General features: G+C 40.1%; 5 protein-coding genes and 3 long non-coding RNA genes across 9 annotated transcripts; 4 read left to right on the forward strand and 4 right to left on the reverse strand.

Moving 5' to 3' along the window:
- Nucleotides 1-973: 973 nt before the first annotated feature.
- Nucleotides 974-3,398, forward strand: LOC124273294. Its single transcript, XM_046708538.1, has 3 exons — nucleotides 974-1,009; nucleotides 2,552-2,765; nucleotides 3,264-3,398. Exons 1-3 carry the CDS (start codon nucleotides 984-986, stop codon nucleotides 3,396-3,398), a joined length of 375 nt encoding a protein of 124 aa, XP_046564494.1. The 5' UTR covers nucleotides 974-983.
- Nucleotides 3,399-5,021: 1,623 nt separating this feature from the next.
- On the forward strand, nucleotides 5,022-15,983 carry LOC124273297 (condensin complex subunit 3-like). The gene is made up of 10 exons (XM_046708540.1): nucleotides 5,022-5,056; nucleotides 5,307-5,426; nucleotides 5,842-6,117; nucleotides 7,097-7,278; nucleotides 7,910-8,084; nucleotides 10,052-10,216; nucleotides 11,048-11,489; nucleotides 12,539-12,641; nucleotides 13,266-13,439; nucleotides 15,637-15,983. Exons 1-10 carry the CDS (start codon nucleotides 5,039-5,041, stop codon nucleotides 15,689-15,691), a joined length of 1,710 nt encoding a protein of 569 aa, XP_046564496.1. The 5' UTR covers nucleotides 5,022-5,038; the 3' UTR covers nucleotides 15,692-15,983.
- Nucleotides 15,984-17,659: 1,676 nt separating this feature from the next.
- Nucleotides 17,660-19,205, reverse strand: LOC124273299. Its single transcript, XR_006897608.1, has 2 exons — nucleotides 18,077-19,205; nucleotides 17,660-17,933 (listed from the first exon to the last, which is right to left on the reverse strand). It is a non-coding gene; the product is annotated as an uncharacterized LOC124273299 (long non-coding RNA).
- A 3,898-nt stretch (nucleotides 19,206-23,103) lies between these two features.
- On the reverse strand, nucleotides 23,104-24,601 carry LOC124273298 (BTB and MATH domain-containing protein 38-like). Its single transcript, XM_046708541.1, has 2 exons — nucleotides 23,460-24,601; nucleotides 23,104-23,413 (listed from the first exon to the last, which is right to left on the reverse strand). The coding sequence occupies exon 1, from the start codon at nucleotides 24,585-24,587 to the stop codon at nucleotides 23,931-23,933; it is 657 nt and encodes a 218-aa protein (XP_046564497.1). The 5' UTR covers nucleotides 24,588-24,601; the 3' UTR covers nucleotides 23,104-23,413; nucleotides 23,460-23,930.
- A 2,369-nt stretch (nucleotides 24,602-26,970) lies between these two features.
- LOC124273295 lies at nucleotides 26,971-29,441 on the forward strand. The gene is made up of 3 exons (XR_006897607.1): nucleotides 26,971-27,015; nucleotides 27,159-27,245; nucleotides 29,370-29,441. It is a non-coding gene; the product is annotated as an uncharacterized LOC124273295 (long non-coding RNA).
- A 7,027-nt stretch (nucleotides 29,442-36,468) lies between these two features.
- On the forward strand, nucleotides 36,469-38,964 carry LOC124273303. Its single transcript, XR_006897609.1, has 3 exons — nucleotides 36,469-36,590; nucleotides 38,248-38,337; nucleotides 38,795-38,964. It is a non-coding gene; the product is annotated as an uncharacterized LOC124273303 (long non-coding RNA).
- A 3,474-nt stretch (nucleotides 38,965-42,438) lies between these two features.
- On the reverse strand, nucleotides 42,439-53,089 carry LOC124273296. Its single transcript, XM_046708539.1, has 16 exons — nucleotides 53,048-53,089; nucleotides 52,068-52,094; nucleotides 51,111-51,179; nucleotides 49,999-50,067; nucleotides 48,212-48,339; nucleotides 47,794-47,935; nucleotides 47,431-47,560; nucleotides 46,628-46,807; nucleotides 46,269-46,299; nucleotides 46,090-46,116; nucleotides 45,725-45,823; nucleotides 45,299-45,385; nucleotides 44,589-44,645; nucleotides 43,563-43,658; nucleotides 43,118-43,148; nucleotides 42,439-42,525 (listed from the first exon to the last, which is right to left on the reverse strand). The coding sequence occupies exons 3-16, from the start codon at nucleotides 51,117-51,119 to the stop codon at nucleotides 42,439-42,441; spliced, it is 1,173 nt and encodes a 390-aa protein (XP_046564495.1). The 5' UTR covers nucleotides 51,120-51,179; nucleotides 52,068-52,094; nucleotides 53,048-53,089.
- On the reverse strand, nucleotides 52,773-55,790 carry LOC124273302. Of its 2 annotated transcripts, none has more exons than XM_046708543.1 (7): nucleotides 55,202-55,790; nucleotides 54,906-54,987; nucleotides 54,489-54,578; nucleotides 54,308-54,396; nucleotides 54,043-54,147; nucleotides 53,285-53,361; nucleotides 52,773-52,984 (listed from the first exon to the last, which is right to left on the reverse strand). In XM_046708543.1, the coding sequence occupies exons 1-6, from the start codon at nucleotides 55,220-55,222 to the stop codon at nucleotides 53,290-53,292; spliced, it is 459 nt and encodes a 152-aa protein (XP_046564499.1). In that variant the 5' UTR covers nucleotides 55,223-55,790; the 3' UTR covers nucleotides 52,773-52,984; nucleotides 53,285-53,289. The 2 variants fall into 2 exon arrangements, with proteins under 2 accessions (XP_046564499.1, XP_046564498.1); XM_046708542.1 differs by having other exon boundaries at nucleotides 54,292-54,396.
- Between the last annotated feature and the right edge of the window lie 55,279 nt (nucleotides 55,791-111,069).

Genomic DNA, 111,069 nt, shown 5'->3' on the forward strand with positions numbered 1-111,069 from the left:
CCCGCAGTTACGTATTACATGTTGCCAGGGCGTGCATTAGTTCAACCTGTCAGATGGTACAGCCGTCAATACCAGCAATTACCCACAACATGTACATCTCCCCTATGATGTTGCTGCAATGTGTTGAAGGACCCTGATCTCTGATGACAAGCTGACGGTAGAGTGCCATGTACGGGTGTTGTGTCAGTTCGCGGCAGGAGAAGGCGCCACATAACGAGGAACAGCTGGATAAAGTCCTGCCATCCTAGTATTGTACTGTGCAAATATGTCAGAAAAGTAAGTCTGATCATGATAGGGTATGAAATCATCTGTTTTTGTGTCTGCTCATAAACATCTCCTCTTGCCTTGGCTAACGTAATTTGCCTCAAGTCATTAGCTCAAATTCAGATATTTAGCCCCATGTCTGCAAGAAAGCATTCTCGCTTTGATTAATGTCACATTTTTCCAGTTTGTTTTTGTCAATGGCACTTATTTTGAGAATCATTGCTAAATCGCTGCCTATAGCTGGGCCTGGGTATTTTTTCTAGAGCTGTAGTTATGGAATGTAGAAGACCTGAGAACTCTGAATGTCATTCATTGCTTAGCATCTCACCTAATCTCAGTGATGTCACTGCACAGGTGACCCAGCCTTGTAGGGTACCAAAGTTCACTGCAGAGTTACGTCCCTTTGGGACCATCAAGATCCAATAAATACAGGTCCAGATCCAGGTTAGCCATGGTTATGTTTCAGGGTTTCAGCATCACACCTGTGTAAGATGGTTTTACAGAAGTGGTAAATGATACCTCTTTCAGGTTTTACTCCAATATTTAGCTTTCACTCGCTGATATGACTGGAACCTCTGTTAAACTCACTCATTCACTCACTCCCTAATGTTTCTGCATGTCTCAGCAGGTTTCTGGAGAAGCTGACAGGTCTTGGTGATGACTTTGACAGACAGCTGGAGCTCAATACATAGGACAGCAGATCCTCTCTCTTCAAGTACATGGACCTGTCAGATCAGGCTGGTCGGTAAGTCTCTCTCTTCAACTACTCGGACCCATCAGATCAGGCTGGTCGGTAAGTCTCTTCGAAAGTACTGACCCATCAGATCAGGCTGGTCGGTAAGTCTCTTCAATCAATTACTCGACCCATCAGATCAGGCTGGTCGGTAAGTCTCTTCGCTACTCGACCCATCAGATCAGGCTGGTCGGTAAGTCTCTCTTCAAGTACTCGACCCATCAGATCGGGCTGGTCGGGTAAGTCTCTTCTTCGAAAGTACTCGACCCATCAGATCGGGCTGGTCGGTAAGTCTCTCTTCACTACTCGACCCATCAGATCAGGCTGGTCGGCACGCCTCTCTTCAATTACTCGACCCATCAGATCAGGCTGGTCGGTAAGTCTCTCTTCAACCACTACTCGACCCATCAGATCAGGCTGGTCGGTAAGTCTCTCTTCAATTACTCGACCCATCAGATCAGGCTGGTCGAAGTCTCTCTTCAATTACTCGGGCCCATCAGATCAGGCTGGTTGGTAAGTCTCTCTTCAATTACTCGACCCATCAGATCAGGCTGGTCGGTAAGTCTCTCTTCAAGTACTCTCGACCCATCAGATCAGGCTGGTTGCTAAGTCTCTTCACTACACGGACCCATCAGATCAGGATGGTCGCTATGACTGTATTCACAGGGACCTATCACATCAGATCAGATCAGATCAGACCAGTCAGGAAGTGTCCGGCCTGCCAGTACAATCTGATTAGACTGCCTCCATGGTCCAGTGGAGAGAGCATTTGCCCAGAGAGTGAAATGTTGGTGTTTCACATTCCCAGCAGGGCAGTGTTACAACGATTAAAGGAATGAAACAATGATTTGTCAAACTGGAGTCAATATACTGTGTCTGGGTGCGATATTACCTGGCCTATATCTATAGACCACAAACCCACTTAACAGCAAGGGATAACTGTACCTGTTCTGTTCACAGTTGTTGAACTTAGATTTACACTGAGCTCCTCTCACTTCAAACTAAATTGTCCGCTACGAAAGCATTTTTGGACCCTTAGAATGGTTACCCACCATTGAATTGCTTGTTAAAAGTGGCGACTAAATTGCATTACATGGTTAGGTCAGTGACTTGATCGATGGCATTGTACTGCGATAGATGGGTCTCTGTTCATAATATCAACCACTGGTTTTGTAATTCATGTTAGATTATTTACTATGAATAGAAACCACCATTGCATGGAAATATGCTTAAGGTTGCATTGATTGTTGTTTAACACCACACTCAGCAATATTCCAGCTATATGGTAGTGGTCTGTAAATAATCGAGTCTGGACCAGACAATCCAGTGATCAACAGCATGAGCATCGTACTACGCAAATGGGATACGGTGACATGAGTCAACTAAGTCTGCAAGCTTGACCACCCTGATCTTGTAAGTCGCCTCTTACAACAAGCATGGGTTACTGAAGACCAGTTCTAACCCGGATGTTCACAGGTCAAAGGTTGTATAAGTCAACAAGCGAACATGTAACATGATACTGTCTCTACACAAGTTACACTGACTCTGTTACAGGCGTGAACTGGAGAAGCTGCTCCACGACATGATGATCTGCGACCACGTGAGTCACGCCTTGATGAAGTACATCATTTCCACACTTCACCTGGTGAAGACAAACACAGACACGCTGGTGGCCTACCTGGCCGAGACCATCTCCGAAATACGGGAGCCAATCACCATCGTGGAGAAAACACTGGACAAAGATGAGAGGCGGCAGTTGGACCTGAAGGTATTGTAGATGTTGTCAGGCCCATGATGAATTCTCAGGGAAATTGTCAGATAATGATTCTCAGTAGGGTTGGATCTGATGGTATTGTAGATGTTGTCAGGCCCATGATGAATTCTCAGGGAAATTGTCAGATAATGATTCTCAGTAGGGTTGGATCTGATGGTATTGTAGATGTTGTCAGGCCCATTATGAATTCTCAGGGAAATTGTGAGAAAATGATTCTCAGTAGGGTTGGATCTGATGGTATTGTTAATGTAAGTAATTCTGATCATACAACAGTCATGACTACAGGCTTCTTGTTTGTGCATATTTGTAAGGTTCAGTATCCTCAATGGTAAGAATTCAGATGTGCCTTGTGATGTTAAGTACTTGAGTAAAATTGAATGATAGAAATATACCCAAGCTGATTTTATCCATGTACTTTTTGACTGAACATGCTAAATACAAAGATCCTGTTGCTTCTGCTATTAAAACTGAACCTTGTTCCTTGACTTGCAGATCGCCAGTATCCGGGTGCGACTGAACCAAGCTAAGGAAGAGCTGGAGGAATGTGTGAGATGTCAGGAGTTTTGCCTGCCAGCGGAGCTGAAGAGTTCTGTAGCTGAGCTGGATGCTGAGCATCCTTACTCCTGAACAGGAGAGCCCCAATCACAGGAGATAATGCACAGAGAAGGTGGGCTGAAGGTTATTCAAGTATATATGTTGGAACAGTACTGTGGTTTGGGGTTTGACTTAAATGTCAGTTGACACAGGAGGTATAGATGCCTCGGAGGGATGGATTTAGGGCTATGAATTATTAAATTTAACCATGCTAATCAAGCAATTTCCTGATATCTTGCAGAGTGATCCCTTCACCATCCTGAAGTGCCTGACTGTTATCAGTGAACTGCTGACTCAGCTGCCCGGGTGAAGACACTCAACGCTCTACTCTGCACATGCTGCTGGAGAGCCAGGTAATACACAGTGAAGACACTGACACCTGCACATGTTGCTTGAGAGCCAGGTAATACACTGAAGACACTGACACCCGCACATGTTGCTTGAGAGGCAGGTAATACACTGTGAAGACACTGACACTCCGCACATGTTGCTTGAGAGGCAGGTAATACACAGGAAGACACTGGCACCTGCACATGTTGCTTGAGAGGCAGGTAATACACTGTGAAGACACTGACACCTACACATGTTGCTGGAGAGCCAGGTAATAAACAGTGAAGACACTGACACCTGCACATGTTGCTGGAGAGCCGGTGTAATACACTGTGAAGACACTAACACCTGCACATGTTGCTGGAGAGCCAGGTAATAAACAGTGAAGACACTGACACCTGCACATGCTGCTGGAGAGCCAGGTAATACACAGTGAAGACACTGGCACCTGCACATGTTGCTTGAGAGCCAGGTAATACACTGAAGACACTGGCACCTGCACATGTTGCTGGAGAGCCAGGTAATACACACAGTGAAGACACTGACACCTGCACATGTTGCTGGAGAGCCAGGTAATACACTGAAGACACTGGCACCTGCACATGCTGCTGGAGAGCCAGGTAATACACTGTGAAGACACTGACACCTGCACATGTTGCTGGAGAGCCAGGCAATACACAGTGAAGACACTGGCACCTGCACATGTTGCTGGAGAGCCAGGTAATACACTGAAGACACTGACACCTGCACATGTTGCTGGGAGAGCCAGGTAATACACAGTGAAGACACTGGCACCTGCACATGTTGCTGGAGAGCCAGGTAATACACTGAAGACACTGACACCTGCACATGTTGCTGGAGAGCCAGGTAATACACTGAAGACACTGACACCTGCACATGTTGCTGGAGAGCCAGGTAATACACTGTGAAGACACTGACACCTGCACATGTTGCTGGAGAGCCAGGTAATACACTGTGAAGACACTGACACCTGCACATGTTGCTGGAGAGCCAGGTAATACACAGTGAAGACACTGGCACCTGCACATGTTGCTGGAGAGCCAGGTAATACACTGAAGACACTGGCACCTGCACATGTTGCTGGAGAGCCAGGTAATACACTGTGAAGACACTGACACCTGCACATGTTGCTGGAGAGCCAGGTAATACACTGAAGACACTGGCACCTGCACATGTTGCTGGAGAGCCAGGTAATACACTGTGAAGACACTGACACCTGCACATGTTGCTGGAGAGCCAGGTAATACACTGTGAAGACACTGGCACCTGCACATGTTGCTGGAGAGCCAGGTAATACACTGTGAAGACACTGACACCTGCACATGTTGCTGGAGAGCCAGGTAATACACTGTGAAGACACTGGCACCTGCACATGTTGCTCGAGAGGCAGGTTAAGATGGTGAAGTCCCTGATACATGTACATGATACTGGAGACTTGTTTCCGAAGGTAGCAACTGCAATATGTCAGTTCTCATTCAGAGGAATGCAACAGCAAAGTACACTTGTATTTTCTGAGTGTCCATTTTGTTCAGCTGGACTCTATGTCGCCCATCTGCCATGTTCATGTCTGTATGGATCACACGTTTGCAGGTGCTGCCTGGGGTACAGAATGCTGAATCTGACGTACGTAATGCTGCCATCAAGGCTCTGGGACTCAGCTGTCTACTCAAGGAAGAGGTGGTTATGCAGTACCTGCCGCTGCTCATAGAGGTCAGCTGATGATCAGTCATCAAATATTTTTTTAGGCCCTTGAATGTGTCAGCCTGACCTTGAAAGGGCTTTAATTCTTTAATCTCTCCCTCATTTTCGACATTCCTTAAAATAATAATGCTTATGACGTCTTTACCCTGAACAAAGTAACTTTAGACACATGAGATGTATACATTGTCTGAGCACCGCTTGGTATTCAGCCATGTTTGTCTACAGAAGCAGTTTCGCATTGGAAAACCACTAATGGAACCTGTTGGGAACTTTGGCCAATGATTTATTGATCAAACAGACATTGAATCAAATTTTGAAGATTAATAGTAGTAAACTGATCGTGTGTGTATACCATGCACATCATAACACTAGTAATTACATGGTGAATGATCATAACTTGATGATATTAAAACGCTACCATCAGGTGTCCCAACATGACACGGAGACGGTGAAGACCACGGCTCTCCAATGCTTGTTTGACCTGGTCCACATGTTCGGACTGGGCATCACACGACAGGAAGCTTCGACAGCAGCTGAGGGGAGCAACACCAGCTCCAGTTCCGACACAGCAGAGGTTACTGCAGATTCCCCAGATGACACTCTGGCCGATGCCGTTACCACCAGCTCAAAGAAATCTGATGCTTCTGCAGACATTGCTACCAAGCTGGTGGCCATTCTCAGTGCCTTCCTTGATTCAGAGGTAATGGGTGAGTGAGTATGGTTTTACGCCGCTTTTAGCAATATTCCAGCAATATCACGGCGGGAGAAACCAGAAATGAGCTTCACACATTGTACCCATGTGGTGAATCAAACCCAAGTCTGCAGCATGACAAGCAGACACTTTAACCATTAGGCTACCCCACCGCCCCCTCAGAGGTAACAACTAGAGGTGAGGTGAAATTGGGTTTTATGTCGTGCTTGAGAATATTTCGCTTATATGACGACGTGCATGCGTGTGTATATGTATGCGCGGATGCTTGTACTAGCCCAGACTGAAGCTGGTTTTATAGTGCTAGCCCACTGAGATACCATGCCGCAGTGAAGAATGAATACCCCACTCAGACACATTATATTGACTCCGAGCCGACCAGTCCTTGTTGTACCCATTAATGCCTAGTGCCAGACAGGGACCAACAAGTACCATATTTAAACGTCTTTTGGTATGACGCGGTCGGGGATCGAACCCGCGACCTTCCGCTCTCCGGGCGGACGCTCTATCCACAACACCACGGAGGCGTCCTGAACAACTAGAGTAGAGATACTTGTTACCATGGACGACACACAGGGCCCACCCGAGTCATTCATAGTACCAGTTAATCTATCATTCAATGTCAGAGTATGTATAGTAATATGAAAGAATTAGGTGGTCCCCAACTTCATAAGAGTTTCATAGTTTTCAGCTTGAATATTTTTCATAATAGCTGTTTCACCTGGTCAGTTGATCCTCAACACCTTATTCAAACATTTCCTTTTGCTACCAATCTGTTCAATGACAGTATTTTCAGCAAAATGCAGGTCTTTTAACCATGACATCAAAAGACAACCAAACTCACTGTTCTTTCGTAATATTTCATGGCCAAATAGGTCCCCATTTTAAACCCATCTCCACCTCTACCCTTTATTCCATGTGTTGAAACCAGAGAAATTATTAACAAGACACTTGAACCTTGTGGTCACAGAGTTCAGAGTTGAGGACCGTTGCTGCTGAGGGTATGGCCAAGTTGCTGCTGTCTGGCAGAGTGGTATCTTCCAAACTCCTGTCTCACCTCCTATTGTTGTGGTATAACCCACTGACAGAAGATGACAACCACCTCAGGCACTGTCTCGGAGCCTTCTTGCCAGTGTTTGCCTTCGCTTGCAGGTCAGTGGATGATGCATGTGTAGTTTACATTGTCAATAAATGTTAGGTGTTTGTGCTATTTTTTAATGTTACTCAGTATTTGTCACTCTTATGGATCTGAATGAACATGAAGTTCTTGAAAGGCATTTAGAAGTTGAGCAAACATGAATACATGACACTTTTCATGGATAACAACTTCTTTTTATTCTATTAATATACGACATTTCAGAGCTAATTCTTGCTCCTTCATTAGGTGAAAACACATGTTCATCAACATTGGAAAACCAACACTATTGAAGCCGCTATAAAGCAGCAACAGTGTTTGGAATTTGTTAGGATTGTAATCCATAATTTGCAGATTCAGAGCTTGTTGCCTAAATATCCTTCAATAAAAGCAATACCCTGGTTGAATTTTAAAATTATACAGGATATTTTCCTATATTCTCCAAAGCACACCCATCTTGACACTAGTAAAAGCTTTAGTGTTTTCATGCATGTTAACTTTATTACTAGTGTGTTTTCCACAAAATCTTAACATTAAACTGATATGATTGGTCAGTTATTGATGTCATGGATACTTCTGATGGCAAATAAGATTAATCCAACATCACTTACATCAATCATCTTCTATTATTCTTTCCCCTCACACCAGGGCTAACCAGGAGTTGTTTGAGGAGGCGTTCATGCCTACACTGAACACCCTGCTGAATGCCCCAACATCCAGCCCCCTCAACGAGGTCAACGTAGGCAACGTGGGAGACTTCCTGGTCCAGCTTGTCAACTCCAAACTCCTGGTGGTCAACCAGAACTCACAGAGTCTGGTCACTGTAAGTCCAAAATTGTTGAGAGAACACCATTCCTGTGGGGATTAACCAGAATTCAGTCTGATCGCTGTAAGTCTCATGTTATGGCAGAGTAGCCCAAGGATTGAAGTGTTGTTAATGAAGAAGAAGGTTTTTGACTATGGTTGAGACTGCAGAATACAACTGATATCCCTAACTTGTCATATACTGGTACTAACTTTTGAAAATTAGTCAGACAGTGTTTGAAATGTGTTTGTATATAAGAATTAAAATCAAATGTTTTACTCATCATACAATACTTCTCTGATTCAGGATCTGGAGACAACTCCTCAGTAGGTAGCATCATGTTAACTTGAGGGAGCTCTGACTGCCAGATCTAAATAGAGGATTTGGGGTTTTTCAACCAATCAGATGTCAGCTTTCTCACTATTTGGATTCACTTTTAACTGCTTGATTCATCAATTTCCTTTTTAGCTCTAAAAACACCATACCACAGAACATAAAAATACCCTAGGCATGTCATCATTTTGAGTATAGATGCAAGGATGTTCAGATTTATGTTATATATGTTCAAAATACATGACTATGTTAATTTCAAGATGCTTGATTCAATGTTTGGCTCACTCTAATAGTAAAGTTTAAAGCCGTGATATTGAATAGAAAGTTCACCTACTTGAAGGAACTGTCCTCTTGATGCAAATAAGTACAGGTAGTTCAGCTTGACCTGAGCTACTCTTACATATATGCATGACCTGGGAGGTCAAATGGCACAAACGGCAGGTTGAGTTAACTTCATTAAACAGGGAGCAGTGAATGTTGTTCTTGTTCTATTAGGCCTAGGGTTGTACTGGAAACACCAGTTGCTGCTGCTGCTCACTGCCTGAATCGGATATATTAAACCATCAGTAGCTTCATTTTTAAAGTTAAGACATTGTTAGGACATTGCTGGCAATTTCTCAACACTGAGATTTCAAACAGCGATCTGTCTCGGCTGTTGGGACATGTTGACAATCAACTGACAAAGGTGTGCCCCTTCACAATAATATACTCAACCAGTTGTGATACAGTCAACGCTAATGCATTAGTATTCACTTGATCAGGTCAAGCTGAATAAGCTGTAACATGTCTGATCTGATTTTGGAGAGATTGAGGAAGGAAGATATGTAATGCTCCCCTGTCCACAGAGCTCCACTTATGTGATTAGAACAGATGTGATCAGTGGAATCCCACATGGGTACAATGTGTGAAGCCCATTTCTGGTGTCCCCCTTACAGATGTTGCTTGAATATTGCTAAAAGCTGATTAAAACCATACTCAGTCAGTCAGTCAGTCTGGGTTATTTCTTGGGTGTCCCCATCATGATATTGCTGGAATATTGCTAAAGCGGCGTAAAACTAAACTCAAGCACTCACTTGCCAAGATGTGTATCTAGTGTTGGGTTAAAATCCCGTCTTTGAGCCAATCACAACCCTTACAGAGTTACTTCCCTTAACACCAGAAACACTTGATTAAGGTCCTGGGCCCCGTTTCACAAAGCTCTTGTAGTGTTACGACTATCTATGTCAATGTTACAGTACAGGAAGTACGAATGCTACCAGAGAGCTTTGTGAAACGGGGTGCTGAATCATCCTGCTTCACCCTGGTCATGATTCTGGGTTAATTCTCTCGTATCCATGCTCATAGGCTTCACTAAGGTGATAAAGCCTTCCTCAGACATCAAACTAACTCATAGCGATAATTATATTACAGAAATACTGTTCAAAACAAGCGGCCTTAAACATAGCCATCTAACTGTTTGGATTGTTCAACCAAAAATGCCCTTGCAATTTTGTCAAGTTTTGGGTGGCAAATTTTGAAAAACAGCCTGCAGCAGGTTCTTGCAATCCACTGTTGCCAAGGCAATGTCAAACCAAGCTCAGCATTGTCTCTCACTCAGATAATACTTCGGTTGTTGAAAGAGATGATATATTTCTTGCACTGTTTTGTCGCAGGACAACCCAGGACATGACCACATAGCTGTGCTAGTGTGTAACGAGATCCTGTCCAGCCCTGACTCCTTCAGCGTCAAGCTGTGGACACGCCTCCTGAACCAGCTGGACCTGAGCCCCGACACACAACTGAAGGACATGCAGGTGCTCTGTGACCAGATGCTGGAGGTATGCAGAACTTAACAGTACCTCAATCACATGTCGTACCTTGCAAAACAAGGAAATAGGCATTTCTGGGTTTTTTAGGAAATAAATGAAGATTGACATTACTTTGTGCTTTTCCCAACATCAAGATAAGCCACTACTTGACTGATTTGTTATTCAAAGCGGTATTGAACCAACCTTGACCAACTGATCATTCACACACACACACACACACACACTCACTCACTCACTCACTCACTCACACACACACACAGAGACACACACACACACACCCATCCATCCATCCATCCATCCATCGGCGGTGAGGTAGCCTTGTGGTTAAAGCGTTCGCACGCCACGCCGAATACCCAGGTTCGATTCCCCACATGGGTACAATGTGTGAAGCCCATTTATGGTGTCCCCGCCGTGATATTGCTGGAATATTGCTAAAAGCGGCGTAAAACTAAACTCACTCACTCACTCACTCACTCACTCACTCAATCCATAATAGTGGTCATGGCATATTCTTAGTACATGGTTCTATGGTCTTTTATCCTGATTTGGGGTGGTAGGGTAGCCTAGTGGATAAGGCGTCCACTCGTCACGCCAGAGACCCGGGTACGATTTCCCACATGGGCACAATGTGTGGAACCCATTTCTGGTGTGCTGGAATATTGCTGAAAGCAGCTATGAACTAAACTCACTCACTCACTCACTTGTACCCACACCTTCAGTTGCCAGGTGCCTGAGTAAGTGACAGTGACCAGTGACACACTGTACGTCAATTTCATGAACCTATTACAAGGCACCTGAAACATAGCATTGATTGATTCAGTTGACAATGTTTCTCTGCAGGTTGTGAAAGAAAAGCAGAGTGTCAAGGCTGTGGAGAGGTTCAAGGCCTCTGTTGACTCCATGCTGGCAGACAAGACCAGCATCACCAATGCTGATGCTGCGCCAACATCTGAAGAAGCAGAGGGCGGTGAGGACACTGCGGTTGACGCCAGCAGTGCTGTGACTGAATCACAAGGACCCCTCTCATCTTCACAGACCAGCACTGTTCCGGACTCCCAAGACACTGTCGCTACTAGTGTGGACATCACCAGTGTGGTGTCCGACTCCCAGAGCTCTGATATAGCTATAAGTGTTGTTGACACTCTGTCAGACTCACAGAGCACTCAGGTGGAGAGTTCCAGCCAAAGGGAGGCAACTGGAACTGTTACACTTGCTCTAAACACTACAATAGAAAACACGGCTGCATCTACGAAGAATGTGAAAGTCAAGCGAACAACAAGAGGTAGGGTGTGAAGGATGTTGTTACTGCAGTTGTTAAAGGGTTGTTTAACATATTCTATGTGTTGTCACAACAGGTTGTGGTATATTGTTACAGTTGTTGTAGTTGAAGGTTGTTAACATATTCTATGTGTTGTCACAACAGGTTGTGGTATATTGTTACAGTTGTTGTAGTTGAAGGTTGTTAACATATTCTATGTGTTGTCACAACAGGTTGTGGTATATTGTTACAGTTGTAGTTGAAGGTTGTTTAACATATTCTATGTGTTGTCACAACAGGTTGTGGTATATTGTTACAGTTGTTGTAGTTGAAGGTTGTTTAACATATTCTATGTGTTGTCACAACAGGTTGTGGTATATTGTTACAGTTGTTGTAGTTGAAGGTTGTTTAACCTTCATTTTGAAGAGGGGCGGTGGGGTAGCCTAATGGTTAAAGCGTTGGCTCGCCACGCCAAAGACCCGGGTTCGAATGCCCACATGGGTACAATGTGTGAAGCCCGCCGTGATGTTGCTGGAATATTGCTAAAAGCGGCGTAAAACCAAACTCAGTCAGTCAGTCAGTCAGTCAGTCATTTTGAAGACATGTTATAGGAAGTTGTTACAACAGATGTGGTGGTGTATTGTTGCAACAAATGTTGTAGGGAAGGTCAATAACTAAAATATTCTTCTGTTTCTCCCACAAGATGGTGGCACATACAGTTACAGTGACTGTTTTAATTGAATGCCAGCTGTTGAAAGCTTCAAAATTTCCCTGTCCTAAATGTATTGAACTCATGTTTGTTTTTTTAACAAACTTTGTAACATATGTTCTGTACACGTAGACGAGGCCAGGATTGCTAACCTGGTTGACACGTCATTGTATCCCAACTGCACAGATTGATACTGATGCTGTTGATCACTGGATTGTCTGGTCCAGACTCGACTATTTACAGACCGCTGCCATATAGCTGGAATATTGCTGAGTGCTTCATTAAACAAAATAAACATCATACACAGAGGAGGATTCAGTATAAGTGATCACATGGTGAACATTCAACTAATTCTTGTTTGTAGCCAAGTCAGTGAAAACGACCGCCCCAATCCTGATGCCACAGGCCAACAAGACAGCCAAGTCAACAACAGGCCGACGCACACGGACACAAGCTCAAGCAGACAGGTAACAGAAATCCTTGTTCAGCTCTCCATCATACTTTATCATTTCCTTATTTTCAACCTGTGGTGTGATTCCCCACATGGGCACAATGTGTGAAGCCATTTCTGGTGTCCCCCAGGAGATGATTGCTTGAGTATTGCTAAAAAGCGTAAAACTGAACTCAGTCAGTCAGTCAGTCAGTCAGTCAGTCAACCTGTTGTGAGACATTTACTGTGGTATTAACATGCTGCAGGTGTATGGGAGATGAAGGGTTTATGATAAAATGGTCAGGTCTCCTGATTTGAATGTACAGATAATAATGATGATAAGGGTGGATACAATGTACGATACATGTGTCTGTATTGCGTTATATATTGGGACATACAGTTGCAGTCATCGTGGGTCAGAGTTAATCACTCTTTAGTTCTATTTCATTGTATGATTGTGTCCTATGTCCTAAAGTTTATGTACCTGTGAGGATTCAGGTAGAAACATAGGCCGCAATAAATTTGGCTAAGCTGATTGCATATCATCTCTCTCAGATGTGTGGATTGATGTGAATGATGTCAATCACTTGATTGTCTGGCCAAGGCTCTGTTTACAGACTACCACCACACAGCTGTTTCATCATCAACTTTTCTCTTTCAGCGAGCTAGAGAACAGTGTGTTTGGCTCTCCAACCCCACTCCGTGGCAGCAAGGCTAATGTTAAACAGGTTGAATCACTGGAGCACACGAGGCGAAATCTACAGGGTCTTCTACTGGAAGGAAAAGACAGTTCCCAGTCTGTAACTGAAGAACCCAAAACTCCTCGCAGTAAACGGTATTAAACTTTCACCTTCCAAGTCAACCGGGTCCAGCAGTACTGTCGGTAAAGAGTTTATATTTGTCAAAGTAGACAGGTCTTGGATCGGAGTAGCTGCTTGGCTGTATGCTTGAAAACAATATGTACTTGAACCCCTGCTCAATACTGCAGGAATTACGCTTGTAGTAAGTCTACAGTGTTGCACCAAGGCACTGGGATCTTCTAGAGTCTGGAGAACGGCTTATAGAGTAAGGGGGAAGGCTTAAGTGTACATGATAAGAGTTGAAAAAATAATGTTGCAAACAGTCTGACGAAAATTAATTCCTATGAATGTTTTTGTAGGATATTCTTATGGTTGGATAAAATATCAGGTGAACTGGAGAATACTTTGTAAGCATGAAAAATTATTATCACGCTTTATCAGAGTTAGTTTGGCATTGAACATATTGACACATAATCAGGATAATGATTCCCGTGTTTAGATTAAGTGATGTGTGGTCGTGTGCATAGAGCTCAGGTCACAAATCAGTTGAAGATAAGATAAGTTGGTCGCGGAGTGTTCTTGGATGGGTGACCGTGTTTGGCAGCTTGAATCCTGAGAGTTTCTAGGACCTCAGTCCTGCCCCACAACAATGCACATGTGATACATGTGGTCTCACCTTAGGCAAGTGAGTTTGTTCAAAATTGCCTCTGTTCACCCAGCAGAAAATGGGTACCCGGTTGGATAAAGTCATGTGACTATAACCTTTTGGCACCTAACAGGCAGCTTGGGTTATCCGGGGTAATTATTACAGCACTTCAGAGCCTTGCTACTTTGGAAATAAGCAGTGTACAAATGAATAACATCATTAACATTGTTAGAATGTCCACCCCACAGTCTAACTGCCTTGGTGCATCACCCACTCTACAGTACCTATACCATTGATAATGTAGTGGAGCTGTGATCTCCAAGATCCAACCCATACATTCAATATATATTCCATATATATGATATACACTGCTGTAGATTCCTTAGACCCAATAATGTATTGCATGCTATATTTCCTCTGATTGTTTCCCTTCACTGAGGACCATGTGCTTGGGCCAAGTTCTCTAAATAGTATACCCGTGAAGGTCCGGGTTAGAATATTGATCTTCAGTAACCCATGCTTGTCGTAAGAGGCGACTAACGGGATCGGGTGGACAGCCTCGCTGACTTGGTTGACACATGTCATCGGTTCCCAATTGTGAAGATCAATGGCCATGCTGTTGATCACTGGATTGTCTGGTCCAGACACGATTATTTACAGACCGCCGCCATATAGCTTGAACATTGCGGAGTGCGGTGTAAAACTAAACTCACTCACTAACTCTAAGTAGTATGTGATGGTCTTTGTTTGTTTGTTTGTTTGCTTGTTTACTTCCACACTCGTCAGTACTCCATCAGTGTGGTGGCTGCCTGTAAACGATCAAGTCTGGCCCAGTAAGTCCAGGGGTTGATATTGTGAGCATTGATCCAGGATGTCAGTGTAACAAGCGATCCAAGGTGATCATAACTCCCATAACATAGACTTACAACAGTTGTAGCTTAAAGGTTACCATCTCCAGTACATGTCAGATGACATATGTCTCCTGGATGCTTCTTAAAGTTCTCACTGTGAACTGACTCACACTTGCCATGCAGACATTATAACACCTTTTGAACATATCTTTCCAAGTTTGAATATTATTCAAACCGAAAGCCTTGTCATTTTATGTACATATGCTTTACAAAGAACGAGACGCAGGTGCCCAGTACCTCTGAATAGCAGATTGCTGATATTACAAAGCACCCTTCCACTACCACTTCCACTAGTAGTATGTACCAAACCCAATCAAGCACTGTGTATTCACCCCAGCATGCCCAGCTCTTCAATAATGTTCTTTGATCTATAGTTTGGTTGTTGTTTAATGTCCCTAGCAATATTCCAGCTATATGGTGGCGGTCTGTAAATAATCGAGTCTGGACCAGACAATCCAGTGATCAACATCATGACCATCGATCTACGCACATTGGAATACGATGACATGTGTCAACCAAGTCGGCGTCCCTGACCACCCGATCCCATTAGTAGCCTCTTGCGACAAGCATGGGTTACTGAAGACCAATTCCAACCTGAATCTTCACAGGTCTGTTTGATCTACAGATTATGTGGCTGCATGCAAGATCTATTCTAATGATTTTTGTTCATTTCAGGGCTGGTATTCGATCACAGAAGCGACCAGCACTCACAGACGTAAATGGAGACTGAACCTGCTAGAACAAGACTATCACAACCATTGCCATCCCCACCATAATAGCCTACAAGAGTGTTCACTGACATTGACATGATTGTGCCGAGACTGGAAACCTTCAGGAAACACCAATTGGATCAGACTGAGTGACTGCTGCTCTTCCTTCAGATCAGCATTGAGAATTCTAAGGACTATCATGTGTCTTGTTCCTTCCTGTTCTATTTCACTTCTAATCATTGATATTGTTTATCATTTGTGCATACTTTGTCCTTCAGTAATGTCATGAACAATAAAATTACTTGAATTATTTCTTGATAGTTGGTGACTCTGAGGTTTTCCAGTGTTTTGAGATTTGGGTACACTGTGCAAGACACACAAACCTTTCCACTATTTCAGATCCAACTAATAAGAGCAATATATCTTGCACAATAAGAATTTTCTGTTGAATGTTAAATTTGTTGTTTTACCTGGCAGTTAACATTACTCCAGCTATGTCAGAGCCATCTGTAAATGGAGCCTGGACTAGACAAACCCGTGACTGATGAAACCAATGAACCCAGTCACTAAGTTTGGTCACCTAATCCAGTATTGTGGTCTCTTACCACGACTGATACACATATAATTGGTTCCCAATTGTCCAGATTGATGCTCATGCTGTTGATCACTGGATTGTCTGGTCCAGGCTCCATTATTTACAGACCGTCGCCATATAGCTGAAATATTGCTGAGTGTGACGTAAAACTAAACTCACTCACTCACTTACCACGACTGATAATGTTTCTGTGTTTATAAGTACAACCACTGCCCTTGGGTATTAACAAATGAGAACAAGGACCCTAGCTATTTACATTCTCAGAATTTAAACTTAGTACTAAGTATAGGTGAATTTTTTAAAGTTACTCTTCCGTCTGAGAAGATTCGTTATAGAGCATTTTAGGAGGATTCTTAAGTCTTCGTAAGAAGTTTCTTAACTCTACCAAATGGCTGCCTCTCATCGCAGCTGCCCTCACCTCAGACATTTTGAGAACTAAAGGACGTTTGAAGTATTTACAGTCACTGAATTAATCAAGAAATTCCATTTGGATCTAATAGGAATCATTTTTTGTGTGTATCATCGACAGAATGAAATCTACAATAGCACCTGAACTGACAATGGCTATCATCTGGCACTATTTAGCGTCAACAGGAAAAACGCATCTGTACAATGGAGATGACTTGTCATCGTCACTGTGTAAGATCAGCAGTGTCACGACACATTGAATGCCTTGAGATTGCCACTTTTCGGGTAGCATCAATAACATTCCCAGTTCAATTACGTGAAATTACAAAGAAAACAAGCAGCATCATTGGAGACATTGATGGTACTCACGTTCCAAACATGAGGTCATGTGGCAGAATGCATGAACGGAAAACACTATCACAATATTAACACTGATTGTATTTGATGACGATTATCACAGTTTTGATATGATCACGACGTGGCCTGATTCCGCCCTTGACTCTCGCATATTATGCTCAAAGGTTCGCCATCCGTGACCAGAGAATTCAACACCGTCACAACTTACCAACTGACACATTGGATTGTAAAGGCACTGATTGAGGAATGGTGAACATGCACGCTACTGAATCACTGGCATTCATTCTGCTGGGAACGCTTGCCTTATTCCTGAAGCCAAGGCACAGGGAAAAGGAAGGGCTCTTGAAGGAATGAACACATCAGAATCAACTTATACATTTATTATCATTTTACTAATATATCAACATATACACAAGAACAGTTTTCTCACACTGGAAACTTCAAGTTACATATTATTGCAAACATCTAACTATGTTTATAATTTAAAAAGGCGACAAAAACATCCCATTACTTTGAGAAGTTTGTACTGAAAGCATTAGCATGTCCTAATGAAACACCATGAGAAAATGCTGATACAAGGTGTCATCAAAACGTTTTGAGAACGTGCAAAGGCAAGGCAATTCAAGACAAGACGTGTAAAACATGGGTATTGCATCATGCATCGTTTTTGTCACTGCTGCATCATATTTGGACTTGTCCTCCATAACACCATAAATGAATACAATCTCAACATGATGTTATTTGTTTAGGTTTCATCTGGAAATTCGTTCAGCATGTGTGAATAACGTGCAATCTTTCTCAACCTATTACACAGCTATTTGGTTGGCTGGTCCAGTACTCGGCTACCTGGTTGGCTGGTCCAGTACTCGGCTACCTGGTTGGCTGGTCCAGTACTCGGCTACCTGATTGATTGGCTGATCCTGCTCTCGACTACCTCATTGGATGATCCTTCTCTCGGCTACCTTGTTGGCTGATCCTTCTCTCGGCTACCTCATTGGCTGATCCTGTACTGCTACCTGGTTGGCTGATCGTACTACTCTGCCACTTGATTGGCTGATCCTGTACTTGGCTACCTGGTTGGCTGATCCAGCTGACCTATGTCAGTGTTTCATTTAGGCTTAACTATCAACATAGGAAGAGTCCTCTGCCAACACTGGTATTCTTGAGCAAGTTGAGGGCCAGTCTGGTTGCAGCCATGTGATGTTTCACTTACAACGTGAACCTGAGCTATTCTGACCACAAGCTACTTTTCGGTCAATGTCCCGAAAGCAGTCCACTCCATTTGTAGCCATCATCGCTTGACCTGGCTGACCGAGACATGCCACGAAATAACAACCGCGTCGGTATATATGAGATAATCATTCAGAATCAGTTTCATACATTGGAAATACCTCCATGGTGATCATATCCTTCCATGCTGAAGGATACAAGATATTAAAAACAAAGATATACTGTTAACACTACTTTAAATGATCACTCGTCAAGACTATACGATAAGTGCAGGTGTAAATAAAGAAGACTGATAGCTGTAAATGATCACATTGTCATAACGAAATAATCATTAATTGAGTAATGATACAGTTACATGTATATACAATGGACATGTACAGTAAACTACAGTTATAAGAGGAACACAATATGATAAGTAATTGTAGGTCGTTCTAACTGTTGTTCGTTATACATATTTCGGCTAAAATATACAACACGTTCCAGGAAAAGCACAGTTATTATGAGTAAGCACGTTCAATGTAAACATAATTTACTGTACAATGAATCCTCATTAAAACGCACAATACATATTCGTCTAATGCTATGTAAAACGCTGTGGACCGTTTTGTCTTTAGGCCACAAACATCTAATTGTGGTTTCAAATCCTGCTTCGCCAAGATATTTTTGCAAACACCTTTTCCTGTTAATTGAAATAGTCAACATATACACTGATTTGTCCGAGGAAATGTATCTCTGCATTATCAAGTGATCAAGCCAAGATTTCCTTGCTGGTTAACCAATAGTCTCTTTAATCAGTATATTGGGAAGTTGAATCTTGGTGTGCATTAGTTTTGAACTGGTGATCAAAAGTTTAGTTTTGCCATCATTTGATTTTGGGAAGTTTGCTGTCATCCAAGTTTTGATATCAACAATTATCATCCAAAACTGTGTTCCACAGGAGATATCGCTTGTGTGAGATCAAACGATATCTCCTAGGAGATATCGTTTTGACAGCAGATTTTGTACAATGCCCTGACAATGCTATGACGTCATGTACTTGATGACATCACAATGCTATGACATCTCTGCACTGCGTCTAATGGCAGTACCATGTTCAGAGATGTACATTTTTAATTGAAAATTAATGAAGAGTAATTTTGGATGATAAATAGAATCTCACCCTCGTGTCTTCTGATATCAAATATATCAACACTCGTTGATAAAAGTAAAATATCCTCGGCAAGCCTCGGATATTTGTAACTTTATCAACTGGTGTTGATATAATTGATATCAGAAGACACTTGGAGTGAATTCTCTATTTAACCATGATTCTCTGGGACGTCTCACTGGCCGATGACACTGACATTGGTGCCACTGCATATTAATTCTCAACAGAGGTGAAACCCTGAAGATCAGAGGTGAAGATCCGGGTTATCTGCCACCATGCCAGCCTATACAGATTACAGAACAGACGCTGGGTCAGTAACTTGTGCGAATCAAATTAACACAATCTAATAGAGGAAATACAGTGCACACAGTTAACTGACATATATTTTTACCTCCTAATTTTACGTCTTTGTGAATTTTCGGATCATAGTTAATTTTCCTTAAAATTGTTGATAATTCAAATAAACTGAGACATAATTAAGAATGCTGGATGACATAGCCGTGTTTACATGAAACGTGAATCGTGTACGAACATTTGCTTGAGTTGATCGATTGATTGAACTGATCTGGACAGTGGCGATTCAGCATATTTCTGGACAGCAGCTCTTCTCAAAAGACGGGGTACAGGGGATTTGGACTTTTCTTGGACGAATCTCGAATGTGGACATGAAGTATATTAAGGGTTGATGGGGAAGGACATATATGTCCTGTGGCATCCATGGGGTTAATACCATTCGACTGGAGTTGTCTCCCTTCCACTGTACTATTTAGAGCCCCAGATGGAGCACGTTATATATACGCACATTTTGATGATGCCTGGCGTCATTACAGCAGCAAACTCTGTGTTCGTTAAATAAAATAAAAATATAATCTTTGCAACAAAGTGTTTAATCGACAGAGGTGTGGTTTTATTATGGACTGACTGTATTTGTTTGGTTCACTGAGGTATAATAACATTTTCGTTGTGTTCATTGTAAGTCCTGCATTCAATTTTAAGTACTTGTATATAGTTACTGTTTATTGTATAGGTGTCAGATTTTAAGTTTACAGATAAAATATAACAAACCCTCTCAGTTAAATATATCCCTGCACTTATGCAATTACTCAATTAACAATAGCCACCCTACTGGGTCAGGCAAGGTTCTGAGTGTATAGTGTATTTCTTAAAGAATTGTTACATTAATGCATCGGTGTGTACTTAAATGTATCTATTGTTTTCCAACCATCAGTACAGCCTAATTAAAGCTAAATTATGACTTAACGTATTGTGTAAATGTATAATCGTATGAAAATGTGGTATGAAATAGTGAGGGTGGATGTGATATTTGTTGCTTTTATTATAACTTATTTTTATATACCATTATTAGTATTATCAAGATTGTATTTTAACGTTTCTTAGAATGATCCGTGATGATTGATGATCCTTGACTGCTATGAGAGCTTGTTTACACTCATTTGCCACACAGTGGTAAGTGTACTTTATGATCTTGTATGTAATAAACTCTATATATTTCCTTCATGTATATTTGTAATATATTCATTGAATGTCATAAATGATATATGTATGTATGAATAGTTTTCATGTTGCTATCTATATTTAAAGATGTATTTATGCTAGTACGTGTTTTGTCTGGGCTAGCTGCATGCTAAGACTATATAGAATGTGTAATACATGTATACGTAAGCCATGTTATACCTTTATGCTCAAATACTTAGTTATTTTTATGTATATTTTCAGAGTTATTCAAACATTCCTTTTAATGGATAAATAAAGTGGCAGTCATCTGTGACCACAAGTAGCGTTGTGTTGTGTGCGCTCCACCCACCCACCAACATTCACCCATATCCGCTACTACATTTTGGAGCCCCAGTGAGGATGACAGCCAGAGAGGCGTGGGACATGTACCCTCGGGACAGACACCTTGAAACACACCTGTCAGGCGTCGATACGTGAGTGAGATTCTGATATTTTGTGACTGTAATTTTGTGTTTGTGCTACATCAAGGAGACGATCACGCAACTACCCGAGTGAATTTGTGCCCAAAGACTTTATACTATAGACACTGATACCTGTTCATCTCATATCATTCTGGTTGTTCATACTGTGCGGTGAGTTCATCATTTGACACTTTTTCATGCGTATATCATGGCCACATATGGTACAAGTCAAACTTGGGAATTGTATCGGACATCTGTTTTTAGAAACAAACTAGCACAATTACGTTGCACGCATCTGTTACGAGTGGAGAGATCACACAACAGTTTAAAATAGATTTAATAATGGCAGTCTATACATATGTACAATGTGCAAAACAAGTATCATTTGATATAGTTAAAAGTCTTACTTTGGATAAACAGTTGTTCCTGTTCCATCACATTATTTAGAATAAAAATACATAAATCCATGAAATGAAATCCCCTCTATGCCGACATGGCATATTCAGAAAGTCAGTTTAACAAGCCGAGATGGCTAAACCTCTCATCTCGCTCCCGACCTGGAATGTGGAGTGACTCATCACTTTAATGTTTTAACTTGCTGGAGGAGTCAAAAGCTGGCTATAAGCAAGCTACAAAAAGAAATAGGTATAACATCAGTAGTGTGTTCATTACCCCAGCTTACATTATAGACAATGGAGAGTGGTAGTTGGTTAAAGCATAGGCCCTGAGTCATGGTGAACGGGTAATGACTAAAGCTGGCAATATATATATTTTTTACAGAATCACTAATCTAATTTATAAATTTATATATACAGATTTATAGATATATATTTATATATATGTGAATAAGAGATTCGATAACACATCTGAAAACATTATTCCACACACAAGGACACAAGAGTTGACAGTAGGCCTACTACAGGTCCCTGCCTGGTGCTCGGCATGAATGGGTACAACAAGGACTGGTCGGCTCGGAAGATAATGTGTCTGAGATGGGGTATTCATGCATAACTGCGGCATGGTATCTAAGTGACCTAGCACTATAAAGCCAGCCTAAGTCTGGGCTAGTACAAGTTGCCATACATGCACAAGCATGCACGTTGTCATATGGACCCTAAACCCCATTTTACCCTACATAACAATACTACATGTACGTATGTACATCCATACTCGTTTTCATAACGAGTTTGTCTTTATCAGTATATTATACAGTGAGGGACATATGGAATTTACTATAACCTGTGTAGTCCTGTGGACATGACTCAGTAGGTCTTGGTACCAAGACAGATACAGAGTCAGCTGTGCAAGGGTAGTCTCAGTGGTCATCACCCCTTGAAGGTCCGGGTTAGACTTGGTCTTCAGTAACTCATGCTTGTCGTAAGAGGCGACTTACGGGATCGGGTGGTCAGGCTCGCTGACTCGCTGACACATGTCATAATATCCAAATTGCGTAGATCGATGCTCATGCTGTTGATCACTGGATTGTCTGGTCAAGACTCGAATATTTACAGACCGCCGCCATATAGCTGGAATATTGCTGAGTGCGACGTTAAACAACAAACATGTCCAGTCATCTGGATAATATAAACCTCAACAAAAGCTACACAAACTGAAAGATTGACGACTGTCAAGATAAGGCTTCCTAAGTTCAAAAACCACAGGTTCTGAGCACATAATGTACACGTGTTGATGGTGCCCTGTGATTTGTGCGAGATGTCATGTATTTATAGCATACATGACATCAATAGCAGAGCATTTTTCTGAACAAATCCATACCCTTTGAAAGGTATATCTTTTTAACTGGCCGGATACATCTTGACGCTTTCGTGAAATTCTTGGTAGTGGCTAAGTTGTACCTACACATATTGAGCAGAGACAGTTTGGAATGGTGGTTAAACCTGCTGGATTAGGCCTAACTTGAAACGTTAATCTCATTTGAATGCGTTTTTCAGTTCTCAAGACACCCATAATACAGAGGATTTGATATTTGGTCTAAATTATGCTATGGTTCTCGAATGGCAGGAACAAGGTTCTTCCTTTAATCATATTCTCTCAGACATTTCTTGAACTTAAATATCCGATGATAGACACTGGGATTCAGGTAAACTGTTCACATCATCTTTGTTGTCCATCATAGGTGGGTATTTCAGGTTGACTACACATTTGTCCAATACTGACTACAGTTTGTATTAATCTGCCAGGTCAAGACAAAACAGTTCACATCACTTGACAGACACAACCGTGTACCCAATGTACCATGTTTGTTAGGAAATGTCCATTTACTTTGCATCTTGTACCGCTTGTTTAGGGTCATAGCGTGGATCCCTCTTGAAATATGTTGTGAGTTTGTCAATGTAAGATGACAGCTTGGATCTTAACTGTTCTCTGCATCCTGGTGAAGTATGCTTGAGTCCTGGTCGACGGCATCCGTGACAATCAGGATTCATAATGTAATTTTAAAAAAATGCTTACAAGCATGTAACCTTGTTCAGGGTGCTTCAAGCAAGCTCGTTCTTCCAGACAGCCCTCGTATGACATATTCTCAGTTCATCTTGCACCTTTTCAAAACGTATTTTTTGGAAAGTTTATTTTGCCTGCTTCACAGCCAATTTGCGACCCTCGGACACTTTCACATAGCGTGGATCCTCCCTAAAGTAACTTGTGAGTTTGTCAAAGTAAGTTAACAGGTCGGATTTCAACTGAACTCTGCATCCTGAAGAGCTATGCTTCCACCCTGGATCATTACATGCGTTACACTCAGGTTTCACAATATGATCCAATCGTTTCTTAAACATTTGTACATCTGTTGAGGTTACCTCAAGCAAACTCGTTCTTCCAGACAGTACACGAAACTTGGTATCTGCAGACAGAAGATTAAATTCCCGCAAAGTTTTGATGCCGTTCTCGTAAGTTCTGTATTTCGCCTTGATAACACAGGCGTCCAGAAGAGCACCCAGTTTATACTTGTCAGACAGGTAGAGAAAGTGAACCAGTTCTACATTAGACGGATCTGATCGCTGTGCATCTTTGAGTTGGAACAAATTGAGGACAAACTGCTCACACCGTTGCATGAGAGACTCGACCTCGTACTCGTCAGCGAGGGGCAGAACAATGTCCAGTGTTTCTCGTTGGACAGGTTTGCAAGTGGACGGATGAATACACAACAGGAACTCAACAAAATCTGCATACTTCTTGTCCGCGATGGGAACCTCTGTTTTGTTCTTAAAGTCACCTTCGAACATTTTCAGGAAAGCAGGGGAGTGAGACAAAGTAGAGCTTTACTCACGTGTAGTTTCTTCCCTTCAACAACGAGCACCACGTCAGTCAGAGAGCTGGGTGTAGAGAACATGGAGTCATCAGGCGCTGGTGAAGCTGGTTTCGTCTCTTCACTTACATCAGTAGCGGAGTCGACCAAAGCTTTGGCTGTTGACGATATTGGATTTGACATTGTTCCTTAGAAACGACCAGAACCCAGAGAAACGTATACAACTGACTTCAATATGGCGGATGAGCTGTTGCATGTATTAAAGGGCAAGTGTACACGAATAAATCACATTTATTCTTATGTGAATCAAAGTGAACTGTTTTAATTAGTTAATACCAATGTTTGAAAATATACACTCATTTTTTTCTTACAACGTAAAGTATAACCCTCAAAATAAGTGCTGAAATGTTATGCCAATATGAGGGTATTTTTTTTGCCGGAGCTAAACAGGCCAGAGTTACCGCCCTTTGATTATGACGTAATTGGTGCCACTTGAATTTAAACTGGTCTCCTGTCTAGTCCCAAATCAAAAGATAATAATACTGATATTAATCACGTGAAAAAAGTTCGTGAAAATACGAAGAAGCTTAAGAACAGAAAATGTAAGCAGCAGGACGGATTGGTCGTGTGTATTTTCATTCATAACCTCGCCTCAATGAAAATACCAAATATGTATAACAATGTTGACGTCCTGTATGACATCACTATCAGGGAAGCGACTTTTGCAAAATGGCGTGTTCACTGACACGAGTTTTCGAAGGACATTTTCGTTGTTTCAAGCAACGTATATGCATAAATGTGACATGTAAGTAGTCCGAAACTTCTGACAGTCTGCTGGTTGTTATTTTCTTTTTGTTTTCATTGTGACCAAGGGAAATAGTCAGAAATTAAGAGAAGTACCGTCATCGTTGTGCGTGAGTTTGCGTCAGTTATGGCGTCATGCTTTCAAAAACTATAATATGTTGTGATGAATCTAGAAAATCATTGGCATACACCTGTTTTATTTAACTATCGCTTGCTACGATACCTTTCCATGCATGTTCTAAAACTAATGAGCAATTGTATGCAACAAGTAGGCGAACGGATGCACAGTGTAAAATCTGAGATTGGCTTTGTATACATTTCAAACAAGTATTCTTTCACAGCGCGGCAGCTCAATATCTTCGGATATATTTCGTTAGATTTCACTGAAACATTCTTCGTATTGGTGACAAAGTCCATTTGTCAGTTTATTTTGAACTGTATGAGGAGGGATTCAGGGATTCATGTAAGGAAGATGGTGTTGAATTTTATGGACGAAACATAACCGACATACATGTGACGTGATTTTATAAACACTATGTAATATGGCTGAAACTTCACTTTGACGTTTGCGTATTTTCCAAAACTTTCTCAGCGATTCTCGGTTCATTGATAATGTTTCAGAACGAGGCATTGGTGATTCGATCATACAACAACAAAACTACTGCTGATCACAATGATACATCTTTTTTCTTTTAAATTCAATTCTCCCAGTAAAATTTGACATTTTACCATAAATTACGCAAAACGCGAGAAGTGAATCGTGATTTAGTAGTGTAGTCAAAACTGGCGAGGATTTTACGATGCATGTAATTTTCAGTAAATTTTATCTACAATCAGCGGATGCTATCATAGAAAAACTAATTTCAAACAGTGTTCAAAACTGCAAATTGCATTTATCTGCGTGATGTAAGAGTACTATCGATATAAAAGTGAATTAGGTGGAAGAGGAGTGACATATCGTACGATTTATGTAAGAACTTTAGTAACAAACGTAGAATGCCGGCACATTCACCGATGGCAAAGCAAGATGTAGTGCATATACGTTTTATAGGTTTCATGAAAAAAGGTACTGTTGGAAGAGACGACCGACTCAGGTTGTATATGTTATATAGAATTTGGTTACGTGGTAACACTCTTAGTACAATGTATACGTTTTTTCAAACTGCAACGTCATTACAGTGTAGAACTGACCGCACAGCTGACGGCCAAGCGGCAGGTGGATTAAAACGGTATTAGCCTGCGCATCGAGAACAAAAGAACCACACCTATACCTGCACCACGTGAAATGGGTCTAATAAGGTCTGACGACGTCATTCGTTTATCGTTTGGGCACCAATGACGTCATTTCCAAGGGACATAAGCCATGGTGTGTTTATTGTGGACATAGAACTCTTGGTAAATGTTGAAAATATGAATTGATATAACGCAAATAATAAATTAGTTACTTCTGATTTATGTACGGGTTTGGATATAAAACGACTTGATAAACACTTTTTATGAAGAAAACGTGCAAGACAAAAAGGTTAATTTTCGTGTACACTTGCCCTTTAAAGCGGCCGGAATATGGCTAAGCGCCACACTTACGCGCCAGTCATATTAAAGTATTTCAAATCTCACATTTCGCACATACATTGGCATTAACCCGTTATCTAATAAACACATTATGAAAAACTTGTGAAAATGCTTTTTGATATTTGTGTTACTATATTATTGCGAAATATACATTAATGTCGTCTTTTTTAAGGTGTCATTCGGTACAACAAGGGAGTAATCCATGTTCATATTTGAACTTCCGCTTCCACCGTTGGATAATTCAAGATGAATCATGCAGGTAAATTACATTGATATTACATATAACCAGTCATCAAATGATGTCAAAACTTTGCCATTAGTACCCGCTTAGCTTGGCCCTTATTTAACTGTTTATTATTGGGCTAGAATGCCCCAGATTTTTTGTCAAATCGCCCCATGTTTGATCACATTGTTGGGGGTAGTCAAAATGCCACAGTGTATTTAAAATGATTAAATATATGCCATAAATGCATAGTTTTGTCAACTTCCATATAGAGCAAAAGTAATATTCATGTATAAACAACACTATAATACCACTATTTGCATGTTAGTAACGCTTTTGTAAAGAATTACAATAATAAACTGAAATGTTTGGTATAAAGTTGTTATTGGCCATAAATGCATAGTTTTTGTCAACAAGTATGGTATAATACTTATCAAAATAATCTAAAAGCTTTTTGTTATTATTAATTGCTTGTCAAAAGGTGAGGTCGTAAATGCATAGATTTTCTCAACAAGTATGGCATAATGCTTATCAAAACAATCTAGAGCTTTGATTAATTAATCTTGTCAAAAGTGTGAATAAAAACAGGCTATTCAAACATGTTCACTTATTGACATTCAATGCTGTGTTTAGTTAAAGAAAATTTTGAGGCCTCGAATGTATGAACATTTCAGGCTTATAAAACATATTCACTAATTGACCATCACCTATCAAGATTCAAAATGTAATTTTGAACGATTCTAATATCTACAGTCATTTTGACTTAAATTTCGGTAAGCAGATTTTGTCTAATCATACATTCTCGTCTCCAACTTGAATGTAGTGACCTTTATGCGCACAAGTATGAAAGATTTACATCTTTGACATCATATTGCTCTTGTGGCCATAACTATGAAGACTCTGCTCACTAGTTCTTTTCATGTACTCTTCATATAAGCTTATGCTTGTTTACCAATCCGGTTCCTTTCTTTGGAAATAAATATGTTTACATAATGCCATTTGTTGACCAAAAACTATTTACAGCCAGTAAACATATTATACAAACCTTTCATTTTACTCTTGTAATTCTTTACCAAATAATTGGTATTATAGTGTTGTTTATGTACATGAATATTACTTTTGGTCTTATCAGTTTACTAATAGAAAATGTATCAGATATATCACTATATAATATTATATATAGAATATAATATTGAAGTTGACAAAAACTATGCATTTGTGGCATATATTTAACCAATTTTAAATACATTGGGGCATTTTGACTATCCCCCTTGTGCAATTTGACCAAACCTGGGGCGATTTGACCAAAAATCTGGGGCATTTTGACCCAATTGGCAGGGGCGTTTTGTAGCTGGGGCGCGATTTGATCTGGCACCCGCTCTTTTATTAGATCCTGGAGATGGATAGTTATGGACCAACTCAGCTTGAAAAAATAAGTTTTTGGATAAAATGGAAATTTATATAATGTTCAGGAAAGATGTTTTCATTTAAGAACACAATTTTGCACAGATTTTCATTTTGACAACTAAAACTGAATATCTATGTCATTAATTTTCAGTGAAATTATGTCCAAACTTCTTTATTATGTTAAAATGCTCAAAAAAGGGTTTGAATGAAAACCTTAGCACCTCAAAACTTGAAGAATGTTAATATCCTCATGCGTAAATGCACCACTTCAAATTCATTTGATGAATATCATAATTAAAGGCTAATCGGCCTATAGCAAAATAGAGCGGAACGGCCTATTATATCCCGCTTTGCCTATTATAGACCGATCGGTAGGTTTCCCAAACCTGAGAGATCTTTACTCAGTAACCTGGAATGTTACTACATTTTGGCAGTAAATTTGCTGAATAAAGTCTATAATTTGCATAATATAGTGAACGTATGTCAAAGTGCTTGGGTTTTAATTAACACTGAAACACATGTATTGTGCTGAGTAAGTAAAACCTCATATCAATGTTATATAAGGTCCAATCATCTCTTCAATATTTTGCCTAATATAGCCGAATATGAGTATTATAGGGTCCAATTAATGTCCAACAACGCAGTATATTTTGTAGAATTAGGGATCATATGTTAAAATTACATATATCATATATGTCAGTGTTTCATGGGCTAATCATTTATAAATTCTTTTATTTTTTTTATTTGTTGTAGCCATAATCCCAAATCGGTTCCAGCTGAACGAGGACTTTGACAATATAATCGTTCCGAGTCAAACTTCAAGAAGAGGAGGAATTTAAGGAAGGGCGATACTGTAAATATGATATTCATTATTGTCATCATTAATTATTATTATACATTCAGCAGCTATTACAGTTGTCATGTCAGCTATCATATTTATTCGGTAGCGGCTATTGACTGTATAGGGTTGCAAAGTGGTTTTAAGTATTCGCTCATCACACCAAATACATGGGTTCGATTCCCCATGAGTTCAGTGTGGAATATTGCCAAAGCGGCGTAAACCTATACTCACTCACTCTCTCACTATTCAGTAGCTAGTGTATAGTGAGCATCGTCCTTATTCTTCATTCTGATGTGTCATATCTCCATTCTTCCCAGAAAATAATCTATTGTTCCCATTGGCCATGAAGGCTTTATTGTTTCAGTATGTCACCTCTGGCTCCATTTTTTTATTGTAAGCATTAGTGTCTCATTTGACACTTTGGGTCCTCCTGAATTTGCACAGAAGGCTTCAAAGTCAACATGCCCGAAACAACCGCAGCATCAGCAAATTCATCACCAACCGCTTAGCCGGGTCTGCTGTCTGATCAAGAACTCTCTACTCCTAAAGCAGTCACATTTGAATAAGAGGTTGGTATGAGATACTTTAGGAACTAAATTCCTTAGCTAATTGGCAATTCGCTTTGTATATTGTTTTTGTATTACGCAATAACTTGTTTGCCAAGAGCTCATTAAAACCAAACTCCGCCCGCTTTGCGGCAGGGAACTGCTGTTTTCACGCCGATGATGGCTGCAATGTAGTATGCGTTCCTTTTTGATCCTGTACATTTCAAAGGCCTAACTTCAAACTTCCTTGTGGCTGTAAAAACATTTGCACTTAAGTCTGTTTATATTCAAGGATCTGCGGTCGCTTTGTAGTTTCTTCGTATTTTTGCAGGTGATGTCCCCTTGTTGTGGTATTATATATTTTCAATAACAAATCGTATGATAAATAGTGACGTGATTTGTCAAATTTGTGATTTGTTGCATTAGAATAGTGTTTGCTGATAAAATCATTTCTGGTCATGTATCTGTCGTTGAATAGCATATATACTGATAGGAAACAAATCAGGAACCCTGTGAAATACAAGTGCCCCTCATAATCTTTTCCAAGTTCTTTACATACTTTGTTTGGGTGACAATGCCACAATATATAAAGGGATGCTTTTATGGTTCCATCTGGTATATTTATTACCAATAGCATAAAGTAATTCGAAGTCGATTATCTCTTCTAGTTGAACATTGTTGTGCTTTAGAATGCAGCAGCATCTAGTATGTCCTGAATGTCATTTTCGAAACTTGAAATGTTCTTATTTATAATTGTTATACCATGTGTATTCATATGAACTATATTATCCCATCTGTTTTAATTAACAATTGGTAGTAGCTAAATTTTGTGTGCAAAATTTTTCATTTATCAGATAGGTAGAAAATGATTAAGTATCATCATGGAATGTTTTTCCGCGGAATGTGTAATTAGTTGTCACAGCCTCCTTACTGAATGTTGCAATAATATTTTAAAAGCATTTCAACTACATTTGTATCTATTTCAATTGTGCCTGCAATATATCTGCGCTAGCGTAGCGGTATTTCATTGTTCCCTTTACCTGTGAACCCTTGAAACTTTTAGCTATGTCTCCAGGAGTATCACTTTCTAAATGTCTACTAAACTAAGTCTTTCTTAAAGCTTTCCTAATCCCATTTACTAGAGATTTTTGCACAGATGGGGCTGTCAAAGTATTAAGACGTAAGTTTGCGGGAAGATCCCATTCCATGAATTATCGTGGTGAAAGAGAATAGGTTTGGGGTGGGTATTATGAATGTTTTACCGATCCATATGACGAAATGTGCATGTGTGTATATGCATGACTGTTTTGTACTACCCCAGACTTACCATGCCACAGCCTAACATGAATACCCAACTCAGACACGTTACATGTTCCTCCAGCCCACCCGTCCTTGTTGCCGCTGTTCACCGCGGCAACATTTGCGCTAACACAATCCTTTACTTATTCATAATTGAATTTAAAATTGAAACTAATTCTCTTTACTGGATGTCACATGGAGGCTGCTAACCAGGGTACCACACCCCAAGTGTTCATCAGTTACATATGGGCAACCAAGGGCCAATCAAAATTATCCGCTAGCAAATGGATTTACCATCAGCCTAACCAGTGTTAAAGCGTGGAGTCAGGCCTTGGTCAGCACAAGGTCAACCTGTCTACTAAAATGCTGAAAGTCATTTTTTCCCCACCCCGAAGGTCCGTCAAATTAAGAATATGGCTATAGAAGTTGAATTTATCTGCATTTTGCTGCTTTTATGCCCGGGGTATATGAGTCAGCACCTCATGTATCTCGAATCCGTCGCATATGTGTCCATTTTTGGAAGAACAGGGCATAACTTGAAAGCCGTTAAATATTTTTCCACTAAACTTCATATATATATCAAACTCACCCTGAAGTAGTATCCTTTGCTTATTACCATTTCATATTGTCGAGATTCCATCATACTGGGGAGTGTATGTCTTCTTCTTATGACTCTTGTCTAATTTGATTTGCCACAAGTTCAGACGCTATACACTCACTGCTAGAAAGACGTAGCCAGCTTTTCTGCACGATACAGGGGCAAAGAGGCCTGTCTCCATGGCTTCCAGCATCACGCCATTTTGCCCTGCAAGACTTTGACCAGACATGTAACAAATTGAAGGTTATTTCGGTTTATAATACATTACATTCTCGAATGGGTTTTGTCAAATGGCTCACTGTCCACCCAACATGTATTGCATAAACTTAAAATCAGGATTTTGGTTGCAGACGGATTGTAATTTCGGCAAATGTTGCACTGAATATTTTCTTCATATCCGCATCAGCTAGAAGCCACCATGGCCCTATATTCTCCCTATTAATGGTGCAATAAAGGTTCCTATGTGAAATTTTACATATCTCTCTTTCTTTTATCAGCAGAACGCATTTGCATATCTAAAATATATCTGATAAAGTTTAAAGCAGTTATACATCTGTTTTAAATCATAAATGTTTTGTCCCAAATACCTCTAATTAGATTCTTATTTAACATATCTGTTATAACCTAATAATAATGTCTCATGTCCTCACTAAACTTTTTACATATTTTTTTGTATTTAGCGGGATGTCGCTACATTGTTCGGCGCATTCATTGTTGTGATGGCGATACCTGGAGTCTATGCTTGCGCAGTAATACGAAGGGCAAAGGGAGACGCTGAGTGTTTTTGCCATTGAACAATATGCCAATGGCTCAGTCCAGAAATCAAAGGTTTGTTATGTTAGTTTTGCTGAAATACCAAAATCATGAGTCCTTTAGAACTTTCATATGTATTAATATGTACTTAAATATCAGTTTATTACAAGACGCAAATCATTATTGTTGTTACTTGCACATCCACCTCATATTATGTCGCAGAAGTAGTGAAACAAAGTAAAATGTTTCTACAATTTACAGGCTTACTATTTCCTTATTTACCTTTGGCATTCCATTGTAGATGTTTGCTTTAGGTATTTTGCATGATACAGTAAACATATGAAACTTTCTAGGAAATAACGTTTTAAAAGCTTCCCTCTGATTGTTGAATTGCAGATTTAAGAATCAGCATGCCAATCATGTCAGATATCTTCATATCAAAGGCGTACAGAAGGGGCTGTTAAGGAGCTTCATCCGCGACCGGTGACTACGGTTGTTGTCAATGGAGTAATTTGAACCCCCATTTTTTATTTTTCTGCTAAAAAATTTAGTTAAATTAGCGAATTATTCATCAGGCTTTGCCTATAAATATAAAAAGGGTAATGCTATTTTTGAGAGGGGCATTATCATTTGCAGAAGCTCCGAGGTCTTCCATTAACTGCCGACGACGAAGGAGTGCTGTTGAGAAAGATCGAGGGCTTCTGCAAATGATAATACCCTCAAACATTATATTCTTAAAATACATGGAATTTGTGTTGAAATGACAAAGGAAACAATAAAGGAATTTGAATAAGTTTACCCAAATCCAACTTCTGATGACGGGGTTGACTGCCGGAATGCATTTACATGTCGAACAATTCCAGTGACGTCACAACAGAAAGTGACGATATTAGGGCCTAAGCCGTTGACAAGATACACTATAGCCTGCAACATGTCAGAGCTATAGGCGGTGTTCAGTTTTAGTCCATCAACAGTCTTAATACTGCATTTGTGAAGGTTAGCACCAACAAGAGAAGCCATTACCGCTATTTAAAGCGGGAATTTGGAGTTGCTGACTTGTTTGACCCAGAATATGTGCCAGTCGAAAGACAATTAATGTTGAACCATGGCGTCCGCGACAACAGAGACTGATAGCGGTAGAAGCCGTTAAGGTTGAGGCGGTCCAATATCATTTTGCGGCACGGACCGCAAATTTTCTGATAATGGGAGAGCCGTTTCATGCGATAATTCCATGTATTTTAGCTATAATGTATGTATAATACACTATACTGGTATTGAGAAAGCACCATTATGCCATGTGAATGCTTGCTGTATCATTCATTGATTACATTTCAATGAAGTGTTTAAGAGATTCACATGGAATATTTTCGGTTATTGATTTTTTCATTCCGTTTCCTGTTTGAGGGTGTTTTGTTTCCAGATTGGAATATATTGTACAGCCCTAAACAACTTACATGTACTTTATAGTGTGATGATGTAAGTGCACATGTAATTTGCCATGAATCTTGGCAAACTACTGTTGTATTTCATACAATGGCCCTCTTTTAATCTAAAGATGTGTCGGATCACACACCAATATTACCAAAGTCCAATGATCATGTAAGTTCATGAGAAATGTTTTTGGCTCAGGTTTACAATTACATGTAAATGTTTAAATGTTTACTTGAATCTAAAGAAAACAAGATAATTATGGTATATTTTGTTGTTTAGAAATTCAATCATTTTGTACCCATATGTACACACAAGTAGATTATTTATATCATAATACTATATAGTCATTTTTTCAAATCACAAATGCTGTTTATCAATGTTTTATCTTACTATTGTAATCTCAAGCTGTTATTAACTTTCGCATACTATGTTTTAGGACATCATGCATTGTGGTATTGCCCTAATTGCCTATAAATGTTTCGCATGTCTCAGGCCTGTTTTCTTATCCTATAGGTGGAGTTCCATATATCCTTTTGTCAACAGAACATGCTGTGTGTGTCCACATATCTACCCAGTAACTCATCCAACGAGTCATATGCCATTGTCAGCTTAAACTTTCAAGGTGCAAGGCACTCCATTAGCATGTTCTGTATGCAAAAGGCACCATGCCCACATACGGAGATGCCATCAAGTGTTCTGGGCACTCATTAAGCTAGAGGTACTGCTAGAAAGAGCTGTTGTCATCAAAACCATCTTTCAGGGCACGATGTGTCCCCTTATCCAATATCAAAAAAAATAGATTTCAGCAGCATGTCTAGTTTTTCAAGGAAAATATGAGAAACAGTTTTGCCCCAGACACATCGAGCATCTGTGTTTGTGGATCTCCTTGGGGTGAATTAACAGATGGCCTGGACTCAATGATGTTCACATAACCACTTCATCCAGTGTTAGAGGGTATGCAGATGTTTTCCTTTTTAATTCCAGTTTACAAAAACATCAATATGTCTAAATTGAGAAAAAAAAACTGAGCTTCATGTAAGTGGTTTAAATTTCATCATTTATTGAAAGAAGAACATTACACTTGGTCATTTTGTCTGATCAATGTTTATTTTTGCATATTAACAAATTCATGCAAAATTTCAAATTGTTCTTTCCTTGTCCTACCAGTATATCAACATTTGGTTACTGGTTAAACAACAAGACCAACGATAGGGCTTTTGTTACTTCTTACATTTTTACTTGCTTTAAAGGGTCTAAGTGCTATTCAGGTTCACTCTCACTCAGCCAGAGTCTAACCAAAAAGGTCTTGTTAAAACAACATAGAACTATGGCTATGTGAGAACAGAGGGATGCGAGCCAGGTAATAAGAATTAGCCCACTGAAGCATGAGCCTTTGTTCATGGGCTATAGTCGAGTATCTACAATGCAACATTATTTAAGATGTATGCAAGTCTGTTGGCGTTTTGTAACATGAAATTTGATTTAAACATATCTATTTCTGATATATTGTTTCCCACACTGTATCGGCAAACAAGCAAAAAGCTTATAATAATGCCTGTCAGACAAAATAACATTTATGGGACTTGTAGTTGTATTGCATAACATTATTACAAAAAGTACATGATATCATAAAACAATATTAAGCATACAATATAGCATCCATACAGCAGAAATGCTTTAGTAGTTCTGCAAAGGGCTAGATGAAAATTTAAGATTGATTAAATATTCTTTAAAGTGATAATAAAGTTATGTACTGATTTCATAATAATATGATGTTTAGATCTAGGTACTTCTAGGTTACCATATGGGCGTCATTTATGCTATATCCATGTTTGAAAGAAATCAAATTTTTTATAGGATCATAGTTGTTACATATAAAAGATAATGATTGGTGAAACTTGATAGGTACTGAATTTATCTGTGCAGTCAATTTGCGTCTTTTTGAAACCAGAGGCCTAAATCTTTGTGCTCGGAATAATAAATATTTTTGCATAAATAATCTTGGACTAGTTAAAATCATTTCACTAATATCACTAATTGAGTATTTCCTGAAATCCTCCAAAAAGAATTCAAATAATACCATATCAATGTATCTCCTTAAATACAGATGTCACTAATGTCACCAATTGAGGCATTACCTCAAATCCTCAAAATAATCCTTCAAATAATGCCATGTCAGTGTACAAGTATCTCACATTAATTACAAATTTCTGCTAATCTCACTAAGTGAGCAATTTGTTGAAACTTACAGCCAAATCCCTCTGGCTATGTGAGAGACCTGTTTTGACAGAATCTGGCTAAGTAAGAGGACACCGCTATTCATGTTATTCGTATAATAAGAAAACATGAAGCAACTTTTCAATTTGTTAAGTTTTTTGAAGACAGTGCAGCAACTGCCAAAGAACAAAAGAATTTGATGGTGGGGATCAGCATGTTCTCAACATGGGAACCTATATGGTTTCACACCAAGTCTTTCGACAGTATTCCAAACAGTTCCTCACAGATGGGTAATATGTGAATTTTTACATTTCATAGGGCATTGAAAGTTGCGCAATCATTATTTAATCTCAGATAAAACTGGAGTGTTAACATGTTAAACTCACACAAAAAATGTTGCATAAATCATATTTCAAAAGCAGCAGTAATTGCCCTGCCATTATCTACAGCATATGCTATAAATATACAAATTTTTCCTTATCCTAACTCCTGATCTTTTTGCTTTATCTCCCTTTCCCTTTCGATTGGTAGTGGAACACTTGAATCCTTGGAGTTTCGAAGCGGACGTATCAATACTCTCCACGAGTTACCTCCCTTCCTCTTTCCAGCATAAGCGTACCATGTGGCGTGCCCATACTTGTCGCTCTCTCCCTTTTCGCCCAAGCGTATGGTTGGGCGAGCACTGGAGTCCCGTATACGTCAATTTACCGTTTCTATTTAGGCCTATTCTTTTAAAATAGGCTGTGTATGGATTTGGCTATAATCATTATATAGTATCTGTACAAACTTGTTAAAATATATTGACTTTGAATCGTGTTTTCATCGTGTTGTAAACTACAGGGGAAACTCAGGAAGAGGCCGCGGCCCCAGAGCTTCCAGAGGTACCAGACGTTGATGTCAGAGTTCGGAACGACTGGAGTCTTCCACCCCCACTACACCTGTCACCTACGGAATGGATGCTCCATAAGGGAAATATGATTCCCTTCCATAGACCTGTTTGCCACGAGGTTCAACAAACAACTACAGACGTTTGTCTCACCAGTTCCAGATCCTCAAGCCTGGGCAACAGATGCACTGAGCATGTCGTGGGAAGGACTAAACGCCTGATACTACTGCCAAAAGTATTTGGCTACAACTGACTTTGGTCGCGCCCTTTGGCCAGCAAGAGCATGGTTCCCAGATCTAATAGAAAACCTAGGAAGCCCAGTAATCCAGCTTCCATATTGGCCGAACCTACTGATACATCCGCACACCAAGCAAGTCCACAGGAACCCAGCAGTGTTCCAGCTACACGTGTGGACAGTATAAAATTGTGTTTGAAAAAGACCTTTTCATAATCTATGGGTTGTTATAAGATATCTAGTACAGGAGAATACTAGTTTATCTATAACCACACGAATCAGCATGATTCAACTTGTCTGAGATTGAAGTAAGACAAGGATTGGTCCCCCGAGTTACTACGCATTAAGTTGGAAGAATATGACCAAGGAAATGCGTTCCCATGGGGATACAGGACGTATTTAAGGACAGCTGTTGAATCCAGTGGCTTGACCCACCACCTATTCCGACGGATTCTATAAGCAAAAGATCATGAGTCAGGATAAGTATAAAATATCAATTTTACTCTAAAAATTACATTTTTATACTTATCCTGACTCATGTCGAACAAGACCTCCCAACCTCCCCGTTGAAGACACTTGTGATTTCACAGCAGAAAGAGGGAAAGAGGAAGGGAGGTAACACATGGGTGAGTATTTATACGTCCGCTTCGGGAACATAAAGGGATTCAAGTGTTCTACTACCATTCGAAAGGGAAAGGGAAATAAGCAAAAGATGATGAGTCAGGATAAGTATAAAATATCAATTTTACTTAAAAAATTACATTATCATTCTGTTGATATAGTTGTGTAGGATAAAAGCACTTATCTAAATTCCTCTATTTTACAGAACAACGCTGTCTTCTTTTTATAAAACATTGGTGTGGCAGCATGCTGAAAATGGTGATCAAGAATTCAGTAACCAATTGTCCTACTACAGGTACTAATTTTGTCTGTCATGGCTTGCACAGCAAGTCAAATCATGCAACATTCAATATGTTAGGGGTTACCAAATATGTCTATTCATACATATATTCATGTATTTTGCCCAGTTTTTATATCCATACACCTACTGTAAAAAGGAAACAAGTTCCTTTGTCAATCAAATCGGTATCAACAATCTCAGAAGTCACAATACAATGACTAAAATTATGTTAAATTTTCAGAATCGGCTCCCAAAACTGATCCATGTCTGTACAAAACATTTATTAACACAGGCCTAAAGCCAAGATGGTGTGAAATGATGATCTACCTTGAACATTTTTTTAATAGTGTTTATCATGACGAGAGGTACATCATTGCAGAAATTGACCTCATATACACAATAACTTCATTATTCATATATTTTCAACATGAATTATCAACACAACATTCACAACATTAACTTTGTCTTTAAGATTCCGATATGCATGGTATGCATACTTGGACTTGTTGGATATATCCTATGAGGAGGGCTTCCAGTGCCCCTGCTGTGGGGAGTCACCAGAGGTAGTCATTATGGATGGTGTCACCCTGGGGATCAAAAACACCCACATGGACTGGAAGATGCCACAAGAAGAACCACAGAACCTGGATGGAAGATAAGTAACACAACAGTTTCATTATTAGTGTTGACAAAGTATCCACAGATTTAATATAGATATGCATTTATATCTAGAATTATATTATTTATATAGTCATGCCAGGATCACTGCACATGGGTGGAAACAATGACACAACAAAACTCTATGCAATGGTATTGAGTACTATATATCTACAATTCTTGTCACCAAGTGCACATCAAGCATGGTCAGGATGTTAAACACAAGTTGATTCTCACATAGATGCAGCCAAACCTGAGGTGCTATTATACGTCACACATCATTGCTTATATGTCACAATGCTGATCCCAACTTTGAACACTTACTTTTGTGACAAATGCTTTATGTGCAAATTGTGTTTATACTACTTTCAGCTCTAGGGTCTTTATCAAGAATCAGAGATGTAGAAAGCTGTTGAGGCAGTTTACAATCCGCATCCTCACCCAACAGGAAATGGCGGAGCTTCAGACGCTGCTGACCACATATGCACCCTTTTTTGGAGCCTTTGTTTTCAGAAATTGGTTCAAATTTTCATTATGGAAAGTGCCCCAAAATCTTCAGTTCTATCATTTGTACCTTGAGCTCGGATTATCCTTTGTTGGCTTTAATTCATATTGAAGATGAAATTGTTTTGGATATTCTCATGGATGAGTCTAAAGGGGCAAATTTTAGACATAACATCTCTTACATGGCCATTTTGGAAGATAAAGTCCCAACACTCTTTTCACTGCTGTCTCATTTTTCAGAAACTCCTGCTTATGTTCGTCCCCTGTTGCTTGCTTTTGTAGAAAATGTGGGTCAGTTTTTGAATGTCGATGAACATGATTTAGAGGCATGTACAGCAATTTCAGTCTTCATCTTGAATTGTTAAATGGTTGTTACTTGTTGATAGGTGTTATTTTATGGAGTACGTCGAAAGTAATCTGCACCTGAAATTCCTTTTCCATATCCATGATACAAGAATTTCTGATTAATGAATCATTTAGTATTAAATTTTGAATTTGTGTAGCCCAGAAATACATAAACTTTTCATTATATTTTGTCATGAAATATAACTAAATGGATTTTTACTTTCACCTTATAAAGTAATTTATATTATTTCATAGATTTCTGAATCAGAAGCACATCCAGACATGAGGACCCAGTACTTTCCATCACTGAATGTCTGCAACCGGAGAGGCTCATATGTTTTGGATGACAAGAACCAAAGGGGACCCTGCAGGAAAAGTCCTGGCAGTCATCCTTCACTCACCCCAGGATTGTTCACTTTATCCTGTCAACATGGTGAATGTTGTTTGGCCTTATGTCTCATCAAATAGTTCATCATAAAGTTTTATGCAATAGAACTCAATACAAACTTGAATATTTTTTATCATACTTGCAATACATTATACTAATTGCGGTGATTTCATTCAAAAGACATTCTATTAATATCAAGGTCACCCAAGGTAATAAAAATGACAAACATTCCAATGTTTTTCTAGTCCATAACTAATAAACCAATAACACAATTATGGGATTAACATGCAGGGTTATAATCTGGGGTGAATGCTTAGAATCCAATCACAAAAACATCTTTTGTAGGTGTGTGCTATGGATTTAGCATGATGCAGGATGCTGAGTCCCCAAATGTTCCATTCACCCTTCTCCGTACACGGTTCAAGAAAGGTGAGTTGATATCCTTCTTTCAGTTTCTAGAGAGCTCATGCCATTGCATGCTTGTCTTGTACATGTATTGATAATTACAGCCTTGGGTAAATAAAGTTCACTCAATTGTTTTTCAGCATGTATATATTCTCTACCCTGGTATGGCTGAAACCACTAGTTTTATCATGCAGAAAATGATGTTTGTGATCAGAGTATGTGTTATTTGAATGTTGCTCTCAGAATTCTTAACTAAATTGAATCACGACTTTGCTGTTAGCTATGACAATAAAACTTGTATATGTACACACACCCTGCCCAAAGTTTGCATGTAGTTTGAGAAGGTGAGGTGTAGCCCTCGCCTGTGTGTAGACAACAGATGAGTTTATACAAAAGATATTACTTAAATACGCAACTTCTTAATGCCTATAATGACCAAAACATTTCAACAGCATATCTATATTCACAGCTCCCAAGATGGTCATTTATGACAATGCATGTAACCTGCATGCATATTGTATGAACCGAGATCCAGGTTTTTTTCAAAAACACCTGGTTTGTTGTTGACCGATTCCACTGGCCAAATCACAAAGGTAACCATTCTTTTTTTAAAGTCAGTTTTCATTATGATTTATTATAAATCATGACAGTAATGCATCATAATATTAATAGCAGTATACACAAGCTTTGAAACATCAGGCAAGCATTGAACTGGTACCTTTGTCTGTGTTTTAATTTTCAGTATACAAGAAGTTCAAATGAAGGGTTTTAGTCTTTTGAATCATTAAATGTTTACCAATACCTTTAAAAAGCACTTTTTCATGAATCAGTAATGTTGTGTGTATGTCATTGTTTTTTACATACATGCTTTTGTCAGTAATTTATTTATTTCATCAGCAATATGTTTGGTAATATAACCATTTGGTGGTAGTATACCTGTAACCTAATACTTGTCTGAATGCACAGCATTGTTCTGTGACAGTACCATAATTGTCAATACTTCACATATTTTGGTTTGGTAACCATCATAAGTCTCTGGCTACATACCTCTTATGATAATAAAATTCTGAAGTCATTCATTGACCTACTTTTTGTTTGCAGGTTGTCATGATGGATACAATCTATCAAAGTACAATAAATACCGAAGCCTGAATACTCAAGTAGCTGAACAACGGAATGCTACACTGAATAAATTAAGAACTATGCTTTCATACATGAATGTAGACCATTTTATGTCACATTGTAAATTTTATGTTTGGTTTCGAAGCATGGTCTCAATGGCAGCAAAGCAAGAAAACAAACTAAAACAGTATACTGCCCTCTTCCAAATTCTATCAAAAGTGTATTCAACGCTATAAATAAGAACTTTCATTTTGAAATATTGTTCAAACAGGACCATCACTGTACATTGTTATATATGTATAAATTGTTTTCCTTTTCTGGCATACTCACGTTTGTATTCAACAGCGCCATTTCATTAACGTGTCGTGTATGAGCTGTCTCCCCGTGTCTTCTATGTCACAAGACACGAGGGTTGGCCACTGTATTTGGCTCCAATTGCTTTCCTTAAAAGGCACAAAACAGTTTCATTAGTAATTTGTAAATTTGTACAAGAAAATGTTTTGTGTTGGATGAGGGTGTACTCTGCATTTAACATATCAAATTAAACCCAAAAAATCGTAAATGTAAGAATAGTCACATTTTACTCAAATAGATTAACGTAAAATGTCCTTTACTGACTAAGAAAAACAATTACATTATTTTGACTACTGACTCATCTCACTGATTTATTTCAGAGAAATTGCTGTTTAATAATATCAGACATGATGGTGTACCTTCAGTAGACCCACACCATACATCACTGTGAACACGCCACAGTCTCGGCCATTTGTCTGTTTAGGAACCTAGAAATTATAATTGTTATTGATATGATAATTTACCTTTAAACACCAGCATGTTTTTTAAGACGTTTTTGAGAATGAAGTATTAATACATTTCATCAAATATCTTAAATGTGATTGCTTTCTAATTTGTTGTTAAAACTGTTGGATTATTAATGATATACATCCGTGCAGAAAGTAAGCACCACCCTGTATTTTTGCCAGTTAATTTTGTATGAAATGAAAATCTACACACTTTCCGAAAAATAATATTTATAATTTGGCAGAGCAAGCATATAATATTTTAAAAACGAAAACATGATTGAATTTACGTAGTACTTTAATTAGGATAACTGTCTATATCAGAAACGTGTGTTTTCCCGTCCTAAAACAAGTTACCTTATTTTGAAAAGTGAATGTAATAATTATTTCATGTGTGGTATTTGTAAACCTGTTAATGGATAAAGCTTCTTTAACTGTAGGTTGATCAAATTGATGGCTACACCCTAACTTTTCTGCAACATCATGTCATATGGTGCTTAATTAATGCTCGGGTGTGTATATATATGCTTTTTGTAAAATTGATGAATACATTGAATTGAAGCTTCAACTTTACCTTAGGGTAGATACATGTCTTTCCTAGTAGTCTGCAATGAAATTATGATATCTTCATTCGTTTGATAGGTTCGTAAAGAATATTTTCCTGATATTGTTTATATACTCATGTGTATGAAATGAATGTGGAAATGAGAGCAGAAATGTCTTAACATTTACTTCCTTTATCTGTTGGTGTAAGAACCCAACCACTGTGGAGAATCGATTGGTCAGGCGCTTGGCCAGTTGCATGTAACCGAAAAGATGACATGGATTATTGCACATGGTTTTAGTGGTTTTGCATGCTGACCAACACTTGATCACAACTGCATAGCTGGAATAGTGCTGACATGCTATAGATATATGATATGTTTAATCTTGGTAATCTTAATAACATATAAATAAATGTATTGTCACACATTAAGTGAAGCTAAATATTAAACAGATTACATGTTGCAGAGTGTTACCGTTTTATGTTCCTCTCTAGCACCCGGTACCGCCCTCCCATGGAACAGAGAACCCAGGCATGCTCTGGTCCCACTGCAAGAAGGTACCAGTGAGTCCTAGAAAATAGATACACAGATGGCATTGGTACTACTTGTAGTAACCCATGCATTCTCTGGTGCCACTGCCAGTAAAATATATACACAGATGGCATTGGTACTACTTGTAGTAACCCATGCATTCTCTGGTGCCACTGCCAGTAAAATATATACTCAGATGGCATTGATACTACTTGTAGTAACCCATGCATTCTCTGGTGCCACTGCCAGTAAAATATATACTCAGATGGCATTGATACTACTTGTGTAACCCATGCATTCTCTGGTGCCACTGCCAGTAAAATATATACTCAGATGGCATTGATACTACTTGTAGTAACCCATGCATTCTCTGGTGCCACTGCCAGTAAAATATATACTCAGATGGCATTGATACTACTTGTAGTAACCCATGCATTCTCTGGTGCCACTGCAAGTAAAATATATACTCAGATGGCATTGATACTACTTGTAGTAACCCATGCATTCTCTGGTGCCACTGCCAGTAAAATATATACTCAGATGGCATTGATACTACTTGTAGTAACCCATGCATTCTCTGGTGCCACTGCAAGTAAAATATATACTCAGATGGCATTGATACTACTTGTAGTAACCCATGCATTCTCTGGTGCCACTGCCAGTAAAATATATACTCAGATGGCATTGATACTACTTGTAGTAACCCATGCATTCTCTGGTGCCACTGCCAGTAAAATATATACCAGATGCATACTACTTGTAGGTCTGCATTCTCTGGTGCCACTGAAATTCTCTGGTGCCACTGAAAGTAGGTACCAGTGAGTCCTAGAAAAACGAGCCACAGTTGCCAATGGTACTAACTGTAGTAATTCCTGCACACAGGTAGTGATAATAACATATTATTGTTTAGGTAATTTTCACTCCCAGTAATTGAATATGAAAGACAAATAATACGGTACATATGATTACCCTGTGCATATGGGAACAATCATGTTCCCCAGGAAGGATGTCATTTTCTTCAATTTCCTAGGAAGAGAAGAAAAGAAATTGGTCATGCTCATATGTACAATAGGGAATCTCAGATGTAAATGTTATAGGTAGTAAGAAGATATATCAGATTGGAAAACATAAGTTCTAAGTTAACATAAACCAGTTTTCTATTTTATCATAAATGTGAAACATCAAAAGTCAGAGAATATCTAGTCTTGATTATGTGAAAATTATGGACATAATTGACTCTATCTAAGGACCTGCCGTTAGCATGTGCCACTCACAATTTGAATATGAAAAACAAATGTTTTTGTATAGGACACACACGTGCTGCCATGTGATGTGACCTGTAAACAATGGAGTGTTGACAGGATCTTCACGTGAAGGATCATGTAATCCATGTACACAATAGCCCAGTGACACAATGCGTTGTGGTTATTTGCCAACGATGGGGATGGGGGTCTTAATGTCTCGGCCCAAACATTTAGTTTGTAGTTCATGAGTGAACTTTGGGTAACATCGACCTAGTTACGATCATACACGATAGTCAACGCTAAAGAATAATGAGTTTGCTTATCTGCCAAACTTCCTTGGGCGTACTCAAAATAGCAACAAACAATATATACATGGTAGTAAAAGATCACTGTAAATTAGTGATGACACAAGATGTTCGCGAAACAAATACTGACTGGTACTGTGGTGTTTTAGCTTGGAGCAGAATCCCCGTGGTTGCCAGCATGACCACCGTCTGGGCGTCTTTTTCGTCTTTGAAGATGCTAAATGTACAATAAAATATTGATAAATTGTTGATCTTTCTGAAGAGCTTGTAATGTTTTGCTTTTATCAAAGATGAACTATTCAAAGAGTTGGCAAGGTCGAACAACGTTTGTTTTAAATTATATTTTCATAAATGACAACCTCCAAGACTTAATACACCAGAACGATACCTAAGTGAACTTTGGAATAGAATTGCACAATGATATGCAATGTTTTGGTCGGTTTTGAGTAAAGGGATCTCTTATGTTTTGTAAGTGTTTGCTAACTTGTACTGAAAGTTAATCTTTATGCTGGTATATTTCCAATATATTTTCTCTTTTAACAAAGCAGATAGTTACCAAAGACATGTGTCGACGACATGGTCGTCAAGCCATTCATTAGCCAAAACAGCTCGGAGTTCTGTTGCTGTTACGAAAAGTCTCTTATATAGTATGACTCTGAAAAAGATAGTTGCATATATTTATTGTCCCTGAAGCCTTCCTCCTTGGGTCAAGTTTTCTCTTTAACATTTATTTAGAGGATTTTCTTTATGGCCGGAATCGTCTCGACAAAAGCAGGATTTGGAACTTTGGAACAATTATCAAAGACTTTGAGATGTAAGTTCTTTCATTCTTCTAAAATGTTATATTTGTCTGTTAAGCATTATATGAATTAGGTCAGGCCGTATGCAGTGGCAGTTTATGTGTTTTCGAAATTTGCCCACCTTCTGTCAGGATCTTCTGTTTCAAATCTGCAGCAGGAATAAAGTCAAGGTTATCATGCTGGTTATAAACTGGTCACGGAATAAACTAATCATGAAAATTTCTCTTTACTTTTGTATGTTTAGTTACATCTAGTCATTATTACTCTTGATTGACATGTTAATAACTACCTAGTACATACCTGTTCGCCTCCTTCATGATGTTGGTCTTTTCTGCAACAAGAGACGCCATTGTACAGTGAGTAAGGTATACAGCTGGAATCTCTTGTTTCATATATCGCTGCATAAACCTTAACTAAAAGTTACAAAACCCTTTCAATTTCAACAACGTTATCTGCTGAAAGGATCTTCATGCAACATAATTATGAATACATAATTCTAATAGGCGAGTAGCATAAACAGTGATGATTGTCTTGTCCAGACTCGATTATTTACATACCACCATCTTAAAACTGACATATTGCTCAGTGCGGCATTAAATGTCAAGCAAACAAACATTGCAAGTATTTAAATTTCCAAGACTACAGTTTTGTTTCTATACCATCACCAGTTTTTGTCGTCAGATGGTATGCCCTTCCGCCTCTGTCCACGTACACATGCACCTCCTTTCCGTCAAAGAAGTCCAAACATGTGCACGGTGGTGCTGAAATTTTTCTATCCTCCAGGTGCACGATCACCTCCCTCTTTAGAGCCCCAGCAATGAGCATAATGGTTCCGATGTCTGGATTGCAGAAGTTAGTTCAGTGAGTGGTTGTTTAAGCTTTATAACGCCCCGCTTAGAAGTAATCCAACACCAAGACTGGGGAAAGTTCATAAAACTTTGAACGCTTTCAGATAGGTCCGTACACTGCAAAGTCACCCTAACCATTGTTCATTACAGATACACAGATGAAAGGAAACAAAGTTACGAATAGCTCCTAATATTTTATACTAATACGCTTATGAAATTGAGTCAACTTCAGTTAATCATTCATATATAACAACAACATGGGACATTTATTGAAAAGATTAATTGAACAGCAATATAAAGTTTAATTTATATGCATTAGTTATCAACATTGGTACTTCTTGTAGTAACCCATGCATTCTCTGGTGCCACTGCAAGTAGGTACCAGTGAGTCCTAGAAAATTAGACACAGATGGCATTGGTACTACTCGTAGTAACCCATGCATTCTCTGGTGCCACTGCCAGTAAAATATATACACAAATGGCATTGGTACTACTTGTAGCAAACCATGCATTCTCTCGTGCCACTGCAAGTAGGTACCAGTGAGACCTAGAAAATATATACACAGATGTCATCAACATAATGGAAAACTAAACATAATTGTTTAAATACTCACTGGGCATGCTGGGACCAGCTAGGATCCTTTCCGTTGCTGCTGCTATCACATCCTCCACCGACTGTTCAGTGGAGGCACGGATGCCGAAACGCTCGCCCAACGATTCGGCTGTTTCGCCCAACTTGATGAACTGATAATATATTGGACATGTACGTCAATGTGTGTACAAATATTTCGGCCAAAAACATGTGCTTCGGCAAAATTTACATCTTGTGCTTATTCCTTCGTGAATAAGTTCAACTAACGACATAAAAAGCACGAATTACCGAGCGGCGAATGGTATCAATATTACGCAAAAAGTGAGCTGTTGATATTTAGAATGTCTCATTTACAAAGGACTTTTGGCTTTTGGTAAATACTCACCTGTTGAGCGTAATGCTCCTTGTGCACAAAGCCATGTGCGAAGGTGGCCAGAACAAGAACATCGGGGAATCCTCCGAATACTTCCCAAAGTGAGCTCCCCTCCCCACATGCCACCTTTGAAGAGGGTACCTCGACAAATTGCCTGTAGGAAAATATAGTGACTTGATTCATTTTTGTCCTAATACTAAGAGATGTCTAAACAGTATAGTTATAGTGATAATGTTCGACTTTACGGCACAACCATGTCCTTAGAGAGTGGATACAGATCAGTTCACACGTGTGACCATGTTGCATGATTGGATGTCATTGTAGGCCGTATGCTGCGCACACACCTAATTATGTAAAAAATAACCGTTATATTCAGTTGAAACAATGCAAGAGTATATACGAATACCAACTCGCTTTACTATCACCATACCTTCTCGTGTTGGGCACACAATTTGGCGCAAATCGGAATTTAAAGATGCCGCCCTCTTCGATTTCCTCCAAATGTTTCATACAATAGAGTCCATCCGCTATTGTAGAGATGGCACCACTTGGATCATTCTGTAGGCGAATAAAATACAAATGATTGTTTAATCTCTAGACTATTTCATATGGCTCTAAGGTTTCAAAAATATGACTCTTAAAACGCGTTTACTCGAATTTTGTTCTCTGTTAGAGCCACCTCACTTTTGGCAAACAGTGTACCTGTGATGCGCTTAAGCTATAAAAAGGGGCACTCTACAGTTGTAAGCACCACATGTGATTCATGAAGTGTATTTATCAGAACTGCACTTTTGGCAAACAGTGTACCTGTGTGGCGCTTAAGTCAGAAAACGGGCACTCGACAGCTGTAAGCGCCACATGTAATTGATGAAGTGTATTTATCAGAACAACCTCACTTTTGGCAAACAGTGTACCTGTGAGGCGCTTAAGTCAGAAAACGGGCGCTCTACAGCTGTAAGCGCCACATGTGATTCGTGAAGTGTATTTATTATAAACATCTCACTTTTGGCAAACAGTGTACCTGTGTGGCGCTTAAGTCAGAAAACGGGCACTCTACAGCTGTAAGCGCCACATGTGATTGATGAAGTGTATTTATCAGAACAACCTCACTTTTGGCAAACAGTGTACCTGTGTGGCGCTTAAGTCAGAAAACGGGCACTCTACAGCTGTAAGCGCCACATGTGATTGATGAAGTGTTTTTATCAGAACCATCTCACTTTTGGCAAACAGTGTACCTGTGAGGCGCTTAAGTCAGAAAACGGGCACTCTACAGCTGTAAGCGCCACATGTGATTGATGAAGTGTATTTATCAGAACCATCTCACTTTTGGCAAACAGTGTACCTGTGTGGCGCTTAAGTCAGAAAACGGGCACTCGACAGCTGTAAGCGCCACATGTAATTGATGAAGTGTATTTATCAGAACAACCTCACTTTTGGCAAACAGTGTACCTGTGTGGCGCTTAAGTCAGAAAACGGGCTCTCTACAGTTGTAAGCGCCACATGTGATTGATGAAGTGTTTTTATCAGAACCATCTCACTTTTGGCAAACAGTGTACCTGTGAGGCGCTTAAGTCAGAAAACGGGCACTCTACAGCTGTAAGCGCCACATGTGATTGATGAAGTGTATTTATCAGAACCATCTCACTTTTGGCAAACAGTGTACCTGTGAGGCGCTTAAGTCAGAAAACGGGCACTCTACAGTTGTAAGCGCCACATGTGATTGGTGAAGTGTATTTATCAGAACCATCTCACTTTTGGCAAACAGTGTACCTGTGTGGCGCTTAAGTCAGAAAACGGGCACTCTACAGCTGTAAACGCCATATGTGATTGATGACTGACTGACTGAGTTTGGTTTTACGCCGCTTTTAGCAATATTCCAGCAATATCACGGCGGGGAACACCAGAAATGGGCCTCACTCATTGTACCCATGTGGGGATTCGAACCAGGGTCTTCGGCGTGACGAGCCAACGCTTTAACCACTAGACTACCCCACCGCCCCTGTGATTGATGAAGTGTATTTATCAGAACCATCTCACTTTTGGCAAACAGTGTACATGTGAGGCGCTTAAGTCAGAAAACGGGCACTCTACAGTTGTAAGCGCCACGTGCCTGCATTTACAAAGTGTCTAAACCTTTTGGGACGCATCCCTTCTATGTGAGTAAGTTGGAGGATAATGACAGGGTAGGTTTAAGCAAATGTTCCTGTCTAAATCTACCTTTCTCATGGCGCTCTCCAAGCCGCAGCATTTCTCGTTGGATTCCTGGCTTATACTTTCGGCTGGTGGCTACGAGTGGGAAAACAAGGGTGTGTCATTGAGAGGTTCCTGGTAGCATGTTAGATGGTATTCGTTAAGTTTCATATACGACACGAGTTGAAACTAGTTCAAGAAGGACTTGCTACAGGTCACTGATCTTGTATAGTTACTCTGGGCGCCTGTTACCATGCTGTATACGTTTATGGCGCTTAAGTCAGAAAACGGGCACTCTACAGCTGTAAGCGCCACATGTGATTGATGAAGTGTTTTTATCAGAACCATCTCACTTTTGGCAAACAGTGTGCCTGTGTGGCGCTTAAGTCAGAAAACGGGCACTCTACAGCTGTAAGCGCCACATGTGATTGATGAAGTGTATTTATCAGAACCATCTCACTTTTGGCAAACAGTGTACCTGTGTGGCGCTTAAGTCAGAAAACGGGCACTCTACAGCTGTAAGCGCCACATGTGATTGATGAAGTGTATTCATGAGAACCATCTCACTTTTGGCAAACAGTGTACCTGTGTGGCGCTTAAGTCAGAAAACGGGCACTCTACAGCTGTAAGCGCCACATGTGATTGATGAAGTGTATTCATGAGAACCATCTCACTTTTGGCAAACAGTGTACCTGTGAGGCGCTTAAGTCAGAAAACGGGCACTCTACAGCTGTAAACGCCATATGTGATTGATGACTGACTGACTGAGTTTGGTTTTACGCCGCTTTTAGCAATATTCCAGCAATATCACGGCGGGGGACACCAGAAATGGGCCTCACTCATTGTACCCATGTGGGGATTCGAACCCGGGTCTTCGGCATGACGAGCCAACGCTTTAACCACTAGACTACCCCACCGCCCCTGTGATTGATGAAGTGTATTTATCAGAACCATCTCACTTTTGGCAAACAGTGTACATGTGAGGCGCTTAAGTCAGAAAACGGGAACTCTACAGTTGTAAGCACCACGTGCCTGCATTTACAAAGTGTCTAAACCTTTTGGGACGCATCCCTTCTATGTGAGTAGGTTGGAGGATAATGACGGGGTAGGTTTAAGCAAATGTTCCTGTCTAAATCTACCTTTCTCATGGCGCTCTCCAAGCCGCAGCATTTCTCGTTGGATTCCTGGCTTATACTTTCGGCTGGTGGCTACGAGTGGGAAAACAAGGGTGTGTCATTGAGAGGTTCCTGGTAGCATGTTAGATGGTATTCGTTAAGTTTCATATACGACACGAGTTGAAACTAGTTCAAGAAGGACTTGCTACAGGTCACTGATCTTGTATAGTTACTCTGGGCGCCTGTTACCATGCTGTATACGTTTATGGCGCTTAAGTCAGAAAACGGGCACTCTACAGCTGTAAGCGCCACATGTGATTGATGAAGTGTTTTTATCAGAACCATCTCACTTTTGGCAAACAGTGTGCCTGTGTGGCGCTTAAGTCAGAAAACGGGCACTCTACAGCTGTAAGCGCCACATGTGATTGATGAAGTGTATTTATCAGAACCATCTCACTTTTGGCAAACAGTGCACCTGTGTGGCGCTTATAAGTCAGAAAACGGACACTCTACAGCTGTTAGCGCCACATGTGATACATGAAGTGTATTTATTATAAACATCTCACTTTTGGCAAACAGTGCACCTGTGTGGCGCTTATAAATCAGAAAACGGACACTCTACAGCTGTAAGCGCCACTTTCCATTGGTACTGTGTATTTATCAGAAACATCTCACTGTTTAGGTAAGGAAACGTGCTCACTACACCTGTAAGCGCCATAAGTTCATCAACAAGCAGTAAACGGGTAAATGAGATTTGTGAAGGCCACATGGCATTGATCCTGTGTGTTTATTACTTGCATTGTAATTGAAGCAGGCATTTAATATGTGGTACAAATACAAAAAAAATCAGCAGAATTCCAGATGCAACATGGATGTATGTGATGTTTATTACATGGCAGATTGTTTTATTGACCTGTTACCTTTCTGACGCACAATGAATATATGCTTTAATGCTTTGTTGTTATGAATGATTTTACTTACTAGGTTCTTGTTGATTATCTGTTCAAGCTAAAATATAAATATAGCCATTAGACACAAAGCTATAAGACAAAAAAATATGTAATGTGAGGATAATTTACTTTGAATATGGGTGCCGAAATGCACTTAGTGGTAAACAATTCAATTAAATGTTGAAATTATTACAATTAACTTTATATCATTCAAAAATTATTGATTCATTACATAACGAAGTTAGTGTATAAACTATAAAATAAGAAACATAATTGTAGACATTGGCAACTCTGATGAGTAGCTACCAGCTATTCAATATATGATATGACATGTTCTATTGAACCGGGCGATGGGGTAGCCTAGTGGTTAAAGCGTTGACTAGTCATTGCGAAGACCCGGGTTCGATTCCCCACATGGGCACAATGTGTTAAGCCCATTTCTGGTGTCCCCCGCCGTGATATTGCTGGAATATTGCTAAAAGCGGCGTAAAACTAAACTCAGTCAGTCAGTCTATTGAAGTACAGATGCTCTTGTTAGCTGCGCATAGTGAGAACACCAAGGAAAGACACAAACTATAACCCTAATATTCCATAATATATTTTAATGTCATTGTTTGCATTGTTTTCTTATCTAACAAAACATACAAAAATGATTATGTTTGATGTACATTCAAAGTATATAAACTAAAAAAACCTAATATGTTTTGCTCAATTAAGAACAATTAAGAACAATTAAGAACTGTGGAAATCTGATCGAGAGTTTCGGGGTAAGAACTTTGGAAATTAGCAAAGTTGCCAGATTGATATTGGGCGGATTACCTGCACAATGTAAAAGTTACCTACAGTTAATGGAGTATTGTGTACATTGCACGCTGGAGTGATGGTGTAGGTGAGTCACGTCTATATCAAGACAGTGCTCTAGAGATATGTTGGTTAGTATTGTGAAAACTGAAAGGAAAAGGAACCATTAAATAGAAACTTCAACAAACAACGCAAATACAGAGATAATACCACTTCATGGCTATCGGCCGAATTGACATAACCGCTAGAATTAAGTTTCTGAAAAAGGAATAAATAGAATCAATTTCCGTTCGTAATTTGTCAACAATGAAAGTTACTCAAAACAAGGCCCGTGAGGGAGAACCCTTAAGACAGGCTCCTGAACTATAACTCGGCTAGAGAGATAATTTAAAATATACTTTAATTTATGGTTTTCAGAAAAAGAATATAATATATCATGTATATTACCGATATCACGTGGCGTTTCCAGCTGCACATGATATGTCTGAGGTTGGATGCCGTCTGCAGCCGATGTTTAGTGCCAGCTGAGATCGAAGATTATTGTGATTATTAACACCTTATTTGTTTCTATAATTGTAAAGTGTAACCAATATGCATGAGCATGAATATTATTTACAACTTAATCACTGAAAACAACTTTTAGAATGACACAATATAATTACAAAAACACTTTTATTATTTTTTGAATAAATAATACATATGATACAGGTTGCATTGAACCCCCCTTCTTCAACAATCGTGTTAATGCCCCTTATTGACGACTTCTACACGAAGCATCCACATGAAAGCAATAACATGTTTCTCAGTAGCACTATATACTGTGTGCGGACTACAGCGAGGACCGTGTTGAGAAGAACATTAACTAAATATATCATTGCTCATTGCTATATTTATTTCCATATGAATTCTTAAGGATACAGTTGGAAAAAAGTACTTATTGATTCTTTGCGAGGCATGTGGTATGCGTTGGAAGGACATGGAGACAACTGTCTATTGCTGGTAAGGACGTACCAGTGCTACTTCTGGGTACGTGATTAGGTGGCTGTTATGCAGAAGTTGTTTTCCATTAAAAGGTCATGTACTTGAGATTATTAGTACATGACCTTAATTAACATCGATTTTCATTCTGGGAAAGAAGTGGACTTTACATAATTTCCATTCCTGAGTAAAAGTTTGAGATAAGGAGATTTGTGTGAAAAGCATACCATCGTCCGTGTGTGTTGCTGAGGGCGCCACAAACGGCACACCCTCAGGCCACCAAGAAGGCCGAAGGCCTTCGTTTCCCCAAATACATCGGGATCCCTTGGCACCTGGGAACAACAGGATAGATTATATCATATATGTTACATCGCAGGTAATTCGAATGATATGGTATATATAATACTGAATAATGTTTTCTTATGTGTGACGATACACAAGCATGCACGCACGCACCCAAAACGCACAGACTTTACCTTTGTCAATTGTGACCTGAGTGACCGCTCGTCTTAATAGGTGGACGTCCCGGACGTCGGCGTAGTCCACCGCCATGGATATACGTCGAAGGTCGACTTTTTCCTCTAAAAATATTTCAAATTAAATAAGGTGGTATTTAACATGATATATGTTATGCTCTTACTGTAAGTAAAGTATGAGGAGTGAGAGCACGTACCTTCCTGAGTGGTAGCGGGCGCTACCGGTGCAATATTCAGTATGTTAACCAGGTTGCTGCGGCCAACAGCCTCAACCATATCTTGGTGTCCTGTTTTAATATAATTAAGTTAAAAGGCATTAAAAAGCTTTAAGTGATTGTATTTTATGGTAAAGCGATGAGACGCGAGTTTTTTCAATAGATAGTCCACTTACTTATGTATAATATATATTACAATATGGGAACGAAATGTTATTTCAATTGAGCGAAACGGTTTTTTTATATTAGCACATATACTTTGTTTTTAAATACTATATCAGTAATTAAGAAGTTCAGCATTGACGAGAGCTCTATTTGTGTACACCCAAGACGGCATGTCAGGCTATTCGACATTAACAATCTGGATATGATTTCAGATGAAATGTAAAAAAAGCATACCAACAACCTTCAATGTTCCCTCGGTTGTGAGGTGCACAAGGGCCATTTGTGGCATCCCTTGAATTTTACCAAAATTCCGCACCTTAATGTAAAGTAAGGCAAGTAAAACAACAATGATAAAGAATTTGAATATATTGTATTTATTTCATATAGAAAAATATGTATTCTCTAGGGAAGCTTATAAAATGTAAACTTTATAGGGCATGAACGAAGGGCATGAACGAATACGAACACAAACTTAGTGATTAGCACAACATAAATATACGTAGACAGTGTCTTAAAGTTAAAAAACATACCCTTTGCCTCAATCTCCCCATTCTTTTCCTGGCATTCGCCCGTTTTCGTTTGTATTCAGGGACTGGATTGTTCTATATCAACACATGAAACGAACTATTATGATACTGGAAAGAGTATTACAATACTAACTAAATAAAACTAAAATATATATACGGGTTTGACAAGTTTGTATAGCTGTGTGCCCTCCCGCCCAGCCCTTGATGTAACAATACTGTAACGCTACGGTACTTACTGTAATGCCACAGTGCTTACTGCAATGCTACAGTGCTTACTGTAATGCTGCGGTGCGTACTGTTCCATCTACGGTGCTTACTGTAATGCTACGGTGCTTACTGTGCCATCTAGGATGCTTACTGTAATGCTATGGTGCTTACTGCAATGCTACAGTGCTTACTGCAATGCTACAGTGCTTACTGTAATGCTACAGTGCTTAATGTAATGCTACAGTGCTTACTGTAATGCTACAGTGCTTACTGTAATGCTACAGTGCTTAATGTAATGCTACAGTGCTTACTGTAATGCTACAGTGCTTACTGTAATGCTACAGTGCTTAATGTAATGCTACAGTGCTTACTGTAATGCTACAGTGCTTACTGTAATGCTACAGTGCTTAATGCTGTGCTTAATGTAATGCTACAGTGCTTACTGTAGTGCTGTAATGCTACAGTGCTTACTGTAATGCTACAGTGCTTACTGTAATGCTACAGTGCTTAATGTAATGCTACAGTGCTTAATGTAATGCTACAGTGCTTAATGTAATGCTACAGTGCTTACTGTAATGCTACAGTGCTTACTGTAATGCTACAGTGCTTACTGTAATGCTACGGTGCTTACTGTAATGCTACAGTGCTTACTGTAATGCTACAGTGCTTAATGTAATGCTACAGTGCTTAATGTAATGCTACAGTGCTTACTGTACCGCTACCGTGCTTACTGTAATGCTACGGTGCTTACTGTAATGCTACGGTGCTTACTGTAATGCTACAGTGCTTACTGTAATGCTACGGTGCGTACTGTACCATCTAGGGTGCTTACTGTATTGCTACAGTGCTTACTGTAGTGCTACAGTGCTTACTGTAATGCTACAGTGCGTACTGTACCATCTAGGGTGCTTACTGTATTGCTACAGTGCTTACTGTAATGCTACGGTGCTTACTGTACCGCTACGGTGCTTACTGTACCGCTACGGTGCGTACTGTACCATCTAGGGTGCTTACTGTAATACTGCGGTGCTTACTGTAATGCTACGGTGCTTACTGTAATGCTACAGTGCTTACTGTAATGCTACGGTGCGTACTGTACCATCTACGGTGCTTACTGTAATGCTACGGCGCTTACTGTAATGGTACGGTGCTTCCTGTACTGCTACGGTGCTTCCTTACTGTAATGCTATGTGCAGCCCTTAATGTAATGCTACAACCCTTACTGTAATGCTACAGTACTAACTGTTATGCTACAGTACTAACTGTTAGATAGATAGATATTCTTTATTTCCTCCATAAAATTACAAGATTACATTTGTATGGTAAACAACAGTACATAAAACTTTCTAATTATTAGTACTTATATTATACAGTAATATTCAATTGTGAAAGAACTGAAGGTATCTATGAGCATTGCCGGAGTATGCTCTCCCAACTGCGAACAGAGAGACTAATCATTACCACCAGTTCTGACCAAACATTATAATCCAGTACATCCTTACAGTGGTCAGGTATACCTCCGAGGAGGAATGACACGAATACATCATCGTGTTCCATCCACATTTTAACAAAAATGTCTATGTCAAGAGTATCACAGATTCTTTCAAATAGAGAATTCCTTTCTACTAAGTTATGCTGGCATGACATAAAAACATGTTTCATAATGCCGTGAGCAAATGTTCCGCATAGACATTCCTTTGATTCTATTGGAGTTGCACCAAGCCTTATTATTCTATAATGCTACAGTACTAACTATTATGCTACAGTACTAACTGTTGTAAGGCTACAATCCTTCCTTACTGTAATGCTACAGTACTAACTGTTATGCTACAGTACTAACTGTTGTAAGGCTACAATCCTTCCTTACTGTAATGCTACAGTACTAACCGTTATGCTACAGTACCAACTGTTATGCTACAGTACTAACTGTTATGCTACAGTACTAACTGTTGTAAGGCTACAATCCTTCCTTACTGTAATGCTACAGTACTAACTGTTATGCTACAGTACTTATTGTAAGGCTACAATCCTTCCTTACTGTAATGCTACAGTACTAACTGTTATGCTACAGTACTTATTGTAAGGCTACAATCCTTCCTTACTGTAATGCTACAGTACTAACCGTTATGCTACAGTACTAACTGTTATGCTACAGTACTAACTGTTATGCTACAGTACTTATTGTAAGGCTACAATCCTTCCTTACTGTAATGATACAGTACTAACCGTTATGCTACAGTACTTATTGTAAGGCTACAATCCTTCCTTACTGTAATGCTACAGTACTAACTGTTATGCTACAGTACTTATTGTAAGGCTACAATCCTTCCTTACTGTAATGCTACAGTACTAACCGTTATGCTACAGTACCAACTGTTATGCTACAGTACTAACCGTTATGCTACAGTACTTATTGTAAGGCTACAATCCTTCCTTACTGTAATGCTACAGTACTAACTGTTATGCTACAGTACTAACTGTTGTAAGGCTACAATCCTTCCTTACTGTAATGCTACAGTACTAACCGTTATGCTACAGTACCAACTGTTATGCTACAGTACTAACTGTTATGCTACAGTACTAACTGTTATGCTACAGTACTTATTGTAAGGCTACAATCCTTCCTTACTGTAATGCTACAGTACTAACCGTTATGCTACAGTACTAACTGTTGTAAGGCTACAATCCTTCCTTACTGTAATGATACAGTACTAACCGTTATGCTACAGTACTAACTGTTGTAAGGCTACAATCCTTCCTTACTGTAATGCTACAGTACTAACCATTATGCTACAGTACTAACTGTTATGCTACAGTACTAACTGTTATGCTACAGTACTAACTGTTATGCTACAGTACTAACTGTTATGCTACAGTACTAACTGTTATGCTACAGTACTAACTGTTATGCTACAGTACTAACTGTTATGCTACAGTACTAACTGTTATGCTACAGTACTAACCGTTATGCTACAGTACTAACTGTTATGCTACAGTACTAACTGTTATGCTACAGTACTAACTGTTATGCTACAGTACTAACTGTTATGCTACAGTACTAACCGTTATGCTACAGTACTAACTGTTATGCTACAGTACTTATTGTAAGGCTACAATGCTTCCTTACTGTAATGCTACACTATTTACTCAGCATCTTCGGTGATTTTAAGGGATAATAGAATTATGTACATAACTGAGTTTTAATATACATAATATGTTTGAAAGGAAACGTTCACGCTCACTCTTCTTGAAATAGGGAGGTAAAACAAAGAAAGGCAGGACACGACCAGTGGTTTCAAATGCATGCTGATTGGCTAAATGACATCAAAGTAAATACAGGTCACTGTGACGTCGTTGCACTATACCTCTACAATAATCAAGGGTAAACATTGTGTATTTGATATGTTACAATGTTGTAACAAATAACATTAACAGCTGTTTTGCGCATGTTACACATGTAATTTGGAACTAATTCATTGTTTGTTTAGCTAACTAGGTTTACTTTTTATTACTTCTATTACTGTGTGTATATTTACTGAAGGTGGCTGTGTGGACTAATACATGAAATGCATGTATGTAGATTTCCTTTACAACGTTATTCACATGGCTACATGCGTCTTTCTTCCCTTTTTGGAAGGAAAGGCCGTATCCGTGGTATAGTAGTAGAGGTAGTGGGTTCAGTATGGGGCCGCGTCATACCAAATGACGTTGACATAAGTTACTTGTTGTTACCCTGCCTTGCGCTCGTTTTTAGGGGTTACTGAGTGGGCTTTCACTAAAATAGACATTAGTATTGACTGGTACAAGAAGCAACACACATACGCTTGTTCACGTAGCCATATAAGTGCTATTATATTGAGCGCAGGGTAAACCCCATTATATCATATTTTCATTAATGGCGACGTCATAGTGGTACACTTGACAGTAGGCTAGTGTGACCGTGGGTAATTATTTCCAGTATACGAAACCCGAGTGCAGTAAAATTTATATCGGGCAAGCAGTAATAGTGATTATGTTCAAAGAAATTACATAACGTTAGACTGATTCATATACACTCGTGGGACACGTCGGCGTAAAAACGTTTAGAAACGTAAGAACGTTTAGACCAAAGACGTATATACACGCGAATATACGTGTTTGAATAACCGTAAAAAAACACCGTAAATATATGGTATACATTATCTGTAACAATATGCTGAAGTGTGTGACAGAATAATAAGTATACCTTTACAACCCCCTTCTTAACACATGCTGATTTTTTCATGGTGATGATACACTGGTTTGTAGCCGTTAAAATATGAATGATAAATAGATTTTTGAATTTTTGTTTATGTGTTGGTGCGGTTATGATTTTAGTGAGCGCTGCCATATACAGGCAGATAAGATGCGTGGTATGGCGAGACAGACCCAAGTTGTAAAAAATGGGAAAAACATTGTGAGAGATTATAAATATTTTTTTCATTAGATCTACACAAGGTTTGTGACAGGTGATAGATTGCACAAAATACATGCACAATACAGATATTATGTTTAAATATGTTTCTTGTATTGAAAAGTTTAGAATTGGCAGCAGAGTAATGAGTTCTCCCTCAACGAACTGATCTCGCGAGACGTGAGGTGATACGGCGAGAGTTGTGGCGCTTATAGCGGGCGCTTAGTTGAAAATGAGTTGCTATCATACCTCGTTTTCAGAGATGTACATTTTTCATCGAAAACTAATGAAGAGTGATTTTTGATGATAAATAGAATCTCACCCTCGTGCCTTCTGATATCAAATATATCAACACTCGTTGATAAAAGTAAAAATTATATGTGTAACTTTATCAACCCGTGTTGATATAATTGATATCAGTAGACACTTCGGTGAGATTCTCTGTATACCCCCGTTGGGCAGATTACCAATTTAAAAATACTTTGAGATCTCGGCAAGGAAGGATTGCAGAAGTGTAAAACATTCGATTTGTAATCACTGACAACTAAAGTATCAGTTTTACATCATGTATGCCTTCAGGTTAAAAAGCGCTTTTAAGGCTTCACGCGTTGTATCCATGTCGGGAATCGAACCCGGGTCTTCTTCGTGACATGCGAACGTTTTAACCAGTAACCTAGCTACGTTATTTCAAAAGTCAATATTCCAGCATTGTGCCCATGTGGGAATCGAAGCAGGGCCTTCGGCGTGACGAGCGAACGCTTTAACCACTAGGTTGGCGTCTTTTTGTCAAATTATAACACGCATCATGAAACCCGCTAGTCTGTCTCACAGTCCCTGAACCACATTAATTTCCCTAGTGCCAAGCCCTCTCTGCAGTGCTAAAGCCCTAAATAAAGCAAGTCTAGTCTGAATTTCTGGTCTCCCTAGGGCTCCCATTTCAATATAAATTGGCTTGTTTGTTACTATCAAAATTATATATATTCAGAGACTAAGCCTTAGTCTAGAAACCCGCCAACAATCCTGTTTAAATTCCCCCCTTCAAAACGATCACCACACAGTATTTAAGCTGTAGTCACTCAACCGTGAGCAAATCCAAGCTGCTTGTCCGTGGTGGGTGGAATGTGGGTCGCAGTTCGGCGTGACGCTGCAATACACAACCGATGGACTGTAATATACACGACCCAAACTACCAACTGCTCAGGAAAACTTACTATGCATATTTACCCGGAACAAGTGATAAACGCAGCAATGAACACCGACAACCGGCGCCATCCGACCGGAACCACATCCCATAATGCTCTGCGTCAGGACGGTTTTCTGTCTATTGTAAGTATTGAGTCTATTGTGAGTTGATCAATGCGTGACTGGGTATAACTGGGATAGGCGCTGCTCCACCAAATACACCCGAACGGTCACAATGACCAATTGTACGCAGGAAACCATTTAACATGAAATATAAACGATTTGTTAGGGGCAAGTTATGACATGTTATTTTCTTACATACATTGTGTAATTTTGAAGTCTTGTTGGATGTATTCATCATAATTTCACTGTACTAAGCTGTATTTACTAATACCATTTGGTATTAAACGATTCATGTTTTAACTTTCATTGGCTCTCTTGGGGTTTCGGTCGAGTTGGTCTTCTGCAACCCATGCTTGTCGACAAACCCCATAGATCGATGCTAGTGATGTCGAACCCTGGGTGTTTTGGTCCAGAGTTTTAACAGACCGACGTTACAAAGCTGTAATATTGCTTAGTAGAGCGTTACACAACACACAGAAACAATCACATCCCTCAGTGGAAGGCTTTGCTTGCATTTCATACAAATAAAACCTTTAGTCAACAACATAATTTTTTTTACCACAAAATTACAGTAATTATGACTTCTTAAAATAACAGGGATTTGTGGGGATAATGGAAAACATGTTTCATTTTGTCGCCTATATTTCAGTAACCGTGCATAAAAAATGCAATATTTCAACTTTGAGGTATTTAGATGTTTGTTGCCATTTTAGAAGATGGTATTTGATGAACATAGGTAATTTTCTGGGTTTCATCTTCTTGTTATTGTTTGGTACAACGTTTCAGGGCTTGTTCTGGCCCCATCATCAGGTAGAACTAAAGAACAGTAACTGTTACTGTTCTTTAGTTTAGTTTAGTTTAGTTAGAGGTATTTGTTTAAAATCGTGTTTCTTTGATGGATCGATAATATTTTGAGATCCGGTTTGACCAATGTGATATACGTTTATCACGGGAAATCACGACTATGACTATTAATACACCTATCTACGTCGTATACTAGTATTCTAATAACAGTCACGGGAAACACATATATGTCGAGGCTATATGGAGATTAGGTTATAAATAGACGGGGGAATTCCCATAGTTCGAGCGGCTGAATTTGAATCTTTGAGTCAGCACTATCAACAACATCATCTGTTCAGCGAAGTCCATCAGTCCCTCATGGATTGATGTTGATGGAAACTACTTGTTGTTATAGGTGACAGACTACTGGATACTAATATCAATAATGGATATTGGATAATATCGTCAATATTAGACGGGTAAGTTCGGCATTATTTTCTTCCGGCTTATAATGAGGTCACAAGTTGTCATATATTGTTGATCGGTTATTCGCTTGTCGTGTGGGTATAAATTCATTTGCAGCTATTAACCGCGACAGTTTTCCGGGTATCATGTAGAATGTAGCGTCCGTACAACGTTATACATTAACAATTTACTACTGAGTCAATTATTTTCCCTGATCAATAAGTTGCTGTGAAGCCCAATATGGAGTTATACGAATTATTTCAGTCAGTAACTACAGGAAACACCCTAGACTTGCACAAGCCTCTAAGGTAATAATTAATAGTTTACTGAAAATTTCTAAAACAAAATCAATTAAAGGTTGGCGTATAATCCAGACTTGCCTCTTAAAAGGACAGAATTACTAAACATCCACGGGCTTACCATTCAGCACAGCCTGGGATCAAGGCTAAAAGCGCCCACGTGGTTAAATAAACAGGACATTAAACCAGCTTACACAGGCGCTCCCCTGCATCCCCCAACCCCATCTCCCCCCGCCCTGTCCTGAAAGTTTTTTAAAAGACCATTGAAACTCTCGTGAAAACGGGTGTAAATGAACTGTGCAGCCCCCTTTCTTAAACAACATATAATGTAAATACACTATATATTCTACTCCACTGGCGGTGGGGTAGTCTTATGGTTTTAGCTTGCGCTCGTCATGTCGAAGGTCTGGGTTCGATTCATCACGCGATGCAATGTGTACAGCTCATTTGCTAAAACGTGCTTTAACCCTGACTCACTTAGACTGACACTTAAATATGTAATAAGCCTACTTAGGCAATCTAAACTTTATTCAATCATTCTAGACTTGGAATTGGAATTCTTCTTCTCTCTCACACACACACACACACACACACACACACACACACACACACACACACACACACACGCACACACACACACACCATCACCACCACGCACGCACGCGCGCACACACACACACTCACACTCGCAAGCAGATAAAAAACATACTCCTTGACGAAGGGTTTGATACTTTTGAACATTGAGAAACTTGTATTGGTGTAAATATACATTGTTTTACATTGAAATGATGGGATAAACGTAAGATAGACTACATGCTTATAGAATCCTTGTATGGTAGAGTTGCCCAGTTTCTACATGTGTACAAGCACATTCTGTTTCCTTGGTCGGCCTCTGCTCACTTAAACCGACACACAAGAACACTCACCGTAAACTGGTGCAACGTTTCCTTGGTGTGTTTCAGCAACCGGGACATCGGAACAAGAGAACAGATTGCCTAGTTTGCACTTAATGCCAAGTACTCTACTTGTAAACACGAAACAGAACACATATATGACATACTTTTAGTGTGTGAGTGAGTATGGTTTTAGTTAAACTCCAGCAGTAGCGCTGTGGGTGACACCAGAAATAGGCTGTGCACATTGCATCAACGTCTGGAATCGAACCAGGGCATTCGGCGTGAACAGGACCTTCACCACTAGACTAACCTACCGTGTTCTGTAGGATAATGTCCATTGTTCTAAATTAAAACACAAAGTTTTAGATAAGTATTTTCACGTTCTACAGTTTATAGATAGGACTTTTGGGAATGGTATCCTCAGCAAAAATTAAATGTGATTTATGTGAACGCATACAAAAATGGTTTATGCACATGTATGTTCACTTCCATTAACATAATTCATTTCCTCCAGTCGAATGTTAATAAAATAATATAAACCGTCTTATTGAAAACGTTTTCTCTAAAATTTAAAAATGTATATAATTATATTCAAGCCTTCTGTTATATACACTAAGTAGCACACATAAGTATTCAGAGTAATAAAAAATTCCTTTCCTGTGAAAGGAAGACATACTCTAAATAGGATATGGAGGTTTTTTATTATTATTTCATTCTGTATGAAACAATGGACGTATACTCATGCCAATAATGGTTGTCACCCCCTTCAATTATTTTTTATTGGAGAGGGGGTGTGGGGGTTGGGGTGGGGAGGGGGGTGACAACCATTATTGGCATGAGTATATATTGATACCAAACTGTTGGGCAAAATAACACACCAACTTGGAAACTGGATTTGGGCCAAGCGGTACAAACAATATAAAGACAGTTAACACGTTTACACACGATACGTTTCTGTCTGAGATGTTACCAAAACAGAGTAATTATCAATAATGTGCAAGCTAAGACGACCAAGTTTTGTTTAACACAATACGTTTCTCTCCCAGGCGTAGAATAAATTATATTAACTAGCAACAATGTGCAAGCGATGTAGACCAAGTTTTGTTTAACACAATACGTTTCTCTCCCAGGCGTAGAATAAATTATATTAACTAGCAACAATGTGCAAGCGATGTAGACCAAGTTTTGTTTAACACAATACGTTTCTCTCCTAGGCGTAGAATAAATTATATTAACTAGCAACAATGTGCAAGCGATGTAGACCAAGTTTTGTTAAACACAAAACGTTTCTTTCCCAGGCGTATAATAAATTATATTAACTAGCAACAAGCGAAGCGAAGTATACAGAACAAATGTTTTTGGCACCTGGTGTTTTATCTCAGGCGTAGAATTAAGAAGAGTAACTTGCAAGAATTTGTTAGTTCGCTTTAATGTAAACTTCGTAACAAGTGCGAAGCTGTTGAGTGTCGTCTTGGTTAATATTACCCATTTATTTGTAATCGATGTGCCACACTGTCTACATCGTGTTTAGGATCCCCAGTTCCTCCATGATTCAAGATTGTTGTTAACTCCACGCATAAAGGAAAATGAAGACGTTGTTTGTGGTTTAATGTCATGTATATCAGCACATTAGACAGTACCCTTGCCCCAAGGCGGAACTGAATGCTAAGCCCATGTCTGTATAGTAGCTCCATCATTTAAAGAGGCAAGTCTAGATAAGCATACAATCTGTTTATATTTTTTCAGAAATTTAAACAATTAATTATTTAATTTACCTCAGAGACTTGAGCAAGTTTAAGTAGACACCTGTATATCTAACGTTTCTTCTTCAGCTGGTGATACCCATGTATTTACCTACGTTATATACAGTCCTGAAAGAAAGTTTACCAGTCCAGTTAAGACTGTCATCGCAACAATAATGAACTGATTATAGTCGTCCAAAGTCATCTTTGTCTCTTTCAAATAAGTTTAAATCTTATCATGTGTATCAATCACGAAGTTGTCTGTTACCTCGATAACGCAGAGACAGGGTCTCGGTTTCACACCAGAAATTGTCAGATTTGAAACGAACCTGGAACCGCTGAGCCCCCCTTTAAGAGTCACACAAATTCCAGGAACTTTGGACTTGTCGGGTAATGGATATACCGTAATGGATATACACATTGCTTCAGCGAAGAGCAGTTTGTTTGTTTGTTTAACGCCGCTCTTTGAGGTGTAACCTTCTTTGACCAAAATCATATTAGAAATTATATTAGCTAACCTTATCTGCATTGACAGGTGATTCGTTACAAGAGATGACAGACTGATCTGTGAATTCAATTACCGTATTTCTTCTAATAAGCGCCGGGTCTCTATTAAGAGACGGGGGTAAAGCAGCTCATTAACAATTACGGTAATAATTATTACACCTAGTAAGCGCAAAAGCGCCGGGCCTCTCATTAGTCCGTTGATAAAAATTAAGCCCCCGGGCGCTTATTAGAGGAAATTCGGTAGTCCTCATTATCCTTCCTATTCTGGTTCTTGTCGTTTATATTCCTATTCTATTATTAGTAACCAAAAATTTTAACTGTTTATATTGATCATAATTTTGTTTATTTTCGTATGTAAATGAAAACCTCTCAGATTTGTAACCTTGACAACGGGTTGAAATGCCTGTCAGTCAGTTGTTGGAATATTAGCTATAAAAAGTGCAATATTTTCCAATTGCTTTATATCGTTGTGTCATTACATTTAATAATTTTTATCATTTTATCTTCATGACTTTCTAACATGTGAAATACAGCAAAGCCTCATTAATTCGAACCCTTTCAACTCGACTAGTCGTTTAAACAGATGCAATTTATTGTCCCCGGAGAACCGCGTGGACAATGGGATTAATGTTATGTCTGCGTTGTGTCGATCTAAGACCAGTGACAATGCTTAGAACTTCGAATTAATGGTGTTTTACTGTGTATGACTTCAGATATGTTCATCAACTGATAGTCCAGTTTTAGAAAACTTTTAATCTGACGTGCTTTTGTACTTCCGGTGTCGTGATACCGGTGAAATACCGCACTAAAGAAGCCTCTTGTTAAAGACTCTCCAGGACCGATGGGGTATCCAAGTGGTTAAAGTGTTTGCTCGTCACGCTGAAGACCCGGGTTCGATTCCCCATGTGGGTACAATGTGTGAAGCCCATTTCCTTTACGTGTTGATAACGCATACGCATACAAGCCCGTGAAGATCCGGATTAGAACTGATCTTCAGTAACCCATGCTAGTCGTAAGAGGCGACTGACGGGATCGGGGTGGTCAAGCTCACTGGCTTGGTTGACACACGTCATCGTATCCCATTTGCGTAGATCGATGCTCATGTTGTTGATCACTTAATTATCTGGTCCAGACTCGATTATTTACAGACCGCCGCCTTATAGCTGGGATATTGCTTAGTGCGGCATGAAACTAAACTCACTCACTCATACGCCTTCAAAATGGTCTGTATTCATCAGTGTATTTATAGCAAGCATGTTGGTGTGAATACACGAGTGAGTGAGTGATCATGGTTTTACGCCGCTTTTAGCAACATTCCAGCAATATCACGACAGGGGACACCAGAAATGGGCTTCACGCATTGTACCCATGTAGGGGAATGGAACCCGGATCTTCGGCGTTACGAGCGAACGCTTTAACCACTAGGCTACCCCACCGTCCCGTGAATATACGAGATACACGGATATAACTGTATAACTAAACCTAATAATGGACTGTCAGTTACAGAAATGTGATATATTGATGTTATTGTGATTATATATTGATATGTATTCGTTCTTTATGGCCTATATTAAAGAATACATTTTGTTTTCTTTGATATAAAACACCGTTGTGTCGAACGTTTTATGTGTCGAGCATGCCGTTGTCCCTTAGTCTTTATTCGTCTATTTGTCAGTTGTATCGAGCTTCGGATAACTCGAAGTATATACGTAGGTCCTTCAAGTTTGACACGAGGGTATTTGTGCTATAATCAAAACTATTTCTTTCAGCAACATTAGCTTTAGGTTATTATTATTCTAAGTTAACGATAGTTTTAATGATGATATGACTTTGGGGGCGTTCTCCAAAGAAGGGAAAGGACACCACCCGAGCAAGGTAAGTGACAACTTAAAACTATGTATCCATGACTCTTATAATATTCAAATGTATTTAGTACAAGACATATGACAATTAGCCTTATAGTCAAGTTATCCTGTCCTTTTTGGTAAAATACATTTGGTCACCATTTAGGATTGTGTGCATAACATACCGATATTTGAACACATTTAGCTGAACTTGCCACCGTTTATAAAAGAAATTTGAATCAAATTAAAATATTCTAAATTTGAATGAAATTACAACAGTCCCTTCGGTGACAACGCGACTGTGTGATCGAACTCGACTTAGCTGGTGGTGCCGGGGTCAGAATGCCCCAGCTAGGACGTCAGTTGTCACATGACCTCGATGACGTCACGTTAGGTATTCAGGTAGATGGCCACGCATCATTGCCTCCCAGATCCAGTCAATGTAGTGTCTACAGCGAGCATGATGTAGGGGCGCCACGCTGGCTCTCCTGACGTCACAAGGGCGCTTCCTGTTGGTACTTAACTGGACGTCGAAGGGATTGTTTCAAGTTTGAACTTTTAGATCCTTAAATCGTGTCACAGATACGAGTATGTTATGCTTGAAATTTGTTGTCATGTTTGTTTTAGGTTCTCGACAAACAGGGGATGGGGCTGATGGTCTAGTTAGGAAAATCCATAAAACAATCTGTTCGTCGAAAGGAATGATCAATTACACCACCAAAGATACATTATACTTATCAACATGGATGATTGACTACATACTAGTGTTGGGAATTGGTTAAAATCTTATGTTTGATGATTGGTTCATTACAACCGATCAATCATCGAAAATAATTGGTTAGCGTCATTTATCAAATGTTCCTGTTATCTTTGTTAATGCACACACAAAAAATAAAGAAAAAACATGTAGTAATTTGGGTTTTTGCAAATTGCACAAAATCCATTCACAAATTTCGCATATTTAAAGGATGATTAGTATCTTAGGAACACAGATTTCCTGGTTTCTTTAAGATAAATTCAATCTTGACTTGGAACGAGCTCGTAGTGCTTATGAAATGTAAATTTAATGACACAGACAAACCCAGCCTTGTGAAAAATATTGTTAATGCAAACAAGTGTTCCAAGATTGGTTGTGTTCGATTACGAGAAAACATGTTCGATTGCTTGGTCGTTTAGTCACTGCGACCAATCTTCGATTATTTCAATTATTCGGACCACCACTACTACACACTGTCCTAGTCTAGACGGATAATACATAACAACAGTATATGAAATAAGCCCAAAACACAGCTAGACATCAGGGCTGGTAACTTCAAAATGTTGCCAGCCCAAAATGGATTAAACCAGACCAAGACAATCCAAAGAAATTTACTCAGATGTATGGAACATGTTATCTAAAATTTTACCAGACCATCGGGCTGGGTGGGTGTAAATTTAGAGCGTCCGTCAGAAATCTAGCCCGTCTCGGGCGGTTGAGCGGGTCTTATTTCATTCACTGATAATGATATGAAAGACTACAATTACAATCGAAAGTACGCTATATCAGCCTGCAGTTATATACTCGGTAACAACGATAACACGTCACTAGTCGACAATGGCAATCGTTGTACTAGTCTACAGTGATACTCAACAATACACTGTACCAACAAATATGAATGACCGAAGTCTATATGCATTAATGCATGAAAATAAAAACTGTTGTAGTCAACTTAGACATACTACTAATCAATACGTGTTATCGATACCGCTGTACCAGTGAACAAGCAATTATTAAAAAAATATACACCGATCAACATGATTATTCGATAAAATTCGATAATCTAGTCAATAACCGATAACACTGTGCTAAGGGACCGTTCATAATTTATGACTAGTGTGTGTGTGTGTGTGTGTGTGTGTGTGTGTGTGTGTGTGTGTGTGTGTTTAGGAGAAGCACGTACAATGTGAATGACCCCCCTAAAATTTATGTACAAAGTCAATGATCCCCCTTCCCCTTTCCATATTTTTAAAGCATAATTTTAAAATATTTTTGTTCTGTGTGGCTGTTTCCTAAGACACTGAAATTCTGGACCAAACAACTGAAAACCCTTTGTATCAGCGCCCAAAGTACAGTCCGAAATTTAACGTGTGGGGTGGCACATCTGTGTTAGGGGCCACGCCCCTCTGTGTATTTCAAGGGAATATGAACAGTGAGCGGTACACAGATATTCTCGACGGACATTTACTCCCATCTGCTCACGTGTTCTATGGACATTTTTGGATTTTCCAGCAGGACAACCACCCAAAACATCGTTCAAAGCATTCACAGGCCTGGTTTCGGAGCCAAAATATGACATTATTAGATTGGCCAAGCTATAGCTCTGACCTAAACCCAATAGAAATTGTTTGGGGACTTATGAAGGAACGTGTCAATAAGAAAAATCTGACAAATATTGCTGAAATGAAAGAAGAGGTGGTCCGAAATTGGGACAGCATGGACCACGATTTTTTAACTTCTTTGATCAGTAGTATGCCCCGCCGCATTGAAGCCTGCATTGCTGCCCATGGTGACTTGACAAAATACTAACTGTTCACCTGTCTTTGAATCTGGAGTTATGTTCTGCTAATATTCACATTTTATACGTGAGTAATGAGTGAAAAAATATATAAAATATTACTATCTTAATTTCTCAATAATTTCTGGTTGTACTGTACATCACAAATTACACATTGAACCCATCGCACCACCAAACCCCAACAACTATGACCTTGACCTCTGATTACCATACCAACCCGCCATATCCAGCTCTGCCTCCTGTTTAGACACCAGAGGACTCTCTACATTTATTGCCACATGTGATACATTCCATGCACGGTGAGACGATGATGTCACACCATGTACACATGTGATGATATCACTGCAATGACATAATAGGTTTGACCCAGACTAAACACGTTAACGCTGAATGTAATCTTTACAAATGACGTGGACGAAATACAGTACGTAGCACCGAAACCGAGAAACTTGTTAGGTTTGTCAAAAGATATACTTTGCATAGGCGTGAGAAAATAATGAATATATGTTTTACACTGTCACGCATGTCACGTTTTTGTAATGATTCATAAACACATGATATAGTTAGAATCCTACAAGGGAGTGAGCTCCCTTCCTTGCGGATCTGTTTCTTTGTGCATATGAATCGGAATTTCTGCTTAGATTGACAAATAAAAACCAAATACTTTGGACAAAAAGTTTAACCATCAAACAGCCAATTACCTTCAACTTACATACTCACCTGAACTTGAAATTAAGGAGACAAGTGAGACCGCCTCAACTAATTCATATTTAGATCTATGCATAAAGGTTCAGAGTGACAAAAAAAACACTCTACAAAAGGGATGAATTAAACTTCCCAAATAGTCAACCTTGATTTCATGTCGAGCAATATTCCATCAGCTCCAGCCTTGGTGTTTAAATTTCACAACTTTTGAGGTACAATCCCTTTTTACCAAAGTTTCAAAGAGCGTCATGCCATTCTTGCTCAGAAATTGTTCGATCAAGGTTACGACACTCAAGGCCTCCGTAAAGCTTTCAAAAAGTTCCATGGTAGACATTGAGGACATTTCGAAATTTGAAGCATCAGTGACAAAAATGATGTCCGATGCAATTCCCTATTTTGACTTGTACCATACGTTCCCGAATTTAGACTTTGCAAATGTTTATGACGGGTGCCACCGGTGGGGCAGGATACGCTCACCTTTTCGTGAACACCTGGTATCATCACTATTTCATAGTTATTCATAAACACATGCTCTGTCATCGTATCGCATGGTGACAATCACTGGATTGTCTGGTCCAGGCTCTATTTTGTTAACAAACAACACCATACAGCTGTAACACTGCCAGGGGCGTAGCTACCATTATAAAAAAAACCCCAGGCTTACACGGGAGTTTTGCAATGAAAGTTGGGCAAGCCCTCTATACTATATATCTAAATATAAAGCTTTGCAACCTATCGGGCTTACACTAAAAAAATGGCTTGCTTCGCGCCTGACTGGTGAAAAACATATATACTCATGAAATGGTCATAGTTGTACAATCGACTTTGTTATGGATGTGGAAAGGCTTTTGTCGCTTCTACTTAGCAGGGGGCGGTGGGGTAGCCTAATGGTTAAAGCGTTGGCTCGTCACGCCGAAGACCCGGGTTCGAATCCCCACATGGGCACAATGTGTGAAGCCCATTTCTGGTGTCCCCCGCCGTGATGTTGCTGGAATATTGCTAAAAGCGGCGTAAAACCAAACTCATTCAGTCAGTCTATTTAGCAAAATTGTCTTCTAAATATTCAGACGGACCTGCCGATAATGTTCAAAGAAAACAGAATAATTTACACTTAATACACGTTATTCCATTCTATTGTACTGATGAAACTAATGAAAGAATATGACCGAATAAGACTCCTTCAATAAGACTAGTTTAGTCTCTCCCATGTTGCCAGAAAAGTGGCAAGCCACCGTGAAACTCACTCAGATTTTGCTGATCACAATAACGCACCGACTTCCTGGTGTATCTGTGACCTTGACCGACCTCAAACATACCGGAAACCGGAACTCGATGATTCAATAGCGTATCTGTCTGGAAATAAATCTGAGAAAAATAGTCTGGTGTCTGGTCCATGTGCTTTGTCAGTGCAAAACTAATTGAAAATCACACCGTTTAGATTCGCGGGATAATTGGAAGATCATCATACTGTTTACCATTGAAACAGGATAAAAATTGAGGAAAAATCTTTGAACATGATCAGGAAGGATAATTTGTAATCAGGCGGTGTAACCTCGACATAGCTTGTTTGCCACAAATGACCCGTTTGTCCTGAATGCCTTAGTTGTGTCCTTGTAGCGCGACCTTGTGGTTCAAAATCAACCACTTCACATATATTTCAGATAACTCGAATGTCGAGAAATGTTGTGTATTGATAACCAGCATTCTACCTTTGTGTCGAGATACCCAGAGCGTCTATAGAGTTAATGTGTCGATAAAACCGTGTTTTAATAAAAGGAGTTGGATGTTGAAATCGAGTATTTACCCCTACGGCGGATCCACGAATTTTGAAGGGGTGGGGGTGGTGGGGTGTTCAGGGGGTTCGAACCCGCTCCGCACACGCACCCCCCACCCCGATCCGCCAATGGGTGGAACTATTAGTCTGTCATACAGACCCTGAGGCAAATATATTCTAGAAAGCCCACGCAAGTCTAAAAAGTGTGTCAAGTCTAGATTTCCACAGCTTCTGAAAATGAAGAAAGTCTCAGGGCTCCTTTTCATTATATTATATTTATTTACTGTGAACTTTTTTTCTGTAAAATATGTTCAATTCAGAGACATGTTGTTAGTTTATGGAACTATCGATATATCCTTAAAGGGGTACTCGACTCTGTTGGCAGTTCTGGCTTGTTTCAGTAGGTTGGACACCAACATTTGAGTCGACCAACTACATTTTACAATGTATCGCAATAAGTGTTTACCTGCACCCAAAATTTGCCCCTTTTAGGTAGGGTAACTGGTCCCCAGCAACGTATACTTGTCGTATGTGAAGAGTGAGTGAGTGAGTTGGGTTTTACGTCGCTTTTAGCAATATTCAAGCAATATCGAGGCGGGGGGAGACCAGAAATGAGCTTCACACATTATGCCCATGTTGGGAATCGAACCCGGGGTTCGGCGTGACTAGCGAACGCTTTAACAACTAGACTACCCCACGCCCCTCGTATGAGAAGAATAACGGGATCGGGTGGTTAGGCTGCTGTATGACTTGATGTTTTCCAGTTGCGTGGATTGTGATAGTCACTGCATTGTCTGGCCTAGTCGTCGTTAAACAACAAACAAAATACACCGGAAATCCTCACCAGACAGTGGAGTGGAATTTCCATTTAAAGTTGACGACAGACACTGAGTCAAGACAGGTCATACAGCGGAACAACGGCTGTCTGTTATTGACAGATTGTGGAAGGAATGTTCGTCAAGTAGGGAAAATTTTACTTATAACCTTGATCCTTGATGATCCACGTGACACTGGCGTGGCACTCACGTGATCATGAGTAATATCACTCGTGCGGCTTGACAACAACCTTTAAATTTTCAATTCAAAACATATTTGAAATAAAACTTACGTGTGTTTTGTTTCCGATCAATATAATCGATATACGATAGATTATTAGTCATTGTTGTGGAGGTGTTTGGGTCATTGAGTATCGAAGTATCGCGGGAGTTCATGTCAAACCTACTCATATGTTTGATTTGCTATTTGACAGTGTTTGCAAATTTGACGTTTATCAAAATGTGAAAATGCCCAAACAACTAACCAAATAAATTGATGATAATGGTAGTCGTATTTATAAAAATATCCGAAGGACGGACCTTTAAGGGGATTTATGTTTTCCAGAAACATCAAGGTCTTTTTCTTATACCCATCTCAATTACATATAGACAAATTAGACACATTTTCATCAATTTATTTTTGGTTTTCTGATATGTAATGAAACAGCAGAAGGGACCTGATTACGATTTCTCGAAAAAATCTTAAGTCTGAGTTTTGACTTTAAAAGTTAGAGTTTTTACTCAAATGTGAAAATGCATTTCTCAGAATGAACTGAAATTGATTTTAAAATTATTAAACTCAAACATAGTAGACAATTTGAGTTTGGTGGATAGATTTGGGCTTTATTATTTTTAAAAGATATAGTTGAGTTAAAAAATTTAGCTGTTTCAAATTGTCAGACTCAGTTTTAAATTTGAGTAAACACTTAAGTTTCTTTCGAGAAATCGGGGCCACAATCATCGAACAACTACACAAAAAAACCCTCAAACGATCAAAGTGAATTTCTCTCTTATGCAGTTACCACGTTTTGCTAACGCATTTAGGTTGGTTGGTATCTGGATAAAGGAATCGTTGGACATATATACCCCGTATATTATCAGAGCAGAACAGGGTTTGTATTCTCTTATATCATGCAAAATAATATAGAGAACTTACATATGTCTTTGATGCAATACAATGTGTCATGAGCTTATATTCATATAAATATATTATTATAAATGTATAGTAGAAAGCAGCGACAATATGATTTTCGTTAGACTGGACGGATTCCTATTGTGTACGATACAACAGTTTTTCAGTCAGGAGGAGAGAGAGAGAGAGAGAGAGAGAGAGAGAGAGAGAGAGAGAGAGAGAGAGAGAGAGAGAGAGATTAGATTCTAATGTCGTTGTAAACAGAAATCAGTGAATAATAATTCAGTAGAACTAGAATCCAACATGATTGAGCAGTCGTTACACTTAAAGTTTGGGTTCAGTTCCCTCACGAAGGAAGTGAGGTAAATACAGTGGAATGACATGCTACATGTGCCATCTACCCAAAATCTAATGCAATAATGTATAATTTCCATAAAAATCCTATGCAACAATCTTTAACGTCCATAAAACATATGCAACAATGTATAATTTCCACGAAATATATGCAATAATGTATAATGTCCATAAAATCTATGCATGTGATTATGCTTTTAAGAGATTTCTTCTTATCGTTGAAGAAGGCATCTGTGTGTTTTATTCAGAATAAAGACGAAATTTCCGAAGGAAGGCGCAAATGGTAGTTGCCATTAAGTTGATTGATACCCGGCGTTGTGTGCTCAGAAGACCTCAACACCTGCCGCTTCCACGGCCTCAATGTTCACCGCGCGGAATCTCATATTTCCCAAATGGTGTTTCTCTCTGTAAGCTACATCGGCCTTTGATACTTGACCCGTAACTGAGAATTGTTTGAAACAGGGCGCTGAAATATAGCGGTTTCACGAATGATCTCATATCTCTCAATCTATGATCTAAAGGAATTTATTGTAATTTCTAGGTGCGACAACTTGGCTAAGCTTCTTGAGGGGGCCAGGAAATGGCGTTGTAGGTTTTACGCATTGTGTGTCAGTCTGCAAGGATTGCATTTACAAGGCAACGTTGTTTCTAGACGAGGCGGACATTAATCATCTTGCTGGCTGAAGAGCGATGTACAGCCCTCGTTTTCATATTTATGAATGACTGCGATGAATGCCCGGGACGAGGGTGTGTCATGACGCTTATTTGGTCCAAGGTCACTTACTCCAGGAACACGTTGCTTTTGTAGGGTTGAAAGAGCCTTACATCCTGTGAAAACTTTCTTTGGAAGCAAATGTGGGCTCTGCGTGGGTGTTTTCTCTATCGTATGCATGTGTCTAACTTTTAATGAAATCAGGAACTGTGGCTTAAACATTTAGCATCAATAAAAGTGAGTGAGTGAGTATGGTGTTACCTCGATTTTAAGCATATTCCAGCAATATATCGGCGGGGACACTAGAAATGGGTTTCACATATAGTACCCATGTTGGGAGATCGAACTCGGCGAGGTCTTCGGCGTGACGAAGGCGAAAGTGATTAACTACTGGGATATCCCACAGCCCCATAGTCAATAATTTTATTTTGATTTTTCAAAATTTTCTCCTTCATGGTCACGGAACTGTATAGCCACAATAACCACTTTGCAGCTAGTGTTCTACAGCCTGACTGACTGAGTTTGGTTTTACGCCGCTTTTAGCAATATTCAGCAACATCACGGCGGGAACACCAGAAATGGGCTACATTTATTGCCCATGTGGGGATTCGAAGATCCGGGTCTTCGTCGTGACGAGCCAACGCTTAAACCGATAGGCACCACCGCGGTGGTGTTCTACAAAGCCTATGTGAGCTGTATATGTACATATTAGAGTGTCACGATACGCAATCTCACGATACGATACGTATCACACGTTTTAAAAGTCACGATACGATACGTATCGCGATACATAATTTTCGCACCTTTTCGTAGCGCATTACCTTACCGGCAACGTGCGCGCTTGCTGATTGGCCCCATCAAAATAGTCTGGCCAATCACAAAAGCTGTTGATTTCCAACCTATTTTTCCCAAGTAAAGCTAGCTACATCCTATTTATCAGGGCTGTCTCGTATAATTTTACTATCAAGACTTTTGAAGGAATGGATATAGCATAAAATTTGAATCGATAAAGTTTTCAAAATAGAGATCGATACACGCAAGCATGTATCGCGTATCGTATCGTCCCATTAAATGTATCGATGCATCGATACATTCATATCACGCGACACCTAATACATATATATAAACGGGCCTGTGGAGTATGGATGTGGTATTCAGGTGTGGTGACGGATATTGCACGTGGTGGTGGTGTGGTGACGGATGTGCGTGGTGGCAGGTGTGGTGCTGGTGTGGTAGTGGGTAGGATGAAAAGAGGTTTGGAGTGCCGGTAATATACGAACTTATCGGCGAGTACGTCGAAGGCAATGTATATTGATGGGGTATGCTTACGTAGGAACGAGACGATCAGATAACTGTTTTACATTCTGATGCTTGACACACACTGAACATTTGGACATTTAAATTAAATGTTTAATCGACGCATAAATTTGGGAGATTGAAAAATGTTGATGTCATAATCTTGATTGTTGCTGATACAATTCGAACACCGACGCGATCTTCTTATGCCGAATCTCTGTGCATGGCAGCTGCGTTGTGATACGATCTTTACATAGATTATATAAAGATACAACACAGTGATTATAAAAATAGCGCCCTGTCATCTCGCACGAGCCAATACAGTGACACACACCTCTTTATTGTGTCCTTAGTACATTCACTACAATAAACGCCCAAAGGCCATCAAGCTAAACTCTATACCAAGTTAGTGAGTGAGTTTGGTTTTACGCCGCTTTTAGCGATATTCCAGCAATATCACGGCAGCTATACCAAGTGGGGTGGGGTGGGGTAAGCCTGGTAGTTAATGCGATCCGTTCAACAACCGAAGACGGGTTCGATTCCTACATGGGTGCAATGTATTGTTTCTGATGTCCCCACCGTGATATTGCTTTCAGATATGGGTAAAGCGGCGTCAAAACTATACTCATCACCCGCTTCTTCACCAAATTGGGTGTTGTACATCATGCATGTAATGTAGAAGGTTGAGTCTGGACCAGACAATCCAGTGATGATTGCCATGAGCAATATTCCAGCTGTAGGATGGAGGTCTATAAATAATTGAGTCTAGACCAGACAATCCAGTGAGTGATGACAAGAAACATCAATCTCTGAATTTAGGATACAATGACTTGCATGAACCGAGTCTGTGAGCTGACCCCCTATATATGCTTTTATCCACCTTTTACCACAAACGAAGGTTGCTAAAGACCAATTCATATTGCCAAATTGGTGAAAGGTTTTGGAAAGCATCAAATATGATCATTCTTAGGAATTCCCCTTGTCAACGAGTCCCTACTGGTCCGAAACCAATTTCATTGAGTGCCAGACACTGAATGGCATCAGGCAATTATTGGTATGTACTGACAATGACAACAATACATATGTTCACCTTTGGATCAAATTTCATTCATACTTAAATACGTTTAAAACATTTCTTTATTTTTGGACTCAACACAAACACAAACAAACCGAATTGCTCCTTGCTTAATTGACCCTCAGCTAGGTCAGTGAGTCAATCTCAAATTCCCTCATGATCCGTAAGACTGACTGACTGAGTTTGGTTTTACACGGCTTTTAGCAATATTCCAGCAACATCACGCAATGGGGACACCAGAAATGGGCTTCACACATTGTACCCATGTGGGGATTCGAACCCGGGTCTTCGGCGTGACGAGCCAATGCTTTAACCACTAGGCTACCCCACCGCCCCTATGATCAGTAAGAAGGAATTTTTAATACAGTTACCAAAATTACAAAACAAACAGTGAGTAAGTGAGTTTAGTTTTACTCCGCTTTTAGCAACATTCCAGCAATATCACGCCGGGGAACACGACAAATGCACAAAACGAACAGATTTCCTCCCTGCTTAATTGACCATTTGATACTAACTGAAACTGATTCCACACCTTCTTGAATGAAATATTCTTCAAACTACACAAAAAATGATTTTAAAGAAACTGTCTAAAATTCTAGTCTATTTTTCAGTGATTATGTATAATCACTGTGTGAATCAGACATTATACATAATCCCTGGTTTTACATATTCACTGTAACATATATAAAACGGTGCTGGCTAGACGGCTGAGAGTTGGTGAGTTGTTTCCCCTTAAAGATCCCAACAACTAAACCTTATTCCTGCACACCATGTCATATTGTCAACAAACAACCAAGTAAAGTCATACACCACAGGAATCCTTGGTCAATACTGTTTCGGAATTAGAACATACTTCTGGTGTAGGCTTATTCCTTCACCACTGACACAAACATGAGATACACCAATTTGTTTACATCATCGCCTAGCAACACACCTTAAAGAAAACATGACATTGTTATGGAAAAGTTGGGTAATCAGAAATCTGTCTAGTTCTTGATGAAGGCTTTTCATAGCCAACCGATATTACAAGGATTTATGAGAACCCTTATTGTCGTCGCTATGATATCAGATTAAAGTTGGTAATTATAATTTTCTAAAAAATCAAGATATCGCTAATGTTTAAGCTTATAATTCATCTTGCCTGATTTTCCGATTCATTAAACAATTTGTTTGTCACATTAAGACAGAAATTCTGTATTTCTTTATTAACAGGAATTAGTCAGTCTGGACAGCAGAAGGGGAAAATGGAGGAAAAACACAATTTCAGAGATAATTAAAAAATTGCCCAATAATACCTAGAAAACATAAAATAACGAAAAAAGACATAAAAAATATTTGTTTGGTCATTTAATTGAAAATAAACAACATATAACTTGAAAGGAGTCATATTTTTTATACATCAGCTACATCTAGCAAACTTTGAGGGCATTATTTTTGCAAAAATAAATATTATTTTATAATTAATCTTCAGCTCTCTGATTTGGTCAATCCCCAACCCCAGACTACCTTGTGTGTACAGGACCATTTTCCTTCTCATCTGAGGTCCTGATGGGAATAACCTGATCAATGAATAATGACGCTTTATAATTATTCTCGGTCAAGAATCCAATTTGACTTAATGTCTTGACCTAGTTCCTTCAGCTGAGCTTTACTGAGTAGGGTAACTATTTCAGTGCAATTTAATTAAAATATCAAACAACAGGCAATCAGCACATTAAGTATTTAACACATCCCTTGGCAGGGAGAGAAATGAAATCTCCATACAATCAAACCGTTTCAGAAGGTGCTGACTGTTCAGGTAGTTGGTAGCATCAGAGACCATATAATCTATACTGAGAGAAACAAATAAGGGAACACCACTTCATGTCAGTGTTCCTTTATTTATTCTCAGATTCTTCCCACAACGCTATTCAAAGCTGGTGATGAAAACTGGAAAATATTCAAGGAACACTTGAATTTTCCTGTGTTCCTTTATTTATTTCTGTCAGTATATTATATGATCTCTATTGACATCTTGGAAGGTTCTTCCTGTGTGGGTATTCAAGGCAGAATACAACCACCACTAGCTTTCTAAAAACGATCTTAACAGGGTTGGGTGGTCAGGCTCAAAGAGAAAGTGTGGCTGAAAAAGTTCTGAGCCAGACTGTGACCATTTGTGAGTAAGCCTGGACCAGACAATCCAGTGATCAACAGCATGAGCACCGATCAATGGAATTGGGATACAATGACATGTACCATGCAAGTCAGCGAGCCTGACCACCCGACCACGTTAGTCATCTCTTATGACAAGCATGGGTGGCTGAAGACCTATTCTAACCCGGATAAGACGACATCGGAGCCTACACGGGTAACTGTGGCTGAGGTGATGGAATTAGTAGCAGATTATTTTCCAACATAATCTCTCCGAGGTCCATGCACTTCTGCCAACAGTGATGGAGTGCCTGGATCGCACTGGTGTAAAAAGCTTCCTCCTGATAGTGGAATATCAAGGAAAATACAGCAGTACCAACAACAAATACTGATAAAGATCATTAAAAGGTACAAGATTCTGAATATTTGTGGAAGCAAGAATACTTTGAAGTGTATTTGTTGGAAAAGCTCAGGAAGTTTATTCTGCCTTACGAGTTCTGTTCCTCAGGTTGTTAAGGCTGCAGTTTTGAAGGCTAATTAATTGGTTCCTGAAAGCAATTTGCCAAAGTTTAGGTCTGCAAAAAAGGAATGGTTTCTCTTTTGTTGACTTTGCTGTGGAGAAGTAAACTTTGTTTAATAGGAATACACATATGTTCTATTTCGGATTACACTTTCTCAGTAAAGTACAGAATACAGAATCTAGCACTTTGTTTTCGGTTGAGTCCTATCAGGGATTAGAACCCATTCTCTCAGGATCAGGCACCTAAATGCCAGCACACAAAGTCAGCGATCTAACCCACTCAGCCTGTGTGAAGCCATGGTGGCATACTTCTATGGAGGTCAATGGCATTTTGATAGTTTTAGGTAGTTATTTTGCTGGATGATTCCCCTAAACATAAACACAGCATATATCTTATCACCAGACAGTATTCCTGGCATATCGGAGGTTCTTCACATCATTTACACACAAGGCACTACAAAGATTTTCAAATGGCCATCAACATCCCCAAACTTTAATCCTTTATGATCACCATATTAATCCTCCCAATGCTACTGTTGAACCCATTCGACAGGAGAGCTGCATAATGACATCCTCAAATAAAACTTGCAATAACTATTGACCAAGTAAGATTTACGTTTTATTTGAATTATGTGAGGAATGCATGAATGCTCAGCTTGCTAGATATACAAACTTTATGTAGTTTATGTACCTCAAAACAAAAAAGCCTGTGAATTAAAAACGTTTTCGCCAAATCTCTCGGCAAATAGCCACAAACAACAGCCAATGTTGACTTCGGGCATTTCAGGTCAAGTGGTACTCGGTCAAATACTTGCTTCATGATGAAGTCATTTTGTACAATTTGATCAATAAGTACTAATTTGACCTACTGACCTCAAGTTACTGCACAACCTCTCTGTCAGACTAGATCTATCCGAAGACTTACACTAAGAGAACCGGTATGCAATTGCATGAAAAAAAGACTCATCCTCATCTCAGAATCCAGGCATGTGTCTGCCATCTGGTGCCAGTGGCCAATCAGCAGCCAAACACTTCCTTCTGGAGACCTAGTGAACCCACTAATCAATAAACCAACAATTTGTCACACCAAATACAGTTACCTTGAAAAACAAATCCACACAATTAACACTCAAACAATGTTTTCCATGAAACTTTTTCGCAAGTTTTTTTATACCAAAGTTTACTCTATTTAACACTGGCATTTAATGTTTTTTTCAGAACACTAACATTTTTTTCTTTATTTAAAGGTTAAGTATTACCAGCAAAATATTTAAAGGAACAGCCATTTTTTTCATCTTAATTAATCAACATTTAGTTATGTCCAAGAAATTTTTTTAACCTTCAAAGAGGGAAAGTTGTCTTTCAATGAAATATACTATATATATACTACACCACTTTTTATAGGGATAATATACTTGTTCATACACACTTGTATATTATGAAAATATTTTTTGCACATCTAAGAAAAACAAAAATATCCCTGTCAAAGTTGGTGGTATATCTGAGGTAGTTGTGTCGGAAGAGATGGCAAATTGACACTAAAATGAAACAGAAAAAAAGACATTAAATAAAAGTTAAAATCCTTTTAAATTTAATAAGAAATCCCTGCCAAGAGCAGAATTATTTGTACAATTCTAAATATATTATAAATATGTGTTAATGAACAGACTGAGTTTGGCTTTATGCCGCTTTTAGCAATATTCCAGTAATATCACGGCGGGGAACACCAGAAATGGGCTTAACACATTGTGCCCATGAGGGGAATCGAACCCGGGTCTTCGGCGTGACGAGCAAACGCTTTAACCACTAGGCTACCCCACCGCCCCGAACAAATATCAGATAGCAATGACACCTGGTGTTGGTGAAAAGAAAGGGCAATGGATGGATGAGACACCCCCTAACCAAAGAACCCTTTCCTTCACACAAAACCCACTTATACTGACCCATAAAGACCTAGGTTAGAAATGGTCTTCTGCAACCCATGCTTGTCGTAAGAGGTGACGAACGGAATTGAGTGGTCAGGCTCGCTGACTTGGTTGACACATGTCATCGTATCTCAGTTGCGTAGATGATGCTCATGATACTGATCACTGGATTGTCTGGTCCTGACTCAGTTATTTACAGACCGCCGCCATATAGCTGAAATATTGCTGAGTGCGGCGTTAAACAACAAACCAACCAACCCAGTCATACCAACACTTTCACAAACACAACTTCTTCAAAATGAGATTTAATAAACACAAAGGAATATAGGTTTGGGAGAATCCTGCCATCTAAACGCTACATCAAAGGGTGTATTCATGCTGGCTAGTTGACAAATACACCAATAATGTCATGACACCTCCCTAAGGGATCAGCCTTGGTCTGTGATCAACTTTACCACTATATGAAAGTACAGGGCCATGTTCTGCTGGGATCCAGAGCACTTGCACCAAGCAGGGGGCATCTCAAAGTCAGTTTGACTATTAAAAATGAGTGAGTGATTGAGTTAGTTTCACGCCACTTCTAGCAATATTCTTGCAATAGCACGGTAGGGGACACCAGAAATGGGCTTCAGACATTGTACCCATGTGGGAAATCGAACCGATGATGTCTTTGGCATGACAAGAGAAGGCTTTAACCATTACTTTTGTCAGTGAAGACGTCAAGTGTGTTTGTTGCCTGAGACATCAGAGTAGACGACGGCAGTCTGGACACAAACCAGGCAAACAAATGAGTGACTTGAAGTTCCAGGGACGCATTTAGTGACCACCTGTCATATCAAGCCAATCCACTATATTTGGTTTGAAAGACAAAAAGAATTATGGGTAACTATTATGATCTGCAATCCAGACAATATTCATTTGTATTTGGGTGAGTGAGTGAGTTTAGTTATACACCGTACTCATCAGTATTCCAGCTATATGGCAGCGGTCTGTAAATATTCGAGTCTGGACCAGACAATTCAGTGATCAACAACATCAGCTTTGATCTATGCAGTTGGGATACGATGACATGTGTCAACCATGTCAGTAAGCCTGATAACCCGATCCCATTAGTGGCCTTTTACGACAAGCACAGGCTATTGAAGACCAATTCTAACCTGGATCTTCACGGGTCCACACTGAAAGGTACGCATGAGGTTAATCTGTTCTTATTTCATAAGTGTGTTCGTTTACAAACAAGAAAATAGTCTGGTATGTCTAAATAAGCCTGGGTTACTGAAGATCAATTCTTACCTGGATCTTCACGGGTTCATTTGTATTTACCCACAGACTATGTTGTACAACATCAGTTGCATTTTGCACGTTATTGATGCGACCTTATAAATATAGTTTTCAGACCACAATTTGACCTGTGAACCTCTTCTTTACACATAAAAGTCTTCATTACTAATCCTGAAAACAGATAAATATTGAAACCTAATAAGCGACAAAGCTGAAGCCAACAGAAACACTGAGCCCTATGAATTTAGATTTCCAATTCATAAAAAAAATCCCACAGGTCCAAGTGAGCAAATCATGGCTAAGATGTTCTAACCTTATATACGCACATATGCATTACTTATGACATTACTGAAGACAGTTTTCCAGATAAACAGAATCTGAATCAACGAGGTTCAACTCTCTCACACTGCATCAGTTTTTATACCAAGTTCATCATCCAGATGGTTTTGACCCTGTCCTAATGGCCCTGCAAAAACATTGTTCTTCATACATCCTTCATACAGCCAAGCTCATGATTATATAGGGCTGCGCAATATAACCGGTTTACCAGTATTTACCGGTTCAGACATTAAAACGATACGTATTGCGATACGCTGATCGAAAACCGGTATTTTGACTTGCATTCGGAAAACTTCATAACACTCGGAAATGTTCGGATATGTCCTTGTTTCATTTGTGCCAAATATTATTAACATTTTTATTTTATCATGATTAAAATTTGTTATTAAAGCTTAATCAAGCCTAGTGATGTTGTTGTGTTTTTGCTCTATAAATCAAGAAGTAACTCGATTAAAAGTAGTTTTTGTTTAAAAATAGTTCATGCAATATATTGCAATACATGCTTTCGCATTGCAATATATCGCAATATGAAAATTCTCGGGCAATACCCACGCCTATGATTATAACACCATTAATTCAGTAACGTAATGTCAAAAGCTCTCCATATTTTGTAGACAGCCTGATAGCATGACGTCCTGATAATCACATAAGAGGTCAATGCCAGACCTTAACCAGTCTTCATTACCTGCCAAAACAGACATAAATCATAAAATACCAGTGAGAATCATAACAATAAATGCTGAAAATAACTGATGACACCAGGTGTTTACAAGGAGAAACATATCCTGTCCTTGTGACACCAGCAACTTAGACATTTTGCATAAACGACAGGTAAACCTACATCAGAACATCAGCAACAGGTGACATCAGAATCACGACATAGTTTAATACGGATTCTTTAAAATTTACTTATCTGACCTACACGAAAAAAAAATTGTGAAATTTTAAGGAGTAGATATAAAACTGTGTGATCACAGGTGTTTATGTCCAGATACTAGGGCTGTTCTTACCAAATATTGCATATTTTGGTCCTGATACAGCCAAGAATACACATGGAAGGCAAAATATGACAAAAAGGCAGATTTTTAGTTTCAGAAGTTTGTATCTGAGAAAGTCTGACCCAAGCTAAAGTTCTTATATAAAACCATTACACATAAACAGGAACTTACTCAAACTTAGAGTTTTCCTTGACCCTTTGCTGTACAAACCATACATTTATATCTATATTTTGTCAGTTTCACAGATTTTTAAACCTACAGTGATATCATCTATTGTTCTATGCTCTTTGATACAACTTAAAGAAGTCTTTGACATATTCTACATTCCTACTAAATGTCGATTTACTAGATCCTGTCTGCCTTAAGGTTTATCTACATTCTGAAAAATCATTCAAAACATGAATTTTACACCAATTATAAAATATTACCAAACATATCATAATAACTGAAAATTTATTTTGTTAATGAACATAATAATACAAGAAGTCTTCACAATGCTTTTGTATATAGAAGTCTACAAACATGTGATTGTATGGCACTATTCTTATCTGACTTTGTACTATAGGCCTGTGGACGCTTCAGAACTGGAATAAAAGACATTTGATACATCAGTTAAAAACTTCCTGTAATTATGCAACTGGTTAAATGTCACACTGTCATGAAACTATTATGAAGATGATCAAACCTGCAACCTGACATGTTTAGCAGGACTGCTTGGTAAATGAATTCTATTGCAATATATTGTGATACAGGTGCTTGAATCGCAATACCTTCAATACAAAATTCCGAGCTAAATAGCTTAACACTGAGTCAAATTGATTGTACAAATAGATCACTTTCTGGATACTACAGCCCTAAAAACAAATGTTATGGTTTTGAAAATAGCAATCTCAAAATAAGGGATTCATATATATATATTCATTCATATTTTTATACTATTTATAGGATGTAAAGTATGCGTTTTGTCAATTAATTATGAAGAGAAACATCAGTTGTGAATCAAAGTCTATCTTGAGTTTAATTTAAATATAGACATAATCACAAAACTTCATATATCATTTTACCAAATATACTGGTCCTCAGAAAAACTATTCCAATACATATCGTCTGAAAAGCGTATTGCAGTATGCCGGTATACTGGAAATACTGTGCAGTCCTAATGTGTATTAGACCCGTGAAGATCCGGGTCTTCAGTAACCCATGCTTGTCATAAGAGGCGAGTCATGGGATCAGGTGGTCAGGCTCACTGACTTAGTTGACACATGCCATCATATTCAAATAATGTAGATGGATGCTCATGCTGTTGATCACTTCATGATGATCATCACTGGATTGTCTGGTCCAGACTCGATTATTTACAGACCGCCACCATATGGCTGGAATATTGCTGAGTGTGGCGTTACACAGCAAACCAACCAACCAACCAATGTCTAGCTGGTATTGTGACCCACTAAATTCCCACTGAGCCACCAGGGCAGGTGATGAAGTGTGTTCAATCTTACATGTCATGGCTTCAGCTGTCTTCATGCTTCATGTGGACTTCTTTTGCTCGATGTCATCAAGCAGTTTTTTTGCAGGACTCCTGTTATGTTTCACGATGAGCTATGTCAATGTTTTTTACATTCTTTCTGCTATTTCTAGCAAATAGATGGTAAAAAAAACACTCATCTCCCGTTTGGGTTGAACATGTAAAATGTTTAGCTTAGGAAAAGCATTTGGTTTTACAGTTTTTACCACAACCTGAGAGTCGTATTTTTGAACGATAACACAAATAATGTCAGCTATTCATAAAAACCTGTCCAATTACTTTTAAAGCAATATTTCAAAGTTTTCAGTTACTTTAAATTTTACATGGGTGCAAAGGGTCTCTATCATAACTCATCTTTCAAAGATTTCTGCAAGAAGGAAAAGGAAAAGAAAAGTATCTCCACTGCAGATATGACAAAGACAACGACATTTCCACAAAGTTCAGGCTTTGTTAGGTCAATTTATTGACAATATGTAGCCCCAGCACAATGCTGATGCAACAATGTGCCTTAAAGTAGCACAGACACAAGTAACTCTTGTTTGCACAACCAAACTCGTAAAATCATAATTTGAATGGTGTGACCCCACCATAACAACTACAGCTATAAAAAACACATAAAAGGGCATGGGGTCCCAACTGTCCCATGCAGAGTTACTGTCAAGATCCTGTGATCACCAGTCCACATGCTAGATTTTCCATGTGAATCCTTGATTTTGTCACATTTTTTTGTCATAGGTAGCTAATGGGTTTCAAAAGACAGGCATCCAACTAGGAACTGCATCACCTAGGGCTTACCTTCTTCATTAAACTGATCTGCCATGAATGTGTTCTTCCCTCACTGTTTCACAAAATATACTTGTCAAAGAAAGTTGAAGAACACCTATTTCTTTCTTTGTTTCATGCCATGACGTAGTAATTATAGTGATATAGGAACCTAGGTGTCCTTCAACTTCTAGAGCGGTGGGGTAGCCTAGTGGTTAAAGCATTGCTCGTCACGCCGAAGACCTGTGTTTGATTTCCCACACGAGTACATTTCTGGTGTCCCCCGACGTGATATTTCTGTAATATTGCTAAAAGCGGTGTAAAACTAAACTCACTCACTCACTCTTCAAATTCTTTTGAGTGCTATATATCATTTTCTTTTAAAAGGGGGGTGGTGGGGTAGCCTAGTGGTTAAAGCATTATCTAGTCATGCCGAAGACACGGGTTTGATTCCCCACATGGGTACAATGTATGAAGCCCATTTCTGGTGTTCCCTGCTGTGATATTGCTGAAAGCGGTGTAAAACCATACTCACTCACTCACTCTTTTAAAAGGTCTGAAACCCATATCTGATGTCTGCTGCCAAGATATTACTGGAATATTGCTAAAAGAGGCATAAAATCCAACTAACTCACTCACTTTAAAAAGAGGGGTCCAATATTAATTTGTTCTGAACTTGTGCAGTAAACAATTAGAAAAAGGTGAGTTGGTCTCAAACTGAAATGACTTCGGTACCACCAAAAAAGCGAATCCAACTTTTGTTACCAACCCTGCTATCATCTGCAAGAGATTGACTGGTGCTTGTTCGCCGCCTCTTACATGACAGAGAGACAGCCCCCTGGGACAACAGTGACATTCTACATCTTCTTATAAATGCCGCGTTTAATCTCTTAGCAGAAAGAAATCAAAAGCTTACTTGGGACAATTTGTGGAAAGCTATATGTAAAGAGTTTGCAATATAGATTAATAGGCAGTGCAATAAACACACTTTCGATGGAATGATGTATTTATTTCTGTGTTAAATCTGATGCTGAAAATAAAACCTCACATGTCAATTCCATCATTATGGCTGACAAAACAGGACCATTCAGTACAAACAGAATCCCATACAAATTCTGTTATTGAAAGACCTGTGAAGGTCCGGGTTAGAATGAATCTTCAGTAACCCATGCTTGTCGTAAGAGGCGACTAACAGGATCGGGCGGTCAGACTCGCTGACTTTGTTGACACATGTCATCGGTTCCCACTTGTGCAGATCAATGCTCATGCTGTTGATCACTGGATTGTATGGTCCAGACTCGATTATGTGCAGACCGCCACCATATAGCTGGAATATTGCTGAGTGTGGCGTAAAAACTCACTCACTCACTCACTGGCACTGTGTATTCATACAGAAGACACTATGGTGAGATCATATTGATTGATTATACAATTAATAATTATTTTGTTGCGAAATAAATTGCTCAAAAGAAAGTATATATCCATGATTCATTTGATTGTGGCTAAGAATGAAACAGGAAATGGTTACTTGAAGGTTGGTATCATAGGTGTTTTTTCGAAGTTTGCAGTTATTTTCATAAAGAAACACTAGGGTGAAATTCTGTTTTTATATATCAATAATGTAAACAGATTTTCATCTCTTACAGCCTCCGTGTAACTCCCAAACACCCTTCATCACTGTTATCCCCCCTCTATCCATCCAAAGTACATGTAGATGAAGAAAATTGCCATGTCTTCAATTCTTTCTGTACGTAATAAAATAAACTATGATATATATTGTCTTTCACAATATGCTTCATGACAGTTAATTTGCATGTTTTCTTTATCTAAGATGATAATTTTCAAATTTTAAAAATAATTTTGATGTTACACACTCATATTATAGAGAGATGAGGCTATCATGATCAGCCAGAATAATGGACTTTAAATCACCTAACATATTCAGAGCATGTTCATAAACCATATCACCATGTAATTAAAAACACAATTTGGCAAAAGATATGTATTAATACAAAAGCGAATAAAGAGCCACATTGTTCAGTTAATTATTGCTGTGTGCAGTAACCAGACATCAAGTCGTAAGGTGAAAACAAATATTTGCTACTGTTAAATACTTAATTGAGTTTTAATCAAGAAGACCATTGCAAACCAAACATTTTTAGTGCAACATGGAGAGATTTCCTGTCACAAGACATATTAAGTTGAAAGCTTCATGAATCTGATAAGCAGAACGAGGTTGCACCAGTCCGTGATGAAGAAGGTCATGGTGCCAGTGGTTCTTCTCACAGAACACTTCAGCTGGACAGATGGCTATGTTGACTCTCAACCAGTGCTCATGCTGACAAATATTGGCAGCAAGAGGTCTTTTCTTGACGCAAGGCCACACCAAACTGATTGGAATCATCTAGTTTCTGTACTTCCTGTTTTCACTGACCTTCCATTTCAGAGGGTGTTGGTGGGGTAGCCCTGTGGTTAAAGCGTCTGCTCGTCATGCCAAAGGTCCGGGTTTGATTCCCCACATGGGTAGAATGTGTTCTTGGCAGCATTTGAAGTTTCAATATCTATATGTGGGGTTGCATTCTGCCTCATTGGCCATCAGAAAATTTAACTTTATCAATTGTTTTGTAAGAAAAGTGGCAATGTTCAGTAGCTCACCTGCATGGAAATTTATAAGAAAATGAAAAGATTTATCTTGAGTATATTTCAGTCAGATGTACTTAAACAGTGATATAGATGGGTCGAGAGTTAAGCTCCTGTTTCCAACTTGGCATGCATAAATGATGAATATTAGAGCTGCCATGTTATGAATCAGAAACACTATAGCTGAGCTCTTCCATTCAAAGCTCTTCACAGAGCTTGTGGGGACCAACAGGTAGTTCAGGGGGACCAACAGGTAGTTCAGGGGACCAACAGGTAGTTCAGAGGACCAACAGGTAGTTCAGGGGACCAACAGGTAGTTCAGGGGACCAACAGGTAGTTCAGGGAGTTCAGGGGACCAACAGGTAGTTCAGGGAGTTCAGGGGACCAACAGGTAGTTCAGGGGACCAACAGGTAGTTCAGGGGACCAACAGGTAGTTCAGGGAGTTCAGGGGACCAACAGGTAGTTCAGGGAGTTCAGGGGACCAACAGGTAGTTCAGGGGCCAACAGGTAGTTCAGGGGACCAACAGGTAGTTCAGGGAGTTCAGGGGACCAACAGGTAGTTCTGGGGACCAACAGGTAGTTCAGGGAGTTCAGGGGTCCAACATGTAGTTCAGGGGGCCAACAGGTAGTTCAGGGGACCAACAGGTAGTTCAGGAGTTCAGGGACCAACAGGTAGTTCAGGAGTTCAGGGGACCAACAGGTAGTTCAGGGGCCAACAGGTAGTTCAGGGGACCAACAGGTAGTTTTTGGGAGTTCAGGGGACCAACAGGTAGTTCATGGGGCAAACAGGTAGTTCAGGGGACCAACAGGTAGTTCAGGGAGTTCAGGGGACCAACAGGTAGTTCAGGGAGTTCAGGGAACAACAGTTAGTTCATGGGGCCAACAGGTAGTTCAGGGGACCAACAGGTAGTTCAGGGAGTTCAGGGGCCAACAGGTAGTTCAGGGGACCAACAGGTAGTTCAGGGGAGTTCAGGGGCCAACAGGTAGTTCAGGGACCAACAGGTAGTTCAGGGGAGTTCAGGGGACCAACAGGTAGTTCAGGGGACCAACAGGTAGTTCAGGAGTTCAGGGACCAACAGGTAGTTCAGGGGACCAACAGGTAGTTCAGGGAGTTCAGGGGCCAACAGGTAGTTCAGGGGACCAACAGGTAGTTCAGGGAGTTCAGGGGACCAACAGGTAGTTCAGGGAGTTCAGGGGACCAACAGGTAGTTCAGGGGGCCAACAGGTAGTTCAGGGGACCAACAGGTAGTTCAGGGAGTTCAGGGGACCAACAGGTAGTTCAGGTAGTTTAGGGGACCAACAGGTAGTTCAGGGGACCAACAGGTAGTTCAGGGAGTTCAGGGGACCAACAGGTAGTTCAGGGAGTTCAGGGGACCAACAGGTAGTTCAGGGGGACCAACAGGTAGTTCAGGGGACCAACAGGTAGTTCAGGGAGTTCAGGGGACCAACAGGTAGTTCAGGGGACCAACAGGTAGTTCAGAGGACCAACAGGTAGTTCAGGGGACCAACAGGTAGTTCAGGGGACCAACAGGTAGTTCAGGGAGTTCAGGGGACCAACAGGTAGTTCAGGGAGTTCAGGGGACCAACAGGTAGTTCAGGGGGACCAACAGGTAGTTCAGGGGACCAACAGGTAGTTCAGGGAGTTCAGGGGACCAACAGGTAGTTCAGGGAGTTCAGGGGACCAACAGGTAGTTCAGGGGGCCAACAGGTAGTTCAGGGGACCAACAGGTAGTTCAGGGAGTTCAGGGGACCAACAGGTAGTTCTGGGGACCAACAGGTAGTTCAGGGAGTTCAGGGGTCCAACAGGTAGTTCAGGGGGCCAACAGGTAGTTCAGGGGACCAACAGGTAGTTCAGGGAGTTCAGGGGACCAACAGGTAGTTCGGGGAGTTCAGGGGACCAACAGGTAGTTCAAGGGGCCAACAGGTAGTTCAGGGGACCAACAGGTAGTTTTTGGGAGTTCAGGGGACCAACAGGTAGTTCATGGGGCCAACAGGTAGTTCAGGGGACCAACAGGTAGTTCAGGGAGTTCAGGGGACCAACAGGTAGTTCAGGGAGTTCAGGGGAACAACAGTTAGTTCATGGGGCCAACAGGTAGTTCAGGGGACCAACAGGTAGTTCAGGGAGTTCAGGGGGCCAACAGGTAGTTCAGGGGGACCAACAGGTAGTTCAGGGAGTTCAGGGGCCAACAGGTAGTTCAGGGGACCAACAGGTAGTTCAGGGAGTTCAGGGGACCAACAGGTAGTTCAGGGGACCAACAGGTAGTTCAGGGAGTTCAGGGGACCAACAGGTAGTTCAGGGGGACCAACAGGTAGTTCAGGGAGTTCAGGGGGCCAACAGGTAGTTCAGGGGACCAACAGGTAGTTCAGGGAGTTCAGGGGACCAACAGGTAGTTCAGGGAGTTCAGGGGACCAACAGGTAGTTCAGGGGGCCAACAGGTAGTTCAGGGGACCAACAGGTAGTTCAGGGAGTTCAGGGGACCAACAGGTAGTTCAGGTAGTTTAGGGGACCAACAGGTAGTTCAGGGGACCAACAGGTAGTTCAGGGAGTTCAGGGGACCAACAGGTAGTTCAGGGAGTTCAGGGGACCAACAGGTAGTTCAGGGGGACCAACAGGTAGTTCAGGGGACCAACAGGTAGTTCAGGGAGTTCAGGGGACCAACAGGTAGTTCAGGGAGTTCAGGGGACCAACAGGTAGTTCAGGGAGTTCAGGGGGCCAACAGGTAGTTCAGGGGGACCAACAGGTAGTTCAGGGAGTTCAGGGGGCCAACAGGTAGTTCAGGGGACCAACAGGTAGTTCAGGGAGTTCAGGGGACCAACAGGTAGTTCAGGTAGCTCAGGGGACCAACAGGTAGTTCAGGGAGTTCTGGGGACCAACAGGTAGTTCAGGGGGACCAACAGGTAGTTCAGGGAGTTCAGGGGGCCAACAGGTAGTTCAGGGGACCAACAGGTAGTTCAGGGAGTTCAGGGGACCAACAGGTAGTTCAGGGAGTTCAGGGGACCAACAGGTAGTTCAGGGGGACCAACAGGTAGTTCAGGGGACCAACAGGTAGTTCAGGGGACCAACAGGTAGTTCAGTTCTCAAAGCATTTGTTCGTCACATCGAAAGCCCTACCTGTTACAATATATTAATATACTGCTGATACTACTAAAAACATTGCTAATAGTGGTGTAAACTCACACTTACTCACAGCCCTTTTTTCAAAAATGAGTTGAAAAAAGCCATCGCACCATGACAAGTTTCTAATAACCTTCAGTTCTGGTAAGCAAAACTAAATGAGTCATCCTTTTTCACAAGCATCGCCAGTATACAAGTGACAAAACCCTACCACTAATCAAAGGAAATCCTAAAAGCAAAGTCAATAGTACAATTTTAATAAATCACAACCATGGGTTTATGAATAACTATCAAATTGTATGACACATCACAAACACATGCAAAGGCAAGGCAGAATTAATCCAAAACAAGTAATTCCTTAACAACAGCCTGGCCATAACTTCTCTTGATAAAGATTTATGTTTCCAAATTAACTGGAGCCATAAAGAAAAACAAACTGAGAAGAGATTAATTCCCTTTGTGCATGTCAAAATCTATAAATTTCCAAAGAAACCAGAAAGACATAAAAACTGAATCAAGACCTGTCAATTTTAAAACACAATAAAAACAACTCACGATAAAATTCTTCAGTTCCATTGTCTTCCAATTGAACACAACCACATCATAATTAACATCAAAATTTAAAAAATGATCACAAATAGAATATATGATCAAAGCATACTAATTATTGAATGCTTCATCCTTCAAACTTTGGATCAATATTATTGCAACTGAATTAACAGGAATCAGTTTTTCACCTTACCTGTCATCTAATGCCCAAGGCAGGAAGGGTAACAAGTACCATCTTTTAGCATCTTACAGAACACCACACTTCTAAACCAATAGTGAGTGAGTGGTCGAGTTAATATTTAACGTCACATCGGCAATATTTCAGCCATATTGTCATGATCTAAACCAATAGGGACAGTGGTAGCCAGTGGTCCAAGGTGTTTGTTCGTCACGCCAAAGACCTGTGTTTGATTCCTTACATGGGTACAATGTGTGAAGCCCATTTCTGGTGTACCCAACTGTGATATTGCTGGAATATTGCTAAATGCGGTATAAAACTAACTCACTCACTCTAAACCAATAGTTCAATAAGTTGAGGCAACACCTTTGCATTTGTAATATTTCAACCATTTTGAACCAGAAAGGACAGAATAATTAAACTAATAATAATTTTAAAATAATAATCATAAAAGTGGTCTATGGATCTAGAGAGCCTTAAAGTTGCAATCAAGCTACAGGTTTTAACAACTTCATAATTAGGTGTGAATCTGATACAGCATTATATGTTTTTCAGGACAGTTCATCTTCTTTGTCAACAGACAGATATACATAATTACTCCAGGTGAGCCCCCTTCCATCGCGACCGCCTCCGTGGTGTAGTGGTTAGAGCGTCCGCCCGGAGAGCGGAAAGTCGCGGGTTCGATCCTGACCACGTCATACCAAAAGACGTTAAAATATGGTACTTGTTGGCCCCTGTCTGGCGTTCGGCATTAATGGGTACAACAAGGACTGGTCGGCTCGGAGTCAGTATAATGTGTCTGAGTGGGGTATTCATGCTTCACTGCGGCATGGTATCTCAGTGGGCTAGCACTATAAAACCAGCTTAAGTCTGGGCTAGTACAAGCAGCCGCATACACATACACACGCATGCGTCGTCATATGGCGAAATATTCTCAAGCACGACGTTAAACCCAATTCCACCACCACCACCCTTCCATCGCCGCAGTAGACATTCAGTCCTTCACCCAACATCAGATTTCTACAAAATTAGAAATAAGAGAAACATCACCTCATCTTTGCTCTTTAAAAAGCCATTAAATTCTTAGAATAATGAAAAAGAAATACTTACAGGCTCTAATGACAATGAAATAATCACATAATTATCATGTAATCCCATTTATATTTCAGCTGAAGTTTTATTCAAAATGGATGCTTCAGTTAATTAATTAGTTCTTGATGTGCTCCCGTTGCACCTTGAGGCAAGACATCCAGTGTGTCAGCTAGCTGTCCGGAGTTGTGTCCTCTGGGTAAGCCAGCATCTGATGACTTTCAACACTAAATTTTCCAAATTGTGAATTTTGCCAAAATGTCAGCACCTTATAAAAATTTCTGTCACTCAATGGAGTCCTCGAACTTGAATTTTTAAACATCACCTAATAAAAACCACGATTTTGTTCAAAGCCATTAAAATTACTTATGGTAGACTGTCAGTTTTACCTGAAGTCATGGCGATGCATACTATAGAAATGATCCCTAAAAGTACATCATTTTTGACACATCTAGTAGCCCACTGATTGTCAATTAACAAACCAAATGATTATTTGTTTGAGTTCAAGTAATTACTACATTAGTCAAACAGATGAACTCATCAGCATGGACTCCTAATGTCAATACCAAAGACCTACACAACACTGCTGCCTCTGTCAATACAGTGCCAGTTTCCTATGGTACTACAGTGACAGGGCGGCGGGGTAGCCTAGTGGTTAAAGCGTTGGCTCGTCGCGCCGAAGACCCGGGTTCGAATCCCCACATGGGTACAATGTGTGAAGCCCATTTCTGGTGTCCCCCGCCGTGATGTTGCTGGAATATTGCTAAAAGCGGCGTAAAACCAAAACTCAGTCACTACAGTGACAAAGGTGTTTCCCAATAGTATGGTACCACTACAATGGCAAAGGTGTTTCCAAATAGTATGGTACCACTTTAATGGCAAAGGTGTTTACAAATAGTATGGTACCACTTTAATGGCAAAGGTGTTTACAAATAGTATGGTACCACTTTAATGGCAAAGGTGTTTCCAAATAGTATGGTACCACTATAATGGCAAAGGTGTTTCCAAATAGTATGGTACCACTTTAATGGCAAAGGTGTTTCCAAATAGTATAGTACCACTTTTACGTGATTTGTCGTTAACGGTGCGATGCACCTTCTCGGTTTGTTTTCTGCGACTGAGCTTGCGTGGTCATATTACGAACATTGTTATGCGTTTTATGTGTTGATGATATAGAGCGTTGGTTATTCGTGATTTGAAATTTCGGGGTTTTGATAACTTACACTTACTGAAGGTTGACTTTGATATAGCGTCGGCTTTTCAACTCAGGCCGAAAGGGCGCAATGAGTTTACACCACTATTGGCTCGGCTTTATTATATTGTGACGGGCAGGGCACCGTATTGACGGCTCTTTGTGGTGTTGATGCGATGATCGCCCTGATTCTGGTGACTACCGGTCTGTTTACCTGTTCATTTGATGATACTATTTCTGTTGATCCCTGACTTCGAACCTGTTACGGCCTGGCTCCTGTGTGACTTCCTGGTACGCGATACGATCCCCGCTACCTGGCTTTTGTTGTTGATCCCTACACCGATTTTAAATACCTGGGCTATACGACTGTTGACTGTTGACTGATCCCCTGACTTTCCTGATACACAGTGTTGGCCCTGTGTTGTTGATACGACGAACGATGCCGATGCACAACTGTGTTATCTGACTCCGCCCCTGGTATGTTTATGACTTTAACAACTTGTTTGTTTACCTGTTGATGCGTTGACCCTGTTGGCTAACCGGTGCGTTCCCCTGAAACTCTGACGACATGACGAATACGGCCTGTTGAACTGTTGATGCAGTTGATCCTGGTGTTGGCTTCCTGGCACCTGACGATACGTTCTACCGGTTCCCCGGCTTATTGATCCCCTGTTGATACCTGTGTTAACGCTGTTATTACGATCCCAGCTCGCCTGAACACCTGTTATTTCGAACTACTGTTGTTCTGTTGTTGACGACTTCGAGCTGTCTAACTGTCGAACTTCTGCTCGTTCCTGAACTCCACGGGCTTCTGGCCCTGACGACTGTGACGGTGAGCTGTTGACTTCCTGTTCGAACGGGCTTTCCCTGACGTGATCACAATGACTTTATTTGTTGATCTGTTATTTCATCTGCTTCCCGGTCTGGACTGCCTGTTGATTTCTGCCTGTTGTCCCACAATTCGAACTACTGTCTGTTGATTACCGGACGCACTGTTTGGTCACAGACCTGTTTGGTTACCAGATACAGACTGCCTGTTTGCGTTTCGCAGACCACCGGACGCTGTTTGGTTACGCAGAACTGCGCCGGTTACAGGGCACGCGCGGTTTATACCGGACGCGCGTTACAGACTGCGGTTACTGGGCTGCCAGTTACGCGAAACGGATGGAGAACCGGCTGCCGAACGCGATATTCGTGTTTATCGCGGTGAAAGAACAGGCCTTGCATCTGTCGTACGTCATTTGAAATATACTCGGGTAAATCGTTACGGAATTCCGTACGGAAACTGAGCTGTTATACTTTTACTGGTGATAAAGGACCAGAACAACCAATGAACTTACGCGCGAATCGAGCTTCGAAATAACGCCGCTATTGTACGGAGACTTGCCGCAATAAAACAACCCGGAAATTGACTGGTGATAATCGAAAAGACATAACTGTATAATGTTCGGCATGAAGTCGCTATTGAAAACCGCTGGCGCCGACGCTATTTCGTCGCGATTTCATATCGAATTTCGCTTTCGAACAATATTTGACAATGCCTCCGCTTAGCGGTTTACGGCAGGCTTTGATTAGTATTCAACGGTAACCGAAATAACTGCGCGATGCGCACGTAGCACGGGCAATATTTTTGCCGTTAATGGCAATGCGTGGTGATATGGTTTATGGGCCAGGTGTTGAAGTCGATGATACCGGCTGAATAAACGATATTCGCGAGAATCTTGTCAAAGAGAACAGCATTATGAACAATCATATTGATACGTGCGTGCCGGCGGTATTTTCTATCTGTACTTCAGTGATGAATTTGAAGTACCCGAGGAGGCGTTTACGTATGTAAAGAAATTTCGCTGATGTTCGAAATAACTGCAGGCGGCGATATTGGCAATCCAGATTTATTTAAACGACGCTGGTATTGAGCCAGCTGTAATCGATCATTATTGATCTCGCCATGGTGGCGGTGCCGATGATTTCGCGCATATTCCGGTTTATGTTGAATCACGGTGATCGACTGTCGGCGTATCTTTACTGGGCGGCACCGACTGAGTCTTCGGCGGGGTGTATGAGTTCGCGTTGTGCTTTGGTCGTCGTAATGATGAATTGACGCCGGGACATCGTTAACCTCATTGTCGATATATTCGTTGTGCGCTTTTATAATCTATGTTGAAGCTTCTTTACTATAATGAAACCAAATAACAATGACGCTGATCATTTGGTGTGCCTTTCAATTGTTTGCTGCGCAAAGTTCGGAATTGAAGTAAATATTGGACCTCTTTTCGATGGTAATATATTATGGGTTTCAAAGGTGGTGGTGGTATGTTTACGGCGCATCACGAAATGGAAGCACCATCAGTGTCTTTTGCTTTACAAAAGTATTATAACTGACGGTGGTTTAGTTTTACGCGACGCTGATACCAGAAGGCGTATCGCGATAAAATGAAACACCGGGTCTTGATGAAACCGCGGTACAGGTTCCATAATCTATGTTTGCGTTTCGACCAGTATGATACGTGGTGGCAGACCTATGCTTTAATATGATAATCTGGCGTAATGTTGATGATCTCTTGATGGCGGTGGGACGTATGGTCAGTATGTTTTTCGCGGTTGTTGATAGTGATGTATTAACGCGCATTATTGCGTACTGATAACGAACTGCGCCTGATATTGACTCAAAGATATATGCTCTTCTTTGCGATCTTTGAAGATGAGAATAACTGACTTTGTTAACGGACGGTACGACGTCGGATATCGTCGGAACAACCAAATGTCTTCTAAACATTTACAGAGGATGCATCTGACGACGAAAGAGCAATAAATGATGTGCGGTCGACATCGTGGCGTAACTGAAGAACGGTGGTCTTCGAACGTTGTGGCATGCACTCGGCAATGAGCACGGTCTGTCGGTTGGACCGAACAATCGATGATGATCGGCAATGAACATCCGTCTATGTTTGATAATGATGACGATGATGTTCGCATGGAGTCCGGATCTTTGGTCTGGGACGCGATTTCAAATACTGGCGCAGTTAATATTCGACAAAATGTTAATAATGATTTTGTCGATTATATTCTGTTTGGAATTAGGCTTTCAAGACCAAACAACTGATGTTCTCTTCATATTGATTGACGAAAGCTGCTACGTCTATAAATATAAAATGAACAGTCATATGATCATACAGTTATATTTTCAAACATTTGTTTGAACTTTGTAATATCGAAAGGTATTGTACTGATCGACGATCAATATTGCTTTCGAGGTACCATGATGAAAGGTATTCGTTCAACGCATAATGTCGCAATATGTTGCAATGGAATTCGTGCCAAGCGGTCTGGATTGCGAACATTCTTCATATTGAACGGTCGACCGGATTCGGTGACGATGTATCAAATCAACATTCCGGTTCTGGCGTCCGCAGACGGGGTCAGATAACCTGCAATCGTCGTGAACTTCTGAAGACTTCTTTGTATTATCGTTACCAACGAAGTAAATTTTCGTGTGTTTATTATTCGAATTGGTGTGTTTGTTTCGAATATGCTGTCGAAGTAATCGTTGAGGAATGTCGAAGATAACTGTCGAAGCATGGAACAATGAATCGATCGCTGGCAAAATCGGCGAATGACAAAATAATAATCAACAGGACTGATATTATCGGACGGGGCAGATATTAAAATCTTGTATTTTACGCTTCGTATTGTCGGTTCCAATGCTGATACAATTATCACGGACAACACGGTTATCTCAAATTAGATCGAATAATCAATTTTGAATAGATGATTCTGATGATATGTTCGATGACCGGAGTTTGCGGTATCTGGTTGATTGATACTGAACGAATTAACACCGGTCTGGTTCGTTTTGACGGGTAATGAACTGGTTAAGGACGGCATGGGCCATAACCATCGATTATCGGAGATCAAATCGCTATCGAATGATCTACGAAATATCGGAGAGCTTTGACGTGCGGTCACTGATGGCCTCGGTGTTGAAGCGTGGTGCATGTACGATATGTTGATAAGCATGTATTGCAATATGTTAAATATATGCTTCTGGAAACACAACAACTCTTGGTAAGCTGGCTGTCATGATAAAATCAAAAATGTTGGCAATATTTGGCAAATGAAAACAGCTATCACGAACATTTCGGTGTTATATTTTCGGTAAATCGCGATCGGCATCAATATGGTTTTAATGTTGGTGATATTCGGCTTATTATTGACACGGCTGTGAAGAACAATGTTTGCGTGGTGGTCATCGTTGGCTTTGATACTGACCGTGTGAGGACGTTGATCGATGCGTTATCGGAAAACTGTCTTCGGCATATAATCTTGGCATGTTGCTCGCGACGCAATGAGTTTGTAATTGAAGTCGATGTTCTGTTATTGGCTTTGTGCGGCTTGGGGTGTAATGAAGACTTTTGTATTGTAAAGAAGGGTTCACAGTAATGATCGCAATATTTATAATTGCGCGTCGCGTGCGGAATACGATCGACCCGTTAAACGGGCAATGCGAACCGTGTCGATAACCAGGCTTATGCCGAACTGTTTTCCTTCGTTGTAACTGCGGTACGCGGCGAGAGTAGGCAGATTGGCATAAATAGTGCTAACAGTCGGGTTGGCGGTGTAGCGTGGTAAAGGTACTGTGGGATGCATTTCAGGCGACACGTATTAATGGTAATGCAGCTGCGCTGATGTTGTCTGGTGATGCGGATGGACGGTATTTTGAACTGGCAGCATGGCGGGCCTTTGGTAATTCGCATTGTCGCAAATTATGATTACGTTTTGTCTTTCAAACTGTTGGCGTCATAACGTATTGATATCACCGCTTTGACAAAATAGTTGTATTAACGTCATTGATATTCATATTGCGAATATTGCGAAATCGTCAGCTAACGTCTCGAAGCTTGACTCCTTTACTATTGTAAAGTCTGGTAAATAATGTTTGATACATTATTGTGTTGTCTGTATCCTTTATTTCGCGTGGTGCAATGGGCTGATCGTTGTTGGGGCGTTGCGCGCGCTCGTATTTCAGCTATGGCGGCGTCTGAAATCGATAAACGTCGTCTGCGCGGCTTCATGCGATGATATTGGATTAGTCCTCTTCGACAGCTTGCCGAAGATTTCTACTGTACATGGGTCGTATATGTCAGTATTGATCTTTCGGCACTGCGCCAACGCCGGTGTCGTTGGCATCACGATGTTGCGATGGTGGCCTACCGAAGACCGGTTGTTCGTAACAGTTACTTCTTACGAATGTTCTTACATCTGTAATATGTTGAAATTGTACCAGTACTAGCCAGGATTTTAACTTTTATTTGTCTTTTTCGTTTCCGTTAATGTCGGTGCCGTATTCTTCATTTAACACATACCAACGGTCTTTGTTTTTCAGATGTGCAAAAATGTTTCGCCAATTGTGTATGGTATATCGTAGTGATGAACAGCTTTCACGAGTTAAATGACAATTATTAGATAATGAAAATAACAGCGTAACCTTTAAATGAAAAGTCGAACAGCAAATGCCGGTGATGAAGTAAACTGATGTTTTCTTCAATGAGCTGTGTTTGATGATTCAACTGTATTTGTTCAATGACTGTTAGTCGCAGAAAGAAGATGTTTGGCTGATTGTACTGAAGCATGCCTGGTCGTAAATTATCGCATTCTTAATTAATGAAGTCTTCGGATAGATCTGGTCTGGGCTGGCAATCGTAAAGTCAGTACTTATTGTCAGATGACCGTATTCATCATGAAGCAATGTTCGACATTGACCTGTGCCAGTAACGATGACTGTTGTTTGTGTATTTGCGGTTGGCGGCATTTTCACGGGCATGAAACCAGCGAAAGTTTATCTGGCTTGTCATGCATTCTCACATGGTGGCGTGAAATTACTTGATCGGCGAACCACGGCAATAATATCTGCTCACCGAATTAATTCAATGACGCGATGAAGAAGGATTAATATGTTGATTCGAATTATGACGGTAATGATATGCCGAGTGGTAGATGTATGCTGGCTGAATTTACTGTTGATCTACGGCGTATATTAATGATGAACCGTAATGGCGCTGGTGTGTCGATATGTTCTGATAACAGGTTGCGTAATTCGGTGCTGCTAATGCGCTCGGCGTCGATATCGCGCTAAGCAGATGAACGCGTCGGTAGAATTATTTCATTGTAACTATTCTGATGATTGCTCATGATCTTTCAATTGACAAACCGATACTGCAAATGAACGATCTGGTAAATACGACGTCGTTTTCTGCCTTGGTAGTACCTTCCAGATATATGCTGACGAAATAAAGGAACACGGGAAAGATTTCTCCGTGAGCGTCTGAAGAATAAAGGTTTCGACTTCTTTCTTCTCGATAGCCAGAATACGCTATGATGCTGATATTACCGGCTTTAAACGTTGTTAATAATTTACTGTTTGTGTTTTAAACTCGGCTGAAGGTTAGGTGGGTTGGTAAATTATTCTTGACGGCAATTATGGCGATAAATTATAATTGATCGAGTTATTCCCGTCGGGAACGGGCGTCGCTGGGCGTCTGACTGGTGAACCAAATATTGTTTTGCGAAAGCGTTTTACTGGGCTTTTGATGACATAAAATGTATTCATATGTTGTTGCTATTAAACTGACCAAAACAAATATTTTTATGCTTTATTTTGTTTTCTGGAAGGCATTTTAATTAAAGGTGTTTTCCACCTTCTGCCGGGCGACCCTGTTGAAATCAAAGATTATCGGTTTCAAACTGGTGTTTAATGAATCAAATCGGAAGCGAATGGTATAAGCTTAAACGTGCTGATGTCTTGTTTTTCGTCAGTGTTACCAACTTTAATCTGATATCGCTGTTTGACTCTTCATGGAAATTCCTTGGCGAAAATTGAACTATGCGATTACCAACGCATAACAATATCACTGTTGTTAAGGCGATGATGAAGTATGTTTGTCGGTGATGAAAACCATATTCGGCTGGTCGACTTATGGTTGTTTGATGACAGCGGTGGAATAAGTTGTTGAGAACGTTACCGGTAGTCGAAATTGATTATTAATGGATGCGGTGTAAACCATGACGAACGATTCTTTAAAATCAATCGAAGATGATGAATCAAATTATTCAAATGATGTTGGTTGATCAGCGGCGTCTGTTTATTTTGACCTTTCGATACTGATCGAACCAGTTCCAATCTACGTACAGTAATATTGACCATTTGATCAATGGCGAAAGTCGATCGCTGTTGAACGACGACTAACGGTCAACGAATTTGTTCCGATGAGGTGTTTCTGCGTATGAATGATGATAATTGTTCAATAATTGATATGACTAAAAGTGTCATGTTATTAACAAAAACGCTTTCGCCGGTAATTGATAACGCTTGTTCGGTAGTGGATCAAAAAAGCGTAAACTGGAGTTCATGCAGGTCGTCTGATTCGGATGATGTTTCTCACTCTACCGGAACCTCCTCTATAATGGCGCTGATACATCGCTTTGGATCGAATAATTGTTGCGCCAAACCGGCTAGTCGCCGATAAAGACGGAAAAACTGGAAAAAAAACGAAACTCGGTTAATATTAATGCTTATGCCTATTCGCTAAAGCTACATTGGACTTCAATAACATTCTGTTCGTTTAACCGGTATCGACATTGATCGTCGATATCTGTACGATACGTATTAACTTACCCTGATAGCCGATTGATGATGGTTTGACGCTAACTTTGCCATATTCGGCTAATGTACGGCGGGGACGTAGACTTCCTGTGCTATAATGATCGAACGGAACGATAACAATTCAATGGCTGCTGCGTCGATCGTCGCTAACGGCGTAAATGACTCTTTATTAGAACGAACGTGCGCAATAAAGTTATGTCTGATGATGACGTTTTGGTATGCGTCATATTCGTTATAGTCTTTGCTATAATCATAATGATACAACGCGACGCCATACGAAATTCGGCATCAATAAATCAACGGCAATCAATCAACATTTTCAATCTTATCGTCGATAAACGAATTCAAATGATCCCAGTCATTGTCAACAAAATTGGTCGTTCTACGGCAAATCGGCTTCTGACGTCGGATAATTCATTATCGTCTACCCTACGCGGCACGCCGCCGATGCCTCGTCTGCCATATTGATTGAACGATAGCGATGCGGATAATGCGTCTGACGATACGATAGCGATGCGTATATCATTTATTTTATCGTTATATCGCTGGCACTGCGGAAACTGGCTGACGTGGAACAGATGCCGGCAATCGTAATCGTCGTCGTCATGTTACGCTATATGGTCCGCAATTTCGCATAGGCTTTGAACAATCGTTATTCGTCGCAATTACTGGCGTGAAACCTGTTAACTGGAATGAAAACGTGATCGATCGGCTATAACTGGCATTCGATGACGATGCTATGAACTCCAATCGGTTGTCGTCGTTCATATCAATTGATGTCCCCTCGATATGAACTGGCAACCTCGCTCGCTTCTTGCGTGATGTTGGTTAATGATTGATAGATGCGATGTTTGCCGACTTCCGATGGCTAAAGGATGATATTAGTTTCAAGTGGCGCGTTCGGCAATGATCGTCCGGTCGTCACCGATCGTCATAAATATGAACAATCCCTCGAACAATTCACCGGATCTGGACGGATATCATTCAAATTAATTTCAAGCGGACCGCAGTCGTGGAGAAATTAATTTATCGCGATGTTGAATGGGCGGCGAATTGAACCAACGGCTGCATTTAAATTCGTCTTTATTGAAATCAAAACGTGCCAGCTGATAAAATCTGAAACATGTCGCATCGTGCGCTCGTTCGTCGGAAGTCGGCCGTTGCGTTTATCGGACGTTAGTGTTGCGCCAGATTTTATCTGTTATTGCGGGTAATGATATTTTACGGTAACGTCTACGCTTCGTGAACCCAACATGACGATTTATGATAAATGTTCGGTTACTACGCTCACCAACGGCATTGGTCTCTATATACTCTCACTATATATATATGCTATATATATGTATATATATATATATATATATATATATATATGCTCTGACTGAAAACAGATATTGATAACGTTTATACGCATAATGTTGTATGATGGCACCATGACGTCAGGCTCTATGGTTCTCGCTAATTATTTTGCGATATAAAGGAATGAATTACTGATATGCGGTTATATCATCCTCCGGGATGACTCAACTAAATGGACCAATCGTCTTTGGTGTCTTTGGCTCTATAGAAGTGTTTTCGAAATTTGGCTGTAACTCCTTGCGACCTTATGCCCCAACTCGCAAATCCAAAATTGTGTCTACTATGTTTGAGTTTGTATTTTAAAAATCATTATACTACATTGAAATGGCTTTCTAACTTTGGTAAAAACTCGAACTATATTATCTGTTTGTCGAAGAAAACCAAATAGGCCGATGATGAAAATGTTCTGTGTCATATTGAGGGTATATGCAACGGAGTCAATTTCTTTGACTACGACACTATTTCACCGGTATTTGTTTGGTGCATTTTAAGCGTTGTTTACTCAATCATGTCAAACATGATGATTTGACCCGCAGCCATTCACCCAAGTACCCTGTCGATGGAAACGTAATTTATTCCAGTGGCCCAAAGGTGACGATAAAGCGCAATGCGTGAAACGTCAACTGGCCGTTATTGATAGTCAGCAATTTCCGGTGTCGGCTGTTGTTTGGCGTCGCAATCACATTTTCTTTCCGCTTCTTTATTGAGGTGGTCGGCGAAAGCGTTCGCTAACGCCAGTTGTAATGTGGCTTTCTTCGTTTGTCACTTTCGCTCGCATACATTTAATGTAATTGCTGCAAAAGGTATGTATTGCGATACGTGCTTTTCAAAATGGTCGACTGTGACCATTCCCGGAAAAAAGTAAATGCCGCACAAGTATATCGACTGGTTCCATAAACTGGCAATGATACAATTGAACATGACGGAAAAGGATGCAGTATGCTGAAGACCCTGCCTCGTGGGGGGTGCGTGGTAACATATTCGCAGGTGGCATCAACTCGCTTTGACCAAGCACGTTTATCGCGTATATTGCGATATCGTTCAGCGTTAATCTGGTATGATTGATTTCGAACACCGGCGTCACGAAACTTGGCAAATAAATTTTACTACCTGATGTCTTCACGATAAATAATTCGAAATTCTCGAGCCTGTCTGTTCAGCGCTTATCGATCAACCCTCCGCAGTCGCGATTTCAGTGGTTTGCCTCCCGCTTCTTATATATTTTATTTCCCGAACGAAACCGCTATTAATGACATTTGTCGTCCGTCTGGCTATAACGTCAATGATGGTGGCTTCGATGGTTACCCTTTCTGTTATGGAAGACGGCGGTATTGTTCGTGGTTGATACCAGATAATGACCAGGCAATGAAATTGTTAAGGTCATCGTGAACATTTTAACTGCCGGAGAGTTGGTTTTGCCTGTATTCAACGCAATGAAGCCCGGCAACGCAACAATCGCGAATCGACAGCACAATATGACCGGTATATGTTTTCGCCGACGCGAAGCAACCGTTGCAATTAATGGCCCGATGAAACTTTATGTTGGGCTGTATAACGGCTGCGCCCTGATACAACTGTATGTTGGGCGTTGATCGCCATGCCGATGCATCGACGAGCGTAATCGTTGAGCCAACTGTAATGTTTTCAGTGTTCGCGCGTCACCGGCACTAATCATGGCGAAACTAGAACTAAGGAACATAATTTTGGACGTCTGCCATCGGTACGTAATTCTGGTCTTTATTAGATTGGAAAACTGGGCTGATGAATATTGCTCGACGTTCATCCTTTGTGAAGTGTTTTGTCTCTGTGCAATAGATCTGAAATATGTGTGAGCGATCTCACTTCGAAATTGACTTACTGACCTGGTTGAAACTTTTTGAACGATAAATCACGAGCTCGCTTGTCTGTTTTGTTACGAAAGCGTGGCATTAAAACGCCGATGCTGCGCTCTTTAGTTCTCGGTTTCACCACCATTCGTCCGCGTCATTCAACAAGACCGTTCGTTGTCCCAGCTAATTGCGTGCGTGAACGAACGTCACCGACGGCGATGCAGTGTCTGGAGGCGAAGCGACGTATGACGAGTTTCGCGTCGGATAATCGGTATGTTTGGTACGTACAACGTGAAAGTGAATGGTAATATTTTATGTATGACTCGTGCAAAATGAATGACCAGACGTAACTCCGGAACTGGGTAGTGGCGGCAATGCGACGACGACGTACCGAGGATCGTGGAATGCTGTTCATTAATTTCGACAATATTCGATCGATTTGTTCGCTTTAATGACGAATAAATTATCAACTGATAATCGTATTGCTTTTGAACGTGTTTTGGTGATTCTACCAATGAAAATGTCATCAAGCTGAGCAGATGGTGTCTCGTGTGCCATGTTATATTCACTGAAATTCTGACTATTACCGCCCGAAGTCGGGGCTGCTGGCAAAGGTTTTCGATCGGTAACTGAAACAACCACCAATTAATATTTAAAGTCTCTTTAATGGAAGGCGATTGCTCTATTTTACACGCACGCACTGGTCGCCAGGGGTGGACGGTTAGCCAGCTGATATCGTTATTGACTGAATATCGGGTATCGAGACGATCGACAATATCGATAATTAACTTGCTGCAACGTGATTGATATTTGGTTGACTACGACGATTTTATTTTCATGCGTAATACCGGTACTGATTCGTTGGTATCATAATTTTAACGATTGCCGTTGTGCAAATATCAACTGCGAATAACGTGGTATGGTCTTTCGCTTCATCATTATCGATCGAACAACCGAGGACCCCACCCAGTACAGGCCGTTCCACATACGATATTGGTTATTGAGCTGGTATACAGCGTCGTTTGAACGACATCGTCTGGGACATTAGCGATACTAAACGGTCGGGGCTGGAGACGCTGTTGCATTATTCATTTTTGTTGTCTGTCGGTCGTCGTTTTCAGATGTCGTCGCTGTGATGGTGCGGTTGCAAAGCAAAATTACGTTTTCGTACGATGATGATGATAGGTAACAAAACTGAGAACGTTGATGACGCTATTTTCGATATCGTGTATTGAACCAATCATCGACATCAATTCGCTTTAGTAATGTCTTTGATTGGTGATGTCATCGAACAACAATACTAATATCAACCATCCGTTCGTCGGAACCTGAAACATGACCGGCAATTTCAACGCCAACGCGCTTTCATTAATCTTGTTTAAGGAATCTAAAATGAAGCTGGTGTCGCCCTGGAATCGGTGGAATACCGGTAAAGGCGCGTCTACTGGCTGCGTCGATTGACCTGGTACCTAACATTGTTTTGTCGCGACGTCTGTTTCTCCGGAAATTGATTTTTGAAATGATAATCGATCACGAATATTGATTGAACCGTCATCGATAATGGCCCGGACGGGATGGTGCGGATCGCTTACCTCGTGTTTGATATACAATATCGCCAACTGGAATGATAATGACAAAGCTAATGTTGCTGAAAATGGTTTTGTTGTAATACCGTGCTGGTTGATATTATCGACTGGCGTTCGTTTGTTTATCGAAACATGGTGAACGAATACATATCGTATATGATAATCGATATGTCACTGACGATCCCGGATATGGAACATATCGACGATATCATGGCAGGTTGATGGTATTCGAATGATCAGGCATTACAAATGTGAACGTCAAACTGGTCGATATTAAATCGATATTGCTGGAACGATGGTGTTCACCAACTGTAAATACGCTTTTGGTGCGATAACGTTAATGATGGGATGCCGGATAATTGATCGGCAACATGATCGTCTGGTGCGTGACCGATCGGCCGACCGCACGTTTATGGAACGATGGGATATTTCATCAATGAACGTGCCGGGCGGAGTGTTTCTTGGTTATCGATAACCGATTTACCCGTCGCCGGTATCGCAAGCGTCGGGTAAACAAACTGGACTATCGGTCGATATTATCTACGATAAAGGCACCGTGATTCGGTTAACGATGATCTTCGTCGACAGCTTTACCGAATTAACATTGATCGATCTCCGAGCAAGTATCTGGTATTCAGTCGCGAAAAGTTCGGTGAACTTTCGCGTATTTCTAAATGAAAATGGAAAATTGATGAAATCTGACAATTTAAACGCGATATAAACTGATTGAGCGTAATGGCCATTCAACCGTTGATTACGCTGCAATAACAGGAGCCAGCGATCGATATAAAACGGTTGGTTATAATAATGGGGCAGAATATAGGCGAACGAATTTCAATAGGACTGCCATTTCCTCATTGGCTATCGACGCAGTTCTTGTGTGTAAATGCGATAATCTTGGCATCTTCGATAGAATGAACCATTATAATTTCTAATGTGTTTTCGGTCTTCAACTGAAGCAATATCGGCAATCAGTTCGTTCGGAGATGGATTTCAATTCACGGTGTTCGGACCTATTCCGTGTTGGGCTGTTGATTGACGCATGTTAAACTTGTTGAAGATGTTTGAACGACATAATCGGATTCGTGGTAGATGACGATCAACTGGACTGTTAACTTTCTTTCGGACTTCGTAACGGCATAATTCTCGAAAAGGATTGATGATCGCCATAAACTTCAACGGTAATGGTATAATCAATTGGTGTTTAAATTTCTTTGAAAAACGAATTATTATTGAACTTCGCATATCAGACTTCTGAACAGTATCGGTTCGATGAGCAACGTCTTCGCTATGCGATGGGACCAATCGAACAATTCGATGACGGTATTGTTTTATCGTCGGACGAACTGCGGGACCATACTGGCTGCCGAGTCCTGCTTGTTCAGCCATCGCTTCGTAAACTGTTATGGACCAATCGCACGCGGAAAAACGTTTGTGTTGTGGTCTCCTCTTTACATTGATAACGAATTTGTTAAAACATGTTGTCGATTACTGGATTATATGGCGTATTAAACTTCGCGATTACCGCTGTTATGGTTAACCTTTATTCGGTATTTGATATTCGATCAAAGTCGCTGCGTTATTGAACGTCGGGTGCTTTATCTCAATATAACATATGATATCGGTGTCTTGACGGTTGGTATCGATATATCTTTCGTATACCCTCCCGCTTACCCATAACCGATAAAAATGACCGATATTGATGATTGAACGGAACAAACCTCCACTGACGATATTTCTTTCGATCGTTCGCAACGATGATATTGCTGATGTCGTATGGCTGAAGATAATGGGCTGGAATTTTGAAGAACAAATATGTTATTTTATTAACGTTCGTTTGAATGATCGTCAAATTCGATTTTTATCGTGGCACGATACGTCTAAGGCGCTTTGATGAGATGACGACCACGGAACGCGATTTCGTTCTGGTGAATACGGTTCGATCATTTTCGAACAAAACCACCGCTAAAAGAATTGTCGATTTCGTCGTTTGCTTGAAAGATATATACAACGGTTTCGGTTTGACGGTCGTTATTCGTTGGAAAGTCGTGCTATCAATACGAAATCAACCGGTCTATCTTTGTCGACTTCGATAGCGGAAGCAATCATAAATGCGGTTTCTCGATATGAACGAACGCTGCGGTATTGATGATGTGCGTCGATATCGGTGTTATTATTCCATTCAGAATGTTCGGTCAGTTTGGGTGGAAGATATGACGAAATGGTCTGATGATCGGGGTTAACGTTTTAATGATATTCGTCATGGGCGTGATTGACTGTCTGACCGTCGCG

The sequence above is a fragment of the Haliotis rubra genome, unplaced genomic scaffold (assembly GCF_003918875.1).
Source record: "Haliotis rubra isolate DU_JTF1 unplaced genomic scaffold, ASM391887v1 Scf1792, whole genome shotgun sequence".
NCBI classification, from domain to species: Eukaryota; Metazoa; Mollusca; class Gastropoda; order Lepetellida; family Haliotidae; genus Haliotis; species Haliotis rubra.

Coding starts and splice junctions, on each gene's coding strand:
- LOC124273298 (XM_046708541.1), bottom strand. CDS start 24,587: ATGTTCGAAGGTGACTTTAAGAACAAAACAGAGGTTCCCATCGCGGAC.
- LOC124273296 (XM_046708539.1), bottom strand. Junction 48,340..49,998: donor TGGAGAGCGCCATGAGAAAG/GTAGATTTAGAC, acceptor ATTCGCCTACAG/AATGATCCAAGTGGTGCCAT. Junction 46,808..47,430: donor AGCTGGTCCCAGCATGCCCA/GTGAGTATTTAA, acceptor TCTGCAATCCAG/ACATCGGAACCATTATGCTC.
- LOC124273297 (XM_046708540.1), top strand. Junction 8,085..10,051: donor ACTCACAGAGTCTGGTCACT/GTAAGTCCAAAA, acceptor GTTTTGTCGCAG/GACAACCCAGGACATGACCA. Junction 13,440..15,636: donor AAAACTCCTCGCAGTAAACG/GTATTAAACTTT, acceptor TGTTCATTTCAG/GGCTGGTATTCGATCACAGA.
- LOC124273294 (XM_046708538.1), top strand. CDS start 984: ATGGACCTGTCAGATCAGGCTGGTCG. Junction 1,010..2,551: donor CTGTCAGATCAGGCTGGTCG/GTAAGTCTCTCT, acceptor ACTCTGTTACAG/GCGTGAACTGGAGAAGCTGC. Junction 2,766..3,263: donor GGCGGCAGTTGGACCTGAAG/GTATTGTAGATG, acceptor CTTGACTTGCAG/ATCGCCAGTATCCGGGTGCG.
- LOC124273302 (XM_046708542.1), bottom strand. CDS start 55,222: ATGGGGAGATTGAGGCAAAGG. Junction 54,988..55,201: donor TGGGGAGATTGAGGCAAAGG/GTATGTTTTTTA, acceptor CTTTACATTAAG/GTGCGGAATTTTGGTAAAAT. Junction 54,397..54,488: donor GCCCGCTACCACTCAGGAAG/GTACGTGCTCTC, acceptor AAATATTTTTAG/AGGAAAAAGTCGACCTTCGA.